This window comes from Phyllostomus discolor, chromosome 5 (assembly GCF_004126475.2).
Source record: "Phyllostomus discolor isolate MPI-MPIP mPhyDis1 chromosome 5, mPhyDis1.pri.v3, whole genome shotgun sequence".
Classification (NCBI taxonomy): Eukaryota; Metazoa; Chordata; class Mammalia; order Chiroptera; family Phyllostomidae; genus Phyllostomus; species Phyllostomus discolor.
In genome coordinates this window covers 151,067,957-151,212,135 of record NC_040907.2, presented here as the reverse complement: position 1 = coordinate 151,212,135, position 144,179 = coordinate 151,067,957, and the positions used below count along the sequence as shown (strand labels likewise).

The window sequence follows — 144,179 nt, the reverse complement described above, 5'->3', positions numbered from 1 at the left end:
TTGTTAGCACAAGATGCCCGAGTGCCAGGAAACTGCCATAGTTCACGTACAGGTCTGCAGTGTGCACAACGGGAACAGGGCTCCAGTGGCGGTCTGGCGCGTCGCCTGCACAACAGGGTGCGGCGGCCTGGGCTGATGGCACGGCTCTGCCTCTGACCCCAGATCCTCCAAAGTGGGTGCATCAAGGCCTTTGGTTGTCCCCTCCCATCCCCTGAACAGTTGGCTCAGCCTGGCGTGGACAGTCCACGGTGATTGCAGAGCAGATTGATAGGTCCCTATGCAGGGACCCAAGGGCATCCTCCACTGTCCTCCATGAGAGAAACGGCCAGAGGCCTCGGACAGAGATAGGAGCCAACCTCTGCTCGGAAGGGAAGGGGTGGGGCAGGAGGCTGGGAGCTGCTCCCGGCAGTGTAGACGGGGCCACTGACAGGGGCACAGGGGTGGGAGCCAGCACAGGGGTCTCTAGGGGGAGCGAGAGATAGGGACACAATGCCAAATGCATGCAGAGAGCAGTGAGACCTTCCCCCTGGGACCGCCTCTAAGCTGGGAAAGGAGACCCCTAAGGAGCCTCCGGAGGGAGAGCACGGGAGGGGGCTGCTGGAAGAGCGGACTCCTGGGGCTCGTTCTCCTGCACAGTCTGGGGACAGAACCGTTAAGCTCCTGGTTAGTTTCCAGCAGAATCTCTCAAAATGGGAGAAGAGAAAGTTGGGGCCGGGGGACTTCGGGTTCCTTTTCACCTTCCTTTAGGAGCCAGAGAAGCAGCTTAGCTCACCTCCCCTCACTCGCCCCGCACGTCCCTCCATCTGGGCCCTCACCCTGGTCACTGCCTCTGGGCCCATTATCTGCCCACTGATATTCAGACTGATTTCATTAACGTCATCGCAAATGCAGTCATGAAGAACTTATTAAGGAAGTTTGAACCGGCCAATGCTTCCCGCAAAGAGCCAACTTAAATACCAAGCAGAAGATCCATTTACGGTGTCACAGAAAACCCCCAATGCCTACGGGCGGAGGGAGACTGTTGCTGGGGTGCTGCCAGAGAAGCTGCAGGAGAACTATTATTATCTAGTTTAGGGAGATATGGAATAAAAATAAACGGCCGCAGTGGAGGGCAGACGCATGACGAGGGAGCAAATGTGAAAGGCGAGTGCGAAGATGTGGAGTCACAGATTTCGAGCCTGAACGATCAAGCTTTATTTGTTCCCTGTACAGCTCATAATTTTAATGCGTTATTATGTGAAGCAGCCGGTTTGGTTTTACACGGACGAAGGAGGTTTTGCATGATTAACGGGTCATATCTGCCAGTCACTTCATCTATGAAAAGGCAGACTGGCTCCAAAGAGGGTGTTCAAGTTATTTTCAACTTTTGGGACACGGAGACAAATGCTCCCGAAGTTAGCATTCTCTCCCACAAGCCAGTGCTGAGAAAAACCGGTGGTGGGCTAGGGGAGTGCAGAAGACGACGCAGAATGGTCCCTGGGGTCCCAGGGAAGAAATCTTCTCTGCATGTGCCAGTGAACAGCCTTCAGCATCCAGAGGTTCAAGATAGGGGCTGGGATACCCCGCAGGAGGAGGGTTTGGTTTAGCTTTTGAGGCTCCTTGGGAGCTCTCCAGGGTCCTGACAGCTCTGCTCCAAACGTTCTGCGACCTAGTGGGCCCTCAGGCCTAGAGCTGGGTCCCCTGCCTCCACCTTTCTGGACCTTGCCCTCTGGGTACCAACAACACCTGCCATGAACAGCCTGCCAGCATCCACATCCTCCTCAGCCTCAGGCCACATAAAAAGGCAGCACAGCGTCATGGGAAGAGGCTAGATTTTTCAAGTCACACAGATGTGGGTTCAAATCTCAGTTCTACCACTCTTTCCATGACTTAGGAGAGTTATCTCTTCTCCTGATCTACAGTTTCCGTCTTTGTAAGATGAGATAATAACATGTGCCTTTTGGGATTGTTGTAAAGATTTTTAAAGTGGGTGACTGACTATAAAACACTTACCTTGTGCCCCTGGCTGGCATAGCTCAGTGGATTCTGCGTGGGCTGCGAACCAAAGTGTTGCAGGTTCGATTCCCAGCCAGGATACATGCCTGGGTTGCAGGCCATAACCCCCAGCAACCGCACATTGATGTCTCTCTCTCTCTCTCTCTCTCTCTCCCTCCCCCTCCCTCCCTTCCCTGTCTAAAAATAAATGAATAAAATCTTAAAAAATAAAAATAAATAAAAATAAAACACTTACCTTGTGCCTGGCACATAGCAGGTGCTCAATAGCAAATACCTACGTCATCATCCGTGTGCTACTCAGTGCTGGGCTTGTGACACTCTACTGACCTGTCAGCCCCTGGGCTGGTGACCCCTTTCCCTTTCATCCGTTAGAACTCAGTGGCCACAAGTAACAAAAAAGGGGCATAGGCTTATATAAAACAAAAGGGGGGGTTGTGTTATGAGGACATAGTGGTGTCTAACAGAAGCCAAAAGCCTGAGTCCACGGCACCTCAGCAGGGTTGTAAACAGGGCGCAGTGAGGTCACCAGCACTTCCATCATGTCCCATCCCCTCTCCTGTCTGGTGTCTCCTCCTCCCATCTGGAGGACAGCTGTCTTCCCTCTTCCATCTGCGCGGCAGCATACACCCTCTGTAGTCCACGAGTACCCACCCTGTAGGTCTAAAATAGACAATGGGCCAGGCTGGCTCCATTTCTCAGACCCAGCTCCAGTTTATTGGAGAGAAAATGTGGTGGGCACTGTTTGGAATGGCCCTGGATACAAACGAGCCAGACTGGGGGCAGGTCTGGGAGAGCCGTTCCCGGGGCAGACGAGGTGAACACACATCCAGCAGAGCCGCTTGGCTTTCCGGTGCAGACCACTCTCAGATGCTGGTCGATGCACAGAGATTAAATTGTTGCTCTGTGGTAGGTAGGTAGATAGATAGGTAGATAGATAGATAATAGATAGATAGATAGATAGATAGATAGATAGATAATAGATAGATTAGACATGATAAAGACAAAGGTACTTCAGTACCTACGTTTAAGATTTCTCTCTCGTCATTAGACTCATGCAGAGTAAAAAGCGAGGGGTCCTTGTCAAAGTGGGACCCACCAATGCTGTTCAACACCTTTCACTGTGGGGACCACGGTGGGAAACACCGCAGACACCGAGTTTGCACAGAAGCCCTCAGAGGTGCTCACAGTCCCAGCATCGTCCTCTGTCCTTGGCAGGGGAGGCTGTTAGAGTGACTGGGCCTTTTAGTTTCCCGTTCCCAGAGGCAGCGTGACCCTGGAGGAGACCCTCCTGGCCCAGGACTGGCCACGCATAGAGAGAGGAGCCTCAGATCCATACCCCGCAGACTATTCCAGGATGAATATTCAGCCTCAAAGGGATTAACTGCACCACCTCATTGTCCGTGCTCTGCGGACCCTCCTCTCTGGCAGCCTGGGTGCGGCTCTGTGATCTGTCTAGGTGATGCTTCTCACCTTGGCCGAACACCAGAAGCATTTAGAGTGTTTAAAATATTAAAAATCCTTAGGCCACCCCCCACTTTCTGGAACTGTTTTGAAAGTGCAGGAGTGTGGGCAGGAACTTATTTTTCAAACAGCTTCCTCTGTGACTTGAATTTACATCACACTAGAAAGCTCTGGAGCAGGGTAAACACAGCACAAACAGAAGCTGAGTCTCTGTTGTGCCATGCCTGGGGGTACAGACGCCGGGTGTGATTTCTAAGAACGGCTTCTGCTTCACTTCTCAAAGGGAAATGATGGCTTTCCTTTCTTCTGCACTGGCAAGCTCACCAGAACCCACTGTCTTGGGAGCACTCCAGGCTGATGCACAGAGGATTGTGTCTGGACTCTTAAGGGTGTTTCCCCATCTTCCCCAGAGCCCTCAGAAGAAGGGTAGCCACAGGCCTGCAATTTTAGGATAGCAGTGTTTTACCGAAAGATGGCTAAATCAGTGCCTGTGGGGCAACGGGGCAGGATGTGCCTGTGATTATAGGGCTAAACCCTGCAGAAGCCGCTGTTTACATAAGCCAACAGCCAGGGCTAATTGCTAAGGGTTAATTGGTAATGAGAAAGTGAGAGCCCTCAGCCCCCCGTAACAGGGGCAGCAAGGCTTTGGGGATGGGAGGCAGAGGGCAGTTAGGACCAGCAGAGAAACAGGGGAGCTGGACCAAAAACAGACAATAAGAGAGAGCTTTGGAGGACAGAGAAGCTCAGAGAAAACTCAGGGCTAAGTCACAGGAAGCAGGGAATTAGGAGAAATTAGCAGAAAATGCGAAGGGTACCAGGCAGAGAGACCTCAGCTGGCCTGCAGAGACCTGTAGCCTGAGTAGTCTCAGTGTAGCTCATGGGAACAGCCCAGAGCTCTCGAGCCAGAGAGTCTGGCCTTAGCCAAGGACTTGCCTCTAACAAGCTGTGTGATCTTGGACAAGTTGCCTGACCTCTCTGGGTCTTGCTTTTTCCATCAGTAAAATGGCAGGGTGGGAGCAGTTGATCCTCAGGTTGTCTTCCGACTTTGGACTGTGGACAACGTTGCCACAGTCTGGGGAATGCTCAGCCCCAGCTTCCGTGTGCGCTGGAATCCCCTCATTTCCTGCCTGGGCACTTGATGCTCAGAGCCCCCCACCCATGAATAAAGAAGACAGTCGGGCACCCAGGGAGACTGGCAGCCTGGGTGGGGCCACGGAAGTCGAAGTCGGGAGCCTGGAGGGCGTCAGAGCCACCTGGGGAGCAGAGGGATCTGCAAGGGCAAGGAGACCCGAGGCCGGAGCCAGGCTCCCCTGTGGTCTCCTCTCCCCGTGCCTCCCCCAGGGATCCTCAGGAGCCCTGCAGAGAAGTCTCACTGCTTCTCAAGACAGGCAGGAAACGATAGTTCTGTTCATGATCAGGTCACACCGCCGGATCACGGAATTGGGTTTTGTTTTTGTTTTTGTTTTGCCTGGGGCGAGAATGGCCGCGGTGCAATGTGGTAACTGGGTAAACTGGCAGCCACCCACGCCTTTGATGGATGAAAACCACATGGTGAATTACAGCTTCCCTGTGAAGTCTGTTTGGCAGCCATGGGGTCTGTATCTGTCAGTGTCTGGTTCGGGAAACAGAAACCATGGCAGTTACTTTAACAGAGAGAATTTAATCTAGAGAATTGGCTAAACGGGCACTGGGTGACTGAAGAGGCAACACATACACACACACACACACACAAAAGGAGGTGGGGACACGCTGAAAAAAAAAAAAAAACAGTGAGTAATGCAAGAGCAGCTGCCACTGTCAAGGCAGGGACAAAGGAAGGGTTGGGGTTGCTAGAATCCGGAGCTGGAGGAGGGACTGCAGGGGGTGCTGCTGGGACCATGGCTTCTGAGGGGCAGGGCGTGCTGCCTAGCTGGTGTGTCTGAGTGACCGCAATGCACAGTGAAGCTCCTTCTAGAAGTGTTCAAGAAAAGCTAGAAACCAGAACCGACTTCTGCTGCCATGAGGAAGAACCATCCTTGGAGAGAGCTTGACAGAACAAGAACCACATCCGGACGGAGCACGTCCCAGCTCCCTCCTCCTCTGGCATCCGCAGGGCAGAACCTACCAGGGACCAGCCGGCAAAGGGGACCAATGGTCTGCAGACTCCCAGCCTGGGCACCACAGAGCCTCGTGTGGAAGAACAGGGTCAGACTGAGAGACTGCATCTGGCAGTCTGTGCAGCAGCCACGAGGTCCGGGCAGGTGGGACAGAATCACGGAGGCCCAGGGGTGCAGTGTGAAGTCTACACTAAAGTTTGCTTTGAGGAGATGCTCTGGGACCCGTGGAACTGCAAGAGCTCCAGGAGCCGGATTTGGGGTGAGACCTGAGCTCAGGGTGGTGCTCGGCTCCCAGCGCAGCCCCAGGAGTTCAGGGCTAAACAACCCGGCTCTGGAGACAGGAAACCAAGAAATGGTTGGCTTGCAGGCTCATCGCTTTCAGTCTCAGCATTTTCTCGCCTTCTTTCCTTTCTTGTGGGGGGAGGGGGGACACATTGTGAGGAACTAGCTCCATCCACTATGCAGATGTGGAGGGAGAAGACCAACCCCCTCACTCCAAGCAAAGCTCCCCAGAACCCACCCCTGGGCGCTGCCTCACCTCCATGGACATCATCCTTGCTGATCAGAGCCACTCCCCGGGCTGGAAGGAGAAAGGGCAGGGGCTCTTCCCCGGTCCTGGAGATAGACATCTGCCACGCGTGGGGGCAGGATGCAGGGGAGGCGGTGAGGCACGTGGAAACAACAGGGCCCGTTCCCACTACCTACCATGCATGGCTGCAGGAGCGTCCATTCTGGGAAGCGCCCGTCCGCATAGACCAAGGGTGGAAACCAGTGGAGCAGCCGCCCTGTGCCAGGCCACTGTGCCTCAGCCTTTGCCACCTCAGGGCTGGTGACCCGACCTCCCACTGCCAGCCCCACAGACTGCTCTGTCTGAGTGCACGGAATGCGGGAATTAGCAACCCTCATCAGTGCCTGATGGGGTACAAGCACCCCGATTCCCTTGCTCCCAGGTGGGCTGAGTCTGAGTTGCCCATTCTATGCTATTTCCAAGCAGAATCAAACTCCAGTGCCCTCTGCAGCAACTCATGTAGCAACCCTCTCCTTCCGTCCAGGCCTCTTACCCACTCCCACGGCAGCCTTTCAGGGGTCAAAGACACCTAGGGGAGAAGGGAGAGGGGCCTCCTGTCCGGACAGAAGCTGGCCCCAGGGGCGGGCCCAGCCAGGGACAAAGCGGTGGGCTCGAGCCCCGCCATCTGCAGGAGTCTCCGGAGGGCCCCACAGGAAGCGCCCGCAGCCGCTGCCTCCGGAGCCCGGCCTGCGGCACAGGCTGAGGTTTCTCTGAGCGAGGCCGCAGCTGCACTCCGGCGTTTGTTTTCCCTGCCGCTCTGTCACACCCATATCTACAGGACACCTGGGCCTTTGAGCTCTGCGCATACTTCTGAAAAGGGAAAATCTGGGTCAGGCCGTCACCATCCAAGTGAGGTTTCAAAGGACTTTCCATTCCCCAAGCCCTTCCCTTTGAACTTGGCCAAAACTTTCCTCCTGGGCTGATATTTCTTCCCCAGAATGATAGCCCAAAGGTGAAAAATGCAGGGCAGCCTTCACCACAAGTGGGTGGGGTTGTTTTTGAGTCTGATGAGTAAGCGAGGAAAAGTACTGGCAGCCGAGGCCAGCGGCCCCTGTCCCGTCTGCGATCGCCCGGCTCGGTGCCCAGGCCTGGCCAGCCACCCGTGCTGTGAGCGGCCACTCAGAGAACCCCTGTCGGAACCACAGCTGGTCGAAGCCACAGCTGGTCGAAGCCACCAGCCTTTCTCTCCTCGTGCTTCCTGATACGGCCCTGTGGTGGGGGGTCACTCACAGAACTCCAGCCTCAGAAATGTGTCCCAGACCAGACAGGGCCAGAGGGCACTGTCAGCATCGATGTCACCACCCTGGGGCTCTCCCCTGCACCCTTGGGTCATCCCTGCCTACTCGCCCGGGGCTCCCAGCTCGGCTGAACAGTCCAGGTTACTTCTGTTCCAGGGGACTTTCCCAGCAGCAGGTGAAATGACTGGGCGTTGGTCTCTCTGACCTCCCCTGTCAGTGCGGAAGGAGAGGGGAGCTCAACGATCAGAAGTAAAAAACACACCCAAGAGTGAGTTACATGATGGGCCAGAGTGGCTGTGAGCCACCTGGGCCTCTCCCCAAAACACCAGGTGTGTTTAAGGTGAACACCCCTCAGGCTGAGGCTTCGGGGGCATCTCAGCAGAACTGGGTCTGAGCCCGGACTTCATTGTGTGTCTGTGGGCAGGCTTCTAGGCCTCTCTGAACCTCAGTTATTGGGGTGGATTCCTGCAGGGTTGACAAGGGTGTTTCAGTTGTGACGGGGTCAGGCTTTACGGTTAGCACCAGGATGGCATAAGGGCTTAGGTCCCGAGAAGGCGTGGCTGACCTCCAAGCCACGCTGGGGGAAGACCCCCTCCTGAAATACTGAGGAAAAGCAACTTTGTAGCCATGCAAAACCTGCCCTTCACAACCAAGAAGTCTCTGGTGGAAGGGGAACTGTTCTCAGGCTGAGGAGCTGGAGAACAGACTTGGTCCAGAGGACAGAAGCCCATCTGGCGAAAGTGAACAGAACTGTCGTTGGGTCTGAACCTGCTCCCTGGGCTGCCCCTTGCTCTGCCCTGCCTCGCCTCCCCAGGCTTGGATCTCTACGGCCCAAGTCTCCACTCCCTGACTCAGCAAGGAGTTCCCAAAGCAAGAGTCTGAGAGCTTGGACTTGAACCAGAGAGACCTAGTTCAAAGCCGAGCTACTTTCCAGCTGGGTGACCATGAAGAAGTCACTCGACTTTACTGGCCTCACTTTCCTTGCCTGTAAAGGGGGTAATAAGAGCGCCTCCCTCCTGAGGCTGTTCTGAGGATCAAATGAGGCAATACCTGTGAGATCCTCAGAGCTGGCTCCACACACGGCACACGGCGAATCGTCAGGAATGGTTAGTTCTTTGTTCCTTGGTTGTTGTTGTTACTTTTTAAACTACAACGAAGGATGCTGGACCACAGATCTCTAAACTCACTAGCGCTCAGCTCCTGTGTTCAGTAAAACAGAGTGATGCCTGCCTGATCCATCGTAGAAATTTCAAGTTGTGCAAAACTGATTTACTGGAAACAGGGGCTGGTCCAGAAGACGGGCCGGTCGGATGCAGCTTCCACCCCTGCACCCAGTCTGACTCAGCACCGCTTCCGTCGGCTGCAGAAGACCAGCAGTTCTCGAGCTCCTCATCGCTGGTGGGAAAAGTCAGACCTGAGAGGGCAGAGGCCCAGGTCAAGGGAGCCACACGTCCATGTTTCTCTCCCTCTCTTTCTCCCTTCCCCATAAAACCTTGACACAATAAAAGTAATGAAGACCAGGAGTCAGCAACATCGAGCTCAAGCACGGGATCGGAGCCATGTGACGAGTGGTGGCGGTTAAGAACGGTGCGCGTCCCACCGGAGGGCACCTGTGAAGGAAGGGCGGCCCCACACGGCGCCCCCCCAGCCCTCCCACCGCGGAAGGGGGAGTCACAGCTGGTGCTCGGTTATCCGGCAAGGCTGGTGGCTGATTACCTGTCTGCGGAGCTAAGGGAGCCAAGGCAGTTTATTATAGCGTTGCCACAAAAGTGCTTCCAGGAACCACTGGGAAACTGGTTACAATGCAAGAAGTCTGGGGCTCACCCTGACATCCCACTTCGGTCTGGCTGGGATGGGGCCTAGGAGCCTGCATTTTACCTGGCTCCTTGGTCATTCCGGTGCACACACACTTTGAGACACCTTGCAATGGGGGCTCTTCTCCCCTCACCCCCATCCTGGCCATGCATTACAAGCCACCGCTGTCCCTCGACTACCGCAAAACAGTGTGGGCGCTCCTCCCACCGGTTCTACAGCTGTCCTTCCTCCCCTACAGATAACCCCTGTCCGTCGTCGGCTGTGATGATCTCTCTGTGTCCTCTCAACAATGGGTTTGCGCGCTCATGTAAAATGTGAAGATCTTATACAGATGCCATCATTCTAACACATTGGGTGGATCTTGCGTCTTCCGTCACACAAAACACCAGGCAAGGACTCCACACCCATGCGCGTAGATCTGCCTCATTCCTTCTCTCTCCTGAATCTTATTTCGTGACAGCCGTCTGCCTTGGTTCTTTAATCATGCCCCACTGAGGAGTGCCCAAATCCCCCCTCCCGTTTTTCCCTCTGATTACGAACCCTGTTTCTTTGCATAAGTCCTTGGGTTCATTCAGCCGATTTGTGGGCACTTCCCCAGGCACAGGGGAGGAAGGAAGCAGACGGCCCTGGGGACTGCTCCTGGTGGGGGGGGGGAGGCTGCGTTCTGCTGAGCCTCCACACTTCAGTGGAAGGCCTTTCAACAATTACCTGGCCATTCACTGGAACATTAGCTCCTCTCACTCATTTGCCTCTACCTGGACTGAGGATGCTTATCACTGCATCCCTGAGATCGGTTTCCAGCTCCCCCACCCCCTGCCCCCACTCCCTGCCACTCCCTGTCCCCAGCCGGTGCCACCAGACTGCTCGTCCTCACCCACCGTGGGATGGGTCATTCCCCCACTGAACCGGAAGCCCCAGGCAGCCGCCTGCCGCCGGTGCCCCCTTCAGTCCAGCACTGGGCCTGCCTTTCCAGCGTGACCCTCTTCGGGCCCTGCCGCCGATCGGGTGCGCCAACAGGCTGGAGTCTCCATTCTCTAAGCCCACGTGGGAGACTGCTGGGGGTGCTGTCCCTCCCAGCGCGCATCCCTGTGGATAACCTGCCTGCTCCTCAAACCCCACACAGGCTCACACCTCCGTGAGAACCCCTCCGGGGTTACCCCCTCTCCTCTGTGCTCCCCAACACTCAGATGTCCCCCATGCCTGAGGAACTCTTCATTCCAAGTAGTGTGACAACTCCCTCCTGCGTGCAGGTCTCCTCTTCCCACAGGACTGCCCCAGGGCCGTGGACACACACCAGAGGCCGGTCTCAAACTCAGCAAATGAGCACGGCTGCCCGTCCTTCTTCTCACCCAGCTGCGGGCCCTGGAAACATTTCGGTTCTGAGCCTGGGCTGAGCCCTTCTCAGCTGCGGCACTGCCGGGTTTCACCTGCTGGGTCAGCCTCACCCGGGTGCTCAGCTCGCCCAGAACAATCCATCGACAGGTGAGCAGGCGCTCACTCCCCCACAGAAGTGGAGCTCGGCTTCTCCATGCAGGACAGTCACGGGGCAGGGGGTTGTTAAGACAGATGCTGGGCCCCCAACCCCAGAGTTTCTGGTTCAGAAAGTCTGGGGTGGGCCTGACAACTGGCAATTCTGGCAAGTTCCCAGATGATAAGGCCTGGGGACCACCCTTGGAGAGCTGCTGCCTTAATCTGAGGTGAGATGAGCCTGAGGGAAATCCTCAGTTACTTCACATCCACCTTCAAGTCCGATCCTTATCTTTTGCAGCTGATTTCTCGCAGCTGGTGGCCAAGTTACCCAGCAGGGCTGGTGGCCAGGCTGCCTGGCTGCTGAGCCAAGGGCAGGAGGGCAGTTTGGGGGGTTGTGACAGGAGTGCTCCACGGACAGGAGAGACCATGGTGTCAGAAAATCCGTAATGCAAATCCCTCCTCCTCTGCCCTTGCTCACGCCCTTTACCACCTTTATTTCAGGTGTTTCGTGCCCTTTGGAGGGTCACAGGCCTCTCTGAGAGTCAGATGAAAGCAAAGGATCGGTGTCCCTAAAAAAGCATATGTACAATTTTGTGTACGAGGCCGGGGGACATCACAGATCCCTACAGATTCCACCACAGACCTCAGGCCAAGGACCCATCTGTAACTCAGTGGTGCTCAGCCCTCACTGTACAATTACGTGTCAGCTGGAGCCGGATGCCCAGAAGGCTCCCACCACCACGCAGCACTCGGGGGGACCGGGATGTGGGGCGTTTTCTAGTGTGCAGCCAGGCTGCCTCCCTGCTTTGCCCGGGCCCCTCCTCCCCTTTCCGCACTGCCTGGACCGCAGGCGCCTCAGGCCCTTCTGCTCGGTGGGGTCCCCAGCCGGCCAGTCCTGAGCCTGCCCTGGTGGTTACAGGCAGGCAAAGGAGGTGGTGTGGGGTCGGTCCAGGGTCACCATTCCTCAGTTACCTGCCTCCCAAGGGCTCACAGCCAGTCCCTAAGCCGCACCCTGAGTCTTCTCGGAGCGGGCATCTGGAGCGGTCAGCCCCGTCCTCCCCACCTGGGCACAGCGCATGCCCCATTAGCGAGGCTACTCCTTCCGACTTAGATTCAGATTAGCGATAGAAGGAGCTGCTGATGCTCTGCCCTGTCTCCAGAAACAATTAAGATGAAAAAGTATCTCAAGCAGCCACATGGAAAGACCGGCTTCAGCACAGGGTGCTCACGTGCCGAGGAGAACCACAGTAGCAGTGGCAGCATCCCCAGGGGGTGCTTTAAGATTTCCAGAACATGGGACTCTGTAATCAATACGTGGAGGCAGCACAGGCCATTGTAATTGATTAAGTGAAGTGCTTAAATAGAACGATCATAGTCTAATTATCACTCATCGCTAACTCAAGGTATCCTCTAAAGTTATAAAAACAATCTGTGGCTTTTCCCAGCTCCTTCTGAGGAACCGAGCAGGAAGAAGTAGACATCGGGGAGGGGAGGCGGGGCACGAAGAGGAGCAGCCAAGGCTCTTCCCCATCTGGACAGCTGGGGTTCCTGTCAGCTCCGGGTCCTTTTACTTTCCCTTTAAGGAACTAACGGCCCTTACTCTGCAATGCCTTGGCAGGGCTGTCGAAGTGCCCCCTTCCGACGCCCACTGCCTTGCTCCTGAGTCATGTCTGTCACAGAACATCACCGTCCCCCATCAGACCTTCTCTGGTTGAATCGAAACTTGAGCGAGATGACCTGAGGGTCACTCCACTGGCAGCTACTTGAACCAATGCCCTTTAGTTCCGGCTAATAAACAGTGCTTAGGCTGCCTTTAATCAGCCCGGGTTTATCAGCTTTTCCTGTATCCTTCCGATACATTCCATTTTTGTTTAAATTAGTTTGTGTCTATTTTTCCCCCAAGCAACACAAGCTAACTGATCCAGGCGTCACCCAAGTTCCCTGCTGAGAAAGCTCCGGGAAATGACAGATAAGAGGCTGCATCCCCAGCTTTCTGTTAGGGCAGGGCCGGAGTGACTAAGCCACTTCAGGGCTAGCCTAAGTGCAGGCACCGTGCAGGTCAAGGCCATATTGTGTGAGTTCCAAGACCGAAGGTATGGCCAAGTTCAGGTGTATAGGGATAAGGTCCATGAGGTCCACAGACTGCAGAGGGGCCACTCCCCAGCAACCAGTGGTGACACAGAAATGGGGCAGCTGCTCCATCTCTTGGTCTGTGGCTGATGTGCTAGCTTCCTCTGGCTGCCTCATCAAACTACTGCAAGTGAGGTGACTTCAAACAACAGAAATGTATTCTCTTAGCGTCTAGAGGCCAGAGCGTCAACAATCCAGGTGTCAGCAGGGTTGCACTGCCTCTGAACGCTCCCGGGGAGAACCCTTCCCTGCCTCTCCCAGCTTCTGGTGGCCCTAGCAGTTCCTCGACTGGTGGCAGCATAACTCCAATCTCCTATTTCATTTTTTCAGTGGCCTCCTCCCCTGCATGCGTAGGTCTCAAAATCTGCCTGTCTTTTCACTTATAAAGACACAGTCACTGGATTTAAGCCCCGCCCTAAATCCAGGATGATTTCATCTCTAGATTTTTAACTTAACTGCATCTGCAGAGACCCTTTTTTCCAAATGAGGTCACTTCAGTAGACTCCAGGAGTCAGGATTTGGGCATCCCTTATGTGGGGCCACTATTCAACACACTGCAGCTGGTGTCTGGGGATGGAATCTAGCCTCTGCCTCCCCTGCTCACCCCCACCCTCCATCAGAGCTAGGCAGGACATCACCGCCCAGGAAGTAGGTTGTATCTCACGGGAGAGAGCCCGCTCCAGAGGAAGGCTGCTTGGCTAAAAGGCCGGCAGGGTTCGAGTGAGGTGAGGAGCCACCTGGGCCCAGTGACGGGGGCATGCCACAAGATCAAAATATACCGCAGGTCGAAGACTATGGGTCTGGCTGTCAACACACCCAGATTCCATGCTCACTGCAGGGCAGTAGAGCAGACGCTTCTCGTGCACCCCTCCACCTTCCCCTGGGGTGGTGAGTGCCTCAGAGATAACCTCACCATAGAGGACGTAACTGGAGAAAGAGCTGGGAGATGAAAGTCCCAGCCTCTCATCCTTTGGGGGTGGAATTCTGAGGTGCATCCCTTCAGGGTCCCCAGGAGATAGAGACCCAATGACTGGCTATGGTAAACAGCTTAATAATCCATCTCCAGCTGGCTTTTTTCCCTTACCTGCATCATTTTTCTTGGTCCTTTACTTCTGTGTTCTGGGATCCCCTCCTGTGGAAACAATGTGCATCCCGGCCCCTGGCCCAGGAACTGCTTTCCGGGGGAACCCAAGCCAGTTGCATTGGTACTGAAAGTGGACCCTTACACTGGACTCCAGAACGAGATCCTTCCCAGTTCACACAGCAGGAAGACAGCACTGACGGTGGTGAAAGCCTTCGGCGTGCTGCAGCTCACACATATGGAGACTCCTGCCAGCGGTGTATTGGGGTAACACACAGACGAAAGGGAAAACATTGGCTCACACAGTAACCCTGGCACTTGAATGTGAGGGGGCAGTGATGATAATAAAGATCATGGGAAAGGATGACGTTTTTATATTGTCCTCGAAATCTCAAAGAAAAAGAACAACAGGCTCAGCCAACTAGCAACTCAGAGCATGTGGTGGAAGCCAGAGGTCTCTGGGCCAGCATCTGAAGAGGCCTGCGGAGTCTGCAGCCGGACGGCTGACTGCGGAAAACCGGGCGCAGGCTTTCACCTGAGGGCGGCCACACTGCAAAGGGTTCGGATGCACAGTTTCAGCAGGCTTCTTCTGCTAAAGGGAGGACCCCGATAGGAAAGGAATAGGCCCTGAAACCCAGGGTGGGACATACGGGGGCATATGCATAGAACTATGAATGGTCAGATTCCCCCAAACTCTCTGGGCACCCCCACACTGCTTACTAGAGAAGAGACCCCCCCCCCACCCCGTGGAGAAATCCAGGCTGTTGAATGGATAACACTCAGAGTCCTCAGGTGAGGGAGACGCCTCGTAGGTATGCTTGTCCTCCTCGAGACTGGACTGACCAAGAGAGAAGGAGAGAAGACACAAACTGCCAAGATTAGGAATGAAAACGGATATCACTACAGGTCCTAAGATGTTAACATTAAATAAGAAAAAAATTAAAAATATTTATACCTATAAATTTGACAACTTAGATGAAATGGACAAATTTCTTGAAAATCACAAACCGCCGAACTCATTCAATGAGAAGTAGACAATCCAAATAACCCTAGGTATCTCAGAGACATTCACAGTTAAAAATCTTCCAACAGATAAAACCTTGGGCTCAGACGGCTTCACCGGAAAACCTTCCCAAACACTGAAGGAGGATGTAATAGCAATTCCACACGAATTCTTCAGGAAAGAAGAGGAAGGGAGAGGGACCTCCGCATCCAGGAGGATGAAACAGAACTTCTCCTATCCCTCCCACTCAGTGCGCGTTTAAGGACAACTAAAACTTTACATGTTGTGTTAAAAATAAAAAAGCATAAGAAGATTCTGAAAAGTGGAAAGGAGAAGGCAGACCAGCCGGGGACTCTGGGACCCAAGGAACAGCACGATACCGAATTCCCTGAATTTCCTTTTTGCCTCATGCATCCCGGACTTACTGCTGAGGAAACCAGACATCCGGCAGTGGCAATAGGCACAGATCACAAAAGTCCCAACAACAGCCTACTCTCCTTCTCTAGCCAAAGGACAGGAAACTTCAGACAGTAACTGCTTGACTCCAGCAAATGCCATGGGGAAGGAGGGGGACCTGTGGCACCCCCCCCACCGCCCCAACCAAAAGAACACACACACCAGCAAAACCCTGGTGGAGAGCCAGGACTTCCACCCTTACCAGGCTGTAATGAGATACTGATTCCCACCCCCAAGCAGGGTGGTATCATGAAAGGCTGAGTAGGGAGCTGGGACTTGAACCCCACTGAGTGGTCATGAGCCTCTTTCCATCCTCACCCCACCCCTCCCACAGAGTCAATGGAGCCTGAATCTCCATTCCTGTCCAATGATAACGAGGCACAGCTTACCCTCCCCGCTGGGATGGTGTCAGAGGAGGCCTAGTGGAAGGTCAGGACTCTCAGCACCACCCAGAGGTAGCAAGGCCACCCCGACCTGTGATGTCAGTGCAGACCACGGGAGAAGCAGTGACAAGGCGTCCTCCTCCTCTCAGCAGGGGAAGAATCCTCGGAGACTCTCAATGAGCTGCTCAGCCGCCCCCACCCAGCTGTGATGAGGAGCCCGCCCCTCAGAGGTCAAGGGAGGCTGGATGGCACACTGGACCTGCACCCTGACCAAGCAGTAGCAGGTGGTACCCGCCGGTCCCTTGCTGATGCACTGTCAGAAAAAGCCAGCTTAACCAAAGTTTTCAACGAGATCCAGAGGATCATAACATAATACCCACAGTGTCCAAATTTCAACCCCAAATTACTCATCACCCTGAGAACCGGGGAGCTCTAAAACTGAACGAAATGACCATCAGGAGATACCAATGCCAACATGACAGAGATGTTAGAATTATCTAGCAAAGGTTTTAAAGCAGCCATCAAAAAATGCTTCAACAAGCAAATACAAACACGGTTGAAACGAATGAAAAAATAAAGTCTCAGCAAACAAATAAAAAATCTCAGGAAAAAAAAGGAGATATAAAGAAGAGCCAAAAGGAAATTTTAGAACAGAAAAATACAATAACCAAATTTTAAATCTCTGTGGATGAGTTTAAGAACAGAAGGGAAGGGGACAGAGGGAAGAACCAGTGAATTCAAAACTAGAAAAATAGATATTACCTAATCTGAACCATATAGTGAAAACAGACTTAAAAAAAAAAGAATGAACAAAGCCTCAGGGAACTGTGGGGCTCTAACAAAAGACCTCGTATTCATCATTCGTGTCACTGGAGTCCTGGAAGCACTGAGTACCAGCCACACAACCTGAAACCTTTTTCAAGAAGCACCTCAGGTGGTGGACACCAGTGGTGGGGCGGGGGAGGGTGCAAAGCTGGGCTTATGGAAGGCGGCTGCCGTCTAACCGTAGCTCAGCCTGGTCTGTGCGTGTACATGTTGACCACGCCCTGAAAACTGGGTGCAAACTGAGAATTCCAGTGGGGTTGGTGGCGGTGCAGGAAGTGCTACCTGAATAAGAGACACTAGGGCCTGGGAAACTCAGCCTTTACCATTAGTGTGACCCCAGCATGCCCCAGCCTGGGAAATGTGGGTCATATTTACTTTTCTAGATTTCCCAAAGTGGCTACATAAATAATATAGGTGCTCATAAATATGTTGGACAAATAAGTAAACAACTGATCTCATCCATGCAAACAGATTTCACTGGATGATGTCATTCACATAATGATGTAAATATAATTTATGACTTATGTGACTTACACTGAGGACAGGAGCTGTGTCTCCACCTCTCTGTGTTTCCAACGTGCCTAGCAAAGTGTTCTCTGTACACGTACAGTGGACCCACGCCCAGCGTGTAGCCCAGGATAACATCCCAACTGGAATGGAACACTGTCACCCGTTGGCTCTGGCTTACCAACCATTGCCGAAGGCACGAGGCAGCACGAGGCAGCACACCGAGTTCCCACCACACCACCGCACCACAGTGACGGTAACTCAAAACGCGCTGGCAGGCAGAAGGTGAAGCTCGTTCCTCGGTAATGAGGAGAGAACATTATTTCCCTAAGAAGTCGAGTGGCTGCCGATATCTGGGTGGAATTCCTTCTCTTCCACCTTGTTTACCAGCACTCTATGCGAAACGGAGATGTCATTTATCTACATTTTTTCTGGATAGTTCAGTCAACATGTTAAAGGTCAAGCTGTCCTAAGAAAAGTGGTTTTTAGTTAATGGCTAGGAAATGCAGCTCCTCTTGTCCTTTCTGGGCAGTTTCCTTTGTGAACAGACTGACAACCTTGCAGCTGTTTAACTCCTCTGTGACCGCTGGGGTGTTCAGAATGGTCCAGGGGTTACCCCTGCAGCCAAAGCCAGGACCAGCGACTGGGGAAGGAGAGGGCCGTTGGCACACGGTCCAGGTCCACTCGGCCTGCCTAGAGCTGAAGGATAGGAGAACAAGCACCCTGTTGGCACACCGGCCGCCCAGATCTCAGACTTCAGTCCGGTGTTCACAGTGGTGTGGATTTGTGTGGCGCTGGGCAGATGCTGAAACTCCTGCCATGGATGAAGATCCTGTCAGCGTCTAGATGTTGGCCTGACCTCCCAGTCCTGGCCCAGCACAGGTAGGGCTCCCTGAGGAGAGCAGTGAGGACTCCCTCCACACCCCCTCCCTGCCATGATATAACCCTTGGGGACAGAGAGGTCCTTGTAGAATTCTACGTGGGACAGAAGACATGTCCCTCCCACCCCACCATGAAGGGATTGAACATCTACTTGGGAATAACTGGGATATAGAGGACTGTGATCCCCAAAGATTCAGTTCTTCACACATAGAGGAGACTCCTCATAATACGAGAGGGTCCCTGAGAATATGAGAGGGTCCCATCCCTGAGACAGGACGGGACTAAGGAAAAGGCATCCAGACTCTGTCAATGCAAACATTTTCCAAAGGTGTGGTCTAGGGAGATGGTTCTCCAATGTTAGCAGGAGCTGGAATTATCCGGAGACCTATCGAAACACAGATGCTGGGTCCCATCCCCAAGGCTCTGAATGAGCAGGTCTGGGGTGGGGCCTGATCATTGGCATTTCCAACAGGCTCTCAGGCGATGCTGAAGCAGCTGGTCTAAGACAACAGTCGGAGAACCGCCGGGCTGGAGTGTGAGATTGCCAGGTCTACCTCTTGACCGGTCTGATTTTGTCTGATCAGATCAGCCCTGCCTTCTGGTGGGGCTTGTCTCTCTCCCCTGTACCCCCACCCTCACCTCTGGTTTGGCCTTTATGCCAATGGATCCCCCATCCTGCCTCCAGCTCTCTGGACCTGGTCTTGGCTCAGCTCCTGCTTCATCCAGAGGTTTCCCTGGAACTCTGTCCTGGTGCCCCCTCACCCCCACTCCCTCCAACAAGCTAGGTCAAGAAAATTCCCCACCCAAACAGCTCCTTGCTGCCCCCTCCTGGTTCCTGGAAGCGAACACTGTTTGGTAACAGGAAAATGAACCCTCTCGAGTCTAGTCAGCCCCAGCCTTGAGCGATCTTTTATATCCTAGCTGGGGAGATAAAATCAGTTCCTCACTTACAGAACCTTTAAGATGTTTGCAAAGCTGTAGATCAACAGGCTCAGATGCATGAGAATACAAAACTCTGTTTGGGTCGCATGTACCTTTCCGCCCCCTGACTGCCTCGATTAATTCCAGATAATTCACAAATGTTAGACCCCGGGCTAGGAGTGGCTCCTAACACTTTAGCCTCCAGTTTGGTTCTTCCCCCAAATAGTCAACAATCTTCCTACAGGAGCTAAGAAGAGGCAAGACCCAGGGCTAGGGGGGAAGCTCGGGCTGCGGGGTCCCCAGGCTGGCCCACTCAAGCCTGCTGGCCTCATCTGCCATCAGATGCTGGGAGGAGCAATGCACTCACTGTGTTAGTCATTTAAAAGATCCAGGAAAGCAGTGTGGAATAAGAAATGTTTTTTAATTTAACTTGTCTGGTGTTGCTTGAGGAAAAAGAGATTCAATTACTGGCGGGTGAGAAGGTCAGCTCGGACTCGTGCAAGCCTCTGAAGGGACCTTGGGGGCGTCGGCGCTGTGGTGAGGGGTCTTCCATCCACGTCATCCCCCCAGAACTGATGACTTTAATTTACCTGAACAGGAGCACGTCCAGGAACCGTGCCTATGTTTAGCTGCTGACGCAGGGAAATGTGGGGTTTGCGGGTGGCATTGGGGGGGCAGAGGGAGAATGGGAAGGGGAGATATTCTCAAGTGAGCTGGAGAAGAATTAGGGAGAACTGTAGAGAGGGGTGCGTGGCTGAGGAGTAAGCAGGGAGAGACCAGTACACAGCAGGGCATGGGGCAGGGTCTAGAGGAAAGAGGAGGAGAGGACTCCACGGGCCTTCCTCAGGCAAGGACCTAAAGGTGGGAAACAGAGTAAGGAGCCTGTATCTCTCCCGGTGGGGTAGGGGTGGGGACGGGGTGGGGATGGGGGAGACCGCTATGGGGCAGGGATGAGCCTTAGGCTGCTGGTGTCAAATCAAATTGAACACACAAACCTCTGTGTGAACTTAGGACCTTTCTTGGGGTGGGAGACAGGGGCAAAGGTGTGACCGGGAGGATCTAAGTCGGGTTCTCTGACTTTCAGCAGCTTACAGTTTACACAGATCCTCCCTGTCCACCTCCCTCCCCAGACCCCACCCCCTTCAATGAAAGATGAATCTGTGAAGAGTTAAATACCAACTCAAGACAGCACCAAGAAAGACTGAGGTTCCTAGAGCCCACTTCTGATCAGACCCAACCTCTACCCCCAACCCTCCTCGGAAAGCTTCAGTGTATCCCCGCAACACACCCCCCCTCCAGTCTGGGGCTAAATGGCTCACTGCTCTCTAAATATAATTTGAGTGACTCGTACCCCCTGCCCCCACCCAGCCACCAGAAACCACCTCCAAGCTGTATTCCTACCTTCATGTTACACCTCCTGCCTCCCACCCCCACAACTGTCCTTAGGCCTTAGCAAGGGCATCCTTGCTCGGGTCCCTCAGGCTTTAGAGGGCATCGCTGTGGCCCATGTCTGATCATGCCGTCTCCACAGAGCACGGAGTTCCCAGGCCAAGGGGATGTGCCCACTGGAGCCCTCGGCTCGTTTCCAAACCTGCGCTCCAGCGATCCTGACCCAGGAGTCCTGAGCCCGCTCCCAGCCTTCCTCCTGAGTGTGGACACTGCCTCCAGGCTGTGTCCCCAGGCTCAGGGTGGCCGAAGGGCAGCTGCTGTGAAGGTCCGGCAGAGGGGACCTGTTATGTGCGCTTCCTGTCCCAGCAGAGGGGCCCCTGCTGCTAGGGATGGAGCAGAGGGCAGGCCACACAGGGGCTTGGGGCCAGAGACAGGCACTCACTGTGATGACATGTTCCGCACAGAAGTCCAAGAGGTAGAAAGTGCTACATTCAAACGTGGCCTCCAGATCTTTCTGAAGGCTCAGAAAGTGTCTGTCAGTGCAGGAGGACAGACCATGCTTCATTTGACAACGAATTAGTTTGAATATTAACTCCTAGACACTTGGATGTATGGCATGAGGCCCAGGCCCTGCAAATGTTGGGGTGGACCCGTCCAGCTGCAAACATCACTGGGGAATGGAGATTTTTCCGAAGCTTTCAGAGGAAGGAGGGATGGTGACATTGCAAAACTCCATGCATTTCTATTTAACCAGCTCTGTTCTTGCCCCCAGTTTCCTCTCCTCACTACAGCCAGCCCATCTCTCCTTTCTCCCCAGGGACCATCTCCCTGGCTAGCACCTCCAGCCTTGCTAGGTTCCACCTCCTCACTCCTCCACCCAGAAGACTCTCAAACTCCCCTCAGCTTCCACCCCTGCCCCTCAACAAAAGCCCCGTGCCTAGTTAAACAGCTCTCAGCAAAGCAAAAGCCCATCCTACGTTGTCGAAAGAGTCTCTTCTCCCCACTGCTTTCTGTGATCAGGCTACCTTCCGCCACTGCCGTGTCTTTGAGTCGTCTCTCCGACTAGGTGGCGAGCAACTCCAGGCAGAGACTGTGCCCTGTTTGGCTCCCATTCCAGCACCTTATACTTTGAGAGCATTCATGCAAAGTTTCATGGATGGATCACAGAGGAGTTGGAACCTGCATGAGACCTGAAGGAGAAGCAGAATATGGAAAATGAAGTCAGAAGAGGAAAGGAGTAGAGGGCACAGGAGGAGAAGCAGAGGTCTCCGTCTCGGTGGGCAATAGTGAGCCATCGACCATTCTTGAGCTAGGACGTGACGACACATTAGGAAGATCAACCTGTGTAGGATTTACTGAAGTCAGGGACTGCCAAGACGCAGGGAGGAGAGGAGAGCAGTTGGAACCTTGGACGTCAGAGGGGCAGGGGCCTGAAAGCAAAGCAAATGGATGCAGGAGGCGGTACCTTGGGCTTGGCAAAATGACCTGCCTGAGGCCACACAGTTCAGACAGCCAGAACTAGAACTCCAGTCCCCTGATCACCGAGCCCTATAATTTCCTCCACATGGAGTCTGAGGCGGGGCTGACTGAGTGTTGAAAGCAGCCGAAGGGGAAGTTTTTCTCAGCAGACATGGCACTGGATACTCCACCTGGGTTCTCCCCAGGGGCCTCTGGCACCATTCCAGGTCACAGCTTTCTGCAGGAGATTCCGACCTTCCCACCTGGCTGGAAAGCACAAGCTCTGATTTGGGTGGGGTTGAGGAATACCCCATGGCGAAGAGATTCATGTTAGCTACTGTTCAACCCTTCAGCTCCTCACCCTGGTGGGGAAGGCGGGCAGATGGTGACGCTTGCACCCCAGGACTCCGGGTGAGGGGTGAGGGAAGATGGGATAACTCCTGCCACCTGTACAGTGTTCCTTGGCTTCCAAAACAGCGTTTGTGACCACCCCACTTTCCCACCTCTCTACCCAGTGAATCGTATTCACTCTCCGAGTTGCTTCCTCTGGACTCTCACAGCCCTGTGCTTCCACTGCAGTTTACTACCTGCTCCCCGCTGCCAGCAACAGCTGTGTGACTTGGGAAAAATCATGTAACCTCTCTGTGACCCAGTTTCATCATCTGTAAAAGCAGGGTGACGACAGTATCATCCATAGTGATTTTAAGCGGCTTACATGAAATAATAGACCAAAAACTGCTCCACCTTGCTAGCCATTATGGTGACTACAATGCCTTGTCCGTCGGTTGATTGTGGGTCTCTCTCCCCTACTGCTCTGAAAATTCCCTGAGGACAGGGATCGCATCTGGCTTGTGTCCACGTCCCCAGCTCTGGCTTAAGGACCAGCACAAAGCAGGCCCATTTATTCCATCCACCAGCACTTGTTGAGCACTGTGAGCGAACTGGGTTTAGAGATGAATGAGGAGTGTGAGGGGCTCCCATAGTCAAGGTGGACATAGACCAGGATATCAGGAGGGCAGCAAGGGTCTCGATGCTGCTCCGGCCGTGAGTACAGCCAGGCACGAAGGAGGAGGCGGGCAGTCTCCACCAAGTCGACGCTTGTTAAGACGAACAGGATTGTCCCATTTGACCCCCGCAGCAACAGCATTTCAGGCTGAGGAGATGGCCACTCAGCTGAGACAATCCGACCACGAGTAAGTTACGGGGCTGGGTCTGGGCCTGGGCCTGGGCCAGGGCCCCTCACTTCTCAAGGAAAGGTGCTCACAGGGACCCCCGGGAGATCCCTCCTTCCACTGCTCCCCAGCCTCAGCCTCTGCCCAGAGCTTTGCCGTTAAAGGACTTCCAGGCAACATCCATTCATTCACTGGGCTCTAACCTGGGCCAGCCCTGGCTTCCAGGGTATTTTTAGCTCTGGGCGGCCAGGCCAGGCTGGTGATTGGCAGTAGGCGGGGCCCACCACGTTTCCGAGCCCTCCGTGTTATTGCTGGCTGGGTATGAGAGGTGGCTAGGCGCGGGGAGGGGGCCAAGGCATACCTGGCACCACAGCCCATAGCTGCCTCATTGTCCCTGGGGGAGGGGCCGGGCTGCTGCCGCTGTTGCTGCTACTGACCCAAGGCTGGGAGCATTCTTTCCTGTTGATTCATCACAGGGAATGCTTTGGACCCACTTGGGGCAGGGCAGGGGCACTGGGGGGACATCTGAGACATGGGCAGCCAGGGGTGGATGGCGGTCCCCTGGCAGCCAAGTCAGTGTGTCACCCAGGGATCAGAAAGGCCCACCTTGCCATCCTAGCTCTAATCAATCTCTGTCTGTGGTGGTGTTTGTTTACACATCTGCCTCCACCACCAGACTGGGAAGGCCCCTCCCACCCACCCACCCACCCCTGCGTGTCTAGCACTCCAGCACCCTGTCTGGCACGTAGGAGAAAATCAATAAAGGTTTGCTGAATGAATGGGCCTTTGGAATGACACTCAGGCAAGGTAGGGGGGAGGGGAAACCGGACTGTACTGACCTGAGCCCAGGGAAGAAGATGGGAGGTTAGAACACCCCATTTCACAGATGGGGACACTGAGGCACTGGGAGGGACCAGGACTGTGGAAAAGAATGTGAAGGAAAGAGACTGGCACCTGGGTGCTCAGCCAATTTGGCGGGACTCTGCTCTTTTAGCCTTTTCTACTTTCATCTTATTCCATAGCTTCCCCCCTATCCCACCCTCCACACACACCCTTCCCCACACACCTGTCAAAGGCCAGGACTGCCTCACTCCACTCTGTAAGGAATGGTAGTGGAGGATTTAAGTTTTCCTGGTGACTTGGGGATTGAGTCGTGTCTCTTGGGACTCAATGTTCTCAACTGCACAATGGGCAGAACAGAGGCCTGAAGCCCATGGAATAAATTTTGAGGGACCAGGGCAGCACAGGACCACCTATTACTCCAGAGAGAGCACACCTGCACCACGCTATCTGGATCATTGGAACGGAGCCCCCGAACTGCTGTCCACACCCCCAGAAGGGAGCCTGCCTTGTCCCAAATAACCAAGCACCCTCGGACTGACTGGGAGGCACTTTCACGGGAAGGGCCCGCTGGCACCTGTCCGGGACCCACAGAATGTAATCCCCACGTCAACTCTGGGCGTGGGCCTATCACCTGATTCTGTGGAGGAGGAAACTGCTCCCGCCTGCCTCGCACAGGGACTCACGAGGCCAGAGTCTCCGCACTCCGGCAGATGCAGCCCTCTGGCGCTGAGCCACTATCCTTTCACTGGAACTCATGTCCTCCCACCACCCCTCCTGCCGCAGCGCGCCAGTTGCCTCCACGGAAAACAGTTCTCCGTCCCCTCTGACCCCCCGCAACTTAATGACCCAGGGATTTCCCAGGCCGGAGAGGCCACGGACACAGCCTCTGAGGGCTGGCACCCCGCCACTCTAGCCGGCCTGCCTGCTAGGGGAGCCGGGCGGAGGAGCCGAGGGGCGGGGCACCGGCCTCCTCCTGGGCCGCCCGGGGGCGGGGCCTGTGGGGCCTCCTCCACGCCCTGCTGGGTGGGGGGCGCCCGTGGCCCAGCAGGATAAAAGGGCCCCAGGCGCCCCAGGAGGCCTGTTAGCGCTGCTTCGCTGCAGCGCCTGCCCAGCCCCCGGACCATCCTTGCTCCAGCTGGTGAGCCCCTGCCTGGCCCTGGCTCTGGCCCTGGGTCTGTCTGTAGCAGTCCTGTAAGTCTGTCTACTTCCGTCTCTCTATGGGTTTGAGGGTTCCTGAGGGCTGGGCTCTGGGAGGGATGTGGGTCCCTGGACAGTTAGCCTAGCTCCCAGTTGCTTTCCAGCTTGCTTCCAGCAGAAGTCACCAAGTTGAGGAGCTTGGCCCAGAACTGCCCTGGCCTCGGGGTGCCTGCGTGTCTAACTTGTGAGTGGCTGACTGTAACCATTTCTCTGCCTTCTCCCCCAGGGGGGAGGCAGGGAAAGGTGTGAGGCAGAACAAATGCCACTCCTGTGACTTGGGGGACAAAGAGGCAGGACAGAGCCAGGCTCTCCAACTAAGGAGATCAGAGCTGATTAGGGAGGGGGAGAGGTGAAAGGGGGGGCAGGCAGAGGAGGGAAGGTGGGCTGAGGGCTTCAGCTCCCACAGGTCGTATGCCTGGACAGGTAGAGCTCAGAGACCATTGGCTGGCACTGCCTCGGGTCACCATAATCGGTGATCCCAGGGAGAGTAACGGGGTTGAGAGGTGAAGCCCCACCTGGTTCTCAAAGAGGCAGAGAAGGAACTCGGAGTGATCCAGAGGCTACTGCCCACCAGGACAGGGTCCCCAGCGCTCCCTCCTGACACCTTCGGGCATTTCTAGTCCTCCCTAGCAGGGCCAGGTGCCAGAGTCCCTAAGCAGCACCTGGAGCAGGTAGCTCTCTGTTTCAAGCTGGCAGGGTCCTGGATCTGTCATTTGGTTGCACGGAACACTGGCACCTACCCCAGTGTCCACACACCACAGCGGGTCATAAATCAACCAGCAACAGGGTGGAATTTCATTCATTTCCCTGCCTCGCTTCCTTCTTCCCCCTCCTCCCACCCCCATCGCTCAAGGCTGAGAGCCTGGCTTGTGGAGTCAGTCTGCCTGGGTTTGAATCCTGGCTGAGCAAGTTAGTTAGCATCTCTGGACTTCATCTTCTCATCTGTAAAGTGGAGATAAGTATTCAATAAGTATTTTTATATTATGTAGTAATAGTTATTATTAACCTCCACTCCCATCCTTTCCCTCACCCTGTCTCCTTCAAGTGAGAAAAGAGCTGCCACTTTGAGGCTGTTTCCTTCTCCAAGGGAGACTCCTCGGCCTGGTCCTCCTTTCTGTGCTCAGCGCTGGGGGACCTGTGCTGAGGAGACGCTGTGGAGACGGGTGATGCAGACGGGAAGCCAACACACCGAGTGCTAGGAAGGAGGGATCTGGGAAGGCTTCCTGGAACAGGCAGCATTTGAGCTGGGTACTGTAGGAATTTACCTGTCTGAAGTGGAGGGAAAGGATGCTCCAAGTGGAAGGAGCAGTGACAGCACAGTCTCGGCGACTGGGAAGGTGAAGGATGTGCCGGGGAATGTGAGGAGACAGGTGTGGTGTGAGCCAAAGCTGCAGAGGGACCTGCAGTGGGCAGGAAGGCTCACAAGAGGGGTTCCCCTGTACCTGACTCTCAGGTTCCCCTTCTGCCCGTCCACCTCTTGGGCAGCTTTCATGAAAGGGAGCTGCTCTGACAGAGCACCCAGGGTCCACAGCAGAAGCCCACCCCTGCCTCCAGGGAGGCTCCTTGGAGGGGAAGGAGCCAGTTGGTCCAGGAGTGTCCACAGTCTCTAATAAGACCTCCATGATGCTGTGGGACACCAGCCACAGCCCCACGGCAGACCTGCCCAACCTATTCCACAGCCCATCGGGGCATGTCAGATAGGGGGGCCCCCAGGGCCACCCCGTCTCAGAGAGAGGAAAGCACCTGACTCAAGTCACCTAACAATTTGGTGGCATAGTGAGGAGCAGCCTGACTCCTGGGGACAGGGAGCAGGGTACACTCCCAGATCAGACCTGATGTAACCACTGGGTCCTACCAGCTGGAGAACCCTGAGCCCAGTCCTTCCCATCCTTTCTTGTCATCTGTGGAAGGCCCCTACACACAGTGACTTTGGTTTGGCTCAGTCCCTAGCTATCTGCCTCCTCCGAGGGGTGCCGGAGGAGGGAACGGGTGCACCCCAGGCAGGGGAGAACACTGCTCATGAGGACAGCCAGCTGGGGGCCCCACGGAGGGTGAAGAAAACGGTGTCCAAGTCTGGAAAGAAAGTACAGGAGGGGTCAAGGCAGGGCCAGGCTTCAGTGCCGAGAAAGGGGAAGAGGCAACACGGGGCCTCAGGTGGTGCTGGAGAACCCAGGGCTCAGAGGTAAAAGAGGCACAGCTGGAGAAGGTCACAAAGAGGGGTCCCAAGGACTCGCTGCTGTGTTCCAGTGTGGCTTCCATTCCTTCCTTATCCAAAGGGGAGCTGGGACCAACCTAGACCAACGGTTCTACAGGGGCTGTTCCAGCTGCTGTTACCAACAGTGACTCTCCTTGAGAGCTTGCTCTTCTGAGGGTTTAACGTGTATGAATTCATTTAACCTTCAAGAATCCCATGTGGTAGGTGCTTGTATTATCCCCACTTGACAGAGGAAACTGTGGCACTGAGGAATTAAATCACTTGCCCGAGACCACCCAGAAACCAGCTGGCAGAGGTGGATTGTGGGTCCGGGCAGTCTCCCAGTCTGTGCCCTTCGGGGCTGTGCTGCGTCACCTCCCACCCGTGCAGCCACGGTGCCACCTACACACCTGGTTCTATTCTGAGCAGTAGGGGCACAGCACAAAGTCCCTGTTTCAGTGGAGCTGCATTCCCGGTGACCCAGTCCTGGGCTGGCCAAAGCAGGAGGGTTGGCAGCTGGAGGCAGTGGGGCTGGGTACAGGAAGGGATGAGTGATTCAGCCAAATACCAGCCTGTGGGGAAAGGAGTGGCAGGGGCCCGCTGACAACATGGTCTCTTATGACGCAAGCACTAAACAGGCAGCCCAGCACCCACTTTCTCCATCCACTGCTCCAGGCGGCCTCAGCTCCCACCAGCAGCAGAACCTGGCACTGGAGGAACTTGGGCCTTGATGGCTACAGACACTCTGACAGCTCTAACCAGTTCTTTCTCTTCTATGCTCCTGCCCCACCCTGGCCCAGGACCAGGGAGGCTACTGTATGAGGGAGAGAGGACCAGCCCCCAACCCCACCCCTCTTAAGGACCCAGAAAGCATCTGATTACAGCCTCCTCTCTCTGTGGATGGTCACGGCCTAAAACCCTCCCACCGCCACTCACTTCCTGTAGGATGACGGACTGACTCTTCATGGTGCACAAGGCCCTTAATCATCTGGCCCCAGCGTGTCCCTCCACCTCCATCCCCTCCTGCTCTTGCACAAACTTTCATCTCTGCCTCCTTCCTCCTTTACCCATTCTGTTCCCTCTTCCTGGAATGCCAAGTTTCCCCACCTGGAAGAACGGGTATTCACCCGACCAGGCCCAGGTTGAGTGCCCCTTCTCTGAAAGCCTTCCTTAATTCCTCTTCTCTGGGCTTCACGAGGGCAGGGAGCAGTGTCTGCTGTCTTCACTTCTGTGTCCCAGCACCTGGCCTAATAACGGGCCCGAAGCTAGTATTCCACAAATATTTGTTGAATCAGTGTAGAAACCACGCACCTAGAGGGACCTAGAGCTAGGGCTTGAGGATATCAAATCCCAGGCGAAGGAGATACTAGACAATACAGGGTGGGACAGAGGGAGGCTCACATCTGTGAGTACTTGAAACACAGAGTTTATTCTTGTATTGTATTATTTTTCCATACTGCAAACCTACTTCTGCCCCACCTTGTATTTGGTTCAACCACCTCACTTGCAAAATAAAGAATTAGAGCCTGGAGACTTCAGGAGACTTGCCCAAGCCACACAGCCAGTGAGTGGTAGAGGCCCATCCTCCCCTCAAATGACCCCTTCCACTCCAGCATTCCGTGTGCCTGCTCTGGTGAGGGTGGCCAGGGTGCTGGGAACATCAAAGGGAGGGCGAGGGCAGCTCCCCTGGGGTAGACATTTCTGGCCCTGAGGGAGCCCTGGGGGGTCCCCCATGACTCAGAGGGTAGGTCACCTCCTTTCTCTATTTGCATGTAACACTGTATCAGGAATGGCTGTTTACTGAGTACTTATCATGTGGTAGGCTTGAGCTGTGCACTTCACATACAGTATTTTATTTAACACAACAACACTGTGAGACAGGAATTATCTCCACTTTGCAGGTGAAGGGACTGAGACTCAGAAAGGTTAAACACAAACTTCCTCAAGGTCACATGACAACGAATAGTAGATCTGAGCCAAATTAACTAACCTCAGAGTCCAGACTCAGTCAAGACCAGGACCCCTCCCCCAAACACACACACGCGTGGAGGGGCCCTGCCATGCTTCGTCTCTGCCAGGAGGGAGACCTGAGGTCAGGGCTAGAGAGGTGGCGATCATTGTCATGCTCACTCATTACCCAGGTGCCTTGGCCTCAGCTGCCCTTGAAGTCACCATGACGTGGTCGCCACTAGACGCCCTCTCCCAGCTCCTGCTGCTCCTGCTGCTGGACCAGATCCCTCCCTGTAGGCCACAGTCACCGGGCACTGCGACGATACGGCTGGTGGGCTCAGGAAGCAGGCCGGAGGAGGGCCGCCTGGAGGTGCTGCACCAGGGCCAGTGGGGCACTGTGTGTGATGACAACTTCGGTCTCCGGGAGGCCACAGTAGCCTGCCGCCAGCTGGGCTTTGAGACTGCCCTGACCTGGGCCCACAGTGCCAAGTATGGCCCAGGGGAGGGTGAGTAACCGGTGCCACCAAGCAAAATGACAAGGGAATGGTGGTGGGCTTCTCTCAGGGGCTGGGCTCACTGAGGCTCCGACAGAACACAGTAGACCCCCACCTGTCCTTTCATACCCAGCTCGAAGGACCTCCTCCAGGGGGCATTCCCTGAGTGCCTCAGCTGCCAGTGACCCCTGCTCCAACCATCCTATTTGTTCTTCTGGTGAGGCCACCATTATTACCATCAGCACAAGCAAACACTCAACTTCCTTGCACATAGTGACGGGCACACAGTGGGTGCTTAGCCAGTGTTGAATGAATAAATAGATGGATGAATGGATAAACAGGTCAGTCTAATTACTAGCCCTACTTGGCATTTTTTATAAACAGATTCCACAGGACCGGATGCCAAGAGGAGGCAGGAAGCAGGGTTGTAGACACCAAGATCCCAGGAGAACCAACTCCTCTCCTCCTCATCCCACTTTCTACTTAGGGCTTAGGAGGAAAGTCGGTAACTGCGAGGTCCCATCCAGCCCATGATCCTAGCCCATAACCTGCCTCTCTGTGTTCTTCCCTGAGCATCACCCCCCCCTCCCCCTCAGGACCCATCTGGCTGGACAACGTGCGCTGTTTGGGCCCAGAAAGCTCCCTGGACCAGTGTGAGTCCAATGGCTGGGGCATCAGTGACTGCAGCCACTCAGAGGACGTCGGGGTGGTGTGTCATCCCCAGCGCCAGCGTGGCTATCTTTCTGAGAGAGTCTCCAATGCCCTCGGGCCCCAGGTGAGGAGGTTTTGAAGGCCCTGGCCTGAGTTAAGTGTTGGGTCAGGGGACAGGGAGCCTCCTGGGTGATGAACCTGGAGGAGGGAGGGAAGAGAGAGCAGAGCCTGGGCTGAGATGCATCCCTGGGCCCTGGCTCCTGTTGGTGGCCTAGAGCAGGTGCATGGACAGAGGGTCCCAGCTTGAGGCAGAGCTGGCCAGGGAAGCAGAGGCTGGGCCTGCTGGGAATCACTGAAGCTGCTCCCCATGAGGGAGGCAGCAGGGGGGCAAGGGGCTGCCTCACCCACGAGGCTAGCCACAATTGCTGCCTCTTCCCGGCACAAACAACCCCGAGCTAAAAACAGCCCAAGCCAAACAATGGGAGCAGGCAGGGCCAGGCTTGGCTGCTATCATCCGTGAAGATAGCTGGCCCTGGCCCACTAAGTGCTGTAGGCCAGGACGGGGGCTCGACATGGTCTAAGTCACCCCAGGGCCAGGGTGGGGGGTCTTATGGGCCAAAGGATCCTGTTGGCGATCTCAAGCAGCTGGCCTTTGCCCACCCTCAGCACCCCTTCTATGCTTGGTGGAAGCTTCCCAGGCTCCAAGGGCTCCCATCCTGACCCCAGTGAGGGCACGGATCTGCCTGGTTCTCTCTAGAGTTGAGGAAAGGGCCCTAAACAAACCCAAGTTCTGCCTTGTGCTCACCACACAGCTTTGGACAAATGCCTCCCTGTTTGGGCCTCAGTTTCCTGACCTGTCCAATGCGGGGGCTGCGCGGGGCGATCCCCAAGCACTCTGAGCCCCAGCTCTCCCACTTGGAGGCTTGCAGTGGGCTCAGCAGGGGCGGGAGTCCCAGTGCCCATGGTGACCATGCACCCTGCAGGGCCGGCGGCTGGAGGAGGTGCGGCTCAAGCCCATCCTCGCCAGTGCTAAGCGGCGGAGCCCGGTGACCGAGGGAGCTGTGGAGGTGAAGTACGACGGCCACTGGCGGCAGGTGTGTGACCAGGGCTGGACCAAGAACAACAGCAGGGTGGTGTGCGGGATGCTGGGCTTCCCCAGCGAGGCACCTGTCGACAGCCACTACTACAGGTAGGAGGGCAGCTGGGTGGACGGCACGGGGGAGGCGGGGGGACAGTGGCTGTGTGCATGCATGTGTGAGTGCATCTGTGCGACACGTGTGGGACCTCGCAGAGTTGAGACCGGCAGGCTGGGTGTCTGTGACAGGTCATGCGGTGGGGGTTGGGACTGGGAGGGAAACAGGCCCAAACGAGCCACGTTCCTGGGCTTCCTGGGCTTCCTGGGCTATGCATCCTGCGGAAAACGTAAGAGGAAGCTGAGGGTGAACGTTGAGACCCCGGGAGATGCCTAGAAATGGTCAGAAACTAATCGATAAAAAGAATTGGCGCTAGTACAGAATACTCCCAAAATAACGACAACTGAACGTAAAATCGTGTCCCTGATTTAGAAAGACTTCACTAAAGACACTCACAACGCTGCCCACAAGTCAGACGTCCTGAGCTCTGCCCGCAGCTCTGCCGGCAACCAGCTGCGGGGCCTGGGGAGGGCGTCTGAGCCTCACCTGTCCAGTCTGTGTGGCATTATCCCAACTTTGCCCCAGTGAATTTCCTCAGCCCTGATCCCAGCCGGGCCTCGGTCGGGCTGTGGGGTGGGGCTGCTTTCGAGAGAGCAGACGTGGAGCGTTCTGTCAGAAATGTGACAGCGCTGCCACAGGATTGCATCAGCCTGTCGAGGCTGGCCGGGCACAGCTCTACCAGCTCCGCGCCCCTGAAGGCTGCATGTTTCTCATCAAGGGAGAAACCTCCTGCAGTACATCTGAGTCATCACCCACCCCTGCCCACCCGTCAGTGTTTGCCGCTCTGTCCTGAGTCTCTGACTTACCTCCCTGGTCCTGAAGACCAGCCACTTCGTCCCACCCTTGGGGGTGACTGGCATGGAGGCCCCTGACCCCCCACCCCTGGAACTGCCCATCTGAGCCTGGCCGACTCGAGTACCACCCATGAGGAGGGCAGACCTGATTATAGCCTCTGGGTGGGCAGCCGCCACCAGCAAGGCTTTCAATTTGCACCTGTCCCCAGAGGACCTCTCCTCCGGGGCCCTTCTTTCAGGGTGCTTCCTAAAGCTGCCTTCATCTGGAATGGGGAGAGGGTAAGCTGGGGGCTGCCTGCCCCAGGGACAGACCAGTGACCCTACCGAGACCCCACTTTGGGGTCAGTCCAAGGAGCTGGCCAGGCCCTGCTTTCCTTCCTTACAAAATGCAGATCACTGTTACCGTGAGGTGGTCACCCTCTCAGGGCTGCTGCGAAGCTCAGCACTGAAATAAGACCTGTGAGTGAGTTTACAAACTGTGAAGTCCGGTGCAAACTCAAGGGCAAGTGTGAAAGCCAGGGTGACTGGGTAGGATTTCTGCACCCACTCCACACCACACCTGTTTTCTCCCACCCAGGAAACTCTGGAACTTGAAGATGCAGGATCCCAAGTCTAGGTGAGGAGCGTACCCTTGGGGAAGGATGCAAAAGGATGTGGCATGAAGGGCCTCCCTCCCCTGCCCTCCCTTCCCCTCCTTTCCCCTGCCTTTCCCTTCCCACCCCTTCCTTCCCTTCCTCAGCCCTCCCCTGCCCTCCCCAACTCCCCAGTGCCTTGGCCTTCCTGAGTCCTGAGCCTCCCTCAACCCCTCCCCCACCCGCAGTCTCCCCTGTCTTCCAGGCTGAAGAGCCTGACCCAGAAGAATTCCTTCTGGATCCACCGGGTCAACTGCCTGGGGACAGAGCCCCACATAGCCAAATGCCAGGTGCAGGTGGCGCCAGCACGTGGCAAGCTACAGCCGGCCTGCCTGGGTGGCATGCACACTGTGGTCAGCTGTGTGGCAGGGCCCCGCTTCCGCCCTCCAAAAGCCAAGCCCGGGCGCAAGGAGTCCAGGGCAGAGGTGGGTTTCCTGGTGTCTGCACCCCAGCAGGGAGGCACAGGCCCCCTCTCAGCAGGACCCTGCCTTTCAGGGAAGGGCTGGTGGGGAGGAGCTCCAGGACAGGCGGGAGAGGAGGGACAGTGGCCCCCATCCAGAAGGCATCAGTGCAACTGGGAGGAGAGCACCCCGAACGGAATGGTAGAACCTTGGATTTGTTTAAAAGGAACCATATATAACCCTACCATAAATGGAAAGCTGACATCACCCGCTATGAATAGAAAGTAACCATAAAAACAGTAATTACATTGTAGCTATACCCCCTATTGAACCTGAGCCTGGCCCTTTGTTATAAAAAGCAATGAGCAAGTGCTGGTGAGGTGTTACAGACAGGGCAGCCCCCATGAGGTGGTCTCCTGGAAGAAAGAGGCAGGAGCGGAAGAGAACACAGTGGAACCAGCTTTCCCACTCAGTGAGTCAGTTTAATTAATACCATGTCCCTGCATGTCTCTAAAATCGCTTCACAAATCCCTTCGGGAAGCACTGATCTAGTTTAACCCCAAAGGACAAAGAGGAAGCAGAGGCTTGGCGAGAGGAAGGGACTCGCCTGGTGACCAGCTGGCAGGGTTGTAAAGCGCAGGGAAATAATCCTAAGGCTCCCTGGACGCCGCTTTACCATCACATCATGGTGGCTCTTTGTGGCTGAAGGAGGGAGGTTGAGAAAAACAGCTTACTGGCGGTGACAGTTAAGGGCAGGCAGTCAGTCAGTGTCTCTGCCCAGCTCGAAGGGGCCTGGCCCGGACCCCCACGGTGGCTCGGCCCCTGTGCCTCCTCCTTGGTCCTCCCTGACGCTGGTGTTTGCCCAGTAGGAGCCAAGGGTGCGCCTCCGCGCGGGGGCCCAGGTGGGCGAGGGCCGGGTGGAAGTGCTCATCAACCGCCAGTGGGGGACGGTCTGTGATCATGGGTGGAACCTCATCTCCGCCAGTGTCGTGTGCCGTCAGCTTGGCTTCGGCTCTGCTCGGGAGGCCTTCTTTGGGGCCCAGCTGGGCCAAGGTGAGTGAGGAGCACTGGGGTGGGGTGGGAGGGCCTGGATGTGCCACTGGTTCATCCTTCGGTTGCCCTGGGGTGCCAGGGCCCAGGACATAAATCCCCCCCCTCTGGGGAGGGGAAGCCACAGCAGTGGGGCTACAGAGATGGAACCTTACATGGCATTTCTCTCCCTCACTCTCTAGGGCTGGGGGTCATCCACCTGAGCGAGGTGCGCTGCAAGGGCTATGAGCGGACCCTCGGTGAATGCCCCTCCCTGAAAGGGTCCCCTAACGGTTGTCAACATGAGAATGATGCTGCTGTCAGGTGCAATGTCCCAAACATGGGCTTCCAGAATCAGGTGAGCTCAGGCTGGGCATGGGCTCAGGCTGGGGACTGGGAAGGCCCTGAGATAGTCCCAGGACACCGCGTGGAGCCAGTGGGGAGGGGTACATAAGAGGCAGCTAGTGCTCATGCTTTGAGCCCCAGCTGGAGCCAGCTCGAACAGCCACCCCTCTCCTAAGTCTCCCCTGGCCTGGCCCACAGCCCCTCAGGGCTATGGGGCTCTTCAGGTGGATGGCTCTCCTATTACACCTTCTCAGGATCCCCCTTAAGTTGAGGAAGAAGGGGCCTGGGGCAGAGGGCCACAGGGCTGTCAGGGAGAGGCTGCAAGGGGCAATCGGAGCTCAAGCGTTATGCCAACGTGGACTGTGGGCAAGTCTCTGGTGTCTCTGATCGTGGTTCTCTCTTCTGTAAAATGGGGTTAACGGACTCATAGTGCCACTGTGAATGGGACTATTGGCAGAAATCCTTGGCAACTGGCAAGTTGTCATTAATGGTAGGATTTCAGGGAGAAGGAGGGCAAGTGCTGGAATAGAAGCCCCAGGAACAGGCACTCTGAGTCAGATTTCTGGAGCACGTAGGGACACTAGGGACTCTCTGGTGAAGTGTCCTCACGTTACACAGAAGGAGGCAGACCGGAGAAGGGGGGTGCCGGGTCAGGGCCGCACAGTGAGCTGGCCTGGGCATCCTGAGCTGCCCCCTCCTAAGGCCGCCCTGCTCCTCACCCATGTCTGACCATTGCAGGTGCGCTTGGCTGGCGGGCGCAGCCCTGAGGAGGGTGTGGTGGAGGTGCAGGTGGAGGTGAACGGGGTCCGGCGCTGGGGGGCCGTGTGCAGTGACCACTGGGGGCTCACCGAAGCCATGGTGACCTGCCGACAGCTCGGCCTGGGTTTCGCCAACCATGCTATCACGGTAGGTCCCTGTCTTGCTCTAAAACTTCCTGTGCTACAGCTGCTAACCATTCACTCACTCATTCACTCATATAGTCAGCAATTAATTATTGAGTGGAACTGAGCCCGTCTAATGCTGGGTGCTGAGGATGCTGTGGGGAATGAAGACATTACTTCCTGCCTCCCAGAACAGTCAGCCAAGGGAGCGAGGCAGTCATTAGTACAGCGTTCACACGACAGGCACGCGATTGTGTCTGCAGGAAAGACTCACAGAAGTCAGGCAGATGAGGCGGAGGAGGAACAGACAGCCCATGGGAAGACCTGTGGCCAGAGGAAGCTCTGCTCGGTAGAGGAAATCAGGGGCCAGAGGTGAAGAGCGGCTTCCAAGGGCGATTGGTGTGAAGTGTGAAGGTGCAGGAGGCAGGGGCAGAGGCAAGGCCATTGAAAGCCTACAGTGCAGGTTTTTAAAAGATTTCTTCCTTGCTCTTTGGCAAACAGTTGGGGTGGGACTAATGTGAATACAGGGAAAGAGAGTCAGGAAATACAGTGTTGCAGGAGCCCAGGTGGAAAATGACGTTGGCTGGGGCCAGGCAAGCGGCAGTCCTGGTAGAAATAAGTGGATAGCGTCAAATACAGTCAAAGATGTCAAAGAAACACAATCAAGAGGCTTTGGGCATGGCTGCAATGGACAAGCCTCTTCATCTGCAGCCGTGCTGGCCTACTGGGCAATGCTGGGCACACCTAACCTGGAGAACCGGGCCAACCCTGAGCACAACCCTCTGGGGCTGGGAAATGGGACAGGCTGCCTGGGTGGACAGGAAGGGAACAGGACCCTCCTCATCAAATAGCTGAAGGCTGCCATGTGGGAGAGGGATGGGAGCAGGACCACATGGGATGGTGGGAGCCACAGGCAGTGTATTTTTGCCTCAATACATGGGAGAAATGGCTACTATCGGAGAGGCCCAAAGTGGTATGGACTCTGCCATCATTTTCAGGCTAAGGCTGGGCACAGCATGGTGGGAGTAGTCTGGTGGGCTCAAAGCCATAGATGGGAGTCAGGGAGATGATTCCAAAGGTACCTCTCAACCCTGACTGGGTGATGCTGGCTGTTTTCTCAGGACACCTGGTACTGGCAGGGGACAACAGGGGCCAGAGAAGTGGTGATGAGTGGGGTGCGCTGCTCAGGCACCGAGCTGGCCCTGCAGCAGTGTCAAAGGCACGGGCCAGTGCACTGCTCCCACGGCACGGGGCGCCTCTCCGCTGGAGTCTCCTGCACAGACAGTGAGTAATGGCAGGGCCCAAGGACAGCAGGCAAGGCCAGCCAGGGGTCCCCCAGAAGCAAGCCTACACCTCCGTCCCTCAGGGAGGGCTCTGAGGGCTGGTCCCAGCCAAGGACAGCAGGGTGGGGGAGTGGTAGGAGGGCTGGGCTTGGAACACCAGCTCTGCCATTTACCAGCTGTATGTGGCCAAGTCACAGCTCACCCTGGGACACAAACCCTGCCCTGCCCATCTCATGGAGTTACTGTGAGAACTGAAACAGGGTATGTGGAAATGTAAGGGTACACAACGGTATTTTTCAATTTTCGTGACATGACCTATAGTTAAAAAATAAAAAAGAAACAGAACAGAAAACAACAGAATGAGTTATATTAGTAAGGGCAGTATTTTTTTTCTTGGAGTTATGTACATATGTTAGGTCATGACATGAAATATATTTCTTTTTTTTTAAAGACTTTATTTACTTACTTTGAGAGAGAGAGAGAGAGAGAGAAACATCAATGTGCAGTTGCTGGGGGCTGTGGCCTGCAACCCAGGCATGTGCCCTGACTGGGAATCAAACCTGCAACACTTTGGTTCGCAGCCCGTGTTCAATCCACTGAGCTATGCCAGCCAGGGCTCCGGAAATATATTTCTTAGTGCAGTTTGTAGTGAGGAAAAAGTCTGAAAGCTGTTGCAGAGGGTGCAAACATGTGAGAACACGTGGGCCTAAGTTCCCTGTGTGTTCTCCTGAGCTGTGGATTTACCCAAAAGGCTTTAGGCCAAGACCATTTCCAGGCATCAGTCTGTCCCATGCACCAATTCCTGGGGCAGCAGCATCTATCTGTTTGACATCTGCCAACCAGGCCTGTGCTAAGATAACTACGCCTACCCAGTCCAAAGGCTGGCACCAACCCAAGTGGCCCCTTGACCTTTTTTCCAACCAAGCTTCAATGCCAAGACATCCTTAACCGTTGTCAGTGAGCTGTAGGACTTTCTCAGTCCAGCATCCCTTGGAGGAACCCTGGACCTTACAGCACATCCTGCCCTGCAGGGCGATGGGACGCTGGAGAGGGCCTATACCAAGGCTCACGCACACTGGGGGGCCTGCTCCCCACTCGCTCCCCTTCCTGAAAACATGTACCCCTCTCTGTTCTGCTTGGAATGGCAGCTCTGCTCCTGAACGTGTTTGAGGCTTCACAACAGCTTAGGACAGCTAACTTGCCACTTCTGTGGCCGTCCTTCTTTGTCCTCTGTGATTTTCTCATTTCTTTCCTTTCCTCTCTCTTCTTCTCATTCTCTCTGAAAGCTCTCTTTCTTTCCCTTGGGGACTCTAGGGTTTGTCAGTGGGCACACCCTGGATCTCTGCAAAAATATACCACAGGAATTTCCAGAGCATGTTTCGTGACAGTACAGGCATTATATAGCAAACCAGACATATGCCCACCCCCACCCTCAGTGCCCATCCAATAAACTGTAGTTAGCACACAGGCTCACCTGTGTGAGGCCTCCGCCAAAAATCTGAACTGGAACCCCGCTTTCGCACGGGCAAGCACCTAGAGCAAGCACATTTTCTCTCTTGATGTTACATGGCAACGGCTGTGGATCTCCACGTTCCTGAACCCTCAGGAGTGGGGGATAGCGATGGTAGAGACATGTGGCTTCCTGGAAGGGTGGTAACAGGAACACTGTGACAGGAAGGGAACGGGGGGAGCACTGAGCAGTCTGTCAGCCTGTGCACCCCTACCGTGCCCTCTGCGGCCCAGGTGCTCCAGACCTTGTGATGAACGCCCAGCTGGTGCAGGAGACGGCCTACTTGGAGGACCGCCCACTCAGCCTGCTCTACTGTGCCCATGAAGAGAACTGCCTCTCCCAGTCCGCTGACCACATGGACTGGCCCTACGGACACCGGCGCCTGTTGCGCTTTTCCTCCCAGATTCACAACCTGGGCCGGGCAGACTTCCGTCCCAAGACAGGACGCCACAGCTGGATTTGGCACCAGTGCCACAGGTCAGTGCCCGCCCACGCCATGGTCCTACAGGCACAAAACGCAGAGTCCAGGGGCCAGGCCAGCCTGATTTTTTCTGGCCTCGGGCACACCTTCCCGGGAGGGGTGTGCACTTAGGAGGCAATGGGGAGTCCCAGTGACACCAGCTTGCCCTGTGCACTGCTCTCTCACTGACCCTGGATGTCCCCATGCTGATGGTGCTCATGGGGTCCATTTCCCACAGTGACATCCAACACAGCAGTTGCCACCAGCAGAACGGGTCTCTGTCAGAATGATACTGGATTTTTTTATGTTGAACTTTAGGCCTTGTCTTTAGATATCCCAATCCAGATGCTGGCTCTGCAGCAAAAGCTTGCTGGTTTCTGCAGCTGCAAAAGCAAGGTCCTCAAAGGAGAGTGTGAACACTGGTACTAAAAGGAGACACTGAGCGTTCTCTCCTACCAGGAGTGCCCAGCCCAGACAGAAGGAGAGACAATGCCTGTGACAAAGGCAGAATAGAAAAGTGGTGGTTTTCTTTAGGACACAGCCGTGGGCGGGAAAGCTGAGAGGAATGGGCAGTGACTCGGGGACTTGGCCTTGCTGAGATAATAAGCACCCTTCCCTATAGCATGAACAGAGTTGTCATTAGAACTGGATTGGAAACAATGGTAGCAATTTCCCAGGCTGACAGGGAGCAGAGTAAGCACCCTCCTCAGCAGCTCAGCTTCTAGGCTGGTCCCTACAAGTGCCCCTTCCTTCCACCTCCCATTTAGGCCCTGAGTCCAGGCACCAGCCTGCTGGAGGCTGCCAGGACAGAGCCTTCACTTCTCACCTGGATTAAGGCCCTAGGTGATGGGGAGGCTGTCCCTTGCTGCTGGATAGGGGAGCAGGAAGTAGGCCATAGGTCACTAATCTTGGGTTTGACAGACAAGCACTGCCCTGCTATTATAACATTCTCCTCTGGGTAATGATGGGGCCTAGTGCCTCAATCTTCCCTGTGAACTTCTCCAGAGAGGATGATCTCTTGTTGCCAGACTGACAGCTCTGCCTCTTCTGCAGGCACTACCACAGCATCGAGGTCTTCACCCACTATGATCTACTCACTCTCAATGGCTCCAAGGTGGCTGAAGGGCACAAGGCCAGCTTCTGTCTAGAGGACACAAACTGCCCCGCAGGTATGTCATTTCCTGTCAGCATATCCTTCCCATGTTATATTCCTCACCCCTTTGGGGTCCTCTCTGCCTTGCTCAATAACCCTTGGCACCTGGAGACTCTGGCTTGGCAACTAACAAACAACACTCAGGGCAATGCAAAAAGATCAATATTTTACCTTATGAGATCTTAGGTGGAAGGTCTCTAAATACTTCCTCTACATTCCCAACACACTTAAAAAAGATTTTATTTATTTTTAGAGAGAGGGGAAGGGAGGGAGAAAGAGAGGGAGAGAAACATTGATGTGTGGCTGCCTCTCATGCACCCCTCTCGAGGGGCCTGGCCCACAACCCAGGCATGTGCCCTGACTGGGAATCGATCTGGTGACTTTTTGGTTTGCAGGCTGGCACTCAAACAACCGAGTCACACCAGCAAGGGCTACATTCCCGACACACTTTAAACTGGTTTTAAAATGCTTAATTCTTCTATACTTTGGATAATAGTCACAGACCCATCTGATCTCTGCTATATTCTTTGAAGGCATGGACTGATTCCAATTTGCACACCCACAATTCCTAGCCCTTAGGGATGGCATAGTAAATACTGCCTCCTTAGAGGGCTAGATGGATGGATGGACGGACAAATGTGTCAGCACAGAAGAGCCGGAATCTTCCAACCACATTTCCTAGGCCTACAAGGATTTCCACTATAGCAGGGGTGTCCAACCTGTGGACTGCAGCCCAGGATGGCTGTGAATGCGACCCAACACAAAATCATGGATTTACTTAAAATATTATGCGATTATTGTGTGATTATGTGTCCCAATGTATTTAATGTGTGGCCCAAGACAACTCTTCTTCCAGTGTGGCACAGGGACACCAAGAGGTTGGACACCCCTGTGAGCATGCAAAGAAATAACCTGTCACAGATGGGTTTTGTTACAGTGCTGGATTCATGGTCAGCAGGAATTCTGGCTCTGATGCCGAGGCAGGTTATTTACTGTATTTTGCCGTGTACAATGCACTCCCATGTATAATGTGCACCCACATTTTTGTGTGCATTACACACAGAGTTATTATTATTTTTTAAATATTTTTAAGCCCTGGCTGGCATAGCTCAGTGGATTGAGCGTGGGCTGCGAACCAGTGTCGCAGGTTCGATTCCCAGTCAGGGTACATGCCTGGGTTGCAGGCCATGACCCCCAGCAACCGCACATTGATGTTTCTCTCTCTTTCTCCCTCCATTCCCTCTCTAAAAATAAATAAATGAAATCTTAAAAAAATATTTTTATATTTATAGGATTTTTTAAAAAATCTTATTTATTTATTTTTAGAGAGGGAAGGGAGGGAGAAAGAGAGAGAGAGAGAGAGAGAGAGAGAGAGAGAGAGAGAGAAACATCAATGTGCAGTTGCTGGGGGCCATGGCCTGCAACCCAGGCATGTGCCCTGACCAGGAATCAAACCTGCGATGCTTTGGTTCACAGCTCGTGCTCAATCCACTGAGCTATGCCAGCTAGGGCTTACACACAGAATTATTACATCTATGTTTTGTAACCATCATAGCCATAAATAATGCGCATCCTTATTTTTCCCTCAAAAATCTGGGCAAAAGTATACATTATACACAGCAAAACCTCAGGTCCCTAATCTGATTGCACATAGGGTCCGATTGGTAAGGCTGGTCAGAGGAATAAATGATGAAGTACGTGAACGACCTAGCAGAGTGCTTGGTCCCCAATACCTAAACCAGTGCCTCAATAACTCAGTACTCTTCCGTACAGGACTGCAGCGGCGCTATGCATGTGCCAACTTCGGAGAACAGGGAGTGACCGTTGGCTGCTGGGACACCTACCGGCATGACATTGATTGCCAGTGGGTGGATATCACAGATGTGGGCCCTGGGGACTATATTTTTCAGGTAAGGGGGCTTATAGGGACTCTCCACAGAGACTCTCTTTCCTTCCAATGTTCAGAAACTTCCCTGAGGTCAAATGAAGGAAGAGTGCATAAGGTCAGGGTCTCCAGCAGGTCTGGCACTTGAAGGAGCTATGTGTGCTGTAGGGGAAAGAATACTGAATCAGGACCCAGAGAACCTGGGTTTGAGTCCTGATTGAATGGGCAGTAGGTGGTCACAGCTTCTCAGTCCCCATCTGTAGAAGAGGGCCATTAAGGCCTACCTCCTGGGTTGACTACAAGGATTAATGAAGCAAAAAAAAAAAAAAATAAGCATGCTTTGTAGGACTACACAAAATGTAAAGGATTATTACAGTCACTATAAACTCATTCAGAAGTCAGAGCACCTGTTTTCAGTTGTCCCCTCCTCTTGTTCCAGGTGGTGGTGAATCCCAAATATGAGGTGGCCGAGTCAGACTTCTCCAACAACATGATGCAGTGCCGCTGCAAGTATGACGGGCAGCGGGTCTGGCTGCACAACTGCCACACAGGTAAATGTGAGCCACTACGGGACCAGCCCTGTATGGGCTTGAGGAGCTGGAAGACTCTAAGTGTACACATGTATGACTCGAAGGTGTGTGTAAAAGGATAGGTGTGACATCTTCCCAGTAGGATTTCCAGAACAAACTGATCAGACTATCAAGCCTCACCCAATAGCAGCCACTTCTTTATCCTTTTGTCCTTAGGGCTATTTGGATTGTAAACTCAGTTTCCCATCATTCCTAGGGTCTTTCCTGTTACTTCAAGCCATGTCAGGATTTCCCTTGTCCATTTGGTAATTTTTTCCTTTCCTTTCCCATGGTCTTTCTTAGTTGCCTTCATTCTAAGCTGACTGCCTCACAGGCAAAAGTAGAAGTCCCCCAGATCCGTGTTGCTGTCTCCAGCTGTGATCGCTGCTTGCAGGAGGGGGACCATGGAGAACAGGGCTCAGGACACTTGTGGGAGTGGCAGCATCAGACAAAAGAGGAAGCAATGATCCAGTGGGGGCAGAGTAAGGAGGTGGTTGCTCTACTTATCTATAAAGAAAGGTAGCAATTCCTCCATCTTTAGTTTAAAATGTTTGTATGTGCTAGGCACTGTGTTCACATCCATACTTGGTGCATATGGGGTGAGACAAACTTGTGTATTCAGTCAACAAACATTTATTAAGACCTACTTCTGTGTTGAACACTGAGCCAGGCAGTAGGAACGAAACAGGAGTGCAATGCACAGCTCACTGTCCAGTAGGGTAAGCAGACATGGGAATGGGTTAACCCAGTACTACTGAGTACCCTAACTGGGATGAACTATAATGCTGAGCAAGCAGAGACAGAAAGTAACCACTGAAGAAAGTGGCAGCTGAGCTGGATTTCAAAGGAGAGACAAAGTCAGAGAAGGGAAGAGAAAGACCATAGGATTTGGCTTCAATAGGCTTCACTGGCTTCCAGATTCAACTCCAACCACTTCCTAGTTGTAAGACAGTGAAGAAATCTCAACCTCAGCATTTTTCTCTATTGTACTTCAAACCCACTAAGGTTATTTGCAGAGAGGGTTATGATGGGTTTCGCTAAGAGAATAGATTCTATCCTGTGGGCTTCTGGGAACCATTGATAAATTACAGTCAAGGGAGCAAAAACATGAGATTTATGTTTCAAGAGATAACTTTGGTAACAGACAGATGATGAGAAAAGGCAGAATAGTCTAAGGTTAGAAATTTGTGTGACTAAGTAGATTTCGCTGTCATTCAATGAAACAGGAATATGAGAGGAATCAGGAATTGGAATCTGAGGCTGCACGTAAGGGGACAGCAGACCCTCCACAATGCTGGCAGCATGCTGCACGGAATCCAGGACAGTGAGGAGGGAAAGAAAAACAATGCAGTTCTGACCCGTCAGGGTCTTTGCAGAAAACAGACAGCACACTTGGATAAGAGTCTGAGTTATTTAATAAATGGACTGTTTACAGAGGTGCAAGTGAGACTAAGGAAGTAAAAGGTGTTGAGACACCCGAGAATGGAAAACTGTTTTCACCTTTAGGCTTAAGGGGGCAGAGGGTGTCCTGGGGTCAGATGAAAGCTAGAGCTGTGAGGGAGAGCCTGGCCTGGGGTTAGAGTAGACCATCACTGCCAGAACAGAAGACCCCAGCCTCTCTCTCCTTCCACCCTGCAATCTCTTGCTGTTGCTTCCCATTGACCCAAATCAACCAGAAACCCAAGGATGGAGGAGCCAGCGTGAGGCAATCTAGGGCACAGTTCAGTTCTCCAGGGCACAAAAAGGACAAATCAGGATAGAGAATGAACCTGGAGGGAGCAGAGGAGAGCACCCAATAGTCCTATTCTGTTTCTACCCAAAAGCCTATTCTTCCTGATGTCCCTGAAACTATACACCAGTCAGGATCTGTGCCCATGACAGACCCGATATAAAGGAAGAGCTCAGCAGGATGTCTGTCTCTCTCTTTTTTCTGTGAAGTTGTCAGGGAAGGGATGAGACTGTGGTAGGGTTGGCTACTTACCTGCTTTCCTTTGGCCACAGGGGATTCATATAGAGCCAATGCAGAGCTCTCCCTGGAGCAGGAGCAGCGTCTCAGGAACAACCTCATCTGAAGCCATCACTGCACACTCCCAGCTGCTGCCCACACATCAGATACCTCAGCTTATTGGAGCCATGCCCTTTACAGAACCCTAACTCAGAGGGAAAGGGGCCAGTGCCAAGGGGCACCAAGAACTGCTCAGGAAGCCTTTTGATGGCAAGATCACCATACCAGGATGGTATTGCTCCTTTGGGATGGCTCCAGGCCTGTCCCCTAAGGGCCTTTGGTTTACAGATTATGACCTTCAGGCTTTGTTCAGCTAAGCTCTTCTTCCTAAGGAGACCCAATCTTTCTTGGATTTTGCCCCAGAGTTCCTGGTTCCGGAGCAATCAGTTCCTAAGGGATGGATGGCCCAGTCCACCATCTAAAGGGTGCTTTACAAAGGTCCTGGAGGAGTAGGAGACAGGACCCATACAGAGGAGGTGGAATTAGCTCTGTGCAAGATCAAAGCAACAAAACTTGTGTCAAAGTCACAACTGGCAGAGAAGTTTGTGAATTCATTCCCTTGCTTGATCTGTCCTCATTTAGAATTCACCTGTCATATTCTCTTTCTGTTCTGTAGTGCCCTTACCTTAATCCTACTGCATATAAGGGTGTTTCTAATATCCCTGGAAGCTTAGGCCTCAGGCATCCCTTTATCTCCTGGTGGGCCAACACCACAAATTACTAAGTGCTTAAGAGGGGGCAAATTTGCAGAAGTGGCCAGATAGGGCCTTCCTGCAGAGCAGCAAGAGGTCAAGGAGAAAGACTGTTGGGTAATATGGACCATAGCCCCTGACAAGGCCTCTGCCAAAACAATATAAACTATGTGCCACATACCTAATAGCCCCCAAAATATCCCCTCAAGATCACTGTGCATTTCAGGATTGGCCTAAATTTCAGGTCTCGACCTAGTTCCTGAAGTGAACTTTGCATTGAATAAATTTTAACAATGGAAAGAACATTGGTCACACAAGCTGCTCACCTCTGTAGGTGTAAGAAGACAGGTCCGAGAGAGTGGGGGACAGTAAACTGTAGGGGAGTATTTAATTTAGTTAGGGACTAAACCTAGGAAAGGCCACCATCCCTTCTTGATGCGACTGTGATACGCTTTTGCTCAGGCAGTATAAAATCCCATGGTCTTCCTGGACATGATTCTTAATCTTTTCTCTACTTAGACACACTTAAGAGATGATCCTTACAGGTCTGACACCCCAATGCCAATAAAGGTTGCTCATTATGGATTGAATAAGACAAGACTGGCTTTGATTCTTTGCAGTGCCCAGCGCACCAACTTCACCCCTTTCGCTCCCACTGAGCTGGTGACTAGGATGCACAGGATGCACATGCAGCCCCACTACACTTCTCTGATCAGACAGCAGCCTACTGCCTGTCTGCCTCCCAGTTCCCTCCCCAGGCTCAGTGCTGAAACACAGGTTGGAAAGGTTAAGGGATGAAAGGTAGGAGGCCAGAAATAAAGTCCAAGGATTGTAAACTTTTATAACCAAGGTTGCAAAGTCAAAATGAATGGGAGCAGACGAGGCACATCTGCAGCAGCGCTCTCTCCCCACACCACGAGCACTAGCCCCTCCTTAGTAAAAAACGGGCATGCTCTGGGATACATTCTATGAATATAAAAAAGTGCTTTCTTCCTTCTTCTCCTCTACTTTCTCTCTTTCAACTCCCTCATCTCCATCATTAGGTAGAGGGAGCATTATATTTTGGCACAGCAGTTTAGGTAAACAAGGGAAGGACTGATTTCCTGTTGGAGCCAGCAAGCATCTCCCAAACAGTAACAACATTATACTTGCACATGCAGCTAATGGTCTGTGAAAGAATGTGCAGCTAGTGGGGGAGCATGTGGTGACTGATGACTAGGTTCAGGCAGGGAGGTTACCCACAGCTTCTTGCTGGATCCAGTTTCCAAGAGGGCCAGGAAAGCAGGCCAGGCAGCTGGCCACCGGCTCTGGTCTCAGTCTTGCTGCCCACATCACATGTCTGATAGGAGCAGCCAGTTCTATTTCTTAGAAAAAAAAACTATACAAGGGTTGTGCTGTTACACCTCCGAGTTGAAAGGGAAGGGCATGGGAAGACTGGTGGCTGGCATGACTTGTAACTAGATGAGGAATGTTAACAGAATACCAACCACCAAATTCCAGACAGAACCAAAAATGTCACAAGATTTTCCCCTCAGCATACTTTAGTCTCAGTAAAACTAAAGTGCTAGGAACTTCAGCAATATTCTTCAGAAGCCTAATTTATTTCTATTTTACAAAGACTTTCGACTATAAATTCCAGGTAATTCTGGATTCAGACATTCAACATATATGAAGCAATATATATGCACAGCAGAGTGTATTATGTCTTCTCATCTTCTCAAACATCTAACAGAGGAGCCAGTGGCAGCTACAGGGTACTCTCCAGTTAGCTCAGCTTGTGAATGCATGGCTTAGATGTGGTCAAAGATCTGATTTCCATATGGACAAGCTCAGTGTAGTCCATGCTGGGCCATGGCAGGTCCTCTTACCTCTAGCCAGTATCCAGCAATCCCAACTACTAGAAAAAGATAACTAAAAAGTACATTCTCTACTAATGGCAGAAGCAGCAGCACTGCATGGCTTTCAATACCGGCAAAACACACACATACACACACCCCCTTTCTCTGGATCTGATTATAAGGATAAATCTGAAATAGGTGGCTGATTGTTAGCTGGAAACACACACACACAAGCCACTAGCCACCTAGTAAGAAGTATTAGAATGAAAACAAAAGTTATTTCTAGTAATTATAAGGACTATAAGAACACTGGGCAATGAACATGGGGCAATATATTACTGTTAATAATGCTCTTAAAAGCTAAAATGTTATCAGAAAGGGGGAGCACCCTCAAAGGCAAGTAATAGGGGCAATCATCTCTTTCTCACTGACCAAGGTCACTCAGCCTTGAAGAATCAACACAGAGCAAAGATATTCCTCAGAGCCATACCATTCAGTAAGAAGCCTGGCTACACTTCCTTGCATTTCCTTTCAAATGCAGCCATATTGTTCCAACAGATCGATCTTAGAGAAGTCTGTTCAGTGAAGACAGACAGCACAGGCTGTGCAGCTGCAAGCCAAAGACAGGCGCGCTGGTCTAAGTACTGGGACAGAGGGTCAAGGGAAGGACTTATTTAACCCCCCAAACTTGGATTGGAGGCACTGAACATAAACAAGGGAGACTCAGAACTGACCAAGACTGAGAGAAACAATGCTGAGGACCTGTAAGAGGGCTCCAAGACCAGAATAGCAGCAGGGATAGTTGTGTCAGGACTAAGACCCAAGGCCAATGTCATTTGAGAAATGTTTGAAAAAAGCCCCACTCCACCATGTTCTAGGCAATGCTAATAATCCATCATTGTCACAGGCACTAAATCATACAAAAATGAGGCTATTGCCTCACTTGAAAGCACAATGAAACACTGTTTCTTGCTACCTCAGCATCTTAAGGTCTAAGCACTATCATTTCCTCAGTGCGGAATTACTTTCCAAAAACACTGGGAATGCAGATATGAAATGGGTAAAGCCTGAGACGACAGCTGACTTGTCCATGTTCTCTCACTGGAAATCTCTCACTGCCCAGAGGTGTTTGTTTTATTCTGGCTGCTTTCCATTGTAATGGATGGTCTGGTGTTGCTTGCCAAGTGCCTCTGGCACAGGCTGAGATCATACCAAGAACATGTGGTAGGCCAGACTACTTCTGCAGGATGTCAGGTTTAACAGAAATGGAAAAGGCAAGAGGCTGGGGTGGTGGCGCACAAGAAGGTCAAGAAGGGAAAAGAAGCTGCCACATACCAATCCTAAGAGAGGCGCTTTTGTGGTATACTCTAGGGTAGAGAGATGATCAACTCTCTGCTCAGTGGGGTTCAATAAAATCAACAGATCCACTGAACCCACGCACAGTATTAGAAGGATGAAAATGAGAGCTGCTCTCCAATTTCTTTGTGGGAATAAGAAAACTGACAAACACCAGAGTGATCTAGGTCAAAATGGACTTTAATGTCTCCTCTTACAACATGATAGCACTGCTTAAACTGGAACTGACACATGGCTCCCAAGACTGGCTTCCTATGAAGAATGAAGCTGGCATGTCCCTGGCTGCTGTGCAGCCCCGGACACTCAGCTAGCTCAGTACAAACTCTGTAGTCCAAATACCCACATCTGCTGTAGGTCACCAGGTTTGGAGCTCTGGAACTGGCAGTGTAGATTCTGTGAGTCCCAAATATACCAGATACTGCCTCTTTGGACTAGCTGCTCTCACCACCCCCTCCTCAATATGGTTTTTCTCAGCTTTGTGAGGTACTAAAGAACACCCTGGTCTTGCAGGGCCTAAATCTCCCATCATCACAGGTTTGAATCCTCTGTCTCATATTTGCTTAAAACAGCTCGGAAGTGTGACTCATGCTAACATGACTCGCCCTGTCCAGAGAACTCCTGGAAATAACATTTCCCAAGTTTCTTCCCAGCTGACGGCTCCCTTCTCTGCCCAACACAGTAAGGTGATGCCCAAGAACTGCATTCAGGGATGAAGACAGATGGGATTCTGTCTTCTCTCTACACCAGTCAGTCCTTGTCTGGATCACTTCATCTCTTTCGTTAACAAGCACATCTGCATGTACACAGAATTCTGGAAGGATCTTCTTATCTTGAAGACTATGGAAATATTTTCTGAATTCATGGAATTATCCCTTTCACTGACTGACGTTCAAACTGCAGAGTGGTCTCTGCCTTCCCAGATGTCTTCTCGTTGCTTGGCTTCCAACCGTTTTCTCTCTGTAAATTAGGGCAACGTTAAATGTGGTAGTATACTTCATATAACCAGTGACTTTTCCTTAATCCAAATTACAAGACAAGTTTAATCATGAGATAGCTGAATTTCCTGGTCTTCTCTAACTGGATTCCAAGAGTTAAAATCTTTAACTTTCCAAGTGCTTTGTTAAGTGGAAATGTTACTACGATCTTATGGAAAAAACATTTCAGAGGCAAAGTGAATTTCAGTATTTTCAGAACACTTTCAGGAGCCAGAAATCTTCTGGAATACACAATTTCAACATGGAAAAATGACTGCATATAATGAAGGGAAACAAATGACTATTTCTAAAAATAAAAAATGCACAAATCTGGGCACTCCATCTTCAATTTTTAACATAAAAGTTTGATTTCTATTTAATAACTTTCACCAAGAAGTGAGAAAATACAGACCATACAGAGTTTGGTGGCCCAAACACTTCATTTGGTGCCACATACCAGTTCTAATTTCATGGTTTGTCATTTATCCTGACACCATAAAATGTAGATGAGAAGCCTAAGTTTCCTTCCAAGGGGTATTACTATTTCAGATAACGTCCATAAAGATGTGCAAGTCATAAACCAGGGAGATTATAGAAATTAAGGTGAGTTTAGAATTAACACTTGCTACTTTGACATATCTTTTTCAAATCAGCAGAATCCCTTATAAAATTCCTTACTATATTTAACTGTACTTTAAGGGCAAAGAACTCTGTTAGGAAGCTGACTGGCACTTGTACAAATAAGACACAGAAATTCACTGCTATTTGGGCACCATCTTGTGGCATGATCAGAATACAGCAGCAAAATGGCAAATATGGAAATCAGTAAATTCCAAACTGAAGGCAAGGTAATTCAGTGTCCTGAGATTTGGCTTTCAGATGGCCTGGAGCTGGGTTGGGATTCTCCAGGAAACAACTCATCTCTTAGGAAGACACTGATTCTGATTCTCACAAACAGGAAAGTTAGGAAGGTTTCTAAAGACAAAGGCACACTTAGATGAAAGCAATCAAACACTGGTTCTGGATTCTAAGAAATGAAGAATCGAGAAAAGTGAATTATTAGCACTCAAAGTTTTCAATAAACTCAGAAAACTCAAATCAGAAAGGCAATATGGGAAGAGTGGCCCATAATCCACAATCTGAAATCAAAGGAGTTCTGCAAACAATTCTTTTTTAAGGTTTGGGCCAACACTCATTTGGAGGAAAATATAACCCGAAACATGAAAGGATATGAATAGTCTTCACACACACCATTTAGAGTGACTAGTCATACACTCTGCTGAAGAAATACCATGTTAATGTGTTTGAGTTTGGTGTTACGGAACAAGTATCAAGATAACCATATAATCTTTCTAAAATTAGAAAATTTGAAAACTCTGAAACGTTCCCTACCCTAATGCTTTCTACTAAAAGACTACAGATCTCTATTACCAAATATAACTATAAGAAGAGATTCTGGCTGTAAACCATATGAGATAACCAGTAAGATCAGGGAGACAAACTGAGAAGCACAAAGAAATAGTGAAAATGTGAGGTATAAATTCAGAAATACAGAACATGAATAGAATAAAAAATTAAATAAGTTAGGGTAAGACCAAAGTATTTTCTTTTTTTTTGTTTTTTTTTTGCCTTTTTAAAATGTATTTTATTGATTATGCTATTACAGTTGTCCCATTTCTCCCCTTCACTCCCCTCCACCCTGTACCCCCTCTCCCACCCACGTTCCCCCCCTTTAGTTCATGTCCATGTGTCATACTTATGAGTTCTTTAGCTTCTACATTTCCCGTACTTTTCTTGCCCTCCCCCTATCTATTTTCAACCTACATTTTATGCTACTTATTCTCTATACCTTTTCCCCCTCTCCCCTCCTCCCACCCCCCTGCTGCTAGCCCTCCATGTGCCCTCCATTTCTGTGGTTCTGTTCCTGTTCTACTTGTTTACTTAGTTTCTTTTGGTTTTGCTTTAGGTGTGGTTGTTAATAATTGTGAGTTTGCTGTCCTTTTACTATACATGTCTTTTCTTTATCTTCTTTTCTTAGATAAGTCCCTTTAGCATTTCATAAAGTAAGGGCTTGGTGATGATGAAATCCTTTAATCTGACCTTATCTGAAAAGCACTTTATCTTCCCTTCCATTATAAATGAGAGCTTTGCTGGATACAGCAATCTGGGATGTAGGTCCTTGTCTTTCATGACTTGGAATATTTCTTTCCAGCCCCTTCTTGCCTGTAAGGTCTCTTTGGAGAAATCAGCTGACAGTCTGATGGGAACTCCTTTGTAGGTGACTGTCCCCTTATCTCTTGTTGCTTCTAGGATTCTCTCCTTCGTTTTTACCTTGGCTAATGTAATTATGATGTGCCTTGGTGTGTTTCTTCTTGGGTCCAACTTCTTTGGGGCTCTCTGAGCTTCTTGGATTTCTTGGAAGACTGTTTCCTTTGCCAGTTTGGGGAAGTTCTCCTTTATTATTTGTTCAAATACGTGCTCAATCTGTTGCTTTTCTCCTTCCCATTCTAGTACCCCTATAATTCAGATGTTGGAACGTTTAAAGGTGTCCTGGATGCTCTTCAGCTTTTCCTCGATTTTTTGAATTCTTATTTCATCATGTTTTCCTGCTTGGTTGATTCTATCTTCCTTCTGGTCCACTGTATTGTTTTGAGACTCAGATTCCTCCCTTTCACTATTGGCTCTCCTCCGCATATCTTCCTGCATCTCTTTTATGGTAACCTGCATCCTTTCATCTAAATTGCGCCCAAAGTCCACCAATTCTGTGAGCTTTTTCTGATCACCAGTGTTTTGAACTGTGCATCTGATAGATTGGCTATTTCTTGGTCGCTCAGAAGGATGAGTCCTAGGGGACTGATCTGTTCTATTGGAAACATGTCTTATGTCTTTCCCTGTCTCTCCTTCCCCCCCCCCCCCCCCCCCGGCCTGGTCACTCTTGTTACGGTGTGGGGCGGAGCCTTAGGTATTCACTGGGGCTGGGCAGTCCTGTCGCTAGATTGTGACGTTATATGTGGGGGCGGGGGCAGGAGCGGGAGGGAACAATGGCGGTAGTTCCGTTCTCCTGGGCTCAGACCCTTCCTTGGAATCCTGGGCCACGAGCTCTGCCCTGGTCCACAATCGCTGCCCCACTGGGCCCGCCAGTTGCAGCTTGCGTACTCAGGGATCACTGCTGCGTTCTTGTGCCCCGGATGGCTGTCGCGCCAATTTCGCACCAAATTTTCCCCGAACTCCACGCGCCGCCGACCTGCGCCAGCCCCACGCCTGCCCAGCTTGTCGTCTCCTACCAGCCCAGATGTATGGGTCCACTTCAACTTCTTGGCTGTCCGACTTCCATTCAGATAAATCCTCTGTCAGTTCTGAGTGATATTCTGTCTGCAAATCATTGTTGTTCTAATCTTGGTTGTGCGAGGAGGCACAGTGTGTCCACCTATTCCTCCATCTTGCCGGAAGTCCTAGGTTGCAGGTTCAGTCCCCAATAAGGGTATGTGAGATCCCCAGTCTGGGTGTGTATGGGAGGCAAGCCATTGATGTTTCTTCTCTTTCACACTGGTGTTTCTCTTTCTCCCTTTCTCTCTCATGTGTCCCTCCGCACGCAGCCCAAAGTATTTTCTTCATTTTAAAGAGAAAATGGAAGCTTGGAGGCAGGTTAAGTGACTTGCCTAAGGTTACATAATCAGTGAAAAACTGAAGCTGGAACCCAGATCCATAACTCTTAAACTAGCATACTATCCACTATTCTGACATCTGAAAATATCTACAAAGAAAAGGGGGGGAAAGGTGAGGAGAAAAAGCACATAATGACAGAAAGATAAACAAACATGCTGTCCCTATACGAAATGGAAAGGAAGGCAAATAGCTAACAGACTGCATGAAAAAAAGCTCTTACTAACTTTACCTCCAACCATTAAAGAAAGTAAATGAAATAGCTCAACAGCAGCCATAATGACAAGGAACCAAGGAACAGAAGAATTAGTATGAAATGATTAACCTAAAGCACTCATATAACCAGCCCTGAAAACTTTCATTTCTCCCAGTATAATAAGTAGGCAGAAATGATTATATAAAATGAGTTGACTGAAATCACCACTTCTCACTCAGGGAACAGAAAGCATTGAAGATTAAAAGAGGGCCAGTTTGGTGTCATGTTTGAAAAAAATAAAGAAAAAATGTAAATTACAATGTTCAAAATTTACTTCTACACCTAATAATGGAGAAAATCATCACAAAATCTATTCGCATCTACCTACAAAGTAATAACCAATATGAAGACTTGAAGCACAAGTCTGGTCAAATTAATCTAATTGTCTTTTTTTATAGTTTGACAGATGTCGTAGATCAAGGACAAGTAATAAGTAACCTCTTAATGTTAGCAAGGTTTTAGATTTTTAGGCTTACAAAGTGTTTATATCATCACTAATATTGTGGGAAAATGAAGTCTGGATCACCTAAGTGTTGGAGGGCATATAACTAGAAAGTGGACTGATTATCAGTGTATTAAATATCATCACAAAGAACTATGTGCTATTTATTAAGCAATAGTTGGTGAAATGGTCAGTTAGTCCTTGGATTGGATTAACGTTGTCACCTCTGATGTAGGCCAAAGACAGAAGTTTATTAAACAACAGGTGATACAAAAAATACAGATAATTAATGCATCTCAAAGAAAAAGATCACATTAAAATGAAAGGCAATATGGTTAGAAATGAAGGGAACTTCGTATCAGGGGAGACAAGACACCAAGTAAACGCACAAGACCTAGATTATGAGTCAGCAATGCAGCACTGCCTTTAAAGGCAGAATCATGGAATGCCTGAAAAGGATTTCAGAAGGTAGCAATTGTGATTACTTTTTTTAATGTTATAGTTGACTATCCTATAAAGATGATTTTACTTTTAAGTTCTTAGTGATTTAATTTATCCAAGTAGGTGATTAAATTATTGTCTACTTACTCTGTCTTTCAGGCCTGTAACCTAAAAGGTGGCCTTTTATGAATGGCCACTTAATCACCTATCCCCAAGAGTAAAATGGAGTTAAGTTATGAAATAAAATTATAGCAGGCTTTGAAGATGAGAAGGTGGCTTATTCTAAGAAGTAATGATATCTTATCTCCAATTTCAGGTGGGAATCAAGTGTTTTATAAGTGGTATGTGGGCAAATTTTACATGAAATCCTGAGTCTGGTCTTTAAAAAGTGGTTTTATCATTCAGTGTAATCACTGGGTTAAAGTACATGATTAAGCCAAATCCAAAGCACACAGGATGTAGTGAAAACATTTTGATGGGTGTCAAGTGGGAAGGGGTTTGGGAGGATGGGTGGGAAGAAGGGATTAAGATGTACAAATTGCCAGTCACAGGGATGAAAAGTATAGGATAGGGAATATAATCAATATTAATATAATAACCATGTGTGGGTACTAGATTTATTGGGTGATCACTTCGTAAGTTATATAAATGTCTAATCCGTATATTGTACATCTGAAACTAACATAATATTGTATGTCAACTCTAACTGAAAAATAAAACTAAAAATTAAAAAAACCCAAAGCACTCAAGGATGATCTCTGTTTCCATTTCCCATCTCAGTGCAGCTCTGATCTGTTATGCACTCTGCTGGACTAAAAAATACTTTCTCCATGTTCAAAGGTTTATGAAACAAAGCTCTTATCCTCTACATATATACAATATGATTTGCTTAAAATGAATTGGATATGTTATTTTTTTCAATTCTTCCATGAGTAGTTTTATTTTTCGGAACTTCCTTTTTAAGAACTAAGACACAGACTTTTCATTAAAAGAGGTAAAAAGACCAAAAGAGTGGAGGAACTTAGCAGGAAAGTGCTTAAACCTCCAAATTACAAATCCCAAATTCATTAATTAGAAGGGTTCCAGATGAAGTGTTCCAACTCTGGATTTTATGAAGAAACACATGGAGAACTTGACAGGTTCAGAGTAGAATCATGAATGAAGTAAGATTTATGAAAAAAAAAATTAAAGTAACCAATGTTACTCATGTATTCAGTCAATAAACATGCATGTATGTTGAGTATCTTTTTATAAACCAGGCACTGTGCCAGACATCAGAGCTCTTCAAGGGGGAAAAGGGCTAGGAGATTATTTTATAGTATTAGTATTATTTTTTATCCTACAGTATTAACAGAAGTGCCTATATCAAGATGGCACAGAGATCTCAATTCTCATGCTAACTCTGATCAACTAACAATGGTCAAGTCACAACTCACCAAGAAAGAATGCCGTGACTGACTGCACTGTCTGTCATGGGGAATGGGTGGGGAGCAGAAATACATATATGGTACAATGTATATTAGTCATTATTGGTTCATGTTATTATAATGAACACTAATTTCCCAAGAATCACATAAGTAACATTTTGCTGAATTTGTACTTTTCTAAACATTTTTACACATTAACTTACAGTGTACTCAAAAAATTCGAGGCTAGGTAAGCCACTTTGCTGGAAACTGGGGCACACAGACTTGCTCATGGCCACACAGCTGGTTAATGTCAAAACCACATTCCTAAATGATCTGCCCTTGAGAGAAATCTGGATTCAACTATTGGGTTGGCCAAAAAGTTAGTTTGTGGGTTGTTTCGGTAACATGGCTCTAGTAGCCCTTAGTTATCTTTAACTTCACTTGAAACAATTTTGTTAGATAGTGTTGTGACAACTGTCATATCAGCATGCATTTAAAAACTTATCATTTATAATACAAAAAATTTTAAAAACATCAAAACTGGTGAATTTTTGTGTAGCCATGTTAATACTGAAGATGGAAGAATACACACAACATTTTCAGCATATTATGTTTTATTATTTGAAGAAAGGCAAAAACACAACTGAAACACACACACACACACACACACACACACACACACAGATTTGTGCAGTATATGGGGAAGGTGTTGTGACTGACTGAATGTGTCTAAAGTGGTTTGCGAAGTTTCATGCTGGAGGTTTCTCGCTGGATGATGCTCCACAGCTGGGGCAGAACAGCTGAAGTTTTGATAGTGATCAAACTGAGACATTAATTGAGAACAATCAATGTCCTACCACACAGGAGATAGCCAACATACTCGAAATACCCAAATCAATGATGTTATTGGTGAAAATGTGTCTTTTATTTTACAGAAAAAACTAAATGAACTTTTTGGTCAACCCAACATCATAAAGATTTAAGTTAGACCTAAGGAAGAATTTTCTGACAGTGAAAACTGCTAACCATTGAAAAAGATAACAAGGAAGCCTGTCATATTTTATTTTCTGAAGGCCTTAACATTTTCTCTGTATTTTTTCCTGGGAAAAAAATTTTAATTGCCCCAAAATCCTTCAAGAGAGATTACAGGATAATAGAAGGAGCATGGGTTTTAATTAGAGAGGCCTAGGTTCAAATGCTGGGTGACCTTCGGCCAGTTACTCCTCTGGGCCAGCTCTAAACGAGATAATACCAACCATCACAGAGTTATATAACATGTTACATTACCTGGAATTTCCTTCCAATCCTTTTAATCAACAAAAACCTTGCCATGGCTTTTAATCTTAAAATCCCCAGAACTGAAGTGAGAAGAGAAACAATTGCTTAAAATACCAAGTTCATGTTCTTCCTTATTAAGATATCTCCACTAGCCTATAAGTCTTAAGGAGAGGAACAAAGTATCTAATTTTCCTAAACAGGGATCATAATGCTTTACACAGGACAGATGCTCAGTGAATGCCAAATGTAGTTGATAGCGTATTATATGAAATTTAAAATAAAAAGAATAATGACAAAAAATATGCCCTGGACTTACCATGTAATATCTCTACTATTACTAATAAAAACGGCAGTAGCTAACATTTATCACATATTAGTTATAGCCCCTCTAGAAACAGAAGGAAGAGCATTCCTATGGTTTTTGAAGATGACTAAGTATCTTCCATGTATTATCTCACTTGATTTCCATTTTATGAATGAGGAAACAGAGGTCTCCCGAGAGTAACTAATTTGCCCAAGGTGACACAGCCAGTAAACAGCAGGGCTAAGACATGGACCCGGGAAGTCTGATACCAGAGTCTACAGTGTGAACCACTATGCTGTGCTGATTCTGCCCGCTCTAGTGGAAGAAGGTCTGGAACAACAATATCTGTTCTGCTTAACACCTAAACAGTACTTCTAATTTTCACAGAAAAAAAAAATGCCACGTTGAGAAGCCGTGGGGCCCATACAGGCAGGTACCAGAGTATCTGCTTTGTACATAAAGAAGCCAGAAAAGACAAATCAGAAACTTTCCATATATATTTTCTCAGATATGAAGAATGGGAAAGCTCTGAAGCATAATAAAGAAAGAATCCCCTATACTCTGTATAGCCTCAGCACCAATGACTAGTAGGAACTTATCACAGTGGGTCTCTAGTCACAACTAAAGGCCTTCATTTAAAAGTAGGTAAGGGTACCCACTTAGCCAACACTTCTCATTTTTAATTGCATCATTGAAATGTCCTTCATATAGCTGGGTACTTAAACAAGTATTTCAAGTGAAGGTGCATGCTGATGTGCCTACAGGGAAATAGAGGGGAATACTCAGATGACACCCATGCAAAACTACTGCTGCAGAATCTATAGATATGTAGGAAAGCATGATACACTGATAGAGTCATACATGCTTCTATAGATACCACTGTTACTATCCTCTACTGATCCTTTGAGATAATTGTGGCTATCATAGAGAAAGCATTTTCTTCAAAGACAACCAATTAATAAAGGGTTAAGAACATGGCATATTCTCCTTTAATCTAATTCCATTATTGCCATCTATTAAAAGCAGATAAATCCTGTTTCTATAGTCTACAAGATGCCTTTGAGTGAACCATGCATTGGAAAAATCAAAACTGCCTCATTATAATCATTAAGGTTTCAAAAATTAGTTGGGTTCTACTCTGAAACTCTAGCACCTGCCATGACACACTCTGTCACTGGTTATCTGGCTAGTGCAGCTGAGAGTCTGCAAGCTGCCTGCTATCACCAAAACAGAGTGGACAGAAAGTATTAATGGCCTTGTTAGACTGGCAATAAACAAGGAGTTTGAAAGTTCAATTCATTTAATGGAAAAATGAGGTTACTTTTCAGTAAGTGGAATTTTCAGAATAAATTGTCTTCACAGATTCCATAGATTGTAGGCTAAGGCAATGAGACTGTCTAAAGCCTGAAGGCTGATAAAAAGTACTTAAGTACAAAGCTGGAGTTCCAAGCCTTTACAAACAAGTCAACAGCCTATCATAGGGACAGAGAGATTTTAACCTGAGCTCCAAACTATAGAGAAAGACAAATCCTACTTGTGGATCAGTTGAAATATTTTCTGGAAACTCTTAGGTACTGAAAAATAATCAGAAGCTAGGTTAATCTAGATGTACTCTAATGGAGCCACTCAGGGCTGTCTTTACAAAAAAAGTACCTGCTACAGTTATCATCATCAATGTCAGTGGCTGGCTTTTCCTTAATTTGTCTTCTACTTAAGATCTAAACTGTTTGATAGTACTGTGGTAATCATGGCCCAGAAAAAACCAAAGCAAAATATTCTCTACCTAAGACGACTATCATGTTTTCACAGGAAAATCTTTCTCAGCGTTTGGAGCAAGAATGATAGAAAAAGCCATGGATGAGCTGAGGACACTGAACCTATCTCGGAAAATAACAGTAGGTAAGTGGATTAAGATGCCTTGGTGTGTGGAACAGGCAGACAATTTCAATATACTTGGGAGGCGTCTAGGAAATGGAAATGACAAAAATGAAATGAGCTTCATCTTTTTTTAAACCACATACCTTAAAGTGAGCTCTTAAAGGGACTTGAGAAGAAAGCCATCACTTCTACTCACCTCGGGCTTCTTGCAGTTTCTTGAGCTCGGCTTCCCGTTCAGTTTTGCTCTGCTTACTTCGAACCCCAAGGGCACTGATGACTAGCCTTCTGGCTAAGGCAGCAGAAGTCTCAGGACGCTCCTTTGCTGGCTGCAGGAACTCTGAATGGGAGAAAGGGAGGGAGTAGGAAGGAGTAAGGAAGAGAAAGCACTCTAGCTCTAAGTGATTTAACTCAGTAATTAACATACAAAATAGACTACCAAAGGCTGCATCAGCAGTAATTAATAGGGCCTGATAGATGATCAGAGGAAATTAACATGGCAAAGCACAAACAACCCCAGCTTCTTTATCTGTCTTAACACAATTTCTTCCAGTGACTCTTATCAAACAGCTAAACACAGAGGTAGAGAGTAGATAAGGATGTCATCAGAAAATGACTGCTGCATAGCTTAAAGTTAGCATCTCCCATTCTTTCCAAGTGGCTACTGTGATGCTACATAACTTACTCAGCCTTTTCTATATTTTTTCTTTAAAAACATACTCCCATTAACACTAAAAATAAAAGTGATTATTATGTCTTTACAACTCTGGATGCTGTACAAGTGCTGAAAAAAACAATAACACTAATGTCAACAAGACCCCTCCACCCTCCACCAGGGATTATAGGCTCACCAGCATAAGCTCTAGCTTTGGCCTTGGCTGCTCTTGTGGCCTGTGACAAGGGTCGGATCTTCACCATGGTATGTTTACTACCCAAAGCATCACGAGCTACAAAGAGGAATAAAGGTAAGGAAGTAGAAGACATGAAGAAGAAAGATGCAAAGAAAAATTTAACACTAGTTTTTAGAAAGCATTCCCCAGATGTTATGCTTTTCTTTCTTCTGTACAAGCAAAGGAGATAATAACATCTAGAAAATCTGTAAGGAACAACCTGGCAGTGATTATTTTAGATCAGGGATCAACAAATGATGGCTCTGTGATCATATCCAGCCAACCACCTGATTTTGTAAATAGAGTTTTACTGAAACAGAACCATGACCATTTGTTTTCATACGTCTATGGCTGCTTTCTTGCATACAACAGCAGAGTTAAATTGTGAAAAAGATCATATGCCCTAAAATATTTATTATCTGGGCCTTTAGAGAATAAGTTTGCAGAGCTCTATTCTACGTGGTTCAGACAGGATCTAAAATCTCTAATTTCTCTGAATGCCTCTGTATCACATCTATCATCAGGGCAATAATATATGTGAAAAGGCCCAATCGTATATTCAAAAAGTAGGTAATACAACCTCTCACTGGATAGGTTAAAGGGCTACTACAAATTCATGTGTCTAAGGAAAAAAATCTTAAATACTGTAAAATTTAGTCACATAGACTTTTTAAATTTCTTATAATCTGTTCTTGTACTATTATAACTGACTGTTATGCAGCAAATAACCTTGAAACAAGCTATTTCTCAAAACACCACTGGATTAAGGTGAGAAGGGAAACACATGGGTACCAAAACACCATGCCTCAAAAACCTGTATCTGCCAATTACTTATACTAGGTGAATAAAACACCAGTTGGCTGGGAAAAAGGGAAATAAGGACAAGTAGCAGAAGAAAATAGACAATAAAAATAACACTGAAATCTATTGGGTAATACCTGTAATCGGACTGGAAAATACTCCGAGGGCATGTGTATCATCCACCCATTTAATATCAAATCCTTTCTTCCTGCAACAAAAAAACCATAATTTAATTTCATCAAATTTACTTTATGAAACATCTTTCAAATACAGTCCCATAAAGCATTTCAGGATGAGAGAGCAACACTCAACAGCACAAGGCAGAATGGGGATAATGACACAAAAAACAGCTTGGAGGACAGAAGAAGCCATTGAATTCAAAAAGGAATAATATCATCATAAAGAACTACCTGGGAGTATTTTACATTCCCAGTTATTTTATAGACATCAACTAATTAATCCTCCCAAGTCCCTTGGGAAGGTAAAGTATTTAACACACTACACAAAAAGAGGTAGAAAGAGGATGCACAGGAGGGTTAGAAGAATATGAGAGGAGGAGGTAGCAGAGCAGGTCACCTGCATTTAATGCACATGTAGGCTCCAGGACAGAGACACAGACAGAGACAGAGAAGGAGAGAGAGACAGGTCATTCAAAGCCAAAAAAAAAAAGCAAATAATCGAAAGAAAGCACAACAGTAAACAAAGAGCCTGACCTAGTCTTTAGAAAACACCTTTATTTTGGAGGAGAGCTATATTGTGAACACAAGGACTACCAGGATGGTAACATGACAGTTATTTTTTTTTTTGAGTAGGACCTTAAAACCGCTCACAGACTCAATACAGTACCGTGGAAAGAGCATGGTGTGTTTGGGGGTCAGATATAAATGGACTCAGGTTCTGCCATCCATCCTGAGTTCTGGGCTGGTTTAACCTCTCTTGAAGCTAGGCCTGCTCACCTGTAGGAGTGCACATAGCACTTCCTTGGAGTTGTAAAAGTGGAAATGAGATCACCCATGACAAGGCAAAAAGCACATTGTTGAGCATTCATTGGGCATTTAGTAAATGAATGGCACTCATTTTTTATTATTAATAGCAATATTCATAAGGAAGATTATTAGTATTAATGATAGTGATTAAAACACAAAGCTGCCTGTAGTATTTGACTCACAGCCATTATTATACTTTTGCACCGTAACCTTTTCTATTTTTATAAAGCACTATAAAGAAAAAAAAGATAACTGCTAAAATATTTTCCCTCTTTAACAACCAGTGAAGAAAAAATTCCTTTGAAAAAAAATTCCTCTGAGGGAAAAGGAATAAAGGAAGCTTTGATGGTTAGTTAGAGAATTTCCTAAATGTAAGAGAAAGTTTAACCATGGAATAAAATGACCAATTGGAGACTGTGAAGAAATTCAATAGTAAAAATCTGTATCGTAAGATAGTTTACAAAAGGATACAAAGAGATCTACATGGGTTCTGGAGGGTCTTTAGACTTTGGAATGTATAATCCTTTAAAATGCTTCTCTTTTAGATATATTTGGATTTGATAAGAAAAAAGGTATTACAGGTAAGATTAAAAAGAAACAAATCAAAAGGAAGTTAATTCACTAGAATTAACTAATCTTTAGGAAAGTCTAGACATCAACAAAACTGACCCTTGGTTTTAAAAGTCATCATTATTAATGACAATTTAAGGAAGTTCTAATTTGTGATTTAACTTCATTGACTGCTTTTTAAAATCTATTATACATTTTATAAGGAACAACATCTGGATACTGAGTCTTAACTAATGAATTAGACAGACTGACCTATACTACACATTTAGAGTAAGATCTATGGCAGAGATTAACTATCCTCCAGGATCCAGTCACCCCTTTCTTTTACAGCACTGACGCAACCCCACCAATCAAAATGTAAGTGAGGTACATAGCTGCTAGCTAGTTTCACCTGTTCAACAGGACACTTATTTTTATAAATAAAGTTTTATTAAATACAGCCATGCTCATTTGTTTGCATATTGTCTATGGCTGCTTTTGTGCAAATGGCTAAGTTGCCTAAAATATTTACTACCTGGCCCTTTAAGTAAAAGTTGGAGGCTATCCTCTGATACAAAATCTTACAAATTCAACAGGTACAAGAATTGAATTTTAAATTTAAAACTGTAATATCAGACAACAGACCTGATTCACTTTTTCCATGAAGATGGGGACATTAGAGTATAATTCTTCCCTTGGTATTAAGTTTCTTTCAGGTCCTGAAAATTTTTTCATAACATTCTTCCTAAACTATTTCTTTATTCCTGGAGCTTATTGTTTTTTTTCTTATAAGTTACATATACAGAGGCATGTTTCTGATTCTTTACCTTCTCCTATACATTTAGGAATGATGCACATACCTAGAGTCAGTGCAATTGTTTTCAAACCCACTTACATCAATTTTAATTTGTATTTCACTGTGTAATTTAATTGCACAAAATTAAACCAATGAAATGTGAGTGTGAAACAGAAGACTTGCTATGTCTATAAAACCTTAGTTAAATGCTTTGGAAGACCAGAAAAAGGTGAAGCCACTAAAAGGTTCTAAGAAACTACTAACAATTATATTTGGGCAAACCAGTTATAAAAGAAAGAGAAAACATTTTACCCTATTAGCAATATGCACTAGATGACTCTGAAGGTAAGGTGAATTACTCCACTTAAATGAAACTGAAATATATTGACAGTGGCATACAAGAACTCTTCTACCAACAGACCAATAACTTTTTTAAAAAGGCCTTGGTACTACATCTTACATCCAAGACTGTCAAGTGAATGGACACTTAATAAGTGTTGTTAAAATAAACTAGTTGAGACATGTAACAATCATTTTTTATCATCTTTACTTGACTATTTCTGAGTGGTCAGAATAACCTCAAATCAATAATTTAATTTACAGCGCTCCTAAACTGTTAGTGCTCTTGGTGCTTAGCAGAAAAAAAAATCTTTTCAGGAGAAATCCTCTTCTTTCATTGTAGGCCTCAATTCCCATAAATAAAATTCTAAGGAAAATAGGCAGCTTGTAAAAAAAAAAAGAACTAAACCTCCAAAAAAGCAAGGCACTATGAGTAAGAATTTTCAGAAATAGAACTAAAAGGATTTCAGGTAAAGTATTTACCAGATACAAACTATAGAAGGTCTATGTTTAATATACCTAAATTTTTTTAATCTTGAAAATATTTAGAGAAAACAAGAAACTAGAAATTGATTTGAAAAAGATACAGAGATTTGAAAAAGATATAGAAAACTTTGAAAAATAAAAACCATCAAATGAAATCTAAAAATTCAATGGACAGATTTAACAGCAAATTAAACACAACTGAAGAAAAAAATAGTGAACTGGAAACTAGAGCTAAAGAAATGATGCAGAATGGAACAAAGAGATGAAAAATATGAGAGGTAACATGAGAATCAAGTGAGAGGTCTAGTATACATTTAATCAGCATCTTAAAGAATGTAAAAGAGAAACTGGCACAGAGGCAATAATTAAAGAGGTAATACCCGAGTGCTCTCCAAAACCAATGAAAAAAATTCACTGATTCAAGATGCCAAAATAATCTCAAAAAGAATAAATAAAAGGAAACACAAACGCACATCATATGGAAAATGAAAAACACCAAGGACAAAGAGAAAACCTTAAGAGCATCCAAAGAGAAAAATAAAAATTACATTCAGAAGCAACAGTTGTTAAGACTTTAAACTGACTTCTCATGCTCCACAAAAAAGCCAGGGAACAGTAGAATAATATCTTCAAGTTTCTGAGAGAACTATAACTAACAACCTAGAATTCTATATCCAGTAAAAATGTCTTTTAAGAATTAAGTAGAAACGGGAGTAGGGGGGAGAAAACTGTACTTGAACAATGATTGAAATAAAAAAATAAAAAAAAAAAAAAGAATTAAGTAGAGCCCTGGCTGGGTTGCTTAGATGACTGGAGCAATGCCCCATACACCAAAAGGTTGTGGGTTCAATTCCTAGTCAGGGCATGTATAGAGGCAAACAATTGATGTTTCTCTCTCTTCACCCTTCTGCCCCCTCTAAAATCAATAAACATATCCTTGGGTGAGGATTTAAAAATATTTAAAAATAATAAAAAAAGAACAAAGTTGAAAAAAGCCCATTAAAAAACAATAAAAACCAACTAAGCTTCTTACCATAAGACTGTTATTAAAGTAAATGCTAAGTAATACATTCCAGATGTATAGAAAGAAAAAGATTTCAGATAGAAGGTTTGAGATGCAAGAATATATAAATAAAGAACACAGAAAGTAGGTAAATCTGAATGTTGAATATATAAAATAATATGGAATTTAAAATGAAAAGAAAAAAGATCAAAATGTTCAATCATAACAGCATATAAATTGAGGGGGGAAGAGGTAAAGAATGGAATTGGGAATGAAGCTAAAAGCCCTTACAGTGTTGGTGAGAGTGTGAAAATATCAATTTTAGGCGCTGAGAAGTTAATCATGCATTTTGTACTTTCTGAAGTAACCACCAAAGAAATACAAACAGTATCATTTCCCCAAAAAAATAGAATGAGAAAAAAATACCTCATCAATCCAAAAGAAGGCAAGAAGGAGGAGAAAAAGATTGGACAAGTAAACACACAAAAAAAGATGGCAGGCATACATCCAAATACACCTGACCCTTGAACACTGGTGGCTTTGAACTTGCAATTTCCCTTATATGTGAGTTTTAAAAAAATGACAGTATTAATAAATATAGTACAATATTATAAACGTACTATCCCTTTCTTATGATTTTCTTAATAGTATTTTCTTTTCTCTAGCTTACTTGATTATAAAAATACAGTAAATAATACATATAACATACCAAATGTGTGTTAATCGACTGTTTATGTTGTCAGTAAGGCTTTCAGTCAATAGTAGCCTAGTAGTATAGTTAAGTTTTTGAAGAGTCAAAAGTTGTGTGTGGATTTTTGACTCTGTAGGTTGGTTGGCATGCCTCCTAACTCCTCCCTATCTTGTTCAAGGGTCAACTGTATATCATTAATTTATAATAAATAATAATGAACCAAAAATGCACCACGAGGACAGATTTAGAAGTTATCATTAATGCTATTCTTCCTAAAAGCTAAAATGGGTCTAGAAAGACTATTTGGCATTTCTAAGGAACTTAGAAGAGTGGTCTGATACAGAATACTTCTAATGTACTTGGAAAAGACAATAAACGAACTTGATGCTAAAGTTACCAAGGAATATGAAAACAAAAGCGATGATTTTTCAGAAGCCATTTTTAAGAAAACTTCATTCCATCTTCCCTAACATCCCCAATCATTTGCAAATACTTACTGATAACTGCAGAAAACCCGTAGGAGGTCTTCAGTACGAAATTCTTGGGGGAAGTCATAAATTTCAATGACATGTGGGAATTCACAATCACTGAGATCAATATCAGGAACTTCATTGTTGTAATAATCAAATCTAGGCTCCTGGATACTTTCTCTATTCTTCATATTCCCTGATAACTAAAGAGGAGAAAACATATTAGTGACTGTCCCATCAAGCCAGAGCATTACACAATGTCCTCCCATATTTAAACAATCTTTCTTCTCTCCATGTTCCTATTCCTTAACTTTTAACACTGTCTCTGTATTAAAACTGTTCACAAGTATAACAGTGACCATATTATAGACATGGAACATTTGAAAAGGTTCTGAATTTCTAGCAAAGACAGACAATGCATGGAACTTAACTTGCATCTATCAACTAGTGTCTGACAAAATGCAGAATGATTAATGTGGTGAGTTACATCTTAGAAAATGAAATTTCAGAAAATAGCTGAAGAGATAAATTAATAACATTTGTTTCATTTGAACTTATTGATCAGATCCATCTCACAGTTTCTTTTTTGGAAGTAAACAAAAACAAAAACTTTTAAAAAGAAAAACACTTTGTTAGTCCATCTTTTATTAAATGTAGCTTACAAAGGAATTTGTTAAGGCAAATTTAAGTGGTTCAAATAATTATGTTTAAGATCCCTAGCATGAGAGCTACCTAAAGGAGTTCTCATGTAGAAGATTAGTAAAGGGATTAACAGTAATAAAATATAGTTAAAATTCTAGGAACCTCTCATGCATGTGGAGTCTCTGATTCTCTCATGTGTGCAGGGTTCCCATACATATTTATCAATGAAATTTGGTTATTTTTTTTCCAAACAAACAAGTTTTAAAAAACCCTTAAAATTTGACTATCTTATGAAAAAAACTGAAGGCTATTAACTATTTTACATTGGAAGCAAAAGGGAAAGGGGAAAATGCAAAGTGGCAACAAAGCCATGAGAACCATTTTGTTTTTCACCCATTACAAAACTTACACACTAGTACTGACCAATCAAAGCCTTCAGATCCAAGAGTATCTTCTCACTGTTAATCAAAAGCCCAACTAGATCCCTTCAAGCTTTCCCTCTTTTATATTGTGCCTCCTTTCCCATCAAATGGGAAAATGAGAACTTGCAATGCCAAAGATGTATTTCCTTTCCTTGGAGAACTTAAAAATGGATTCAAGAATTTTATTCAGGAGGGAGGGGAGCAGTAAGGTGATTTAAGTAAAATCAACAAAAATGTTTATTGTTCTGCCTTAGTTCCTTTTCTCTATCAAGCTTCAGTTTTACATCTAAAAAATGAGAATAACAACACTTATACCTCAAAGACAGAGTGTGGATTAAATGAAATCATGCAGTAAGTGCTTAGCATACTACCTGGCACCTATGTATTCAATGAATTTGACCTACTTTAAACAAAATTTAACTGAGTGCTGAATCTATTACAGGCCAAGCTATTTCCACTCTTAGAATGCAGAAAGTAGAAACAGAATATTCACCTCACCATAACAATAGTACCAGCTGATATTTAAAATCATAACATTTCTTGAATTCACTAGACAGCTGAGTTTCAAAGACAACCAAGAAAACTAAAATCCACAAGAAGGTCAAGTTCCTCCAAAAAGAAGCAGGATATATAAACTGTTAGCCTTTGGCAGATCATGGCAAGAAGTGGGCACCATACAAGCAGGCAAAATTATCAGCTAACTTTTTAACGAATTCTTAAAAGCCTAGAGTGTGTTGGTATATCAATTTAGAATAACTCAGAGCCCCAGAAACAAGGGGAGTCTTTAATCACTTGCAAGTCTATCCTGTTATCAGTGCCACACTGTCTTGATGACTGGAGTTTTATTATAATAGATTTGAAATCAGGAAGTTTTGAGTCTTCCTACTCTGTACTTCTTTTTCAAAATCACTTTGGTTATCCTGGGTTCCTTGCATTTCCATATAGATTAGCTTGTCAATTTGTACCAAAAAAGGGGAGCTGGGATTGTGTTGAATATGTAAATCAATTTGGGAACTATATTAATTTTATTAAAGAGATGAACATGGGATGTCTTTCCATTTATTTAGGTCTTCTTTAATTTCTTCCAAAGTTTTGCAGTTTTCAGAGTACAAGTTTTGTATGTCTTTTGTTACGTTTAATCCTAAATTTTTTTATGTTATTGTAAATAGAATTGTTTCCTTCATCTCATTTTTGGATTTCTGTCATTGACTTTCAGAGCTACTTTGCAAAAAACAAACAAACAAAACAAAGCATTGCGTGTCCATGCATTTAAAAGTTGGGGCTAAATAATGCATTGTGAGAGGTAAACAATGCATCACTATAAAAAAAAAAAACCCTTGGAAATATAAATCCTAAGAACTGATTATAAATAGAAAGAAAAAGAGAGACAGGATGATATGACAAAAACATCTGATTAAGGTCTTTTGCTCTAACCTAGTTGGCAAAATTGAATGTGTATAGTTATATACATTTCTAAGCTAACTAGTAAGCATTTTGGCTTCTGGGACTGATTAAACATAAAGGGTTACTATTAGCAAAACACAATTCTTATTCTGTATTTCATGGAACCATAGATATAAAGCCTATAAATTACATACTCCTGCCAATTTAACACCAAGACTCCACTGTTTCCAGTGATTCCTATCTTTTCCTAAGATGACAAAGTATCATTTCCCTAAGGTTAGGATATTGCCGGCATCAGCTTTCATTTCTACTGGTAAAACATTTTTTGTGGAGGTATGGTAGTAGGTAGGAGGCCATACTATTAATGAATGGTGTTTTCTCTCCTGAAAATCACAGTAAAACATGCAAGGGGACCTTGACAGATTAGAGAGAGGAATGTGGCATAGAAGGAGTAAGTCTAAGAGACAAATATGGTATGAAGCTGGAAGAGCGAACCAGAGCAAGACTGTGTGTGTGTGTGTGTGTGTGTGTGTGTGTGTGTGTGGTGTGGGGGGGGGCATGGCAGTATAGAATCTTCAAGGACAGATTCTAAGACTTGATGCACTGACTATGCAAGTAACTTGGCAGAAGACTTGCACTGTCTAGCATGAGTACTTGAAATGTGGCTAGTCTGAATTGAGACTTTTTTTATGTATAAAATATGCATTGGAATCAAGGACTTAATACAAATTTTAAAAAGAACAGTTCAATCATTTCTTATATTATGATTACATGTTGAAATGTTATTTTTGATAAATTAGATCAAAATATATTATTAATTTTACCTGTTTCTTTTTACTTTTTAAATATGGCAACTAGCAATTTTTAAATTATACACAAGATTCACATTTATTTGTAGCTTGCATCATATTTCTATTATACATAACTGGAACATTTACTATGACAGGTGTATGGAGGCAACACTTGCTATGCCATTAATGTGAAACCTTCATATTGTAAGACCTACATATATATTTTTTCTTTTTTATGGCTAAGAAATAGAGCAACGATGGAAGGAAGAGGTTTAGAATTTGGTTCATTCTTATCTGTGTATTATAGATCAAAGGAAAGTTTGCAGATAACTCAGAGCAAACAATTTTAAGTTATGAATTGCAAACATTTTAGGATTTTTACCAGTGGTCTATCTTGCCATTTATAAAGCATAGGTGAAATCTGTGTATTCCTTCATACACATAAACAAAAACACTCAACTAAATTATCTTCCCCAAAGTGAGTGTTTTAAGATTCTTAGAGCCTAGTAGTCTGGTCTTAAAAACAGGTCTGTAACATATCACCTGACTTGCTGTGATATAATTGTCCTGACTCCTATTTGTAGAGGGGAAAAAGAGGTGGGGAGAGTACAAGGTTGACAAAGCATGGACCACTGCGTTATTTATTTATTTTATTGTTTGTTTGTTTTTTGTTTAATCCTTGGTTCTTTGAGATACAAAAGGAAAAACAAAAAGTTCTGAAATCACAAGTCAGTTATTTTCTTATGCTACATAATTCTGAAATAGTTATCTTTATATTGCTATCAGATGTGCATGTCTAATGAGCTATCATTATCCCAGTTACAAAGATGAAGAATTGCATCACAGAGATGAAAAAATATCCCTAAGGTTACAAATCAAATTACTGACAAAATTTGAATACAGGTCCTCTGACTGCTAGTATTCCGCCTGTAACACAATGAAGTGACCTTACAGTGAAGAGAATCAGAAATAGTGTCGGTGGCAATGGTCAGGACAACTAATTCTCTCTGATCAAACATTTATGAATGCAAACTATTCTAGGAGGCAGGAAGGAAGAAAAGGAGAAACAGGGACGGAAGAACTAAGTGAGGGAGGATCAACGGCAAAACTGGAAAGACCACACCAGGTTGCTGATTTCTTTCCAGTTCTACATTCTAAATAGCAAAAAGTTCATAAGATTAAAATCCCAAAACAATGCTTTGATTATATCATCCTTTTATCAAAAATCTTCAATGGATGTATTTTAAACTCCTATGACTTGGCCCCAACCTACGTTGGTAGGTAGAATAATGACCTCTCAATGAAGTCCATTTCCTAATTCTCTTAGCCTGTGAATCTGTTACATTGCAAAGAATCAAGGTAGTGGATGGAATTAAGGTTACTAATCATCAGACTTAAAGGAAGATTATCTTGAATTATCTGGGTTTGCCCAGTGTCATCACAAGGGTCCTTAAAGGCAGAAAAGCTCAGAGGCAGTAGTTAGTGTCAGAATGATATGATATAAGAAAGACTCAGCTGGCCACTGCCAGCTTTGAAGATGGAAGGCGGGCCGTGAGTCAAGGAATGTGGGCAGCCTCTAGAAGCTGAAAAAGGCAACAAAGTAGTCTTCCCCAGAGCCTCAAGAAAGGAACAGAGCCCTGCCAACAACTAATGTTAGTCCAGTAAGATCCATTTTGGACTTCTGATCTCCAGAACTGTAAAATAATAAATAGGTGTTGTTTTAAGACTCTAGTTTTAGTGCAGCAGCTATAGTAAACTAATATACTACCTTCTGTTTTATCTCACGTTATCCCTTATAATATGCCACATTCCAACCAAAGAATAATATTCACTAAGGCTAAACACATTTTGTTTCTTCCTGTCTATTGCTTTGGTCTCATTATTTTGCAAATGCTGACACCTGTCAGTTTGCACATCTCAAAATATCATATCATTCTGCAAGGATATACTCAAATATCACCTCTACCATTAATTCTCCCCAAAATACCCTCAAGCATGTATAATCTGACTCTTCCTCCATACTGCTATAGCATTTATTGCACCTGTACTACTTTTCTAATACTCATTACACAAATAGCTAGAATTTTCTTCCTCTAACCTCATTGTGACCTATTTCTTCCTCTAACATCACTGTCTCTTCCTCTAACCTCATTGTGGCTACCTGACCACACATCCAACATACATCAGAAAAATACTGGACAAAGAATTTTAATATGTAATAAAGTTCTAAAAGTAAAGGAAGTGCTACCAGTGGATAGAGAAGAATAAATTTTGCTTACTCTTCTTCACTGCTCAAGTAGAAAAAAATACATAGAAACAACAGAGAAAGGTACCACAGGTAGAAGGAACAAAGTGTGTAAAGACATGCAAGGAGTATGGTAGTCACTGAACAGTTAAGTAAGGTTACATCAAATAATGTGAGGACCTAGGGGAGTACTGTGGGCCTAATTCTGCTGCTCCCAAATTCATGTTCAAGTTCTAACCACAACTACCTTAGAATGTGACTGTATTTGGAGATAAGGTCTTTAAAGAGGTACTTAAGTTTTTTAAAAAATAAGGTCATCAGGTAAGCCTTAATCTTAATCTTTATAAGAGGAAATTTGGACCCAAACACAAAGGGAAAATCAGGAGCAGACACAAAGAAAACATAGCCATCTATAAAACAAGGAGAGAGTCCTATAAGAAACTAACACTGCTGACACCATGATCTTGGAATTCTAGCTTCCACAATTGCAAAAAAAACACCCAAAACCAAAACAGATTTCTGTGGTACTTTGCCACAGCCAGTCTGGGGTAGTACTTTGTCCTGGCAGCCTTTGAAAACTAATCCAGGGAGTTAAGTCTAGAAAGGAAGGTTGGGTTTCAGTTTCTTAATCAACATTCTGATTCTGTAATTCAGCTACCAGAGACATGTTATACTTACCCCCCTACATTTCCCCCACTGCACATACTATCCTGCACAAACTAGGTATTCAGTAAATATTTGTGGAAAAAATAAAACATACATGCTTCACATTAATTACTTTGTCCAAATATATGCTTAACTAGATTGATTCTACTTAGAGCTCTCATCAATAGGGACTTGATTTTTGTAACATACATTTTTAAAAATAATTCTGGAAGGCATTCTGAAGTTTGAAAAAACTGACACTTTCCTTTCCCTTTATCAATAAACTTTAATAGCCTGGTCATATAAATCATGTAGAAAATCTTAATTAAGAAGTTATAAAGATAGTCAAGATGGCAACACAGGCAGAAATAGCTCGCCTTTTTGAACAACTACATCAAAATTACAAACAAAATATACAACAACCATCACTCAGAACCATCAGCAATTGAGTTGATTGGAAGTCCACCAACTACTTAATTACCACATCCATCCAGACTGGTAAGAGGGGCACAGATGTGCGGAATTGGCTGGTCTCTCACCCACACGTATTGGATAAAAATTTGGGAGGGATATCTCAGGAGCGAGGAGTCCAAGACCCACACCGGGCCCCAGCCCAGGGTTCCAGTGCCAAGAAGGTAAGTCTCCAGAACTTCTGGCTGCAAAAAGCAGCAGGGATTGAGTCAGTGGAAGAAGCTTGTGGAGCCCCAAGCAGCTCCTCTTACAGAACCCACACATGGACTCACCTACTCAGATCACTCCCTCTAAGCTCCAAAACTGGTGTAACAGCTTGAAAGGAACCAGTGGCATAGAAGGAGAAACTGAGGTACCTGGCATCAAGATGACCAGAGGCCACTGGCCCTTTTCTAAACTCTCACCCCATGGAGCTGACAAGATGGTGCCATATCAGAGACTCCATCAATGGCTAACAACATTTGACCCACCTTGGAGATGCCCAGACTCCACCCCATCCAACTTACAGGCCCACCCAAGCTGCTTTTCCATATGAATGGCTGGTCTTGGCTCCTGCTTCACTCTTCCTAAATCCTATCAAAGAAGCAACAACTGGCCTCAGTGAGCCCCAGATCCAGTACTAGTAGAAGTCAGCCTAGATTCATAGCTTGGCTTCACCTGGGAATCTCCAAGTCCAGCACAAGTAGCAGCCATCTCAGATTGCTTTATAGCTCAGGCAGGGTGGCCCCAGGCAGAACAGAGGTTGGGGCTGACCTTGACCTACATCACCTTGGAAATCCCAGAGCCTGTACACCCAGTGGACAACTACAGACCATGTTGGAGCACCACCACCCTGCCCCTGCACAGGTGATCTTCCACAGATGGTGGAGGATGGTGGTGGTAAGTGATCATAACCAATCCTTGCAGCTGACTGGCCTGGGTAAATCCCTCCCACTGATCTGCCAACAGCAACCAAGGCTCAACTATAAGAGGAGGATGTGCTCAGCCCACATGAAGGGCACAACTTGAGTGCCCAACTTGGGTGGAAGGGGAGGTTGTGCCACTGGACCCTACAGGACACCTACTACATTAGGCCACACTACCAGGACTCAGAGTCAAGGCAACTCTACCTAATACATAGAAACAAACACAGGGAGGCTGCCAAAATGAGGAGACAAAGAAACACGGCCTAAATGAAATGGAGATACGCAATCTATCAGATGCAGAGTTCAAAACACTGGTTATAAGAATGCTCAGAGAACTTAGTGAGGACCTTGACAACATAAAAAAGATCCAGTCAGAAACAAAGGATTCACTAATTGAAATAATAATTTACAGGGAAACAACAGTAGAGTAGATGAAACCAAGAATCAAATCAATGATTTGAAACATAAGGAAGCAAAAAAACCCAAAAACAAACAAACAAAAAAACCCAACAACCCCACAACCAATCAGACCAACAAGAAGAAAAAAGCAGCCAAAAAAATGAAGATAGTATAAGCAGCCTCTGGGACAACTTCAAGCATTCCAACATTCACATCACAGGAGTGCCAGAAGAAGACAAACAGCAGGAAATTGGAAACCTACCCGAAAACATATGAAATAAAACTTCCCTAATTTGGTGAAGGAAATAGACATGCCAGTCTAGGAAGCACAGAGTCCCAAACAAGATGGAGGCAAACAGGTCCACTCCAAGGCATATCATAATTAAAATGCCAAAGGTTAAACATAAAGAGAGAATCTTAAAAGCAGTAAGAGAAAGGAAGTTAGTTACCTACAGGGGAGTTCCCATAAGACTGACAGCTGATTTCTCAAAAGAAATTTGCAGGCCAGAAGGGACTGGCAAGAAATATTCAAAGTCATGAAAAGCAGGGACCTACGGCAAATGATAAAAACCAGCAAGCTCTCATTTAGAATCGAAGGGCAGATAAAGAACTTCCCAGGCAAGAGAAAAAAATTAAAGGAGTCCATCATTACCAACCATTATTATATGAAATATTAAAAGGATTTACTTAAGTTAAAAACTATGAATAATAAAATGGCAAAAAATACATATCTATCAACAATTGAATCTAAAAAACAAACTAAGCAAACAAGAAAAACAGACAGAATCATGGACTCAAGAGTGTTTTGATGGTTGCCAGAGGGGAGGGGACTGTGGGGGAATGGGTGAAGAGGTGAGGGGATTAAGAAATACAAATAGGTGGTTACAGAATAGCCATGGGGATATAAAATACAGTATAGGAAATGAACTAGACAAAGAACTTACACTCAAGACGCATGAATATGAACAATGGTGGGGGGACTGCCTGAGGGAGCGAGGAACACTGGGTGAAGGGGGTCAAAGGGGGAAAATTCAGGACAACTGTAATAGCAGAACCAATAAAATATAATTTAAAAAAATAAAAAGAAAATTCTGAAAAAAAAGAGAGGAAATTATCAAAGAAAAACAACAAAATTTCAAAATAGATCATTTAAACTTCTCATAGTGACAAATTTTGGACCCAAATCTGGGAACACTGTATTTTTTACAAGCTGTTCTCACAGCCTGGAATGGTTTGTCTGCTCCTGATCCTCCTCTCCTTTAAGAACCTTCAATCTATCTCTTCTCTTGAAGCTTTCCCTATTGACTCAAATTTGGTGGTTTCAGCCTTCCCTATACTACATCATAACACTTAGCAGTTGGATATATACCATACTTCATCAATTCTAAGAGGCACATTTTTTCACATTTTCACGTGTTGACATCAGGATGCATCCATCCATACTGCATATTGCTAAGATTCATATGCAAGAGCATAAAGTACCAGTACCAAAACTGCAAAAAGGGGTAGTTAGCAGTGTGGAAGAAAAATCCCAGATACAAGATAGCTAGCTGTATGGAAGTGAAAAAGGTGACTTAAGAATCCAGCAACAATGATTTTTGGTTCTTTTATGTATTCTTGTAAAAAGTGCAGCTGTATCTTCGAGTTTTTGATGACAGAGTAATTTAAGAATGGAAAGGCATAAAGATGAAGACTGAGTAAGAAATTATTAGAAAGAACTTGGACTGTAAATAGAAGCTTTAGGAAAACTTTAACCAATTTTATTTCACCTACATTTCCTTATGTAAGAAATGATATATGATTAAAAAAAACTGTCCTAATTTAAGTCTAAAAGAGTCCTTTCAATATGCAAAATTTAAAATTCTAAAGGGTAAGCATTGTGTGAAGTTTAAATTTTTTTCTTCCTTAGTGATACATAAAATAATGACATTTATTCTACAGCATCATATTTTCAGTTCAGTAAAACCCAGAGAGTAGGATTTTAGTGCCAACTTTGGCATTAACCTTAGCTAAGTAAGTAACAACTTTTGGGGAGTGTCAGTTACCTTACCTATAAAACAAGAGGGCTAGACTACATTATGTCACAGGTTTCTCCTTAATGCTAACATCTCACCTTTTAAAAAAGACTTGTATAGTTCTATCTTTTGGACAAGTTATAGTTCCTAGTCCTTAAAGTTCAAGGGCTGTTATAGAATCCTAGCTCAGATCATAGAAGGTAGGAATAAAAACATTCCTGTGGATACTTTTACTTACACACAATTAAACATAATAAACTACTTTAAACTATAGTTATGACTGTAACAAATTCAAATATAGGAAGCATGAAGGGGTTACAGGGACAAAGACAACAGAGACTTGACCACAAGTTGGGGGGTAACATTACAGCAGTTGCTTCAAATGTCACATGTCGACTTACATAATTATTTATAGAATCAGCCCATATAGTTGGTTCTCAATTATGAAGGTTAATTTATTCAAGCCTTTTGGTTCTATTTTTTTCTCTCCCACTGTTATCTTGTCGCTACTTAGCTGCTCATTAAATCACTTTCTGTCGAAGAAAATCAATTTTAAATTTTATTATTTATTATAAGCCTTGGTAAATCAAAAGATTTAGTTAGAGAACAGCCATAAGCTATAAACAAAAAATAAGGCTTTTGATGATCTGATTATTATTCATCTAAGGTGATCCAATACTACAGATAATTGAGATAACAGCCATAATTTTCATATTGATCTATGATAATGTGAATAAAATAAAAGCTAGAATGTTAAAATGCTTTACCAACTAACCCCCCATCTCTGGCAGGTAGGGAAGTAAAACTACTCATTTAAAAAATAAAAAGTAGCCCTGGCTGCTGTGGCTCAGTGGATTGAGCACCAGCCTACAAACCAAAGGGTCACTGGTTCAATTCCCAGTCAAGGCACATGCCTGGATTGTGGGCCAGGTCCCCAAGGCAACCACACATTGATGTTTCTCTCCCTCTCTTTCTCCCCCTCTTCCCCTCTCTCTAAAAACAAATAAATAAAATCTTTTAAAAAAATTAAAAGTATTTTAAATTTTTTCAAAATTATTTAAATAATTTTTTCAAAAGTATTTTATATCTTTTCAAATTTCTCACGTCCTAATTTCAAAAACATCCAAAAAAGTTCCCTAAAAAGGTAATACCGCCATGTTTAACATACAGCATAAGTTATAGCTTCCAGTCCTCTTCTATACTCCTTCGGGCATTAGTCCTTTTCAACAGTAGAAGGATAATACCTTAGATACAATCAAATTCAGATAACCAAACTTTGGCTTCAAAACATTTATAAAAATGAACAGGGAGAATGCCATGAAAGGTACCATGTAATGATTTCTCTACAACAGCAACATCTCAATACTGATTATCATCAGTGTGAGAAAGCCATGGTCATAGCTTTAGATTAAGGCCCAGTAAAAGAGAAGAAAGGGGCAAAATGAACAAACAGAAAAGGAGATGGGCAAAAGGTAATAAGAAGAAAGAAAGCTACAATAAGAGACATGTAGAGTGGCCCAGCAATTGGTTCAGATGATCATTTACGGACCGCAATACCAGAGGATAAATTTGAGAGGCCTAGTTCTCTCCCATGAACAGCAATATAGTAACACATGACTGGGCAGGGACTAAGTATCCTGATTTGACACGGATCTATCTCCTACTCAGACAGGACAGAAAGGTTAACATGGCAGACTGATGCTGCATTCTTAAAAGATGTATATAGATCCAATGAATAGTGAAAAAGCTGTAGTAGAATAAATTTATAGTCAAGAGGAAGACTGAGAAGGCAAGGAGACGTATCTGTATTTACTCCTCTTCCCAGCATGTTTGGAAAGACTGTATCAAGAGATACTCTTGATGAAGTAGAAACATAAGACTAGACTAGCCTGAAATAATAAAACTAAGTCAAACGGGGGGATGCTAGAAGTTTGAAGCTTCCCAAACTAACCTTGATAAACTTAACTCTGTTGTTGCTATGATAGTCATTGACAATGGCTATCCATTGGACCTAAGAAAAATCACAAATTTATCATTTATTGTCATTCCACTTCTTGCTTGATTTCTCTAGTCCCTGATTCATTTTTTCCTATGCTCCCCTTACTTAGCTATTTAAAATTCTGCATCACACCCAGGCTTGTTTTCCCACATCAAAATTATTTCTTGTTTATTACTTTATAAATTATTAGTCCTTGACTACCTGATCCTCTCAGCAACAGTCAATAGATATGTACTTCTAACCTTCAAACTGCAGACTCAAACCCACTGGTTTAAGAAATGAGTCACTCTAGTTCCAGGCTAGCAATATAATAGTATGACCCATCATCTGAAGGATCAGAAATATATATAGTCTTGGTGCTTTAAGCTGAGTATCTACTATGCCTGGGCAATCTCTCACTTTTTAACAAGCTCAGTCCTTGGTCAATCCACAAAGATTTTCTGTACAAGGTTGCTGATTAACACAAATATCCTGTCCCAAATTTAGGCCTTACTGCAAACTTACACCTTCCCAAAATCTAACCCAAATTCATCACAACAAAAGTCTAAATTTAAATATATTTACACTGTTGGCTACCTACTTCAGCAGTCAGGCCTATAGCTGAGTCACTCTTTCCCTTCCTAGCACTCCATCCCAAAGCCCAGCATAACTAGAAGTCATCCAGCATGCCCACAAGCAACTTCTGATACAAATGATTCAACGAATTCAAATCAAAGTATGGGTGAAATTTAATTTTCCCAAAAGGTATGTTTTGATCTTTAACCAGGCATTTTAACACAAATAAATTTCTAATTTTTGAATATAGTTGTTGTCTATTTTTTTTCCTTATAAAGGTAGGATATAAAGTCTGGTTCTCTTTGCCAACCCTACCATTTCCCCTCCTTACTACTGTCACTAAACAGTGAATGAATTGAATGAATGAACATTATAAATTATATCACTGATCCTAACGCCATCTGCCCCAACCATACCCCACATACCACATCTCATGAGATTCACTAAAATATTGCGAGGGACAGAGTAAGCACATCAGGAATCTCTGAAGTTTTAGACAAGAATCCCTCCTTTTAATGACAATGTAGGCCCAGAAATGTTTATACCTTTCTTTAGTTTTGAGAAAAGGGGTCAGAAATTTAAATGATGTTGGTTTGAATGTAAATTCAGAGGGAAAAAATATTATACAACAAATCTAACAAAACTCAGAAGGAGATTTTTAATTTTAGAAGTTACTAAATTAAAAAAAAACACAAACTGTGAACAATGGAATCTAGTTCCCTCTTTCTAGTTAATGTTGACTCAGAAAGAGGGAACATTATCCACTAATGAAATAAACAATAAGCAAATTAAATAAAATTCTTCTCTGGATGTCCCAAGTGACTACATTAGAATATACAGCCTCTGGAAGGTGATTCTACAAGTCCCCACTTAGACAGTCAATAACATGTTAGTTCACACATTTTAATAAAAATTATCAAATATTAAGTCTGTAACATGAGCTGGAACTATTAACAAAAAATATAATGAAAAACAGAAATTAAAATAGCAATAAAAGCATAACAGAGTATATAAAAAGTCTCCATACTTTTCACTCAATTATTTTCAGTAAACCTAAGACTGCTCAAGAAAATATAGTTGTTATAAAAAATAGAAATAAAATAGAAATTAGGAACATAGAATAATCTAATGGAAGTGGGAGGCTATAATCTCTTATTTAGTTCTATGGCCTCACCAAGATGAAACAGCATCAACCAGTTTAGCCCTCAGCATTAATTCCTCTTTTGAAGCCACTGTCTAGATTACTCATAGATATTCAAATTTGATGTTTGGACATCTCTTATATAGTTGTTTTATATTAATTGTTCTTCAGATTTTTTAAAAAGATTTTATTTATTTTTAGAGATGGAAGGGAGGGAGGGGGAGAGACGGAGAGACACACACACACACACACACACACATATATATCAATGTGCGGTTGCTGGGGGCTGTGGCTTGCAACCCAGGCATGTGCCCTGACTGGGAACTGAACCTGTGATGCTTTGGTTCGCAGCCCGTGCTCAATCCACTGAGCTACGCCAGCCAGGGCTTTGTTCTTCAGATTTTATGTGACTATCTAGTCACATGGTTACATCCTGTCTCTCTAAAATATAAACAATTTTAGAGCAGAGAAAAGAGCTGGCATGTAGCACGTTGCTTTTAACATAGTAGTGATAATAACAATACACAAGGTCTGTCCAGAAAATGTCCAACCATTGTTAATCCAACGAGAACGGTGTGCATGACATCAATGTAACCTGGCAGCCAAGGAGAGTTGACTTGAATGTGCATGCATGAACAATGACAACTTCGCTGTACTAGTCAGTGGGGGCAGTAGACACCACTGAGTGAGCATGTGTACTGTGTGGCCATCACATTCAAAATGACTGAGCAAGTAGAGCAATGAATCTTCATCAAATTTTGCATTAACCTTGAACATTCCTCTGCAGAAACTATTCAGATGATTGCTGCAATTATGGGAACTGGTGATTGGCAGCTTCATCATGACAACTTACCTACTCATGCATCATGTTTCATGAATGTTTTTGGTAAAACATCAAATCACCCATGTGACTCAGCTCCCATACAGCCCAGAATTGGTGCCCTGCAACTTCTGGCTTTTCCCAAAACTAAAATCAACTTTGAAAGGGAAGAGATTTCAGACTGTCAATGACATTAAGGAAAATACAACAGGGCAGCTGATGGCAACTAAAAGAACTGTGTGAAGTCCCAAGGTGCCTACTTTGAAGGGAACTCAGGCATTACTGTCTTATACAATGTTTCTTGTATCTTTTTTTTTTGATGGTTTAATAATGTATTTATTTTTTAAGTATATTTTATTGATTATGCTACTACAGTTTCCCAATTTCCCCCCCTAGATCCCCCACTTTGTTCATGTCCATAAGTTCTTTGAGTTCTGTTTCCTATACCATTTTTGACTTCTCTCCATCTATTTAATGCCTACCAATTATGCTTCTTCTTCTCTGTACCTTTTCCCCACTATTCCTCTCTTGCTCCTCCCCACTGAAAACCCTCCATGTCATGTCCATTTCTTTCATTCTAGTTGTTTGCTTAGTTTTTGTTTTCATTGTTTTCTTTCTTTTTTTTTTTTAGGTTCATTTGTTGATAGTTGTGAGTTTGCTGTCATTTTACTGTTCTTATTTTTGTATCTTCTTTTTCTTAGATAAGTCCCTTTAACATTTCATATAATAATGGGTTGGTGATGATGAACTCCTTTAACTTGACCTTATCTGGGAAGCACTTTATCTGCCCTTCCATTCTAAATGATAGTTTTGCTGGATAGAGTATTCTTGGATGTAGGTCCTTGCCTTTCATGATTTCAAATACGGTACTTCTTTCCAGCTTCTTCTTGCCTGTAAGGTTTTTTTTTTTTTTTAGAAATCTGCTGATAGCCTTATGGGAACTCCTTTGTAGATAACTCTTCCCTTTCCTCTTGCTGCTTTTAAGATTCTCTATCTTTAATCTTGGGTAACTTAATGATGATGTGCCTTGGTGTGTTCTTCTTTGGGTCCAACTTCTCTGGGACTCTCTGGGCTTCCTGGAAGCCTATTTCCTTTGCCAGACTGGGGAAGTTTTCCTTCATTTTTTGTTCAAATAAGTTTTCAATTTCTTGCTCTTGCTCTTCTCCTTCCAGCACCCCTATAATTCGGATATTGGAACCTTTCAAGTTGTCCCAGAGGTTGTTCAAAAGTCTCTCTTCATTTTTTTGAATTCTTGTTTCTCATTCTGTTCCAGTTGGATGTTTATTTCTTCCTTTTGTTCCAAATCGTTAATTTGAGTCCTGGTTTCCTTCCTGTCGCTGTTGGCTCCCTGAGTATTTTGCTTTATTTCATTTTGGATATCTTTCATTTGTTCTTTTATTTTTCAACCAAGCTCAACCAGTTCTGTCAGAATTTTGATTACCAGGGCCTTGAACTCTCCATCAGATAGGTTGACTATCTCCTCATTGCTTAGCTCTCTTTCTGAAGTTTCACTCTGTTCTTTCATTTTGGCCCTATTTCTTTGTTCGGGGTACCTATTAAGTTGTAAGGGGGCAGGGCCTTAGGTATTCACCATGATAGGGCAATCCTCCTTGCTGAGCTGCAGCACTGCTTGTGGGGGAGGGGCCAGAGAGGGAACAGTGCAGCTCCACTGCTCTCTAACCCACTTTTCAAGGAAGTCTTGTGTGAGACTGGGAGTTTCTCTCACAGCAACAACCGCTGTGGTCCACGGCCAGCTCTGAGTCTGTTTCCCCTTAAGTCAGCCCCACCCTCACAGTCCACTGCCTCGCGTGGGTTCTCTCCATCCACACTTTAGTGGTCTGGTTGTTCTGGTTGACTGTTTCTTCAATTCTGTGCTTGTCGGAGTTCCATGCAGTTTAATTTTCTGGCACTTCTGGTTGTTTATTGATTTTAGATTAGTTGTTATCCTCCTCTTGGTTGTGCGAGGAAGCAAAGGGTTTCTACCTACACCTCCATCTTGGCCGGAACTCTCTCTTGTATCTTCTTCAACAAAAATCTCTTATTTTTCATAGTGCATGGCTGGATACTTTCTGAACAGACCTCACATATCTAGCTATTTGTAATTTATAGTTTATCAAACTCCAAGTGCTCAACATTTGTTACTTAACTGCAAAGTGATGGGTTACCAACTAGTAATGAGGTCCCTAAGGGTGGGATATGAAGGACTTTACTCCCTTTGGACTTCATATAATTTGTTTTTAGTGGATTATGAATTTTCCCTTCAAATTTTGGATTGCCTATATAAAAATGGAGAGCACAAGCAGAAGGAATAGGTAATATTCTTTACTTTTCTCTTTTCCATTCCTACATATTTTTATACATGGTATACATTATGTAACAAAAAGAGGCTCTTACATTATTTATTCCCATATACATACTCAAATCCAGGCCAGACATGGCCAGTGAAGGGAGCAGATGCCAGTGCCTATCAACATCAATGTTACATTTCTGGTATCTTACTAACCCTCCTACCAATAAGTTTGCTGATCAGCAGAGGCACAGGGGCTGTAGAAGTTTTATCCAGACAATAATAATTCCTTAGTTCTTGTACCAAGGTCTGAGGGTTAAAAGATGTCATGCCAACATCCCTTTCTGCATCAATTACCAACTTAAGTCTCTGGACAACCCATACCATGGCTTTACAAAATTAAGTGCAATCTACAGACACTCATCAAGAGTTGCAGTAGTAGGCCTTCAATAACAACCTAGCTATGCTCTCTACACTGGTTAGTCAGTTTTAGAGGTTCAAACGTCACAGGAAACTGCTTCACATGCCAATGGCTGCCACACCCGGCTCTACAGCATACTTTTCTGCCTATTAGAAGTATTAGACAAACCTCCATATGTCTAGCCATTGTCAACAAAGAAACAGGCAAGCTGGAAAAAGAGCCAAAAATCTTTGCTTGGAAAGTTTTCAAGGTAGGCAGACACTCTGGTTTAGCCTTTAATGAAGTATGTTTGGAGTAATATAAATAATAAACTAAGTGTTAACAGTCACCAAAAGACTATTAATGATTGGAATTGTGATATTTTTTAAGTAACATTATTATTATATTACATCTTCTAATACCCAAAGCACATGAGACCAAAGTTTAAAGTTGGATCCACTTCAACATTCTCAATCCATATCCTTCTTTCTTCCTTTCATCCATCCTCATCCCTCAACATAGACTCTCTACACTAAGAACCTGCAAAGATATCCAAACACAACACCCAAACACTGGCTGTCTTCAGTTAAAACACTACATACTCCATTTCCTGCCATTCCCAGCTTTTGGTCACACTAGTGTCCTCTTTGGCTATAGTACTATGCTCCTCAAAATACTGAGTGAGTGCCTAAATTCTTTTGAGCCTAAACAATATTAAGACTTGAAAAACTAGTTACTCGCCAGAACCCTTCCCCCCTCAATACAAAAGCCATATTCCTAAGCTACCACACAAAACCCAAGTTCTAGCAGCAATGATGTTTTGAAAGCACGTGCAGGTCACCCTGAAAAGAGAGTTCTAACTGCCCTATCACCTACATCCATTCAGTGAATATTTAAAAGCTACCATGTGTGACAGGCTCTATATGCCATGCCCTTCTTCTGTAGAAAACTGTTCTCTCTCTCTCTACCCTACTTAGGCAGTCAGCCCCCTTTCCAACTCCTGTGAACACCCCTTCCTGTCTCAGATTAAAATATTTTCTTAATGCTTGAATCCTTAATAAATTCTATATACTCATCCAACTTCCCCCATTATTGGTATTTCTGAATCTAATTTGAGTCTAAAATCTCTGCTGAACACTGTTTTTTTCTTATTATGGGCTGACAGCCATTTCTAGTTACCACACATACTTTCTGACATATTTAAGTATGGGTTTTACCTTTGAGCTGTATTATTATTTATGTGAGTCAGGATCACTTGAAAAACTTGTAAATATACACACTGCTGGGCTAACGAGTTTGCATTTCTAATATAACTGATGCTCATGCTGCTAGTCTAGGAACCATACTATGGGAACCATTCCCTTTGAGAATCTGATAAAAGCTATGAAGAACTGTACATACATATAAAAATTTTCATGCATCTTCAAGAGGTTCATGAATGTCTACCTATAGATACTTTCTGCTCTCTGTATCTTTCTGAGGAATGTTTGGGACACAGGGTTTCCTGATTTGACTATAAGAAGTGCTGGTACTGGTAGATTTACATGCCAATACTTCCTAAGAGTGAGGAGGAACTGCTTGGTACCAGAAAGTCAGTTCTGTCCAATGGGCTGATCTCTTCAGTCTTATGTGTCTCTTTCACATGCATGTGATCATTTTTCCATGCTTCTGGTTTAACTCTCAGAAACAAAAGACTCATCACTTATTTAAAAGCCTCTTTGGAATTACTCAAATAGAACTCTATTTTAGAGGTGAAGAAGTAGTCTGGTAGAAAGAACATAAACATTGGATTAAAACAGAATTGGATTGTAATCCTGTTTCTGCCTTTCCTAAAGATATGACCACCAAGCTTTAATTTCCTCATTTACAAAATTAGATGTTTTATAAGGAAATCATTTTTTTCCTTTTCAGGAAAAGGTTATACAAACCCACTATAAGGAATAAAAGGGGAGTGGTCCTTATTTATAGTAAGGAATTTAAATGTTGATGGTCTAAATTAAGAATATGAAAATATTGAACTAAATAATTTATAAGAGGCCTTCAAAAATTTAAGTTTGTATTTATGAACTCTAATGAGCCAGCATGTCATTATTCACTTATATTTTCTATACAGACTCAATAATCACTTATTCTTTTACTCAGCATAAACTACTTTTAAAAAAAGTATCTTCCTTTATTTCACTCTTCTCTGTTTCTTTTGCTCTGCTGTGTCTAAAAATATCTGAACATTGACTAGAAAAATGAAATAATAAATTATTCTCCTTCCCTCAAATAGGCCTGTGTAAAATACATCTTGTCAACACAGAAAAGCCTCTTTGAAGAAGTTTCCCTCTGTACTTCCTAAACAGACAGCCAGTACTCACTAAATTCATCTTTAATCTATTCACTCAGGATTTGGCTATTACAGATATCGCTCAATTCTGTATGTTTTATTTTTTACAGATCTACCAGATATTCTTTTCTCAATCTACAATCCTAGAAGTTTATTGCAGGAACCTTTACACTGGCTATAAATGAGTGAATTTGTGAAGGTACACAAATGCCTATAAAATTACCCCTCAAATCCAAAGTTCTATGAATCTACAAATTATCTAAGCATCAAGCAATTTCCATTACACATACCTCTTGTAGAAGGCGTGGATCCAGGCAGTCACCATCATCATTAAACATGGACTCCCAGCTCTCCTCAGTAGCAGCACTTCCCTCCACGTGAGAAGTTTCAGTAGCTTTTGGGTTCATGGATGTCTCTATAGAAACTGATTCTATATCAGGAAAGGATACACCAAGTTCTATATTCTCTGAGTCATCTCCCTCTTTTGATTTGAACTCTTCAGCAGTTTTCAGTTCATGCAATGCCTCTGTTATATCACCAGTACAATCTAGATCATTGCCCAAGGCACTACCTGAAAGTACTTTTGTCCCATTTAACACACTGAGTTCAGAGTCCAAAAAGGTGTTACAATTACTACCAACAATCTTCTTCATGGGCAAGGCCGAAGCAAAATCTGACGAGTTCTCTATCAACTTTCCTGTTGACTCGGTGAAACTAGATGAAATACTCTCAGCATAAATATCTGAGCAAGCAGTCAGGTTGCTGAAATTTTCAGTGTCATTCCCACTTCTAGCTACACGAAGAGGGGTTATACCTTTACTCATTTCTAAATATTTTGAGAAACTACTTGTGTTGCTACAGGCCTCATCAGCTATTCTAACTGCAACAACACAAGGATTGTCTATAGTTATTTGGTCAGATATGGTATCTGTAATGTCCATCATACATGTCTTACTTGTAATGTCGCCTACACTCTTAAACCCATTACCTGTGTCTGTTTCATGAGCAAGGGCAGCTGATTCAGAGGGTTCATACTTTACACATAATTCATTAGCAGTGCTGCCATTCTCCTCACAGTCTCTAATCATTGGTGGATCAAAAATGCCATTTGTGCTCTCTAACTTGTTGACTAAAGTCATTTTATGACAGATGTGACCCACTGTCTCAGGAATGGAATCTATACCTTTCTGATCCAAGGTGAAATCTGTACTGTTGGCTGTATCACCAACATTCTCAGCTTCAAAGTCTACACAAGTTTGATTAGTGACACCCTCTGGACTTCCAGGAACAGGAAGAGTGGTGATGCCTCCACTGCTGAGCTTCAACATTCCACCTGATGTTTGCATGCCTTGTTGCACAATTCCAGGATCAGAGCTTAGTTTTGCTGGTCCGATCATACTCTCAGGTCTCAAAACAGAATTATGTACTCCAGGGAATTGAGACTGTATCTCCACAACCTTGGCATCAGTTTCAATCCTGCTTTCTAAACCTCTGTTTTCAAATGTTTCCCCATTTAGTTCAGGCCTACTGAAATCACAGAATTCCGCATTTTGGAATGGCCCGTTTAGAATCGAAGACTCACCAATTTCTGAACAAGACTGAGATAGAAGCAACCTCTCATGTCTTGTCACACCTGTGGTTTCAACCTCCAAACACTCTTCCTTCTTTGGCTTAAAATGTCTTTGTGAAAGTTCACTAGGTACAGTCCCAGAATTTAGCACTCCTTGCTGATGTTCTTGGGGTAATATTTCTTTGGATTCTGTGGCTCCCCTCTTAGTACAAACCCTATCTTTACTGTTGTCTTGAAGGCATGTGTCTTTTCTTAATTTTGTTGAAGATTTCTTTCCTTCTCTATGACTGTGCTCCTTTTTATTGGGATAAATACTTAGTCTTTGAGCCTTAGGTTTATCTCTGAAGATCTCCTTTTGAGAGAGACAATCTTCTTTTTGTTCTTCTTTCACCAAAGAGTTAGGTAGACCACAGTTTTTTTCCTCATCCCTTGTCTTGAGTAGTACTACACCCCTTCGAGCTTTAGGAACATAAAGTGCCATGTCAGGCCTTCTGGTTCGAACTCTGCATCTCGCTGCTTCTTGCTGCATGGCACCACCTCAATCTGTAAGAAAGAGAGACTGATTTAATCACAAGAAACTAATCACAATGTATTGAACCAAGAGATTTTTAAAGAGTAAGTAGAGGTCCTACTAATCCATCCTATAGAAATCCTGAAGTTGAAAATAAGAAAATATGCCATAAAATAACTCATGCATTAGGTAAGCAACTAATAAAAAGTAAATTCCAAAATAATTCATGAGCCCATGAATTTCATCCATGTGTCCTCTTTCTTCATATTCCCCAAATCATTTACCTCTACCTCTCAAGTGCTCTCTATTTTTTAAACAAGTAGCCTTGTCTTAGGCTGAATTAAAATAGATTATTACAGCACTGATTTTCACCTATCAAGTACTCAAAAAACATAACTCCATATTCTAGGAGCTCAGAATTTTCATTGAAGAGTATATTCAAGGACAACCCTAAAAACACATTTGCTCAACTTATTTTTATATACATAAAATTTGTAAAGAGTAACTCAAATGGGAACAACTTGAACGTGGGCTAGAAAATAAGGCAACGAATCAGGGACTACGTCTGAACTATGATTTTTAGGAAGAAAAGGTAGTAGGAGAAAGTCATTATTCTATTAATACTATTTAATCAAGTGACCTACTATAAATTTTTCTTTCTTCCAGAAGCAATAAAACAGGTCTGGGGAGGAAGAAGGAGGGTGGAGGCCAAGGAATGTGATGAGACAACTCACACTATTAACTCCCTGACAAGCTCTACCATAAGTTACTCAATGGAATTTAAAAAGGGGAAAAACTTAACAAAGGTTAAATAAACCTTCATCTACTATCTACAAAATATAAGGAAATGTACTACACAATTCATACCGAGTTATATTTTTAACTATGAATTTTTTTATTTTTTAAGATTTTATTTATTTTTAGAGAGAGGGGAAGAGAGGGAGAGAGGGAGAGAAACATCAGTGTATGGTTGCCTCTCATGTGCCCCCAAACGGAGGCATGGCCTGCAACCCAGGCATGTGCCCTGACTGGGAATTGAACCAGTGACCCTTTGGTTTGCAGGCCCGTGCTCAATCCACTGAGCCACACCAGCCAGGGCTATTCTTTTAATCTTCATAAAAAAGTGAAATAGGTATTAGTTTGTCCAGAGCAAAAAGAATAAGAGGTCGCGAGCGCACGCACACACACACACACACACACACACACACACACTAGCCATATACTCTTCAATTTGCCCGTTGTTAATATTCACCATGTACATTTCAAAGGAAAGAGATAATAAGAGGAAAAGAAAGGCCAACAAATCCTGTCCACTCTTTTCCAGATCCCTAAGATTTTACCTGGTTCAGAATACATGTACTTCCTTAGGTAAAAAAAAAAAACTCTGCTGTCAAGGCCCAGACTGTTTTCTTTTTTTTAATCCTCACCCTAGGATATAGTTATTGATTTGAGAGAGAGAGAGAGAGAGAGGGAGAAATAGATAGATACATGGATGTGAGCAAGAAACATCAATCAGTTGCCTCCCATAAGTGTCTCAACCAGCAATCAACCCATAACCTAGGTATGTTCCCTGTCTAGGAATCGAACCTGCAATCTTCTGGTGTATGGGACAGCGCTCCAACCAATCAAGCCACCCATCCAGGGCAACACAGGCTATTTTCTTTTCAGTCCAGATATATACCATGACCCTGAGCACCAACTATCCTGAGTTTTCTTCATTTCCCTTTTATCTTTTGATGTCCTAATTAACTAGCCCACCAATGTTCATAGATTTTCTATTTTTTTTTCATTTGTGGAAGAATATGACTTTAACATTGAGCCATGCCAGTATTTTTTTAAAATGCCTACTTTTAGGCCCTGGCTGGCGTAGCTCAGTGGATTGAGCACGGGCTGGGAACCAAAGTGTCCCAGGTTCGATTCCCAGCCAGGGTGCATTCCTGGGTTGCAGGCCATAACCCCCAGCAACCGCACATTGATGTTTCTCTCTCTTTCTTCTTTCCCCCTCCCTTCCCTCTCTGAAAAAAATAAATGAATAAAATCTTAAAAAAAATGCCTACTTTTCAAAGACAGAAATACTAATGTGTACTCCATTGGAGGAGATGCCACAGACAGTGTATCTTTTATTTTTAGGGGACAGCACGAATGCCACCTCCCACTACCACAAATTATGCAGCTGAGTTTCTCACACTTGGGGAAGTCACAGGGGTCAGCACATCCCAAGTGCAATGGATAAGCCTCTCCCTGGGAAAGCCACCTTTGTGATCATGGTAACTCCCCTGCCAGGTAAGTATGACACAGTATATCTTGATCTCAGTTAGCAAACATCTGACAAAATACATTATGATGAACTTTTGTACGTAAGACAGTAAACTATGATCTATTTAACAGAAGTGATAGGTGTACTCAAACAAAAAGTAATGATAATGGGTAGAGAAAAATTTAAAAAAGGTTATTTAAAGGAGAACTATGTCCCCCATAGCCCTTTAAAGTTCAATATTTTAAACAATTTGGGTGTAAACAATAGACATTGAGTGCTTATCAAATATGCAACTGACACATAACAGGATTAATAGAAACCAAAAATTGTAAAGTCACAATTAAATATCATTTTTATAATTTGAAATGCTGTGCTGAAAGTAATATGAAGACAAAACAATGAATAAACACCAAGATCTGCTTTGGGTTAAAGCAGAAGACTTGACTTGTGTACAATTCCCACATACACAAAAAAATCTAAAGGCTTTTACTTCATCTACAAAGTCAGTAGGAGTCAAACTATAGTGATGTGGAAGTTCAGAAAGGCAACACAGTCTTAGATTAGAGTCTAGAAAATATACGATACAATGTATGTTTAAAGGAACTAAGCGGTCTGCTGTCTGCTTCTCGCCCAGAGAGGTCTAAATAGAAATATCACAGTTACCTTTATATCTGATAGACAGAACAAATATTCTCTTCTAGGTTTCTACGCTTCTGTATTTCTCTAGAAGGCAGTACCAGAACCAACTAGTAGAAATTTAAAAAAAAAAAAGAAAGAAAAGAAAAAAGTTTAGCTCAATATAAAAAGAACTCTGCTTCTAGAGTTCTCCAACATTATTTTTAGGTAACAAACTCTGTATCTAGAATCATTTAAATACATTGTGAACGAATTTCTGTCTGTAAGATAGATTGTTCTGAATTAATTTTAAGCATTCTTAAAACTAAATTCTGCAATTCTATTTCTCATCTGCAACGGACATATATCAAAGGCTTCAAATTTAACATTATTATGTGCTACAGCTAATAACTTGTAAATCCCAATCTTCCTTTTTTTAAGTTAATGCCCACATATTGTCATGATACAATTTCCTAGAGCTGAATAACAAAATAATAAATTTATACTATTATCTATTTCCTACCAAAACACTAAATTCAAGTATGCCATGACCAGCAGCATAAATGTAAATGTTTAGCAACTGGTTTTCCAAGTCTAGTTTGGAGTACTGGTTGATATTTTTGTTATGCCAGTAATATTAACAATGTGAAGTGATAATCATTTTTGAATCGAAGAATATATCATCAATTTCTGAGCTATGCACAATGTAATAACTAAAGGCATGGACCCATTTAAGTTTGTATTATTGTCATTTTCTCCATCACTTAAAGTCTAGGCAATCAATAAACAATTATCAAGCCTGAATTTATAACATTTGCCAAATTCTGTGGTGTAAATATTCCCACCTTGGCTAATTTTAAGATACAACTGTGATACCACTGAACACAATAACGGGAAAAGATTCACAGTAGCACATGATATAGTATTTCAACTATAAAGGTACAATATACAAAAATAATTCAAGGTCATCGATCATGGTATTATGTAGTAAAATAACTATAAAGTGATGAATTTTGAGTATTTACAATTTTTATAAATGTCATCTATTAATAGTAAGCTATGCAATTTAACTGTTAATACCAGCTATGTTTAACAATCAGTTTGCAAAATTCCTAAATTTTAACAATCACCTTTCTCAGTCAAGTGGAAGATGCTCCAATACAAAACCGGCTGTGACAATCCTTTCATATAACTTAGACACACAAAAAAGGAGCACCCCCATCCTGTGGACTTTCAAGATAATGCCAATTCAATTTAAAGACCTGTTGTGTTTCTATAAATTTCTTTTTGCAAATATAGACATGAAAGGCCTTTAATATTAGGAGAAGGGATGCCTGTCATATGCAATTTTTAAAATGTGTCTTGCAATTAAAATTTTCCCACCCAGGTATTTACTAAAAGCACTTGATCTTTTCTTTCTCACTTTTAAAAAGTTTTAACTTTTTTACAATGTTCTAAGTGGTTTTATCACTACCTGTACAACTACTTCTTTTGCTTTATCATTTTTGCAACCATGCATGTTTCCTCTCACCCCTCTCTCTACACACACACATTTTTGCCCCTGAACCTTCTGAGGACAAATTACAGGCATCGTGACCCTTACCCTTAAATACTTCAGAGTATATTTCTTATAAGCAGGCATATCCTTTTATACAATTACAAGTTAAAAATATTAGCAAATCTAACATTGACATTTTTTATATATTTTATTGATTATGCTATTACAGTTGTCCCATTTCCCCCTTCACTCCCCTCCACCCTGTACCCCCTCTCCCACCCACGTTCCCCTCTTTAGTTCATGTCCATGTGTCATACTTATGAGTTCTTTAGCTTCTACATTTCCCGTACTTTTCTTGCCCTCCCCCTATCTATTTTCAACCTACATTCTATGCTACTTATTCTCTATACCTTTTCCCCCTCTCTCCTCTTCCCACCCCCCTACTGCTAGCCCTCCATGTGCCCTCCATTTCTGTGGTTCTGTTCCTGTTCTAGTTGTTTACTTAGTTTCTTTTGGTTTTGCTTTAGGTGTGGTTGTTAATAATTGTGAGTTTGCTGTCCTTTTACTATACATGTCTTTTCTTTATCTTCTTTTCTTAGATAAGTCCCTTTAGCATTTCATAAAGTAAGGGCTTGGTGATGATGAAATCCTTTAATCTGACCTTATCTGAAAAGCACTTTATCTTCTCTTCCATTCTAAATGAGAGCTTTGCTGGATACAGCAATCTGGGATGTAGGTCCTTGTCTTTCATGACTTGGAATATTTCTTTCCAGCCCCTTCTTGCCTGTAAGGTCTCTTTGGAGAAATCAGCTGACAGTCTGATGGGAACTCCTTTGTAGGTTACTGTCCCCTTATCTCTTGTTGCTTCTAGGATTCTCTCCTTCGTTTTTACCTTGGCTAATGTAATTATGATGTGCCTTGGTGTGTTTCTTCTTGGGTCCAACTTCTTTGGGGCTCTCTGAGCTTCTTGGATTTCTTGGAAGACTGTTCCCTTTGCCAGTTTGGGGAAGTTTTCCTTTATTATTTGTTCAAATAACTTTTCTACTTGTTGGTCCTCCCCTTCTGGTACCCCTATAATTCGGATGTTGGAACGTTTAAAGGTGTCCTGTATGCTCTTAACCTTTTCTTAGATTTTTTGAATTCTGATTTCATCATGCTTTCCTGCTTGGTTGATTCTATCTTCCTTCTGGTCCACTGTATTGTTTTGAGACTCAGATTCCTTCCTTTCACTATTGGCTCTCCTCCGCGTATCTTCCTGCATCTCTTTCATGGTAACCTGCATCCTTTCATCTAAATTGCGCCCAAAGTCCACCAATTCTGTGAGCTTTCTGATCACCAGTGTTTTGAACTGTGCATCTGATAGATTGGCTATTTCTTGGTCACTCAAAAGGATGAGTCCTGGGGGACTGATCTGTTCTGCTGGAAACATGTCTTATGTCTTTCCCTATCTCTCCTATTATTTTATTTATTTATTTATTTTCTCCAGTCTGGTCACTCTTGTTACGGTGTGGGGCGGAGCCTTAGGTGTTCACCGGGGCTGGGCGCCCCAGTTGCTAGACTGTGACGTTATATGTGGGGGCAGGGGCGGGAGCGGGGACAGGAGGGATCAATGGTGACAGTTCTGTTCTCCCGGACTCAGACACTTCCCTGGGCTTCTGGGCTGCGAGCTCTGCCCTGGTCCACAATCGCTGCCCCACTGATTCCTCCAGCCGCAGCTTGCGTACTCAGGGATCACCGCTGCGCTCTTGCGCCCCAGATGGCTGTCGCGCCGATTTTGCGCCAAATTTCCCGACCTCCATGCGCTGCCGACCCGTGCCAGCCCCGCACCTGCTCGGCTCGTCGTCCCCTACCAGTCTGGATGTACAGGTCTACTTCCACTTCTTGGCTGTCGGACTTCCATTTAGATAAATCCTCTGACAGTTCTGATATTATGACTGCAAATCATTGTTGTAAATTATTGTTCTATTCTTGGTTGTGCGAGGAGGTACGGTGTGTCCACCTATTCCTCCATCTTGCCGGACAACATTGACATTTTTATCAAATCTAACTTAAGTATTCCGATTTTGTCAGATGACCCTGTATTTTCCTTTGACCCTCTGGTTCACAGGCTGGCACTCAGTCCACTGAGCCACACCAGCCAGGGCCACATGTACTTCGTTTTCATCCTTTAATAAATGCTTCCATCCTTTAATACATTTTTATTCTATTGTTACTGTTAAAAAATCTGTTGTCAGCTTGTCATTGCTTTTTGCAGGTATCTCTTTTTCCTCTTTAATGATTCTCAAGATATTCTCTTAAAAACTTGGTGTTTTCAAGTGTCTACTGTGTGTTTAGCATTATTTCTCTACTAGGGCAACACTATTTTGAGTATTTTAGCTCTGAGTCTTTGACCAGTTCTAGTCATTCAGGGCAGTATCTTCAGATTTATCTAGAACATCACCAGTTTTCTCTTCACATTTGTCTACTTTGCATTTCATCCTAGCCATTCAATTTTTAAATTTTAGTGACTAAAGTCCTATTTGTCCCCTACCCTGCCCTGTCCCTCATCTCTACCTTGGTCTTATATATATTTTTAAGTTTTGTTGTTGTTCTTATATTTGCTATCTTCTTTTATCTTTAATATTTTTAACATTTGTTTTATTATTTATATTTATTATTATAACTGTGGCATTTATTTTAAATTTAATTTTATAATTAGATTTTTATAAGTACTAAGTATTTATCATTTAATAGTTCTACTTTCTAAAGTTCTTGAGAATTTAACTCTGTTGTCTCTTGTCTCTCTGACTTTTGCTTTAGGCACTGTCAATTTTTTTTATAACTTTGAGTAGTGCGCTCAACATCAGTGGGGAATTATCAGTAGCAATGGGAATTCCATACAGCCAGACAAGTGTTCCTCTATGGAATGGTTGTGCATTAATGTTAATTTTTAAGTTTGAGGTTTTCTGGCCTGGACCCATGCAGTAACTGTAAATATGAAACTCAAACTCACAGGAGAGTAAAACAATAGTTACAAAATCTCAGGAAACTTTCTCCTTCACTCAGAACCCCAGATGAAAACAGACAAGCTTTGGTATTTTCTTTCTACAACTGAGGGTACAATGCTTTGAGATTTCAGGCTCTGGGAAGTGAACTCAGTTTCCAACTCATTGCTCCCAGGCTCAATGCCCCCACTCCTATATCACACATGGTTATTAAAATCTAAGCCTTTTAGTTACCAGGAAAAGCAACCTTAGTAAAATAAAAAATAAACAAAAAATATAAACAATCTAAAGGAGTAATATCTTAAAATTATGGCTCATCCATACAATGGACCAATATCCAAAACATAATCCTAAATGAAAAAAAACTATGATCCAATTCATTTTTTTTTTTTTGCACAAAAGTATGTATATTTCACATAAGTGTGATGTCAAGTACGGGCTGTAGTTTCTGAGTCAGAAACAGAGCTCCAGACTTGACTAGCTCTGACCTCAGACATATTACTTAACTTTATTGTGGGAAAAGTTACCACTCTAAGCATCACTCAAAGTATAAAATGACGATAATAATACATTTATGTCACAGGGACACTAAATAGATTAAATAAAATAATGCATGTACAGATACTTGCCAGTCACAGTGAAAGTGTCAATAAAGTTAGCCATTGTTGAATTCCTTAAGTTACAAGTTTGCATAGGGAATCAAAAGCCCTTGTAATACAGAATCCAGTTCTACTTGACACTAACATCTACTTCAACTATGTATCCTGGCTTTGCCCATCAATCTCTAATAGTCTAATGTGATAAAAATCCAGAAATACAAAGTAAACACAATGCAACTCAACTATAAAATGAAAAAAGCAAAACTTGAAAAGAGTGCAGGATTTCATGAAGTCTATGAAAATAATATTGAAAAAAGTGCTCATCTCACAGCAAGACCCTTGGGGAATAATGACCTGGCAGAATCAAACCAGTGAATGACTGAAGAAGGGAAAACCCAGCAAGGATGATGACAGACTAAGAATCAAGGAAGAAAATGTCAAGGCAGTAAGAAAAATCTCTTGAGAAATTGCTAAAGTTCCCATCGTTTTGGTAAAACTGATGCACTAGTCTAGTCTGTATGATAAATCCTAAGAAAATCAAACAGTGAAGAATGCTATTGGAATATCCCACAATTTTAGTGGAATAATTATACCAAGAAAATACATCATTCTTTGTTAATTCTAAGAATTAACACAGCTGTAATTACAACATAAATTTTATTACATATATAGTAAATGTTTTCATTTCAGAAAATTGTCCATAACAAATCTTTTTTTCATTAATAACATAAAACTTTAGTCTTCATTTTAATGAAGGTATTTTCAGAGTACTAATTTTCTCATTTCATAAGAATTTCTCATAAATGTATATCCTAAGTAGAGAAAGGCTATTATCTAAACTCCTAACAGTGGTTAAAACTGGGAGAGTAAAAAAATAAGGAAAAAGAATTAAGAATTATTAATTTTTTATACATATACCTCAGTATTGTTGGAATTTGTTACCATAAATGTAGTATTTTGTTACTATTTTCTTCTTCATCCAAGGACATGCTTACTGACTTCAGGGGGAGGGAAAGAAGGGAGAGGGAGGAGGAGAGAAACAGCAATAGGTTGTCTCCTGTACAATCCCCAACCAACCAGGGACCAGAGCCGCAACCCAGGCATGAGCCCTGACTGGAAATCGAATCTGCAATTCTTCGGTCTACAGGATACCGCTCCTGTAGAGGCATACCAACCAGGGCCATAAATGTAGTATTTTTGTAATTAAAAACAAAATCACTAAAATTCAAAGATTTGCTATTGTTTTAGTATATAAGACCATTACTATAAATTGCTGTAGAAGAAAACAAAGGCAATGAAAAATAATTACGAAAAAGATGGAAGAAAAGAATGATCTCTTTAACATGCTTGACAAGACAATAAAATAAGCAGCACATTAACTACTTGATGTTGAAAAGACACCTTCAAATGTTGCAGAATGTTGCAGCAACCTCTACTTTTTGGTCAAGAATGGATCTAGAACTACATTGTCCCATACAGTAGCCACTACCCACACATAGCTACTAAGCACTTGAAAAGTGGCTAGTCTAAACTGAGATGTGCTGTGCGTGTAAAATACCTCCGTATTTCAAAGACTTGGTATACCTCCCCCCAAAAGTAAAATGTCTCAGTAATATTTTTTATTGATTATATGTTGAAATGGTACTATTTTGGATATAATGGGTTACACAAACACATTAATGTCATCTGTTTATTTTTGTATTATTAAATGTGGCTACTAGAGAATTTAAAATTATACATGGCCCTGGCTGGTGTAGCTCAGTGGACTGAACACGGGCTTGTGATCCAAAGGGTCGCTAGTTCAATTTCCAGTCAGGGCACATGCCTGGGTTGTGGGTCCAGTCCCCAGTAGGGGGCGTGCAAGATGCAACCAAACATTGATGCTCTCTCCCTCTCTTTCTCCTTCCCTTCCCCTTTCTCTAAAAATAAATCAATAAATTTTCTTTTAAATATCTATGTGGTCCACCTATGTAGCCCACATTTGTGGCCCATGTTATATTTCTAATGGGACAGTGCTTGTCTTGTGACATATCCTTAATGTCACAAGAATGAACACAGTCTGCTTTTTCCTCTTGTGCTTTGCCTGTTTCATATTTTTTCACTTTTAGCAACAAGGAAATATGACAAACCAAGAAATGAACTAAAAAATTAATGCATAGATAAGCTTATCTCTGCACATACACTTTATTTCATATGTTCAAAATGATTGCCCCAAAAGCACTAAAAAGTAGAGTCTACTTATGTTTCATAAATCAGAAAACAAGACAGATTAGACAACAATCGTATGTGGTAAAAGTTACCCTCAACAAATTTAGGACCATTTCTTCTGACTTGATTTTTTTTCCCTGAAAAGAGGGCTTTTTTTTTTTTATAAGTTTAAAGCTGTGGAGGGTCCTAGATTAAGAATCATTTCTTTGTACATTATTAATAAAACAACTTCCCTTATATCACTATACTATCAAAAACATTTCTTGTCATTAGTTTATTTACAAACAGGTAAAACTAAGAGATGCAAACATCCTTCAGCAATTCAGCAGCACATATGTCCATCTGTAAAGGACTAAAAATATCTGAAAAGTAGACTTAGCATATTTATAATTAAATGTAATATATATTACGTGACACGAGTAAACCAATAGATTTCTGAGCACTAAGATGATGATATACTTTGAAATTCCAGACATCCCCTCAGAAAGATTCACTGTTCTTCTCCCCTTAATGTCATAGTTTAGTGAATGGTATCGCTAACAACCCAGTTGTTCAAGCCAGAAACCTGGGAGTCATTATCACTGACATTTCAATCAATTACCAAGCACTGTTCATTCTACTTCTACATTGCTTCCAGTGATTTTCTAAAATACAAATCAGATTTGGCCATTTCCTTGTTCAAAATTCTCAAGTGGCTCTTCATCATGTACAAACTTTAAAGTATCCTGCATAGCATATTTGACCCTACATGATCTAGCTCCACTGCCACCTCTAGAACTGCCCATCTGCCTAGTCTCATCTCCAGCTGCTTCCAATTTCAGACTTTAAATTTCATCAATTCCAATTTCTGGTCATACTAGAAACATACCCAGCTGCCTTCTTACACCTCTGTGGTTTAAGGCCTACTATTTCTCAGCTGGATACCCGCCTGAAAGTCTCTACCTGTCCTTCAATTCTCACCATAAATGTTATCTCCTCTATAACTTTGTCACTAACTCCCCCTGATACATTAAGGTACTACCCATAAGTTCCCAGTATATACCTTCATTACAGCAATTATCATACTGCTTTGCAATTATGGGTTTGCACATCCAGCTCTCTTCTAAACTGTTAAGTTCTTCAATGTAGGGTTAACTTTTTGTCATTGTTATCTACAATGCAATAGCACTGAATTTGGCACCAAATGTTAAATCATGGCAACTGAGACTTCTCAAGAGGTCATGCACCCCAACCTCCAATTAAGATATGAGGCCTCATTCATTCATTCATTCATTCATTCCACAAACATTTATTGAATACCTATTATATGCCAAGTCCCATCCAGGCACTATGAATGAAGCAATGAACAAAACAACTCTGGCCTCAAGAAGCATACTCTGTAATGGTGGAGACAAAAAATAAACATACACTTAAACATATAATGTCTGACACTGATAAAGGCAATGGAGTAAAATAAAGCAGAGAGAGAGATCAACGTGATGGTGTATGTGGCTATTTTAGAAGGGAATACAACATGGTCAAGTGGCGAAGACTACTCTGAGGAGTTAATTCCTGAGCTGATACTTGAACTGGGTCAGTGAGTCACACAAGTTATCCTGGGAAAAGAGAATTCCAGGAAAAGAATACAAGCAAGTGTAAAAGTTCTGAGGCAGGACAAGCTTGAAATGTCCCCAGAATAACAGGAAAACAGGTGTGGTAACAGGAGAGTAAGAAGGGGCACAGAAGTCAGTAAGATAACTAAGTAAGGGTCAGAACAAGTAGGGGTTTACAGGCCAAGGCTTTTATTTCAAACATGCTGGGACATCACTGAAAGGTTTCAGCAAGAGAATGACATGATCTGACTCACCACGATTAAAGATCATTCTAGCAAAAGTGTGAGGCATTGACTAAGGAGTAAGAGTAGGAGGAGAAAAAATCTGTAAAGAAGTCTAAAAACAAACAGACATGCAGCATGTCTAGGGTAGTAACAGACGATATAACAAGTGGTGGTTGGATCAATGACTTATTCTGAAAGCAAAGCTAACAAAACCTTGGTGCTGATATGTGGGATGTGAAGAAGGAAAGAGACAAGTCACTTGAGAGTTTGGTCTGATCAACCTGAGTGATTACAGTTATACTTATTAAGATGGGGAAGACTAGGGAAGGCAATGGAAAAAGAGGAACCAAAAATTGTAATTTGGACATTCTATATTTGAATGCCTGAGGGACACCCTATACAGGTGTTAAGGAAGGAATTGGATATACAGGTTTAAAGCTCAGAGTTGGTACAAAAAATTGGATATGAAAACTGAAGCCAAGGAATAGAATAAGACCATCTAGGGGGTAACAAAGACAAAAGGCCAAGGGGATTGAGCCACAGAGGAACTAAATCCTTAACGGTCACAAAGAGGAAATGTGGCCTGCAAGGGAGACTAAAGAAGAAAACAGAAGTAGCATCCTAGAAACCATGATAAGAAAATACTTTTGAAAGTCAAGAGTAATAATTTGTATTAAATGTAAAAGATGAAGTAGGAAGAACTGAGAATTTTTTTACTGGATTTGACAGGACAGAGGTTGTTGGTGATATTAGAACCATTTCAGTAGGATTAGAGAGACAAATATCTCACTGGAATGAGTTAGAGATCAAGCTGAGGTAAGGAAGAATGATTCACTACGAAGGGAGAAACTGATAATGCAAATGCAGTATGGGGAGGTTAACTACAATAAAGGTATATTTCCTATAGTTTTCAAATACTAGAACAAAAATTAGCAACTATAAGATTAGAAAGTCTATCAATTCCTGCTTTGTCGTATCTTTATTAGAAATGCAAGGGGAGTATTAAGTAGAATATGATATTCTGAATTGCTCAATTATTTTCCTCAGGACAGTTAAGGCACCTTGAGCCTCAGAATTTACATAAATCAAGCTCACATATTCAACATCTTTCTTAAAAGTTATTTTTGCCTTAGCGAAGTTCAGGATTCATTAAAGCCTGCACAAAATCAGTTCTTTAGTCATTTGAATTCAATCAGTCTAAGGAACACAAATTTTGCTTCTTTAGCAATGCCAATAGTATACATCTTTGGAGTACCGGGTGATCTTGTGAATGTTGCAGTTAAATTCACTTACAAACTTTTATAGAGGGCTCAGTGTTCTGATGACAAAATAGATTACAAAGTTCTTTATCTTGGTTACTATGGGCTATTGAAGAATGAAGTCTCTAAGTAGAAAAAAAAAGGATTTCTTTAAACAAGTTACCCTTTTTAAAGATAATAGATGGCTCAAAGCTCTATAATAGAGGACATCTAGTTTATGAAATAATTTAATGAAGTATAACACTAACCAAAAAAAGTAAAATTTCTATATTTTCCCTAACACAAAAGCCTATACAATAAACCTTTTTATTAAACCTGTATGCTCACCTCACAAAAATAATCACTATCAACATTTTGCTGTATATGCATCTAGACCTTTTTCTATTTTTTAAAAAGATTTGTGAATGAGACTTATCTGCTGAAAACAGATTCCTGTACAGACTTTCTAAGCCAGTTTTTTTCAAAATTATTTTGCACTCCAATTAAAAACATTTCCCATCATGACACAGTACATATAGATTCACACATATATTGTGACTGAAAAAGTTCCACAAAATACTATTTTCACTTTTATTTTTAAATCTATTTCATTTTTAACTTAAATATTTTAGATTCTTATAATTCAAAATCAATTTATTCACTAAATTGTTTCACTTGATTGTTTTAAAAACATTTTACTAAAACAGCATAGCCAACATTAGAAACTTTCATATGAGGGATGAAAACAATTCTCTATTTTAAATAATGTGGAATTCTGGTTGTAGAACAAAATAAAAGGAAAAGTAAAACATAAGTAAAAAATGGAAGATAAGGACTTCTAGCCAAGATGGAGGCGTAGGTAAACACACTGTGCCTCCTCACACAACTAAAATAAGAACAACAACAATTTATAAACAAAATAACAACCAGAACTGACAGAAAATTGAACTGTATGGAAGTCAGACAACCAAGGAGTTAAAATAGGCACATTCATCCAGACCAGCAGGAGGGGCAGAGTCAGGCAGCCAGGTGAAGAGGGGTCAAGGCAAAAAAAAAAAACCAGTGGCACCAGGCACGCAAGACAGCAGCGGGCAGACCCTGGGCGTGTGGGCGGCAGCTGGAAGACTCCAGGTGTGGGGTGGCAACGGGCAGATCCAGCAAGGTGGCAACTGTGAAGTGAGGCACGATGCGCACGCAAGGCAGCTGGCTAACCGGAGGTCCCACGTTTGCGCACAGATAAACCAGGTGAAACTAGGGAGCGAGACAGACCACGCAACCCAGGGTCCCAGCATTGGGAAATAAAGCCTCAAAACACCGACTGAAAACACTTGTGGAGGTTGAGGTGCAGGGAGAGACCCCCAGCCTCACAGGAGAGTTCATTGTAGAGACCCACGGGGTACTAGAAGTACACAAGCCCACCTACATGGGGAATCAGCACCAGAAAGGCCCAGTTTGTTTGGGGGAAGCGGCGGAAGGGACTGAAATCCAACAGAGAGCTGAGCAAGCACCACTGTTCCCTCTCAGACCCCGCCCCCACAAACAGCATTACAACCCAGCGACTGGGTTACCCCGCCCTGGTGAATACCTAAGGCTTCATCCCTTATACATAACAGGCATGACAAGACCAAAAACAAAACAAAAAAAGGCCCAAACAGAAGAATAGATCAAAGCTACAGAGCAAATTCAACTAAGCAACCAAGAGATAGCCAACCTATCAGATGCACAGTTCAAGGCACTGGTGATCAGGATGCTCACAGAATTGGTTGAATTTGGTCACAAATTAGATGAAAAAATAAAAGCTATGCTAAGTGAAATGAAGGAAAATGCACGGGAACCAATAGTGATGGGAAGAAAAATGGGACTGAAATCAATGGAGTGGACCAGAAGGAAGAAAGAAACAATCAAACAGAAAAGAAGGAAGAAATGACAATTCAAAAAAATGAGGAGAGGCTTAGGAACCTCCAGGACATCTTTAAATGTTCCAACATCCCAATTATAGGGGTACCAGGACGGGAAGAGGAAGAGCAACAAGTGGAAAAGTTATTTGAACAAATAATAAAGGAGAACTTCCCCAATCTGGCAAAGGAAATAAACTTCCAGGAAATCCAGGAAGCTCAGAGAGTCCCAAAGAAGTTAGACCCAAGGAGGAACACACCAAGGCACATCATAATTACATTACCCGAGATTAAAATGAAGGAGAGAATCCTAGAAGTAGCAAGAGATAAGGAGACAGTAACCTACAAAGGAGTTCCCATCAGACTGTCAGCTGATTTCTCAAAAGAGACCTTACAGGCAAGAAGGAGCTGGAAGGAAGTATTCCAAGTCATGAAAGGCAAGGACCTACATCCAAGATTGCTCTATCCAGCAAAGCTTTCATTTAGAATGGAAGCACAGGTAAAGTGCTTCTCAGATAAAGTCAAGTTAAAGGAGTTCATCATCACCAAGCCCTTATTTTATGAAATGTTAAAAGGACTTATCTAAGAAGATAAAAAACATGTATAGTAAAATGACAGCAAACTCATAATTATTAACAACCACACCTAAAACAAAAACAAAAACAAACTAAGCAAACAACTAGAACAGGAACAGAACCACAGAAATGGAGATCACATGGAGGGTTAGCAACAGGGGAGTGGGAGGAGGAGAGAGCAGAAAGGTACAGAGAATAAGTAGCATAGATGGTAGGTAGAAAATAGGGGGAGGGCAAGAATAGTATGGGAAATGTAGAAGCTAAAGAACTTATGACACATGGACATGAACTAAAGGGGGAAATGTGGGTGGGAGAGGGTACACAGGGTGGAGGGGAATGAAGGGGGAAAATGGGGCAACTGTAATAGCATAATCAATAAAATATATTTTTAAAAAAGGAAGATTATACCATCTAATCAAAAGTCTTTATCAAAATAATAAAATTAGGAATATATTTAATTTCCACATTTTCAAGATCCTCCACTCCCAATGTCAAGTACATTCTGCAAGTAACCAAGAAACGTCCTTCCTTTGCAAAAGAGCTTCACTTTAAAATATACTTTACGTTATTCAGCACAACACAGAGGCACTTGTAATATAATATGAAAAACTATACTTGGATAGCAGAGAAATGGCTTCATTTTTAAAAACTATAAAATCTGCAAATGAACCAACAACTGATTCTCCTGTAGTTTTCTTAATGCATCCTTCCGTAAATGAACTTGCACTAGTTAATGCAATGACATATTTCATACTTGAAAATGCAAAATAGTTCCTACATCTACTTGGAGGTTTATTCTCACTTCTATTCAAACCAGACTTATAAAATACATGTTGTAATTTAAATTAACAGAAAAAAAGTTTTAAATCAGGTATTATTTAAAGGATCTTATACAGACCTTACTCAAAGGTATGCAGGAAACATTAATTAATGGGAAAAAGAATGAGGAGACAATCAGCTCTATTCAAATTGCTAAACTGGCCATGTACAAAGTGACACATCAAAGCCTTATTGTGACAGGCTGCTCTCACCAACACACACCACAACTATATCATGACCTCCAAATTACTTTTTTTTTTCAGCCGAGTATCTGTTTTTTATTGTTTCTTTCTCTTCCCCACCTGTCACTTCTTGCTGCTCTAAGCATTTTTCTCTCTCATCTAACGAGTATTGTTAAATTCCAGCGTGTGCAAATTATATACAAAATAGAAAAAAAAACGGCTTCTAATTAATGATCTGAGATGCTTTTCCTTTGAGCAAAGTATATGAGCTTTAATATATGAACTTTGTGATACCTATTTTGGTCCCTTACCAGATATTATTTGCTTATTTGGTGACATTCAAAATAGTAACGTCCTCATTTAAATCATACAGACAAGGCATAAGGATATAAAATAAAATAAAATACCAAAGGCCAAAAAACTAGAATGTGGCTCATTCTAATCTAGATCATCTGACTCCAATGTTTGTGCTTCTAACTGCCTAATGGCACCCTGAACACACCAGTGGGTTTTAGTGCCCTCTGTTTTAATACCTTTGACAATCCTCTGGGAAAGACAATAAATGCATCGATTAGGAGATCAAAAACCCTAATTACCCCCTTTCACCTCTTCAAAAGCTGCTCCAAAAGACATAACTGAGCCATAAAAATGGAAAGCCAGAGGAACATCAGTGGGTCAGCAAGGCTGATCAGGAAGTTTTCAGAGGTCTGGCCTTGTCTATGATTAGACTGTGTGTCCTTCAGTGAAGCTAAACCCAAGACTCTCCACTGCCATTTGCGGATCTACTTGCCAAGGATTGTTCAGGACTGTTCCTTCTGAGATGTAGCCCTGAGTGATCTCTGAATGCCTACTGAATGTGATAGATTTCAATAAATATTCCTTGAGTAAATGTGGGGTAGGTATTTTCTGCTCCCTATTGCTGTAACAAACTGTTACCTTACCTGGCTCTCAATTATATCTTGAGCTCCTTGAAAGCAAGAAATACCTTGTCTTTGTTATGTCCTCAATGCCCAGCACCATTCCTGACACATGGATGGTATTCAATAAATGACTGGTAAATAAGAGAACATAAAAACAAATGCTCCTAACATGAAGCAATAGTAATCCAGATGTTTTCCCTTAATTTGAGACTGTGAATAGGTAAAAGGTATGTGTATTCTTGATGAAAGTTAAGAATTCTTTATAGTTGTTATTTTTTCATTCAATTCATTAGTTATTTTCCTACTAACATAGACTCTTTAGCTTGTATATATGCAAATTAATGGTGAGGGCAAAATTATACCAGAGCCAGATTAAAGGCCTATTTTCCATACCTGGTTCATTCTTGAAAACCGCAATATCCTGCCACCACCAAAGAAATGATGCTCTATGTTTTTAAAGTATTATCTGTTTCTATATACTTTTAATATACAGACATATTCTGATTATGAGAAATGCTAAAAAGCACTAAGATTATAAATGTATCTGAGATTATAAAAACCTTGCAGTATGTTAGATTTAAAAAACTGTACATAGCAATATAATTTAAATTTATACTACCCTAATGAAGTTAATGAATGAAGCACTGTACTAAGTGCTCATATATATATTTTCTCATTTAATCATCATAACAAGTCCTTGAGGTATGTATAATTATTATTACCATTTTACAGATAAGGTAGTTAACACTCAGGTCACACATCTAGCTCGTAAGTGTGGGAGCACTTGAAACCCATCTTTGACTGATACTCAAACTCTTCACTGCTCACAACTCTGCATGCCAAAGTATATCTTCAGCAAAGAACTCTAAATTTTCTAGATCACAACTGCCTAACTTTAACATTATAACATACCATATTTATTTTTAAATTCGTTATTTTGAGAAGTAAAAGAAAATTACTTACCTTCATGAACACCACACCCACCTTCCCATCTTAACCACTTTGAAATCTTGAATCACATGGGGACTTTTTATCACTAACTTTCCCTTTTCTGAAAATTAGACTTTGCCCTCTCAATACTATGAAAACTCTGATGGCACCCACCACTGTGTTTCCTCTGCATAAAACTTGCCATAGCTTTTAGCGGTGGAGGTCATTACCTTATGTGACTATGGCGTCTTAGAAAACTTGAACTCTGTAATGCAAGTTCTAAAAGGTTTCTATACTATCCCCTACACTAAATGTTGAGTAAAAACATCTGAGAAAACCAAGAAAATTATGTAATTAAACACAGTAAGTTTGTCTCTGCATGGAACAGTTCTTTAAGATCAATTACATGTTATTTTTGTTCCCAAAGAGCAAAGAAGCTGGTTGGTAGATTTTATATACTTATATTCCAACAAGCTAAACATCAACACTGAAAGAATCAAACTGTCTTCTGTTTTTCTCAATACTCAAAAACAATCAGGGAAGAGAATTTTATTCGCCATGACTTACCTATTATTGAAATATTGTTTCCTTTTCCCCACTTCTGACTTACTCCCACCCAAAAAACAATAAATTTTGGATCATGGACCATGAATGGTTGTATTTATTAAATTAAACCAAGGATATTTTCTTGTCTCTCTCTCAAGGAAGGAAGAAAGGAAACTTGGAAGTTCTGCAGGAACATACCAAGATTTTCATTTTACTGAACACACTTCAAGTTTTCCCTCTCCCTCCACTCTTCATATTCAACAAGTTCCACTGATCTTCATACTCAGCATCTCTAATCTGTCCAGTTTTCCCCATCTCTAATGACACTCCAGGTTACAAGAACACACACAGCTGCCTAGGTTACTGTAGAACCTACCTAACTGGTCAGTTTTGCTTCCTTCTATTCATCTTCACCTTGCTTCCAGAATAATCCTTTTAAAAACAACTAGCTGCTCAGACATTCCCCCGTTCCCAAACCTTTCAATGACTTCCCATAATTCTTGTGATAAAATCAACACTTTAAACATCTTATAAAACTCTTCCTAATGTGGCTATAATCAATTTCTCTTAGTTTCTGTCATTCCTGTACTTATATGCTATACAGAGTGGGGCAAAAGTAGGTTTATAGTTGTTTGTATGGGAAATAATATAACAAATAATGAGAATAAACTTGGTGTCTCGCGTACACACAACTGCAAACCTACTGTTGACACACCCTGTATAACCACATCAAACTCCTTTCAGATTCCTGAACTCTCCATGTTGTTTGTTTTATGGAGTTTTTTCTCATCTTAGCCTCTCCATAGTCTTTTCCCTCTAATCTAATCCCCTGCAGTCTCTTAACCATCTTCTCTTATCTAATTTCTATATAACCTTTAGGTCTCCACCACAGCTCTTTCTCTGAGGGTTTTAGCTAATCATTCTAGATGAGACTACGTGCCTCTACCATATACTTCTCCTATTACAGCTCTTATATTTTATTATAATTACTTCTTTGTCTAGTTGCCCCCAGCACATTATATGCTTATTAGAAAAGGAATTATAATGTCTTCTTACTCATCATCGTATCCCCACCACTTTATCACAGTACCTGGGTATATAGCACAGACTCAATGTTGTTTGTTTTTCTGTAGAATGAATAAATGAAAGAACAAGCAAACAAAACAACATGGAGGTAGAAACTGAAAAGAGACAGATTTAAATGGTATTCTGATCAACAAAAATCCCATATCAAAATCACATCCCCAAATAAATAACTGGGACTTCTAGATTCTGCTTATTTCATAGAAAGGTGAAGAATACCATTTTACCCTTAAAACAAAAGATGGATAATGTGCAAAATCATAATTTTTTTGAACTCATCAAAGAAGTAACTAATTCAAAATCTAAAGAAGACAGGCTCACTTCTTTACCTGTAGTAAGTACTGGACAACACACAAGCTAGTAAGAACTCAGTTGAAACGTTTTAAAAATTGATAAAGGCCAAATGTGGGCTACCATGAGAATAAAGAACCCTCGACAAACACAGAAACCAGGAGAATTCTCACCCACTCACAGAATCTTCTCCACAAACCACACCAAAGTGGTATTAGATTTCAATCAGATATTATCAAGCTGATTCTAAAATAGATACAGAGAGGCAAAGGAACTACAATAGCCAAAACAGTTTTAAAAAAGAAAAGGAAAGTTGGAGAACTCACAATATCTACTTTCAAACTTACTGTAAAGTAATCAAACCAGTGTGGTATAGCTGAAAGGGTGGCTATGACAAGGAAAAAAAAAAGGTCTAGAAATAGACTCGCATATATGATCAATTGATTTTCAACAAGATACAAAGGAAATTCAAAGAAAAAGAACAGTATTTATAATTAATGGTGCTGAAACAATTAAAAATTGATATGTAGCAACAAAAAAGATAACTTCTATCCATATCTCACAATAAATACAAAAACTAACTCAAAATGAATCAAAGACCTATATGTAAAACCTAAAACTGTAACACTACTAGAAGAAAATACAGGAGAAAACCTTAGTGACTTTGGGTTAGGCAAAGATTTCTTAGATACAACTCCAAAAGCTAATTTTGGAGTTGTATAAATAAAAACTTAATTTTACAAATAATAAAATTAAGCTTAATTTATTATTTAAATTTTATGACTAATAATTGAGCTTAATTTTATTATTCGTAAGATTTTTAAATGTTTATATCAATAAACTGGACTTCAGCAAAATTAAGAACTTCTGCTCTTCAAAGACACTGTTAAGAGAGTGAAAAGAAGCCACAGATGGGAGAAAATATTTGCAAATCATGTAACTGATAAAAGACTTTTATCCAGAATATATCATGAAACACTCAAAACTCAATATCTAAAACACAACAATTTGAACAATACTTCATCAAAGAAAGTTACAAAGATAGCAAATAAGCACACCAAAAAATGCTAACATCATTATTACTAGAGAAATACAATTCCATTTATATAAAATTCTAGAAAAGGCAAAACTGTAAAGACAAGAAATATATCAGTAATTGCCAAAAACTTACGGGTTGATAACAAAGAGGCACAGAGAAATTTTGGACTGATGGAACTGTTCTATATTTTAATTAATGGGAGTTATATGACTGTATGTTTTTGTCAAAATTCACAGAATTCTTCAAAAGATGAATTTTATAGTATATAAATTATATCTTCACTCTTTAAAGAAATCCACATTCTGTAGAAACTCCTACTAAAATGCAGCTGACCACACTGACTCATTTCTGATACCTGGCTTGAAAATATACCTATCTAATGTGAGTGAGTAATTAGTGCAACCTTAATGAGGTTACATTAGTAAGACTAAAGATCAATTTCTTTCTTAAAACTTGAGGCTATAGTCTTTCCTAATTTAATTTTGCAATCATTACTTGAAACTTCCATGACTTATTCAACTTTGCATGAGTAAAGATTGTAAAACTTAATCTCCTTTAACTATCAACTCTATTATCTACTTCATATACAACCGAACCACACAATTCTTTGCATTGCACTCAGTATGAAACTATATTTCCAATCTGGATAGTTTTATTCTGGCAAGCCCAAATGACATTAAGCATGTCCACATCTAGTAATTTTTTTCTAAAATACACCTTTTTTCATAATTCCTTGCTCAAAAACTTTAGTGACTCACCAGAGTCTACAAGATATAAACTAAGCTTACCTGGCATTCAAGGTTCTCCCCAGTTTGGTGTCAATCTACTGTTTCATATCATATTTCTAGCACTCTTAGACACAAATCATCCATTCTGTAACCGGATGGCCTCACAGTCTGTTCATGCCAACTTCTGAAATGCCCTCTTTGGATTATCTCAGTTTAAATAATCCTAGTTACTACTTACTCAAAAAAGCTTACCTCAAATCAAATATTTTCCTTTAACTATTTGAAGGTGCGTTGATTTCACCCTTCTGTGGTTTCTTATGCATTCATTATCTATGGTATTCATTTGTCATCATATACTACCTTATATTCTTGTTTAAATGTTTCACTTATGTCATCTCATCCTCCATAATACAATTTCCTAAGGGCAGATGCTGTTTCTCATGTTTGTTGCATCCCGAGGAACACAACAGGTGCTCAATAAATACTCAGAAAAAATTAATGTGGAATTTTATTTTAAATTAATTTTAAATCACCTTAAATTTTAAATTAATTAATTTTAAATTCATGTACTTAACTTCCTGGAAAAACTTATTTTATAGCTTGATAAACTTAAGCCAGAAACAGCAGACTTTTGCTCACTCAGATCTGCCACTGGATCACATTTATCTTTATATTGTTGAATACAGTACCTGACATGACACATGGAAAACACTCAAATAAATGTTTAACTACATTTTATTTTCTAAGGCCACAAAGTAAGAAATGGAACTCTGGAGTTCTATCCCAATTTCCCCAATGATTACATTAGTGCCTTGAAATGCCCTCTTATGTTTCATATTTATTCATAGAATCTCCCTAAATAGACTACAAATATCACAAAGACAAAAACTGCTTTCTCCTCTCTTTAAAGCTTGCAGAGCAACTACCCTGGTGCTGAGTTCATGCATAGTAGGTAGGCAATATTTCTATCAGATTTCTTTAGAGTAACATAAAGGCAGCTTATATAACACTTCTCTGCCCCATGTAAAAACACATCAGTTACTCTTCCTACTGGGAAGATTTATTTTTCATCATCTTTGGCACAAATTCTAGAATGCTATCTGCCAGGTCCCATGCCCTGATAAATATGCATCCACAAACAATTATGAAGATAGATAGCTTATGGGGAGGGGGCACTCTCTGGTCAGGTCCCAATGCTGGCCTGTGGTTAGGGTGAAGGGTAAGCGGGGGAGGGGTGTGGCCCCGTGATTAATCACTGCCCACTCTACTTAGGGGTATTTATCACAGCCCACTGTCAGGTAAATCACTGGAAAAACACCTCTTCAGTAATTAATGTGAAGTGACGGATGGACAGCCCCTGGGCCCATTAATCAGGAACATCAGCAGCCTACTGAGATTATGAATGTCAGGATGCATAAACTGCCGGTGGATCAATAGGCCCAGGAATTCATCCAAGGCACTCATTTCCGAGGCATCTCCGGTACATTAGGCACCCGGACCCCTCCCCCAATCTGAAATGAAAAGCAAGGCTTCAGAACAAAAAACCAGAGCTGAGGTCTAAAGTGGCCACTGGGGGAAAAAAAAAAAAAAAACAGTCAAAGAAGCTGCCAATGATTAGGGAAGGTACACCAGGTAGCAACATGAGCACAGAACGATACCCACCAGGAGGCTCTCAGAAGGCTCAGTGCCCTGAAAAAGCAGGAGAACCAGAAGGACAACAGTTAACAGAGCCTGACTATCCATTTTAGTAGAATCTAGCTTCTTGCTTCTAATCTTTTACCAATTTTTCTGTCCACATTTTCTTTTCTTTCATATTGGCACCACTAATAAAGAGTAGAGAGGAGTAAGAGAAAGAAAATTCAATTTCTGCTACATAACAACCTAGGCAAAAAATTTCTATTCAAGAGGAAAAAGAATTTGTATAAAATAAAATCATTGAATTATCCTTGAGTTTAATTTAGCCTCATTCTCTCATTACCACGACAAACTGGAAATTGACAGCAGAAGTACCCACAATTCTTCAATTAAGAAAAAGGTGGTCTTCCTGACTCATTACCATTTACAAAGCATTCTGCCAATATAATATACAGGTTAAAGGCTAAACTGTGTGATGGGATTCCAGGAGGATGAAATCACAACTTAATTCCATTTCTTCTTCAAGTGAAACAAAAAAATTCTCTATCAAAAAGGTCTGCTCAACCTGTAAAACAGTATGGAGCTGAAAGAGAATTACTGTTTGATCAGCATGCCAAATTTAGTCAATTCTGTATGGGAAATAAGGCTGTGCTTCAGCCTCATATTGAACACCCTCTAGGCTGGCAGTAACGGGAATGAGACTGTACTTGCTGCCACATCCCGCCAAACCCCAGCACCGTGCTTTGTGGTCAGACTCAGGGCAGGACTGCAATTGTTGGTTAGAAAGTGTCTCAGAGTTATGGCTGCCTGTTCCGCTAAATCTCATTTCATCCTACTGATGGATAGATGGACAGATGGCTGCTTGGTGAAAGCAGCATTATCAGATGCAGCCTCTGAATGATGGATAGCCCTCTTTCTCCCTTCTCCAAACCACCATCGATCCAAGCCATATTTCAGTGGTCAGAGCCCAGTAATATTAAGACACACAATCAGGCTAAGTTACTTGCAGTGTAAACCTCTAAAACAGAAATTCTAACACCTCTGCTTTGCTGTCAAGAACTAGGCTGAAAATGTTAGTTTTATTCTATCTAGCTGCTAACTCAATGAATTCCAGTATCTCAAAGCTCAAAGCCCAAAGGGAACAGCTGGGCTTCATTCCTAGGAGCACATGAAAAGCTAGCTTGCCTGACAAATTTTTCAATAGCCACTTTTGTGAAATGAACTCTGCAGTACTAGTGAGCAAGATCTGTGAATATATGTATTCAGTGGAGTGTGAAGCTATTAGAACCAGACAAACCACAAAGGTTATCAGTAATGTAATCACTAACCTCAAACATGTAGAGCTTTAGGTATACCAAGTGAACTACCAACATCAAGGAAGGCGAATAAAACTGGAGTACATTAAAATTTTGTCTTCTGCACATAATCCTAAAATGCTGTTTCTATCTAATCTGCCTGGTTGGCTTCTACTTTCTTGTGTATATATCAAATCGTAAGTACTAACCCTTACCTGTTTTCACAAGCACACTTCAGCATCCATTTGCTTTGTCACCTTCTAAACATTCATCTCAGCTTGACTATTTGGACTCCATGCCCTCTTTGTTCCTTCCACATTATCCTGTGCTCTCAGACAGCAATTCAGACTCATATAACTGGACTCTGTATCAAAGTTATTTCTACCTCTGTGAATGGAAGAAATGGACTGACTCCAGCTTTGTGACAGAGTTCCAGAACCCACATGCCCTCTTTTTTCTTAGCTCACATATCTCCAAATGACTTCTCTAAATGCTTCACAGCCAACTATAACCCAAATCAGCTTGGGCTGGCTCCTAATCCTCCTGCTCTTGACTGACCTGTTGCTACCCAGAGCCTAATACTCAGAGAATTTGTTTGTACTCCTCTGTGGGGTCAGAAAAATGTCTCAGTGGAGTGGCAACTGTCATTCTTGCTGTAATGGCAGTGTACTTTAATACTTCAATATTTATTCCTTAACAATACCTACAGCCCTGTTCCTAGCAAAAAAGAAATTGTGTTCTATTTATATAACATACTACTTAATTATAATAAATCAAAAATAGTACTGCCTTTCACATAAACATTAAAGAATTTTTACAGAATCTTAGAATTGCATTACTGAAGTCAGACTGCAATGTCCTAAATTTCTGAATATGGAAACTGAGGATCTGAGGTTGTAGTGTCCATGTTTAGATGGATATTAAGTAGCAAAGCAAGACTGGAACCTAGATTTCAATTACAAGTGCTGTGTTCATTCTATTACACTTCTCTGACATTTCACTTGCATCTTTGGGATTTCACAGGGAAAGAGGGTAAATGTGACATTTGTGTGTGAGCCCATGTGTTTTGGGGGAGAAAACGGCCACAAGTAATTAAATTTGGTCATCCATACACTATTGTGCTTGCCATCAAAGTTGCCCATGCGATCCCTTGAGAGCCACTTGCTATGTGGCTGGTGTAGCTCAGTGGATTGAGTGTGGACCTGGGAACCAAAGGGTCACCGGTTCGATTCCCAGTCGAGTCACATGCCTGGGTTGCAGGCCACATCCCCAGTGGGGGCATTCCAGAAGCAACCACGCATTGACATTTCTCCCCCCTTCCCTTCCCCTCTCCATAAAAATACATAAATCTTCAAAAAAAATTAAATGAATCCCTGACAACTAGAAACCTCTAATCTTCCCTTCTCTATGTATTTGTCCCAGTCCTATCTAGATGGCTATAAAGAAAAAAGCAGAAAGATATTTGATACAAATAGAATAAAAAAGAATCAAAAAGCAAGAGTCTCCATATCTTAAACTAAATGGATAGATGAGCAAAGTGTCCTCTTCATTCCCAAGGATGCCACATTCAGGTCAAATGCAGAGCACAATTCTACTACTGACTGTACTTCACCCTCTGGTGGCCAAAGTGTGTCACTGCCTCATTCCCTGACTGCCAAGCCTCCATACTGATCTTTCATCTCAAACAATCTCATTTTGATAGAGGGATTTATTTAAGACTTACAGCTATTGAATTGTTAACTTAGTAGTTTTATCACTACCATAACTGTTTAATCAGTTTTCCACCCACTATGTGTTCAGGATATACTAGCTAAGCAAAGTTTATTCAGAAAGTTAATTGTGCTGCAAAAATAATCACATAATGCACATCAAAACCAAATGTATTATCCACACTAATGCTAATCATCATTAATATAAAAGATCAGGATGATTTTTCCATCCCATTCCCACAAAAATGTGCCTCATTCACTGTACAAGAACTCTACTACAACTATTCTTAGCACCAGATAAAACATTTCTCCTCAGAATTCTGGGGGGGAAAAAAAAAAAAAAAGCACTTCCCTAGAAAAAATTAACTCGTGTTAGGTGAATAATAGTGAATAACAATTCTCTGGACTCTTATTTTATTTCTATATACTTCCTAAGTTCATAGAAAGGCTGTTTTACTTGTATTAGCCAAATACATTTTACAATAATCAATTTTTATACACATTTGCAAAACTATCTAAGGCCAACACAACAATCCTTTCCTTTCATTAAAAAGAAGTATTTTTATAGAGTTTCTATTTGGTTAAGAAAGATCTATTAAACAATGCCTAGAGAACAATGACATATTTTTCAAAATCTGCTGCTGTGAACCATGTCTAATTATGTTTTCTGTTTCATTAAGGTTTAGGCCCTACAAGTGAAAGTGAGTTAGTGGTGGAGTAGTAGCAATATTAGAAGAGGAAGAGAAAGAGGAAAAAATAACCAGCTACCATTTAACGAGTGCTTACAATGTGACAGGAACTGTGCTAAATGTTTTACATATATTACCTCATTTGATTCCACTATTATACAATGAGGTGGCTATTATTATCCCAATTTTACAGATGAGAAATCTGAAGCTTAAATAATATCACACAGCTTCTAAGTGTTGGTTAAGATTTCAAAGACCCTGCATTTAACTACTATCCTAGACTGCCTGACGGTCAGCAAGATGATCTCTCACAATAAATAGTATATTCATTTCATAAGTCTTCACAATTTGATTACAATCTATATAAATGCAAAGCAACCAAAGAGGGTTCAAAGACTGCTGCAGTGAAACAAGAAAACTACCGTATTTTGCCATGTATAATGCACTCCCATGTATATTGCGCATCCACACTTTTGGCCCAAACTTTCAGGGGGAAAAATCTTTTGTTTTAACTTTTAAATTCAATATATTTATTAATATTTAGAAACAAAACTGATTATCATATTCTAGGGTATTATTTTGCATATGGATATCATTATTGCTTTCTAGAGTTACACTTTTTTTATTTTGATAATTTTTTTTAACAATAAGGATTTGGCACTAAGCATGTTTCTAATTATTTTTTTTTAAGATTTTATTTATTTATTTTTAGAGAGGGAAGGGAGGGAGATAGAGAGAAACATCAATGTGCAGTTGCTGGGGGTTATGGCCTGCAACCCAGTCACGTACCCTGGCTGGGAATCAAACCTGGGACACTTTGGTTCCCAGCCCACGCTCAATCCACTGAGCTACACCAGCCAGGGCTTAGAGTTACACTTTTAACAAATAAGCATAAGTAAAAGAATTAAAAACATTTATATAGATATGGAATTAATACTACCTATGTATAATGTGCATCTTTATTTTTCCCTCAAAAATTGGGCAAAAAAGTGCACATTTTACACAGCAAAATACAGTAACTACAATGAAAGAACTTTCATGCTTTCATGGCTTGTCTATTCCCAATAACCTTCCAGACTTAAAAGTGCCGACAATAAAAATTCGCTATTGTCTCTGAAACTTCCTCATTCACCTTGCTTCACCCTCAAAGCCATATGGTGTCAGGAGAGGACTCCCTCTCTTCTATTCCCCATTGGAATAATCTCTCTACTTCTTAGTAGAACACCCCCAATCATTCCAAACCTTACCCTTCTTTACCTACTTCCCTTTCTCCAGAGCAATTTCACTGGTCAAACAACGACCAGTGAAACTGAAAACAGAGTTCTTAGACTGGAAGAAGCTTCAAACTAGAAACTTGTACATCAAATACCTACTACAGATGGTTTTTCAAATGTAATCTTAAGCAGAATATAATAGGTGTAGTATTGTATTATTAGTCTTCCTTGGAATTACAGCCTTTGCCTCTCTTCATGCAGTTGGACAAAGAATACAGCTTATATAATTGAAGAAACATTTCATGAAAAATCTTGAGTATCAACAAATGAAAGATATAGGATATATGATTCCAGTAGGATCTTGGGGGCACCAAAATACATAAACAAACTATGGCATGAAAGGTTTTTCTCAAAATATAACACATTTCATGCCCCCAACTTATTTTACACTCCACTGGCTATAGTCACGCATCAGCAACAACTGATTTCATGCCTTATAGGCTGGGAACCAGCCTGCAGCTTAGTCTCTTTCACACTCCACTGATATGGTAACCCCATGGTTCACCAAGTTCAATGTTAGCACCTATTATTATAGGCCATCTCAAAAGGCAGTCAGATCAAAGCTTTAAAATAACTGAACAACAGCAATATAATATGTAATAGGTAGAGAGAAAAGTCTGCTTCCTACTTGGTATATCTACCTTGGGCAGGGATTGCGGGATGGAAAGAGAAGTTAGAAACTTGCTTTAAAAACTTCTTTCCCTCACTACACATTTAAAGGTTGGTCTATGTTTCTAGACTTATTTGAAATTAGTTGCTCTCCTGGATCTATCCTCAGTTACACAGATATCCTATAGTAACAATAAAAGAGTTGAAATGGATAAGGCTTTTGGGGGCTGTGCCTCAAAGTTGACATGCATTAAACTTGACCTTTTCCCTCATTTTGGATTCAGAGACTACAGCTAATAAACCACTGAGTAAATTTTGAAGAACAAGCTTAATCTGTGCTAAGTATCTCATATATATTTCAACTACATACTAGCAGGTAGTAGCAATTATCTCAATTTTACAGATTAGATATCTGAAACTTAAGTTACAGCTTTAGTATTGGTTAGGATTTCAAAGTCCCTGCACTTAACTACTATTAATTATAATACATGCCTTCTAAAAAACAGGATAAAGCATAGAATAATTTTTAAAAAACACTCAAGTGCAATAGAAACAAAAGAGTAATTGTAATAGAGGTGGAGTCCATAAGTTAGAGTTATATTTACAACTCTATATTCTCCCTCCTTGCAGCTATGCTAGCAAATGTAAAGGCCAAATGTGGCTGGTAAGAAACTGAGACCCCAAGACTTCAAAGCAAGTTGCACTTTAAAGCAGGCAAAGAAAATATTAAATAATAAATAAGAGTTCTCTTATATGCAAATTAAAAGTTTACTAGTTAGAGTTTCAATAATAATACATAGTTACCTTAGAATACAACAGTATCTTCAGAGAAATGCTCCTTTAAGGATCAGGGAGCCAGTACAGAGTGCTGCAGAAAGCTTTCAGAAAAGAATAATCTACTGAACAAACATGGTTGAGGTACTTAAACTGCATTCTAATCTATCTATTATTCTAATGATAAAAGAAAGATAAGACTGGTAAAAGCTAAGAATAGGTAATTACCTTTTCTTACAAACAAGGATTAAGTGCATATATTGTACTAACATCTATGTTAGGGGCAAAGGAGACTATAATGTAGGACTACAAGTAATAACATGGTTTGAACCACATGAATAATGTAGCCTTCCCTTTAAGCTGTCTCTACCTAATTGGGAGGATAAGAATTTTTTAAAGTTGTTTTAAGGTGGTACATAATTGCCAAATAAAGAGAAACACAGTAAATGAGAAAAACCCAGAGAGAAAAATCACTAAGGCCCTAGAATGGTTGAAGATGTCATAAAGTAGGTGGAATTAGAACCAGACCTTAATTTTTAAAAATTTATTTTATTTTTTATTATAGTTGGCATACAATGTTATATTAGTTGAAGGTATACAACATAGTGGTTTGACATTTATATACCTTCCAACATGTTCCTTACATAGTAAGGAACTAGACCTTTAGAAGACAGAGAACTGAAAGGAGACATTCCAAGTAGAAGGAACAGCCTAAAACAATATGAAGAGGCAGTAAGTCAAAAACTTTTGCTTTGGAGACAGTTATAGAAACTAGCCTAGACAGAGTTCAGTGCTAGGAAGCAGGGTAAGATTCTGCTAGAAAGACTATTTTCAGCTGGAGGGACTTCAACACCAGGTTTAGGCATTCGATATCCTAGGCAAAGGAGAGTTGAGTCTAGACCTTATAGATAATTCCTGAGAAATGATACTATTACAGATCTCCTCCATGCCTTCCCTTACTCCATTTGCCCTTTCATTTACCCTGGCATCTCTTTTAATATGAACCACCTGCATAGAGGTGCTAAGGTAGCACACAATCTTCAAACTGACACCTCTTATGCTTACTTAATCCAATGGTATCAAATGACCATATTCTAACCAAAAATCAGAAACAGGATCAACAGGAAAGATGGACTCCAAAATGATGTGCCCCAAGTCTAATCCCTTATTCAGAATTAGGCATAATACCTAGCAGAACCATCAAATAAATACACTTCCTTTGTATAACCATTCTCATAATCAGAGAAAGGACTGAACCAAAATCTACCCCACATTACATTCTACTCCACAATCCAAATAATACCCAGGAATTCTACCCTTGATGTCTGATGAATACTATTATAGTTGCCTGCCTCTGAACCAATAACAGCTGGTGGTATGTGTATATATACACATGTTAAACAAACAAACAAATAACAGGATATACATTTGGCTCTAGATATGGTAACTGGCCTTATTACCATGGCAATAATGCCTTGAAAAGATAAACCCCATCCCTATTAATCTAAGTTTTATAGTCTCATTTCCTGGGATGAAGTGTTATTTCTAGTCTGTTCAAAATTTTTAAATCCATCCAATCCATACTCTCATCAAAAGAACACCTACCTTACAGTTTTGATGAAGAATGAAACAGTAACACCTTGAACCCCAACATACACTCTAGCTGTTTATTTCATCTTATTATCAGAGCTAATGAGAATAGATTCCACTCAAACTGCCCACAGAATCCAAACTGCCTAGCTCTTTTCTCACTTCTTCCCCTCCCCATCTCCTCTATAATTTCCACACAACCACCTTGTTCTGCTGCCTATCTTCCCCCAACTGCTCCACAACAATTCACAGGCTGTCACAGATTGTCAGCACTGCGTTTGGGGACTTGGGAAGTACTCTTGTGGGACAGTGCAGTGTGTTAGTACAGCATTTTCCCAGATACAATGTCACTCTTTATAGCCAGTTGCAAATTAGTTTCCTCTTAAAAAAAATAATACTCCTAATAAGACAGGTACAAGGAGATTTTAAATAACCAAGATTAAAACTCACTTTGGTTTGCACTGAGATCTGGACCATTTCAGAGTCATGCACACCAATGAAATCCCATGCCTCTACTTATATAAGCCATGCACACCATCTAGGAACATCTGAAGTCAGCTTTCTGAGGCTAACAAAAGCAAAAAGACTACCAAAACACATATCAAAAGAGAATCTTCTTCCTCCCCTTTTTCTGTTCCTATGGCTCCTCATTGTTAGAGTCCATTTGAGAATACTTTAAGCTCAGCTGTCAACACCAACATTTATTTCTCACTTGCTATGAAAAATCATTTAAAAGAAAATTCTGCAAATCACCAATAACATTCCATTATAGTTTCTATTCAATTTTTTGCCACGTGCTTCAGCAGCACACAAGTACAATTATCTTCTAACAGTTGCTGTGACTGGCCCTTTTGTACTACTAAAACCTTTACCCTACACATCAGCTTCCCAGTTGCCACTGGCTACACATGAGAGTCAGAAGCTGAAATAGACTGCAAAGATCAGCAGAGGATGAGGGTGAGAAAAACATCTCACAAAGCAGCAGTTCCTACCAATTTAATAAGCTTTCTTAAAAAAATTTTTAACTGAAAGTAAACACCTATGATGTTAAAAACTGAAATCAATTTCACTAAATATCTATTTTTCATTTTCCAGTTCTTTGATAGATTCATTCTCCTTTATTATGCTTTACTAAAAACTTAATTATCTATTCTTTAATCCTTACAGTAACAATGCATCTTTGCTGATCCCTATATGAACTATAGGGAAGCTAGAACTTAAAAGGAAGGATGTTGATTCTCAATTTTTCTAGTGGAAAAAGACTGAAGGAAGCAAAACTGGTAATCCATCTTTGAGACCTAATCCCAGTTTTTAACCAACCTCCTTTCTCTTTATATCAAACATCAAAATTAAGAAAGAAACAGTGAAGAAAAAAAATCTTCCAGTGAGCCTAAGTCTTTTAGGAAATTGCCACTTTACAACTTGTTTTACATGAAAGTTACAAAATATAATGATGGAGAAGAAACAGAATATAAGCAAACAAATATTTAAGAGTAAATGAACAGTATTTTTATAAAACATGCATAAGTATATTTAACTGACTTACCAAATAAGTGACATTTATTTTTTATTTTTTGAATACAACTCTAGAACAAATAGACTGTCTGAAGGAAAATGACATAAAAGTTCCCTTCTGATAGAGACAGCAGCCTCACCTGAAAAATAATGATGAAAGTTATTTTTATAAAAATATGTAGTTATCAATTCTTTGATAACTGTGCACTTAACATACTCATTTTGTGAATACTAAGAGTTTAATACAGTGATTTACCATAGACTGTGCAATGAAAATAAATACATACACACAAAAGTACATTTTAGAAGCTCATCAACAAAACAGAGTAAAGAAATGTCACCTCTAGCCCTGGCTGGCATAGCTCAGTGGATTGAGCGCGGGCTGGGAACCAAAGTGTCCCAGGTTCGATTCCCAAACAGGGTACATTCCTGGGTTGCAGGCCATAACCCCCAGCAACCACACATTAACTCTCACTCCCTCTCCCTCTCCCTCTCCCTCTCCCTCTCTCTCTCTCTCCCTTCCTTCCCTAAAAATAAATACATAAAATCTTAAAAAAAAAAAAAAAAAGAAACGTCACCTCTCATTCTCAGTCTTCTGAGAAGCAGAAACTCCTATTAATTGCCATTAAAAAAAGAGAGAGAGACATGAAACAAAATAATACAAATGATAATACAAATGATCAAAAACACAAAATGAGCCCTGATCAGTGTGGCTCAGCAGGGTGGGCAGGGTTCAGCAAAGAGAAAGGGGCAAGTTTGATTCCTGGTCAGGGCACATGCCTGGGCTGCAGGTTTGACCCACAGTCAGGGCACCTAGGGGAAGCAACCAGTAGACATTTCTTTCTCACACTGATGATTCTCTTTCTCTCTTTCTCCCTTTCTTCCCCTTTCTCTTAAAACAAAAATCCACACAAACAAAAAGATACTCAACTTCCAGTTATTACTATAGTTCTTATAGGCACGTGGTAGATGCTTAGTAAAAACATGCTGAATGGATGTTTGAATGGGTGGATTCAAAATTAGCCTCATCAGTTAGCAAAGAAATAATAATAAATATATTCTTTATTGCCCATCAAACTGGCAAATATTTTTTAAAAAGCACTAAGTCCCTGTTTTGGTGACTGTAGAGTGAAAAATTATATAAAATAAACAATTTTAATGTCCATCTATATGGGTCAGAGTAAATAAATTATGGTACACCTATGTATTATTTAAAACAATATAGACATTAAAAGAATAGTGTAGCTCTGCAAACACCGAAATAAAAATCTATAAAACACAGTAATAAGTTTTATAAAAATGGCAAATTCAACAAGTGTACAAAACCAATAAAAAGAAAACTTTAAGACAGTCCAATGACAAAAAAGTAGAGCTGAATTTCCATTCTAAAATTCCTTGTTTTGGGGTAGAAAACTCACCACAACTCAACATCATACAGATGTCAGTTCTCCCTAAATTAAGTTATGAATTTAACATAATCCAAATAAAATCCCAATACAAGCAAGCTTTTTTACAGAGACAGCAGCTACTAAAGTTCAACAGAAAAAACAAACATGTAAGAACAGCCAATAAAACAATAAAAAATTTTAGAAGCTAGCTCCTGATATACATATAATTAAAACTGTGATAATGGTGCAGGAATAGACAGACAAGTATAAAAAGAAAAACAGAAAGTCCAGAAATAAACTCAATGGAAACTTAATATATGTTAATGGTGACATCTCAAAACACTGGGGCAAAATTGTACTTTTTTTTAAAGGATTTTATTTATTTATTTTTAGAGAGAGGGGAAAGGAGGGAGAACGAGTGGGAGAGAAACATCAATATGTGGTTGCCTCTCATGAGCCTGGACAGCAACCCAGGCATGTGCCCTGACTGGGAATCAAACCAACAATCCTTTGCTCTGCACTCTGGCACTCAATCCACTGAGCCATACCAGCCAGGGCCAAAACTGTACTTTTTAAAGAATGTATGCTGAGACAACAAATTAGTATTTGTACAAAGATTATTAAGTTCACACAACATTTATTTAAAATTATCTCCAACTGAATCAGGGATCCAAACATAGTAACTAAAACTATCAGTCACTGCAGTATTGTTTGTAAATGCAAAACACTGGAAAAAGCATTAAAAAAAAATGGCTAACATCCTCACAAGAGAGTACTTTCCAACTCTAGGAGTAAGGAAAAAACGAAGGGAGGGAGGGAAGAGGGTAAACTCTAAAAATTGATATGGAATGGAGTCCAAAACATGCTGTTTGGTGAAAAAAGTATAGTACAAAAGAGTGTCTATGGCATGTTACATTTAGTGTGTTAAAAAAAAAAAAGAAGAGGAAACATAGCTGTGTTTCCTCATTTCTGGGGAAAACCATACAGGAAGGATAATTCGGAAAATGAGACTGGATATCCATAGAAGGCAGGCAGACAGGGTGGAAAGGAAAGGATTAAAAAACTGGGTGCCACTGCTCTAAGGATATATTTTTTATATAATTCTGACCTTTGGAACAATATTAATGTTTCACATATTCAAAAATAAGTAAGATCAACTAGGATGAAGAGAAAACTTAAAATTAAAATAGAACCGAAGTGTACTTCAAATAACATAAAAACGTTGGGGAGGGAAAAACATTGGGGAGAGAAAACTAATCCATGTAACTTTTAAACACGGTTTTTTTATATTAGAGATGTCCAAAAGAAACATAATAGGAGCCACATATATAATTTAATATTTCCTAGTGGCTGTGTTTAAATAAAGTAAAAATAGATAAAAAATAATTTTATTATTTTATTTTATCTGATACAGCTAAAATATTTCAAAATATAAACAATAAACTAAAATATTAATTCCTTATTTCATACTAAGTTTTCAAAATCCAGTATATATTTTACACTTATGACACATCTCAATTCATGTGTTTAGTGGCTACCCTACCCTACTGGACAATGGAGAGTTAGATTATATGCTAAAGGGAAAAAAAACTATCAACAAATACTGAACTCTACTTACAAGGTGTCTTTTAAATAGTGGTATAAGTTAGCAATTCTTAACTTATTTCCTGATATTCTGGAACTGAGCCAATAAGTAAAAACATAAATAATGGGGCTACGTTTCTCACTGTTAGGAGAGGGAGTTATATATATATAAAATGAAGGATAGAATAAATTCTGTAGTGTTGGATTAGAATCGGTGTATCAATATAAATTCATTCCTTTCCGTAGACAGATAAAAATGTATATGAATGTGTGTGGACACACACACATCTATCCCATGTATCTATTTCCTAAGTGCCTGCTGAGAGAGCCTAGAAGCAATAACACACTGCAGCAATGAAGACATCTAGAGTCCAGATCCTGGCTTATAAAGCCATTCTCTACTAAAAGGAAGTAATAACTCATTCCAAGGCTCAGGCTGGAAAAGTATTAGATCTAGAACATCCTGCGGAGGAAAAAAAGTGAGGAAGTGCTCTAATGACAAGAGCAAGCCAAAAGGAGACAGGAATCAACACGAAGGGGTTCCCAATGGCCAAATCAGGGACAGCATAAAAATAATGAAATAGATTCCCAGTCAGGGCACATGCCTGGGTTGCAGGCCACCGCCCCCAGCAACCGCACACTGATGTTTCTCTCTCTCTCTCTCCCTCCCTTCCCTCTCTAAAAAAATAAATACATAAAATCTTTTTAAAAAAATAAAATGTTAAAAAAATAATGAAATAAAGGAGTATTATAAATAAGCATGGAATAAATGATAGAATTAGAAAATCATCATTTAGGAACCATCACAAAAATGATTCAGGCAGAAATCACTGATGGATACTAGAATTAGTAAGTAAAATTTCAAAAAATAACAGAATATTCATCATCTCAAGTATTTTGTCAAAGACACTTCAAAACTACAAACGAAGTGTAAATGTATTTAATCCCAGTAAAAATGATTAAAATGGTAAATTTTATGTTATATGTAGTTTGCCACCAAAAAAACTACAAAAGGAAAAATAATAACTTCACATTGGAAAACCTAACAGACAACTACCTCTAATGAAGTTGTAACATTGCTTTCTGTGGCATTCTTGCCAGAAATGAATAACCTGAATCCAACCAATTAAAAGAAAATATCAGATAAAGCCAATTAGAGGCATTCTACAAAATAACTGGCCCTGCAGTCTTCAAAATGTCAATATCATGAAAAGAACAAGACCGGAAATGCTCCACATTAAAGGAAACAAAAGAGATATGACAACTGAATGCACTCCAGGATCCAAAATTTTCTTTTGTAATAAAAATTTATTATTGGGACAATGGGTGCAATTTGAACAAGTATATAGATTAGATGATAATATTAAATTAGTGTTAATTTCCTGATTTTGACAATTGCACTGTGGTTACATAAGAGAATGTCCTTTTTTTTTTGGAAAATGCACTCTCATGTACTTAGGGTATACAAGGGAGTAGGTGTGCACCTTAGCCTCAAACGTTCAAGATACATGAGAGAGAGAGACAGAGAGAGACACGTGTTAACACTGAAGTACCTGGGTGAATTTTTTTGTACTATTTCGTAGTCTGAAATAATGTCAAATAAATTAAACAGGGGAAAAAGATGTTAGCACAGTACCTGGCACATAACTTCTGCATAAGTGGTAGCTATTAGATGTGTAATGAGAATATTATCTCTAGATTCTGTACAAAAAATTCTCAAGACATATATTCTTTTATGGTGGGAAAAAATTGAGGAGCAAAATAATACATAGGGTATGTTCTCACTTAAACAATACTTGTACAAATACATAGGTAGCTGCATAGAAAAGACTAGAAAGTATACACTAGACAGTTATATGGTTAGTTCTGGGCAGTGGAATTAAAATGGTTCTATTTCATCCTCAAACTACTGGTATTTGCTAAATAACTTTCTTATAATGAAGATGAATCATTTTGTTTTTTTTCCAAAAATTCTTTTTAGAAATTAAAGGCATAGTGCACAATCAAGAAAGGCTTGACATCCTTACTTTTTCCATAACAGTGCCCTCAGCAGACTTATATTTAGTTACTGTGTAAGTACCATATTGTTACTTTGCCTTTCACATAGTAAAATTATTTTTCATATAAAAATATTCATTATTCTTATCAAATCATGTCAGTCTCGTGGGTTAAGAGAGTGGGAATGGACATGAATGGACATACACAAATAATTTTGCTTTCTTTCCAAAATCTAAAATAACAGTAAAGTTTTTAAGGCATAAATTAACAAGGATGGTCAGAATTGAAGAGGAAAAAAGTAACAAAACTTGGAAAGTCGGACATATACAGATGAATGCTAACTGTATAGTAGATCCTGGAGAGCCAAATCTCAATCCAGCAGTAGAGAAGCTGAGACCCAACTCAGTTTACACACAGAAATCTGCACAAGAGTCAGGAACTGCCCTGCCAGCACCACCCCTGGAATTGAAAGTGAAGTGGGGAAGGGCCTAGGTGTGAAAACTGCTTGAGTAGTCAGATCCTTAGATCACCCCTTGTCCCTGAAAGAGGACTTGAGGTTGTCTCTGCAGAATGTAAAACAGATTATCTCTATTTTGGGGACTGACTAGGAATACAGAGGTCTTAAAACTGGGTGATTATGTGAACATATTAAACACTAAGATCTACTACCCGTCTTCCCACAAACCAGCTCTAAGAAAAATGCAAACTATTCTAGATTGAAAGGGCCCTCTAAGTATCTACAATACCCTCACAGCATAAAATAGAGTTCTATACCAAAGCACATCACTGTGAAATTTTGAAATACTGGGGAGGAACATAGCAGAGATCCAACAAGGTCCAAAAACAAAAGATTATTCATGTTGACTTAGGACTTCTAAACAGCAACAGAAGAAGAAAAAGAAACACTATGTCTTCAAATTCTGAAGAAAAATACTTTGAATCTAGAATGTTACACTTACCCAAACAAAATCAAATGTGAAGACAAAAACAAACAAACAAACAAAAAAATACCCACCCCCACATATTGACATGGAAAGGCTCAAAAAATCACCTCCCGGGTACTCTTAGAAAATTACTAGAGGATTGAGAAATTGCAAGTTCTTACACATTTAGGGAAAAAAACAAATGTAGACAAAGTAAAAGCTGTCAGGAGAACCAGTTTAAATCCATTCAGTTGATAAGGACAACTTACTTCATGAGGCACTCTCTTTTTTAAAATTATATTTTATTGATTATGCTATTACAGTTGTCCTGATTTTCCCCCCTTTGCTCACCTCCATTCAGCATCCCCTACTGCCTCTGGCAATCCCCACCATGTTCAAGTCCATGGGTCACAGGTATAAATTCTTTGGCTACTTCATTCCTATACTGTACTTCACTTCCCTGTGGCTATTCCGTAACTGCCTATTTGTACTTCTTAATCCCCTTACTTCTTCTCCTATTCTCCTCCACCCCCTCCCATCTGGCCAGCCTTCTGGTAACTAACTTTTTTTTCTCTTGCTGCTTTTAAGATGTTTCTCTGTATCTTTAACCTCTGGCCATTTTAATTATGATGTGTCTTGGAGTGGGCCCTCTTTGCATCCATCATAACTGGGACTCTCTGTGCTTCCTGGACTTGCATGGCAATTTTCTTCGCCAAATTAGGGAAGTTTCCTTTCACTATTTTTTCAGAAAGATTTCTAATTCTTGCTCTTCTCTTCTTCTGGCACCCCTATGATACAAATTGTTAGAATTCTTGAAGTGGTCCCAGAGGGCTACTTATACTATCCTCCTTTTTTGGATTTTTTTCTTCTTGTTGTTCTGATTAGTTATTTTTTGGTTCCTTATACTCTAAATCATTGATTTGATTCTCAGCTTCATCCACTCTATTGTGGTTTCTTTCCCTGTAAATTGTTCTTTATTTCAATTAGTGAATCCTTTTGTTTCTGACTGGGTCTTTTTACGCTGCTAAGGTCCTCTCTAAGTTCCTTGAACATCCTTATAACCAGTGTTTTGAACTCTGCATCTGATAGATTGCATATCTCCATTTTGTTGAGCTCTCTTTCTGGAGTTTTGATCTGTTCTTTCACTTGGGCCATGGCAGCCTCCCTGTGTTTGTTTCTATGTATTAGGTCAAGCTGCTTTGACTCCATGTCTTGGTAGTGTGGTCTAACATAGTAGGTTTACTATAGGGCACAGCCTCCCCTATCACCCAAGCTGGGTACTCAAGGTATGCCCTTTGTGTGGGCTGAGTACACCCTCCTCTCGCAGTTGAGCCTTGTTTGCTGTTGGTATATCAATGGGAGGGATATACCCAGGGCAGTCAGCTGCAAGGATTGGCTGTGGCCACTTACCATCAACTCCACCCTCCATGGAGGATCAGCTGGCAGGGTGGTGGTGCTCCAGTGTGGTCTATAGCTGTCCACTGGGTATGCTCGCCCTGGGTTTCCTAGGTAGTGCAAGCTAAGGTTAGCCCACACCTGTGTTTTGCCTGGGGCATCCTGTCTGAGCTGTAAAACAATCTGAGATGGCTGCTACTTGTGTTGGGGTTGGAGATTCCCAGAAGTCAAGCTGTGAATCTAAACTGGGGGCTACTAGGGCTGAAGCCAACTGTTGCTTGTTTGATAGGATTTGGGAGCCAGACAGCCATTCTTATGGAAAAACAGCTTCGGTGGGCCCATAAATTGGATGGGGCAGAGGTTCTGGGGATCTCCAAGGCAAATCAGTGTTAGCCAATTTGATGGAGTCTCAGATATGCCACCAGGCTTACCAGCTCTGCGAGGGGAAGGAAGGTTTAACAAAGGGACAATGGTCTCTGCTCAACTTGATTCTAGACACTTCAGTCTCTCCCTGTATAACACTGGTGCCTTTCAAGCTGCCACCCTGGTGCTGGAGCTCAGAGGGAGTGAGTCTGAGTAGGTGAGTCCATGTGAGGGTTCTTTTAAGAGGAACTGTTTGGGGCTCCAGAAGTTTCTTCCACCGACTCAATCCCCGCTGGGTTTTGCACCCAGAAGTTGTGGGGACTTATCTTCCTGGCAACGGAAAACTGGGCTGGGAAGCCTGGTGTGGTCTTGGACTCCTCGCTCCCGAGATATCCCTCCTGAATTTTTATCCATGTGAGTGTGGGACCAGCCCATTCCACGTATGGGCCCCTCCTACCAGTATGGGTGATATGGCTTCTTTAATTCCGTAGTTGTCAGACTTCCAACTCAGCTCAATGTCTGACGTTCCTGAGTGATGGCTGTTACATGTTTTAGTTGTAATTTTGATGTGGTTGCACAAAGAGGCAAGCCTACATCAATGTCTGCCTACATCACCATCTTCCAGCAGGCACTCTTTTACAAGCCAACCAGTCAGAAAGAGAAAACTACACCCCTGAGTGCCAAGCAATCAACAATGCCAACCAAGTAGCCATGCATCTACAGATGATGTTAATCCATTTCTGCCTCTTACTTAATACTGGATTGACCAAAAAGTTCAATTTTTCCATAAGATGGCTCTAGTGAGCACTTAGTTTTCTTTAACTTCATTTGAAATAATTTTGTCAGACTCTACTGTGACAGCTGTCATATCAGCATACATTTAAAAAAAAAACTTACCAAAATTGGTTAATTTTTGTATAGCCATTTTAATATTGAAGATAGAATAAGCAACATTTTCAGCATATTATGCTTTATTATTTCAGAAAGGTAAAACTGCAACTGAAATGCAAAAAAAGACTTGTACAGTACATGGGGGAGGTTCTGTGACTGACCGAATGTGTCAAAAGTGGTTTGTGAAGTTTCATGCTCAAGATTTCTTGCTGGACAATGCTCCACAGTTGGGTAGACCATTTGAAGTTGATAGTGCTTCAAAGAGAGACACTGAGAACAATCATACATGTTCTACTACATGGGAGATAACCAACATACTCAAAATATCCAAATCAATAAAGTTATTGGTAAAAATGAAATGTGTCTTTTATTTTACAGAAAAAACTAAACAAACTTTTTGGCCAACCCAGCATCTTCCAATCCCTGAACTCCACACTCCCCCAAAACACTACGTAAGGTTAACAATCTGCTTTGTTCAGGGAGATTGTGCTTGATCAGATATTCTAGATAGTGAGTGATGGTCTCACTATCCTTTGACACCAAACAAGGAAATAAATAAAAATACGGACAGACATAGGTATGGAACACAGGATATTCAACATGAAAGAAGTGAAGAAATATTGTGAAATGGTGATTCCAGGATGCTGACTGTGCACCAGAAGTAGAAAGCAACTGATCCAGATGGAAGCCATGTGACAGAGACAGGCATGTTGGAGGCTGTCATCCCCATACTCTTGGCCAAAGCACCATCTTTTTAAATTTGACACGGCTACTAGAGGATGTGCTCTACCTAAGCAAGAGGGTAAATGAAGAATGAGAAAATAAGCATTTCAACAACACTGGGAATCAAACCCAAAAGGAAAGAAAAGTCTAAGGATGACAATAAAGGGAAATTACTGTGTGACAGGCTGAGACAGTAGGCCTATTAGAATAATGAGGTCTCCAGAGAAGAAGTTCCCAAGAATTTTTTTTAAAAAGGAAGAAAATTGGAACTGACAGATTATTTGACTGAACCCTGTGGAAAAACTGCACTGAGCGGCTACTATTTAAGATACTATCAGCAAACAAAATTTGCATAGGCATAATAAACACACACACTAACTGTTTTATTTAACTAAGTATTATAATAAATTGGTGAATCAAGATCAGATTTACACATATATTATTTTAAACTATAAATATGTAAATGCTAGAAGAAATAGCTTAAAGACTTGATTATAGTGGTTAGTTACATTCAGGAAGGGAAGTAGGGAGAATGGGCAGGAATAGGACAAGAAGTATATTTTGTTGTAAATCCTTTTTTAAAAACTATTTGACTTTATAAACTATATTTATTTTAAGCTATATTGTCCACTGAAAAATATAAATAATAGGAACATACAAACTTCTAATCTTAAAATACATTGCTCATCATTCAAAAATGCCTAAAAACATTTTCAATTGAAGGGGACAAAAAATCCTAGGGAAAAAAGTCTTCCCTTTTTTGTTAGAAGACCTTCATATTTCTAATACTTAAAAGAACATAAACATACAAAATAAAGGTGTGCTTTAAAATTTTTAAAAATTTAAGCAAAAAATTACCAATTAAGTGGAGAGAATTGAGTAATTGTAATACTAGTAAGATTGTAGGTCTGACCTTACTTACAAATTCATTAATGATCAGGACAGTGCAAGTACACACATTTAATTAAATTTATTCACTTATCTGCTTTGGGAAGTAAGATTAACAAACAGTGAGAGAGAGTAGTAATATAAAAGCACAGAGACAAATTAAAAACCCTGGCCCAAAACAACAAATTGGGAATGAATAGAAGGTAGGTAAAATTCTAGGCCTTAAAACAACAAAGGGATACCAGAGGCTTATTTACATCAATTTACTGCACAATATTTGCCATATGAAGTAATTTTGGCCAACACTAATGTTAAATGAGGATACACACCACACACACATATAAACACATGTACTTCTGTGTACATGTATACACACATGCATACACATATGTATTTTTTTCCTTATGAGACTAATATCCTATTAAGCAAGGATTCACAAAGGCATTATACCCTAAAAACAAAGTATTATTGATGCAATTTGACAAGAGTAGTTTTATACTGTTTCAAGAAATACAGAAATTCTATTAAGGATTATCAATAATTAATTAAACTGTCCTAAAGACAACTCTGTTATCTATTCTCTATTGTTCATCTGGATACTCTTGGATTATCCTCATTGTTTCTGTTCTTTATTCCTAAGCATTGACCATTGAAAGAGTCTATGTTTTCCCATCCTCTTCAGCAGGAAAGTGTGGCTAGTTATGTGACTAAATTTCACCAATGGAATACGAGCAAAGGTGATATGGTATGTAACTTTCAGGAAATACCCTTAAAGGGAGGGAGATGTGTTCTTCTCTTCCTCCTTTCTGCTGGTTGGAATGTAGATGAAATGGAGAGAGCCCCAGTATCCATCTAAGACAAAATGACTTTGGAAAAAAATAGAATCAATGCCTAATAGAGAAACAACATGACAGCACAACAGACAATACTGGTCCTGGAATGCTTCTGTAATTCCTGACATTGAGATTTTAAACTTCCATCAGTCTCTGTTATTTCTTGCAACCAAAGCTAATACTAATTAATACAACCTCTATAATTAATATACACTCGTGTGTTTTTCTTTGTCTAAACAATCTCCTTCGGCTCCTTTGCAGACTCCTTTTCTGCCTCCCACTCCCTTACTATGAGTAGTCCCTCAGTATTTCATCCTTGGCCTTTTCTGCTCTTATCTCACTAAATTCTAGGCCAAACATTCTAAAACACCACACCTTGACATGTCTTATCTTTTATTTGAGCTTTAATTTTATCTCCAGCTGACTACCATTTCACTTATATGAGACACAATTACACAGGAACATGTAGTTTTTAAAACAAACGAAACAGATAAATAGACAAAATGGTCATGGCAGCAATAATAGAAGTTATTTTAATGGTAATTAATAGCTAATTATTTCCCAGGCATTGTTCTAAGAGCTAAGTCTAAGGGCTAATCCTCACAAAAATCCTAGGAACTAAGGAGTATTATCACTATCCCCACTTTAAAAATAAGGAAACTGAGAACCAGACAAATTAAATAACTTGCTCAAGACACAGAATGTACTAAAGAGGTCATGTACTAAAGAGGTCATCCAAACCTAGGCTTTTTAGACCCATCCTCTTAACTAGAGTGCACTAGCATTTTATTCTAAAGATGCTATCACAACTGAAGACATTTTAAGATTGTCCTCAGCAACCATGATAGTCATTTAGATAACAACCATAGTAATAAATTTCATGCATCTGAAAATTAATTTTTAAACACTGTCAAATATCACTTAGAAACAAGTATGGTAAATAAGATGAGCGATCAAGCAAGACAATACTCTTTAGGGGACAAGGTATATGACCATGAAGTAATGAGATTAGTTTTCTTATATGGCTCTAATGGTTCTGTTGAGTTCCAAAAGAGAAATTTCAGAGTACTTATTTGCTAGAAAAAAATGCATGGACTCAAAAAAAAATTACTTTAAAAGGCATTAGTTATTTTTAAAGCAACAGATTTTTTTAAACCTACCACTCAAATTATCTAACACCTAAATCTTAGCAACTGAACTCATTATCTTTCTCCCTAGACCTATCTAAGATCCTTCCCAGTGTCACCATCAATGACACACAATGTACTTGATGTCAGGCTCAAACTGAGATATTCTGACTCTTCCAGCTCTTTTAATCCCATCCTTACTGTTCTTTCTCCACAAATACTATCACAGTTTCTATTTCCACATTACTTCATAGTTGTCCTATCAAAATACTCCCCAGCTGCTCCTTCCTTGAGGTTATCCCAGAAATCTACCAGGATAATCTGTCTAGAATATTGTTTTCATCACATGACTTTCAACAGAACTACTGTCACCTTCAGAACTGAATCTAACTTCTTCAGCCTAGCTTTCAAGCCTTCCGCTAATTATTTTCATTCTCCCCACACACATAAAGCTAGTAAATCATATCTCTTTAGTACTCATCATCAGTAAAATCATCCCTTCTATTGTGCAACACCTATTCCCTTTTTGTCTCTAAGTTCACATGTTGCACCCCTTTTTGCTTTTAACTTCTCATCACTCTATGCGGAATTTTCTTCTACCTTCTCCAGTCAAATTCTTATTCTATCACTTCATTCAAGATCCTCCTCTTCCACGAAGTCTTAAATATATGCAACAATGTCACATACACATTGCTGTATTTTGTACTCCTCAACTGAGAGACCATCCAGTAGTAAAAATGAAAGAATTTCAAAGACTGATCAGTCTAGAACTTGTTTTGTATGTGAGTGATTTTCTAAGCTCAGGGTTAACTTCCATCAGAGTGTGGTGTCAAATGACGTGGAAAGTTAATCTGACAGCTGACACAATGGAAGCCCACAGATATTCTATAATTTGTCCAATTGTTTAGGAGGTTAAAATACAGCTGTATTTACTAAATCCTCTAGAATGACTGAGTTGAATTTATGGTAAAATAATAAGAAATACTTTAAAGTTACAACTATATGACATTATGAAGCCAAAGATAAATTCCTCATCCTTGAACTCAAGTGTCAAAGGCAAAGAAAAGTTTCAGGCTATTCAAGGAAACAAACAAGAGGCACAATACAAAAAAAGAAACACTACTGCAAAAAGGGAAATAGCAATGTCACATACACAACATTGGTGGCAAAAACCAACGGCCATATGGGTCCTGGGGCTCAGCAACTCAGGTTCTTAACTAATCATTGGTTCTCACACTGGAAGGGTTAAGAGGTCTAAAAAGTCTCTGGAAATTCCAGTGTACTGAAAGATGGTCACATTGGGTTTGAAACACCTATTTGGGATGGCTGAAGAGAGTTATTGATCATTAAACAAATCAAGACTATTTCTGCCACGGCTGGCGTAGCTCAGTGGATTGAGCGCGGGCTGCGAACCAAAGTGTTGCAGGTTCGATTCCCAGCCAGGGCATATGCCTGGATTACAAGCCATGACCCCCAGCAACCGCACATTGATGTCTGTCTGTCTCCCTCCCTCCCTCCCTCTCTCTCTCTCTCTCTCTCCCTTCCCGCTCTAAAAATAAATAAATATTTTTTTAAAAAAAGACTATTTCTTTTCTTTATTTTTTTTCCTAAAATGAAAAAGTAAAATGAAAGCACAAAAGTTCTGGGAAGATTCATATGAAAAAAGTTTAGAACCATTTAAACAAGCCAATAAACTCATCTTTTCCTAACGCTAGGTTATTAAATCCAGTCTAAAATCTCTTGTCCAAAAACTCTTATGGTCAAATAGGCTACAGAACTGGATTTTTTCCTGACACTTTAAGGTTAATATGTGCATATATTCCATGTTACAAAATAGTCCAACCAGGGCTTGGGGCAATGCTCTGCAATTAAACATGTTAATATTTCTGTGGGGAAAAAAGTATGAATCATTGTATTACGTACAATAAATAGATTACAAATCATCTTACATCAGTGCAGATTGGGCTTTGCTGCCAAATGAGTTTACCCCAACCTTCTTCAAAATTTTCCCTTTTCACAATGGTTTAAATTTTGGAAGCATGGCTAAGAAATTATAGGCCTCAAACTGGTTACATTTGAGAGGTGAAATTATAGATGGACTTTATTTCTTTCCTGATTTCCAAAATTGTCTACACTATTGTATTATTTACATGTATCGGGTTATTTACAAAATAAGCTGAGTTTTAAAATGGGATGGGAAAGAGCCAAGTATAGAAACTGATCAACTTGCAAACTGGGTTGAAAAGAGAAATAAGATCTTATTCAGAGCCCACATCAAGAAAAAGATTTAAAATAGCCTTGAGTTCAAAAATTTTTACAAATTTAGTATAATTTGTTAAACTAAATTAACTAATAAAAACACCATTAACATTACTAATATTACAAAGGATATTTATTCACTGATATTCAAAAAGTGATACTGTTAGCCAAAGAACATACCATAATTTGAGTGTATAATGCAGACGTTTCTGCCCAAATTTTTGAGAGAAAAATAAGGACGTGCATTTACATGGGTAGTACTAATTCTGTATCTAATAAATGTTTTTAATTTTTATTTATGCTTATGCATTAAAAGTGTAACTCTAAAAAGCAATAACAACAACCATATGCAAAATACCCTGGAATACATTAATAGATTTTGTTTCTAAATATAAATAAATGAGTAACTGAATTAAAAAATTAAAATGGAAGATTTTTTTTTTTCCTGAAAGTTTGGGCCAAACACATGACTGTGCATTATACATAGGAGTGCAATATACATGGCAAAATACGGTACATGTGTGACCCATGGACAAGTATGGGGATTGCCTAGGGGAGCAGGTTGGGTGGAGGTGGGCAGGGGGCATGAAGCAGGGGTAACTTTAATACCATAAGCAATAAAATACAGTTTTAAAAAGTGATACTGTTTTATTAACTTATTTTTAATTTACCATTTCTCAGTTCAGTACCTACTTGTAAGAGCCCATCTTTCCTAAAGATGACGCCTATCCCCTCCATGATGTTTGTCTTAGAGTGTGACTCTGACACTCCTGTGAGAAGTGGGTTCAGTGTAACCACTGCTCTCCTTGAATTTGGCAAGCTTATGTCACTACCTGACTTCCAAGCCTAAGTCACAAAAGGCAACACAGCTTTCACTTGGTTCTCTTGGGATTCTTACTTTTAGAAAACAGACACCAAATTGCTGTGAAGAAGCTCAAGTCAGCCAATGTGAAGAAATGCTATGTAGGTGTTCCGGGGGGCGGCCAACATCAACCATCAAGCACCTAAGTAAAGAAGCCTCCAGATTCTAACTCCCAGCCCAGGCAGCACCAGCTTTCAAGTCTTTCCAGACAAGTCATATCCACACTGCCCACTCTGAATTCCCACAGAATGCCCAGCAAAACAAAACAGTTGGCTTTACATCACTAGGTTTCAGAATGGCTTGCTACACTATAAAAGCTAACCAGAAAAAGCACCCTTTCCTCGTTCAGTAGCTTCATATTAAACACAGACACACCTTAAAATTCACCTTTTCTCAATTGTAAGGAAAAAGTCAATCTGCCAATTGGGCAGACCTATTTAAGACCTATTTAAGTCCTATTTGTACAGGACTACCTGTACAAATTTAAGAAGTTAGAAGTTTCTATTTAGGGACCTTAACAATTCATCTCAAACATATTCTGAGTACCTATAATAAAGGATGGGGCAAAAGTAGGTTTATAGTTGTGAATACATGAAACAATTTATTCTTGTTATTATTTATTGCTTATTGTATTACTTTCCATATGAACTATAAACCTACCTTTGTCCCACCCTATGTGTAAAGCACTTTGCTAAATGTCTAGAATACAATGATGAATAACATAGTCTGCAGTCATTAATCTAATTTACAGAGGGAGAAAATAAAAACAGGTATACAAGTAGTTTATGGAAGTACCTAAGTGCCAAAATAGGAATATAAAATTAACTAAACCACATGTAGGCAGTCTGGTTATGTGTTTATATTGTGACTATGAATGATTTTGTTTTTCTCCCTGTTGTTCTCACAGAAATTTCCTATAATTTCCAAGTTGTCTACAGTAAGCATATATTAATTTTTTAAAGACAATATTACCAATTTAGTTTTATTTTTTAAAATGTGTTTACACTTTGGCCCTGTGAAGCAAAGGGTCACTAGGTCAATTCCCAGTCAGGGCGCATGCCTGGGTTGCAGGCCAGGTCCCCAGCAGGGGACGCATAAAAGGCAGCCACACACATTTCTCTCTTTCCCTCCCTCCCTTCCCCTCTCTATAAAAATAAATAAATAAAATAGTTTTAAAAAATGTGTTTACACTTTGAAAGGAGCCAAGTAAGCAGTTAACAGGTCTGTAACAGATAACCTGGCTTGGTGTTTGCAAAATAAATTTAGTATTAAGGAAAATTTTTAGTATAATAAAAACCACACACACATACTTGATTTACTATTAATATCTGCTTTCCTTCCCTTTCCTAGCTAATTACAAATATTTACAAGTTCTCCTCAAATAGATAAAAACTAACTCAATAAACTCTGCACTCTCTTGGTCATGCCTCCTGGTTGTCCCTCTCACACTGACTCCCTGTCTCCCTCTCCAATTTAACCTAGGTCAGCCCTTCTCTCTACATCTCTGATTACTCCTTTCTAACTCCTAACTGCTTCCATCTGATGTCCCTCTCAGTTTGACTTCTCTCCTATCTCTAACTGACCCTCCCTCTCTGCCTACTGTATGTGTTTTCTTCCGATTCTTATCAACTGTTACCCACCCTTTTCTAAGACATTCTTGTTAATTTTTCTCACTAAACTTTATAAACAAGAAGGGTATGTATTATTTTCCCTATTTTATAGATGATAAGGGAACACAAACAAGACTACCTGTACAAATTTAAGAAGTTAGAAAGGTGAGGATTTAAATTCAAGCACTTCCTTTCTTTATGTGAAACACTTCTGGAATTCCATGGCAAAGAACCTGAAACGGTCCAACTGCAGGCCAATGGTAACACTTCACATCGTCTTTTCTAAGAGGCAAATCACATATTAAGGAGTACCATACATCTTTTGCTCATATTTTTGCCTCTGCACCAAGTTAAATGGTTATGAACTATCAGTCATTTGACCATTCCAGAAAACCATACCGTAATAGTCACAGGTTAACCTGTGTTATGTGGGAACCTTATTAGACACCAGAACCTGTTGTTTCCAACAATGCTTCCCCGCTTCTCCATTTTTATCCCTAGTCAGAAACCAGCCATGTTTGACATTAAAAAAAAAAAGAAAGAAAGATACAAGAGGAACAACAAAAATTTATAAAACTGAAGGGCTAGCAAGAGACAGTGAAAAATGCACACCATGGACTGGGAGCAACTGGTCCATGTTTCTTTGAAAGTAGAGAAAATCCTCTCCAAACTCAATCCTACTGCTGCTAAGCAGCACCTCTTCTATCTAAAGCTCTGACAACTGGAATTTCTCTGTAATTCAATAAGCTCTTTGGAGTTACCCAGGCTTCATCCATCCTGCTGGGCACCTTTATGAAGAACTCTGTTTTCCTCACTAAAAGCACATTTTGCGGTGGCGAGCACAGGAGTAGGGTTCTCTTTCAAGATGAGTAGCCTAGTGCCATTTCTGCTCACTTCTCCTATGGGTAGGAAGTCGGCAACAAACACAAAAACTAAAAGAAATGTCTAAATTATAGTTCAGATTAGTGGTCATCAAAGTCATTGTATAAGTAATCAGTTCTATACATGTGAGGGTTAGTCTTGTATGTTTACAATCTTATAATTAAAAATTTATACTTTAGCCCTGGCTGGCGTAGCTCAGTGGATTGAGCGTGGGCTGGGAACCAAAGTGTCCCAGGTTCGATTCCCAGCCAGGGTACATTCCTGGGTTGCAGGCCATAACCCCCAGCAACCGCACATTGATATTTCTTTCTTTCTTTCTTTCTCTCTTTCTCTCTTTCTCTCTTTCTCTCTCCCTCTCCCTCTCCCTCTCCCTCTCCCTCCCTCCCTCCCTCCCTCTCTCCCTCTCTCTCTCTCCCTCCCTCCCTCCCTTCCCTCTCTAAAAATAAATAATAAAAAAAAGAATTCTTTAAAAAAATTTATACTTTTACATTCAGCACTAGTTCATTTACTTCTATTAAGTATAATGACTGTGTGACTACCAAATCAATAATATAGAAGTCTTCTTATTCATTCTTGTGAGATATTTTGTGAATAGTTTGCTTATGGAGCTAATGAGGACAGGGTCACAGATTCAAACATGTTGGCCAATTAGCTTTGCTGTGTTTCAGGGTTCAACAGTCACAATCAACAACCTTAACCTTGTATTAAAAAAAAAAACCACTGATCACATGAAGCACCAGGAGGAATGAATATAGATGTATCACCAAAATCCATGATTATCAGAAAAATATAATAAAAATTGAAAATGATAATAACACCACTATCAATCTTTTACTAAGTCTGGCTAGTATGTACTGAGTTCAATCTAATCTTTCCTGTCATGCAGGTTGGTATTATTATCCCTGTTTTACAGATCATGAAAAAATGAACTCAGAATGATTATAAAAACCAAAGTCACAAAATTAGTAAGCAGCAAAGCCTGGGTTCAAAACTTGGTCAGTCTGACCCCAAAGCTTAGGTTATTTCCACAATACCAGGCTGTCTCTCCAGAGCTTGCCTTAGGGACAGGACAATCAACAAAATGTTCTTAACCAGAACTATTCAGCACAGTCATCACTAATGGAGCCTTTGCTATGCACACTTAGATGCTAGAGATGAAAATGAGTCTACTTTCCAAAAACTTCTTTTAAGTAAAAAACAGCCAAGGAACAAAACTAATTTAAAACACACAAAAAATAAAAAAAACAATTACAGCAAAGTAGATTTTAACTAAAGTGATTACTGTTATAGTTTGTATACAAACCTGTATGGAAAAAAAATCATGACTAATGGTAAGAATGAAACTGACAAAAGAGAGCCAGGGGGATGCCACATCAATAAAAGTGAGTAAAGGAAACATTTCCTAAACATCTGAATATGCCAAATTCTTGCAGTCAACAGGCTGAAGGGACTTAAACATTTAATTTCTTAACCCAAAGACTCTGCTTTGACTAACAAGTCAACTTTCAGTATTAGGCTTTCTTCTAGGTATTGTTCAATTTTCATGCCTTGCATCCACACAAACCAGTGCCACTATCGGCATCAGTCACTAAGTTTCCACTTTGAAAAACTGAGGTCGCCCCGAATGGATTAAAAAAAGACCCTTATATATGCTGCCTATACGAGACTCACTTCAGATCAAAAGACACACAAACTGAAAGGGATGGAAAAAGATATTTCACGAAAATGGAAATGATAAGAAAAAGCTGGGATAGCAACACGTAATATCAAACAAAATAGACTTTAAAACAAGACACAAAGAAGGATCCAGCAATTCCACTTCTGGACACTTAAGAAAATAAAACTCCTAATTCGGAAAGATATATGCACCTCTATCTTTAGCAGCATTACGCACAATAGCCATGATATGGAAGCAACCTAGGTGTTCATCAATACATGAATGGATACTGGATGGATACACATACACAGGAATATAATTCAGACATGAAAAAGAATGATCTTGCCATCTGCAACATGGACAGATCTAGATGGTATTAGGCTAAGTGAAATAAGTCAGACAAAGACAATTACTGTATCATTTCACTTATACATAGAACTACACAAATGAACGAAGGACTCACAGATACAGAAAAACTGATCAAGTGCTAGAGAGGTGAGGGCATGGGCAAAAAGGCGAAGGGGATTAAAAGGTACAAACTTATTATAAATAAGTCACAGGGAAGTAAAGTACAGCAGAGGGAGTACAGTCAGTAACATCACAGTAACTTTGCATGATGACAGATGGTTCCTGGACTTTTTGTGGTGATCACTTTGTAAGGTATATAACTACATTGTATGCATATACCAACTAATATAATATTGTACAGCTTTACATTAAAAAAAAAAATGAGGTCACCCAAGTCTTCTGGACACTACCCACTAGGTTGAACTTTGAGTCAAATAGCCTAGCTTAAAAAAAAGGGGGGGGGCAGTATGGATAGGACAAAAAATTGTTCTATAAAATTCTGTCCTAGTCAATCAATAGTCAATATCTAAGTCATAAACACAAATAATTGTTCTACTACAAGCTACAATGTGCAGACAGAAAACTACATTATTACTACAAGTTATAAATGAAACAGCACATCCCAATAATCTTCTCACAAGAGCATTCTGGAAACCTCTAAAAATCAAAAGCAGCATAAACATAACCTTTACATAAAATGCAATAACAGCTTGAAAAAAGACCCACACAATCTAAAACTTGATTACAGTATTTTAAGTTTATGGGTTAACTATCCCTAAGGACTCTCAAGAAAATAATGTTATCTTTTTTTAACATCATTGTCATCAAACATAATAACAACAGAACACAGCGGAACCTCAGTTCTTGAACTTATTTTGTCCCGAGAGGCTGTTCAAGAAACGATCTGTTGGAAAACCGAATGTCCTTGACAACTGAGGGACACTGGGACTGACTCTACAGCAATCAGCAGGAAAGGGTTGTCCGGTCGAGAACCGATGTTTTGTTGGACAACCCAGGGATTCTTCCGTGAACAACTCAGTCAAGAACCGAACTGTTTTGAGGTGGGAGACATTCGAGAACTGTGGTTTGACTCCAAGCACTACTTAGCTGTTTTATATTCATATCTCACTTCACCTCTATAGACCCCTTGTGAGGTAAATGCTTTTATCTCCGTTTTAGAGACTAGTAAACAGTCTTAGAAATCAACTGATTTCCCAAAAGTCATAAACTGTAAGTCACAGCACCGGGATCTGAACTCAAATTTGTTCAATTTTGTACATTCAACTAATTCACTGCACTGCCAACCTCTTTGTTTTCAACCAATGATTTCAGAGTAAATACAAGTGAAGGTTACCTAACTCCCACTGTGTAGTGTGTCTGTGTTGGGGGGAGAAAAGTGTCCAAATTCTGGTAGACCTCAAAATCCAGACGGAGCGTAAAACTGACTCCACAGGTAGTAGGTAGGGCCCTGATACCACCTCTTCACCAGGATCATGGCTTAAGAACATCTGTACGACTCACATTCTTTTCTAAAGTCACTTCCCCCTGTTCATTAACTCATTTCATCTTCATCAAGATCATGACCACGTTCACGTTCACAAAGACATGAATGTGACTATAAAGTTCCACTGACCTGGGCTTAAGACAGAAGAATACGGTTATAACTGAAACATGCTTTCTCACACGTCTCACTCACGGTGAAGCCCATGACACTGCCAGGCGGACAGGCCGAAGGCCATCACACTCATTTTTCAAAGACGGAAGCCGGGGCGACGGTAAAGGAGCTACAAAAGATCCCAGGTCCAGCAAGCCTTAGACCTGAGACACTTCCCCCGCAAGCCATTAGGCACCAAACCGTGCGGTTCTTCCCTTACTCGAGTCTGAGAGGCGGCTAAGTAAAACTTTAATAGTTGGACAAGGGGTTTCCCGAGGACCTCCCAAGAATACCAGGAAGTGTATTATCCTCCCGCAAAGACTACTCACCCCAAACCCATAGCCCTGCGGCTCCCGGGCAGTGGAGCGGACTCACTCAAAAGGCTCGCGGCCCGGAAATCACCCACAGGCTCGGGGTCGGCTCGGGGCGGCCTCTGCGGCCCACAGCCCCGTACCGTACCCCTGAGTGGCCAAGGGCCCGCTCAGTACCTGTTGAAAGCCAAGGAAGGAACGTCCCCTCCACAGGGAGTATTTGGGGTGAGGACACTCAGTGAGCACGCTGCCCCTGGCAGAGCAAAAACGCCCCAGCAGGGCACCACCCGCGACCCCCGACACCGCAAATCCCTCAGGGGTGGAAGGGCGGGAGCTTCCCAGTAACCTCCGCCCCAGGCGGGGGCCCGCCCCGCGCGTCACGTGAGGGAAAAAAAAACTACCGGTAACAAACGAAATTAGAACTCCCATCTCAGGTGTGAGAGGAGAAATGAACGCCAAAAACACTAGCTTGGAGTGCGGAGAGGGTAAGGAAGGAGGGAGGAAGGGAGGGAGAGACAGGACGCGGGTCGCTAGTTACCGGGAGCGCCGTCGCTCTCTGCTTCCGCCGCCTTCTACTAGATCCTGCTATTTGCTCTTCCGCTCGCACGGAGGAGTGCGCGCCAGGCCTCGACTCCGCCCCCCAGCGCCGAGGAGCCTTCTGGGGGCTGTAGTCCCGGCCGAGCTGGCTGCTTACTGGTCACGTGGGGGGGAGGGGCTGGCAAAATGAAGATGTGAGGAAGGTGTTTACGCTCCTGTTTCTGCTCTACCCTTCCCCCTTCACTTCATTTGGAAAAGTACTCAAATCCTTCACGTCCCACTCAATCATACCATCTCTCTTTCTTGACAGCCAAGTTTCTTGAAAAAGGTAGTCTAAACTCGCTGTCTCCTCTTCCTCTTTCCTTCTTTCTCTGCGCTGCAGTTTCTGCCGCCACAGAAAATGCCCTTGGTGTCATCAGTGTCCTTGTTGCCAGATTCATCAGAGGTAGTTCTGGGTCCTCCAGCTTAAGCGTTAGGCACCGTTCGACGCTGTTAGATGTTCTTAATCACTTCTTTTCTGTCACTAGTCCGGTGTTCCTTCTCCCTCTCCATCTCCAAGAATTCTTTTTCTAACCCACCTCTTATACAGGGTTCAGCACAAATAACACACCTTTTTTCTTACAAAGTCTTTTACTACAAAATCATAATCATGTAATCTGTAACATAACAATATCACAATCAAGCACACCATATCACGTTTTAGGTAAAATGTTCAAATTAAAACTATAAATTATTACACCTGTATTATTACCCTACCAAGAGCACTCAAACAGGCGTTACTTCTGCTGGACCCTGTATATTATCAGTGTTCTCCAGAGTCCTTACTATTGCAGTGGAGGACGGGAGGCTCCTGCCCCTTCTGTTTTGAGTTCTTTGTATTTCCAGCTTCATTGACTGACCCTTCCTCATCCATAGGCCACAGGCATTTAAAATGTAGCAAGTTCAAATTTTCACTCCAACCTTCAACCTCGATTCCTCCCTCTCTCTCATATTCTCTACTACCCATGCCCAAATAGTCACCAAATCTTGTAGAATTCATCTCCAAAGTAGTTCTTGAACCTCTTCCTTCTTCATACCCACTGCCAGTGATTTAACTCAGACCTGCATTATTTCTTACTCCATTACTACATGGTCTTCCTCACTGGTCTCAGCGCCTCTATGGACTCCTCCTTTGCTACCATTATGCCCCTTTATGCAAAGGAAAAGTTTAATCATGTCGCC

The 144,179-nt window shown here is 42.6% G+C and overlaps 2 protein-coding genes and 1 non-coding gene across 8 annotated transcripts; 1 reads left to right on the top strand and 2 right to left on the bottom strand.

Moving 5' to 3' along the window:
• Positions 1–24,723: 24,723 nt before the first annotated feature.
• Positions 24,724–45,594, top strand: LOXL4 (lysyl oxidase like 4). Its single transcript, XM_028512700.2, has 15 exons — positions 24,724–24,884; positions 29,226–29,540; positions 30,125–30,303; positions 31,163–31,368; positions 32,744–32,782; positions 33,004–33,223; positions 34,069–34,252; positions 34,432–34,586; positions 35,312–35,479; positions 36,576–36,738; positions 38,481–38,724; positions 39,761–39,876; positions 41,634–41,770; positions 42,185–42,296; positions 44,316–45,594. The coding sequence occupies exons 2-15, from the start codon at positions 29,258–29,260 to the stop codon at positions 44,384–44,386; spliced, it is 2,277 nt and encodes a 758-aa protein (XP_028368501.1). The 5' UTR covers positions 24,724–24,884; positions 29,226–29,257; the 3' UTR covers positions 44,387–45,594.
• Positions 45,595–48,367: 2,773 nt separating this feature from the next.
• Positions 48,368–143,042, bottom strand: R3HCC1L (R3H domain and coiled-coil containing 1 like). Of its 6 annotated transcripts, XM_036027123.1 has the most exons (9): positions 142,486–142,569; positions 120,757–120,865; positions 90,333–90,415; positions 85,622–87,444; positions 65,886–66,061; positions 60,676–60,746; positions 59,699–59,794; positions 59,047–59,187; positions 48,368–49,162 (listed from the first exon to the last, which is right to left on the bottom strand). In XM_036027123.1, the coding sequence occupies exons 4-9, from the start codon at positions 87,428–87,430 to the stop codon at positions 49,095–49,097; spliced, it is 2,361 nt and encodes a 786-aa protein (XP_035883016.1). In that variant the 5' UTR covers positions 87,431–87,444; positions 90,333–90,415; positions 120,757–120,865; positions 142,486–142,569; the 3' UTR covers positions 48,368–49,094. The 6 variants fall into 6 exon arrangements, with proteins under 6 accessions (XP_035883016.1, XP_028367626.1, XP_028367623.1 ...); XM_028511825.2 differs by lacking the exons at positions 90,333–90,415; positions 120,757–120,865; positions 142,486–142,569 and adding an exon at positions 142,960–143,042; XM_028511822.2 differs by lacking the exons at positions 90,333–90,415; positions 120,757–120,865; positions 142,486–142,569 and adding an exon at positions 142,599–142,845.
• Positions 89,540–89,703, bottom strand: LOC114498328. Its single transcript, XR_003684757.1, has one exon. It is a non-coding gene; the product is annotated as a U1 spliceosomal RNA (small nuclear RNA).
• Positions 143,043–144,179: the final 1,137 nt, after the last annotated feature.

What these genes read in the sequence shown, in the direction of transcription:
- R3HCC1L (XM_028511825.2), bottom strand. Translation starts at nt 87,430, where the DNA reads ATGCAGCAAGAAGCAGCGAGATGCAGAGTTCGAACCAGAAGGCCTGAC. An exon ending in CGGGTTTTCTGCAGTTATCA is followed by an intron (nt 60,747 to 65,885) that starts GTAAGTATTTGC and finishes TTTTTGTTGCAG; the next exon opens with GAAGAAAGGATTTGATATTA. An exon ending in GAAACTGCAAGAAGCCCGAG is followed by an intron (nt 49,163 to 59,046) that starts GTGAGTAGAAGT and finishes CCTAATTTACAG; the next exon opens with AGAGAAAACGGTTGGAAGCC.
- LOXL4 (XM_028512700.2), top strand. Translation starts at nt 29,258, where the DNA reads ATGACGTGGTCGCCACTAGACGCCCTCTCCCAGCTCCTGCTGCTCCTG. An exon ending in TCGCCAACCATGCTATCACG is followed by an intron (nt 35,480 to 36,575) that starts GTAGGTCCCTGT and finishes CTGTTTTCTCAG; the next exon opens with GACACCTGGTACTGGCAGGG. An exon ending in ATTTGGCACCAGTGCCACAG is followed by an intron (nt 38,725 to 39,760) that starts GTCAGTGCCCGC and finishes CCTCTTCTGCAG; the next exon opens with GCACTACCACAGCATCGAGG.